The sequence below is a fragment of the Xenopus tropicalis genome, chromosome 1 (assembly GCF_000004195.4).
Source record: "Xenopus tropicalis strain Nigerian chromosome 1, UCB_Xtro_10.0, whole genome shotgun sequence".
Taxonomy (NCBI): Eukaryota; Metazoa; Chordata; class Amphibia; order Anura; family Pipidae; genus Xenopus; species Xenopus tropicalis.
The window spans coordinates 72867593-73011771 of NC_030677.2; the positions used below are offsets into that span (position 1 = coordinate 72867593).

At 38.6% G+C, this 144179-nt stretch overlaps 1 protein-coding gene across 5 annotated transcripts; it reads left to right on the top strand.

Annotated features, from left to right (window-relative positions):
• The first annotated feature begins 34355 nt into the window (after positions 1-34355).
• On the top strand, positions 34356-96382 carry cxxc4 (CXXC finger protein 4). Of its 5 annotated transcripts, NM_001078732.2 has the most exon segments (5): positions 34356-34416; positions 34908-35061; positions 37293-38359; positions 91399-93313; positions 93340-96378. In NM_001078732.2, coding segments are annotated over 2 exon segments (873 nt in total). In that variant the 5' UTR covers positions 34356-34416; positions 34908-35061; positions 37293-37531; the 3' UTR covers positions 91444-93313; positions 93340-96378.
• The last annotated feature ends 47797 nt before the right edge of the window (positions 96383-144179 follow it).

Below are 144179 nucleotides of genomic sequence, written 5' to 3' on the forward strand. Positions count from 1 at the left end.
TGGTACTGGTAATTGCTTTATTGGTATTGGTTATCTTGCTGGTTCTACCCATCCCATTAAATTTTCCGCTTCATTGTCTTCTGCATTGTAATGTTTTTTTTTGAAAGGTGTATTTTAGTAATAATCAAAATACACGTGTAATTGTAATGTTTGACCCTTTATGTTCCATATAATGTAGAATCTACACTGCCTGTAATGACCATAGTGCCAGGGCCGTAGATCCCACATCTCTTGACTGCTGTTTGATCTGTTTCGCCTTTGCTAGCATGGCAACACGCAGCTTCCACCAGCGTGGAAAAGGTCAGTGTGTAGTATTCTAAAAAGATCTATTTAAAATATATTTCAAATATATAAAAGTTAAAATAAAGTTTTCTTGTTGTTTATAAAGCACAAACATATGTACACAGAAGCACATTGATATAAGGGACAAAACTGTTTAGGCAGTAGAAACAAGTTGAAGTTAAGATGTGCCATAAGTTTCAATATATATCTTCCCGACTTTTATTTAATTATGTGATTTTTTTTATCGTGGTTTAATTGTAATACATTCATATGAAGGCCGTTATATGCAAGGATTATGATGTGTCTGGAAATCACATGCCACAGTGAATCCATAGTAATGGAATGAGGAATGTGCGCTACAACTGTATCCTAGCAACAGAGTAGCTCTATTTTCAAAGCTCTTTCCCAAGCATGTGCCAAGCAAAAAAAAAAAAAATTAATAATGGAGCACTGATATACACAGCATAAATGTAGACAATTCCTATTCAGTGCGTAACTGGCAAGAAATATTATACCTGTTACACTTGGGACTTGACACATCTAGCAGTGAAGCTTTGAGCATGCAAAATAATGTGTAGTTTTATTTCAATAAAAGGCATTTGTCATCTTTCCTGCAGAGAAAGTTGCTAATTATCTGAACACGACGTCCACGGAATGAAATTAATTTGCCAAAACAAAAAAATATATATATATTGGCCTTAAGCTCTGAAATATATAATTATAATGCGTTATAATTATATTCCATTATTTTCAATAATTGGCAGGTAGATATTTTTAGAGAAGCAAATTGTTGCTGTTGGCAAAAAAAAAGGTGCTAACCCGACTTCCAAAAGTCTCCCTGGTTTGTTGACATGGAAAAAAAGGCCAAAAATAACATAAGCTTCACTGTATCACTGATAACATCTTTTTTTTTTTTATCCTTTTCTGCTTGGTTTCTGCTGACCTATAAAAAAGGCTACAGAAATATTTATTTGGTGGGGCATTGGGAATCACAAATTCCCTTGTGCCTTTGATTCTATCTATAAGCACTGTATGTGCTCCATCATTCTCTCAGGAGGTCACACTATCTCGTGGCACCTGTCCTGTGCTGTCTGCCTAATTACTAGCAGTAGCTGAGCCTCAGCACAGACGGAGCCAAAGAGATTGCCTGATAAAGGGCTCCCCACAAATGTGTTTTAATTTTTTTTCTTATTATTGTTATAATTAGTGATCATTATTTCTGACCTTGGATCACATAATAATTATAAAAGGCAGAATTTGTGTGAAGTGTGTTAACATTTTAAATTAAAAATGATTTTTAACTGTTCACCATTTATTTATATTTTCTTTGATCTAAACCAAAAGTGCTTTGATAATAAAATACTTGCCATATTCATTAAATGTTAAAATGCAGATGCTTAAGCTGCATAAAAGTCATTGTATTGAACTTGATTAGGATGAAGACTTATAAGGGTGCATTCACTTACCGAGGCGCACTGAGCAAAATGCAGTTTTGAGTGCAATTGCCATGTTTTCCCCCCGCAATTCATGATTTTTTACCACAGTCCTGGCATCATTGGAGATGCAACTGCACTGCACCTATCACAATTGTGCCTGATTTGCCAATATGGACACAACTGCTCTTTGCCGCAAATCAGGTGCAACTGCACAGAATGTTTTTAAAGTTTTGGTGCTTGGTGTGAGAACAATGTGTGCACCCTATTGATGCAGGGCACTGTGGAAACCCTAGTGCTTTCACCTGGATAGAAGCTCCAGAGCACCCCTGCATCAATAGGTGCAAATGCACCCAATTCATAAGGACTGAGTAACACCGAATGCAAATACAGGGAGGAGTAAGGAATGCATTTTGACGCAACTGACAGCAGGGAAAAGTGCGAGTTGCTCACTGATCTTACAGACGTAAATGAGTCCAATAATTTAATTTACTTGAGGGTTTTAGTTGACAAGAACCACTTTTTATTGGTATGTTTTCACACTACAGTTATTGTTTATGAATAAGGGAAATTGAGCTTATCTCAAAGCAAAATAGTTATTATATGTTATTGCTAAAGTCATTTACTCTTACAAAGTAAACTTCAAAAACTGCCTTAAAAAAGTAGCACCCTCAGTTTCCATTTGAGAGAAACGTTCTTCAGTTTAATGAAACTACTTAGAAAATAATCTGTAGTTATTTATGGAAGAGAAACATATAAAATATGTGTATATGTTCTGACTTTAATTTTAATGTGTTATATTTTTTTCTGCCATTATAAAAAAACATCTTTGTACTAGTACGGCTGTTTGTCATGTTGTTATTAATGTAAATGTGTGAGCCACATTGTGGCCAACCATTTGGCACTGGGATTCAAAGATTAATCATAAAACATGCATATACCTTACACAGCAGTGTTGCTCCACCCAGTAATTGCTATCCCCAGCGTTATCCAACATATGATCAAGAGTTAAAGAATAATGGGTGGTGTAGTCTAACCACAATGTAGATGAATTTTCAAAGCAACACTGTGCAATAAAACTCCAGGGCCTATGGCTCAAATGATACAAGAGTATCCTATGAAAATCCAGTCAGCTCTGCTTACACGTACTTGTCATTTCTTGGTTTCATAGGATCAGCAAAGCCATGAAACATGTCCATGTTTTTTTCTAGCTCTGAACACCTAAAACGTTTCATATTTGTCTTTTATAATGGCAAGTTAGACTGATAGGGTGATCTAACGAAAAGATTACTGACATAAGGCTAATAGGGATGATTTTCTTTGGAAAAGTCTTGCATCTGTAGTCTTGCAGTTTGGGATTATTACTCTGGAAAGCTAGAGGGTACAAAAAACTCAGTTCTAGGAAAGGTTTACATATGTTCTCTAAAACTCACTCTTTTTGATATTAAACTGTATTAAGTCCAAAAAGATACATACAGGAGAAAAAAATGCCTGGGTGCTTAGAATATTAAATACAAATGCCTAAAACAATCGAACACTTTCACAAAAAAAACAAAACAAATTAATATTTATGCAATGCTGGGGCTCAAATTCAAGCCTTCATCAGGACCTCAGAGTCCTTTCTGCTTTCCTTTCTGAATCTAGCAGTTGTACCTATTGATGCAGGGGAACCCTGGAGCTACAGCCACCTCCAAACCAGGCAGTAGCTCCAGGGTTCCCACAATACACTGCGCAGGGCACTTGCGTGAAATAATGGGGCACCCACATCACTCTCATGGCAAATGCTCAAAATGCGCCAAGCGGACAAAAAATATTCAGCACTTGTGTTTGATTTATGATGAATCAGCTGCAAATGCATACATTGAAACTACCCCTGGTGAGTGCAGCAATATTGGAATTACGGCAAAAAAACACTGTGTTCTGGGAAAAACATGCAGATTGCATTCAAAATTGTACTTTGCTTATATCCCTATTGGTTGTAAATAACTCTTATTGTCTAGGAATAGGTGGTGGGCATGGAACAAAAAAATCAACAAACAAATAAGTAGTCTTTTGGGCCTTGTGGACCACCCTGTAACAGTTTATAATCTATACAACTCAAGACCTGTGGGTTAGATTAAGGCATGGTCAGGATCTACATAGATCACTTTGTATGATATTTATATTAATAAGGCTCCCAAACATATAAAATAGTGCATAAGTAGCCTATGACATAGAAAATCGTGGACAGTACAGATTTTGATGACTCTTTTTATATTAAGAAACTATAAAAGAAGCTATAAAAGTTATATAAAAGTTTAAAGAGTGCATCTCTGGTGTTAAACATTGTTTACTATTTAGAAACCATAGCTACCATGCCTAGATAGAAGTCACACTCCCAGAAACTTTTCAGCAAATTGTGGACAGGAATCATTGATGACACAATTCAATTCCTTGTTTCATTCTGTGGGAGAATTTTATGCATTGAAATTTTTATTCATCCTGTGTTGATATAATCAACAGTTCTTTACAGAGATTAGAAATCATTTGCATCAGTGCATACCCCATTGGAGGTAAGTAGGGTTGCCACCTGGCCGGTATTTTACTTAAAGGAAAACGAAAGGCAAAATCACTTGGGGGTGCCAAAATGTTAGGCACCCCCAAGTGACTTTAACCGCTTACCTCGTACCCCGGGCTGGTGCCCCTGTTAGAAGAAAACAGCACCAGCCCGGGGTACCTGGAGCGGATCGCTTCCTTCTTCCTGCTTCCGTTGCTGAAATGCCAGCGGTGGGCGCATGCGCAGTAGAGTGAAAAGCCGACTTTAATGTTTAAGTTCGGCTTTTCACTCTACTGCGCATGCACGCGCAGCGAATCAGGAAGAAGGAAGCGCCGGCAGCTACCCCGGGCTGGTGCTGTTCCCTCCTCACAGGGGCACCAGCCCGGGGTAAAAGGTAGGTGGTCAAAGTCACTTGGGGGTGCCTAACATTTTGGCACCCCCAAGTGACTTTGACTTTCTTTTTCCTTTAATGCTTGTTGTCAATGTTATTATTAAGAAAAAAGTATAAGAATATAGGAAGGCCAGTATTTTTTTCCAGGAAGGTGGCAACCCTAAGTATAAGTCCCTATCACACACACTATGGACAAGTGTTTCAATAGTCAATGAAGCTGCTTGTATGTTTCTGGACTTTGGAAGGAAACCCAGAGGGAACTCACAAAGGCACTGAGAGAATATTCAAACTCCTTTGCAGATAGTGCCCTGGCTGGAATCAAACTTAGGATGCCAGCTCTATAAGCAGCATTGCTAACCATTGCAAAAACTGCTGAAGAACTACCAAGACTTTCAGACACTATGAATGATATAAATTAGTAATCAACAAAATTCTGTTTGTTTGCAATACTTTAATTATCCTTCTCTATTCCTGAATATCCTTGCTGCCATGCTGCCTGATTCTTCTTTTTTTCTGTATGCCGCCCTGTCTTCCCACATGCATCTCGCTGCTTGACTGGTCTCTTGTCCCTTTTTTGTAATATTACAACAAACAGAGGCCCTGCTTGCAAGATCTAAAAATATTAAAGTCCATTTCCATGCCTGACTGTCTCTCTGCTGCTGCTTAACTGTCCCTCTGGCAATCTCCCTACTTGATGTTCCTTTGCCAAATTACTATCCCTCTACCTGAATGACTGTTCTTCTCCCAGCTTGACAGTTTGTATCACTGCATGACTGTGCCTCTCCCTGCTTGACTGTTTATGTCCCTGTATGACTATTCATCTCCCTAATGAGTTTTCAATATGATGCTTTAAGGAGTTCAAACACACTTCCAACATATATTTGTCATACAGCAAGTCTGCCTCTTTAAAAAAGATAATATGCAGAATGATCATATTACAGAACTAAAACCATGTTTGATTAATATATGGTTACAATATTAACTACAATAACAATGTATTTGGGCTTTAAAAGCAATAATTACTGTTTACTAAGGCAAAGTAATTTTAGAAAAACTTTGCCTTAGTAAGCATGGTGTGCATATAGAATCTGTTATCTGACAAGATCAGATAAACAACAATGCAAATATCCTAGCCTTACTGAAATAAACATTTTTTTTTTAAATTTAAATATAAGCATAAATCCATATCATGACATTAAAAAAGGCAGCATAACATATAGTAGACTCATAAGGTGCATCACTTTCACGTCCAGGACATTTCCTTGTCTAATGTTTCTAGCAACTGTGCAACATCACTAAAAGAGTTAAAGAGGCTACAAATAAAATACAGGAAAATAGATCAGACAGCCTTAAAAATAAAAGGGAATAAAACACAAACCTGTACTTTCCCAAGCGAAGCCTTGTGACTACATACCTCAGATGATTTCAAAATAGGTTCCCTGAGGGGATCATGGGCAGAGAAATTGAGATTCACACACATTCGAGTTGTATCCACAGACATATCTAAAATGTGGATTTCAGACTTGACTTTTTATACTCTTCTTATAATCTTTTGAGAAGTTCCTGCCAGGTTCCTGTGGTGTATCTGGAGCCCAGATATTCGGTTTCTACTGCCCTTAGCAAGTGAGCAGGAAGGTATTTCAAATGAAGGAAATCATGGTTTATTTTGTGAAATGCCAAGCAATGCCAAATAATTACTACATTTTCTACAGTATTCTTCATATCAACACAATACCACATCGAGCTTCTAGGTCACCCTATTCTTATTATTGTTTGTTTTTATTTCTACTTTCTTATTCTATCCCATTCCTGTAACTGAAAAGTATATTATTTCTTTTTATTTCTTTTTGCTTATCTTTGTCTTTAGGTACTCTCCTATTCATGCTCCTTTTTGACTTAAAATGTGGGCCTGGTTGCTAGCAAAATAAAGCTCCACATGTGTCACCATCTACTTTTGTCTCTTATTCATGTCATGTCATGAGACACCATGAGAGAAATGTATTGATATGAAAAGTAGCCACCATTCCCAGATATTTTTATGTCCTTGTGCAGTTAGATTAGGGAAAACAAACATATGGCTGTTATTGGTTTACCAGAGCAGGGATTTTTTTGGTTATAATAAAAAATAATGGAATATTTCCTAATTCAGCTCCAGATTTAGTTTTCTCTTGACATTAAATATGGCTATAAAATCTTTAATCCTGGGATCTGTCTCATTTTATAAGAACCTCCTGGAAAAATTAAAAACTATTCAATATTTTCTAGAATTTTTCATGTTCTAAGGCTAATAGGATAGCCTTAGCTCAACAAGCATTTTCTCTGCAATTATATTTTAGCCAGAAGAAACCCCAAATTGCCCCTGGAAGCTCTGCTTTAGTAGGAACCCTTTGTTTGTCAAAGCCCCTGTACTCACCCTTCTCCCTGATTCTGTGTAGCACAATAACATAAGCTAATGAAGTGCATGCAAGGAATTGTCTTCTATTCCTAAGATGGCTTGACCCAGTTATATCTCTTTATATATATACTCTGTGGCATCTATCTTTCTATCAATCATTTATCTTTATGCCTATCTATTAACCTATCTTAAAGTTGTGTTTTTTATGCTTGGGGGAAGATGGGCATCTAATGTATCTTCTGTTGTATATTCTTCAGGTTGTGTTTGGAATTCCACTGCTAATTTAAAGTGGGTATTTTACATTTTGTATCATTATATGAATCTCTGCTATCTTGGAAGCAAAATAAGGGCATGATATACAAATATGAGTTGCTTTAAAGAAAATAAACAAACATGGTGACTTATTCAACAACACAGCCAAGCACAAGTTTGGACAATGACGCTGACGATCCTCTGATCTACTTTCAAGGCATTTGGACTATTCTAAGAAAACACTTAGGGGCTGATTTACTAAGACACGAATTCGAATCCGAATTGGAAAAATTCCGATTGGAAAATGAACATTTTGCGACTTTTTCGTATTTTTTGCGATTTTTTCAGCGCCTTTACGACTTTTCGGAAATTGTCGCGACTTTTTTGTTACCAATACGATTTGCGCGAAAAAACGCGAGTTTTTCGTAGCCATTACGACTTGCGCGAAAAAACGCGAGTTTTTCGTAGCCATTACGATTCGCTCGTATCTTGTCGCGACTTTTTCGTATTGAGCGCTCGTAAGCGGCGGGCGAAACTTTCAGACTTAGCATGATTTTGGAAGCCTCCCATAGGACTCAATGGCACCCTGCAGCTCCAACCTGGCCCAAGAAAAGTCACCATACTGAAGCTTGAATGAATCCGAATGTTTCGTACTCGGCGCGAAAGCTGCGAAAAAGTTGCGACTTTTTAACGCTACGAAAAATCGCAACATTTTGCGCAACTTTCGGAATGGCTACGAAAAAGGCGCGACTTTTCGCGCAAGTTTTAACGATATGAAAAAATCGCCAGATTTTGCGCAACTTACGGAATGGCTACGAAAAATCGCAAAATACCATTCATTACGAAAAAAACGCAATCGGACGCATTCGGCCCGTTCGTGGGTTAGTAAATGTGCCCCTTAGTTTTGTTAAATCACACTCTCTAGTGGAATATGTGGTAAACCCTTGGCTAATCTGGATATAACAATAGTTTCTACCATCTCTTGGCATCCATGAATCATTGTAGCATGGCCGCCTAACATGTAGGTAAAGCATGCATGATCTGTTCATTTGACACATAAGCATAACAATCTAATAACACGTGGCCATAAATCAGATCTTTGTTTTCATTATTATAACTGAAGGCTAGTGAATATATTGTTTTATTGATAAATGCACATGATAATCACCAACTTTTTAAGAGAACATCAACATTTAAACAAGACTATAGAAAAAAATTTAAAAATTATCTAGTAACATCCTTTCTATGTCTCTACAGCTAATCTTTATAGCTTTGTATGTCACTAATAGCACTCTTTATACTGTATACAAGCCTGTCTCATCTTCAGTAATACTTATTCAGGTACCCAAATCTCTAGTTAACTATGATATTATAGTAGCTTCCTGACCAAGTTTCATGCTTGACAGTTTTACATTCTAGATATAAATATTTGATTCTTGACTTATGTTTTATTTATTGATTTATTTGCTAAACGTTAAGTACTAGATAACCCCACTGTACACCTCTCTGGGTAGTTTTTATGTGTTTCCATGTGTTACAGGTATAATGTTAAAAAAAAGCTGAAATTTCCTAAGTGCTTAAATTGAAGTACTACATTTGCTAGATAAATTGCATTGAAAAAGTCGGAAGCAGAAGATTTGTATATATGGAAGCTTTGCAGTGTTTCAAAGGGTAGATATAAAACACAGTCTTGAGAAGATTATTCAGAGAAAAAGGAGTATACTGAGACATTAAAGCTGGGATGCAAGAAAGGTTTAGAAATTTGACAGTCATAAGAGAAAACATTTTAAGTGATTTTGAAAAAAAATACAGTATTTTAATAAAGGAAAGTTCTAGTTTTAAATAGAATTTTAAACAGAGTAAAGGATAGGAAAGTATTTGAAAGACAAACTAAAAACACAGTTTAGTAATGAAGACAAAACTGAATGTGGACAAGTGTTACATAATAATTAAGACTATCAAGACTATCAATATCAGTAACTAACTTACTAAAGTGTTGCTGTTATATTCCAAAATGTTTGACCCATGTATACATTTTAGTACAGGTATGGGATCCATTATCCAGAATGCTCGGGACCAGGGGTTTTCTGGATAAGGGGAGATGGCCTTCCTGTAGTTTAGAACTTTCTAGATGATGGGTTTCCAGATAATGGATCCCATACCTGTATATCTATTTCCAAGTTTGGGAGGAGAAAAAAACGCACAGTTAATATCCTAGTTTTTCCTCTGTGTTAAGTTTTAGTTTATGTCATACACCTATGCAATCATATTTTTTTTCCATTAGAGGGCCAACACTGTTCCATAGTTTAGATATATATTAGGGCAATGAGAGACAGTGAGTAAGTATGGGCAATAGTTAAATCAAATAATCACTGCAAAAATGCTTACAAAAAAGGCATTTTTGCATGATTATTTAATTCAAGTGTTTTACCAGTGGCAATTTTTCCCCACAATGGGAAGGAGTTGCAATGATTACAAGTATTTGTCTCCTGCCTGCTGAGCTGGAAATTGCTCAGGGAGCCCAATATCGCCCACTGTGTCATTTCCCTTAAAAATGTAGATGTACAAATAAAGCATTCATTATCTTTGATTTGGCCCCAGAATCAACACAAAATTTGACAAACCATTAAATACCTTAATAATGGAGAAAAAATCTTAGAAATGTTAATAATTAGGGGTCGAACATATATTCTTAAAAACACAAATAACTTTTTATATACACAAGCATTAATTGAATACATTGTAACAAATATTACTTTAGATACATATAGTCAATAACACTGACATCCCTGTAGTATTTGTTTGTTCGGGTGCTCACAGTCCTTCCCACTACAGATAAAAAACTGATTTATATTTCAATTAGCGCTCACTCTCACCCAATTAAACAGTAGGTTCGGGTGCTTATGCCTCGCACCTTTCGCTTATCACTTTTTTCTCTCTTCGTTTTGGGGAGTATATGCTCACATGTAAATTCAAAATGCATGTTCACTCACTACTTCCTTTTGGTGGCCGGGTGCCATGCCCCAGACCCGCAGCATGGGGAGATTCAACTTCAATAGCCAGCACAAAACAGCATGCAGTCGTCGGACTCCAGGACAGCGGATAAAATTGCAAAAAAGCTTTATTAAAGATAAAAACCTAACATGTTTCATGTGACTGCACACGTATTCATAGGCACGCATTATCTAAAGATTTGGCCCCAGAATCAACACATAATTTGACAAACCATTAAATACCTTATAAATGTTAATAATTAGGGGTTGAACATATATTCTTAGAAACACGAATAACTTTTTATATACACAAGCATTAATTTAATACATTGTAACAAATATTAGTTTAGATACATTAATAATAGTCAATAACACTGACATCACAACATAAATTAAATGTGAAAAAATTTCCTTTTTGTCAGGAGATCAAATGCATTGAACACAGTTTTTTTTAACAAGGACTCTAGAGGATGCCAGATATATATAGAGAGGCTAAATGGAGAAATGGAAATATGACATAAGAAAGAATGCAGTAAAGAGGAAGAAGAGCTAAGAAAGCCCTAGAATCATATGAAGCTAGGAGCTGATGAATAACAGCAGGAGACAGATATTTTGTGATTGCTACAACTGAATAGAGAGATAAAGAAAAGTAATCAAAGTGAACAAATTTGGTGTAAGGGTAAGATGTGAGAGAGAAAAGAAACTTGTGTTTTTACTTTTTTGTTCCTCATGTGGAGGATAAAAGCACAGTAATGACTAATGTAGACTAATCCCATGTGAATTAATATAAAACATAATACATTATAAAATACATAAACCTGTACATTTTATCAGAAAATCATAAACACGATTATTAGCAACAATGTTTGAAAAAAGAAAAAAAAAAAATATGATTTAGAAATGGCAGCTATAGCTATTACCAATGACAATTATTCAATAAGATTAACTAGCAGTATCTGGAATTTAGTCCAATGGTGAAAATCCGGACACATTTTAGTCTTTAACATTCATGATTTCTGTGAAAGAAAATTAAAGCAAAGTGTCACTTGAATATATTACCTTGAATATATTAGTAACAAACACCATCAAGTTTAACTCTTCCAAATTATTCCCTACACATATGAAAACACAAATACATATATACAGTAAGTATGTGGGAAGCTGGCCCAAAAAAAAAACATAGCAACCAATCAGTGATTGACTTTTTTCTAGCCAGCTGCAGGTTAAACAATGAAAGCAAACATCTGACTGGGTGCCATGGGTTACAGCGCAGGTCCAAATTTTCCTAGTGTTTATAAATGAACCTGACACAACCATTACTTTATGTCCTAATCTGTGTGCTAAACGCAAGGTTCTAAAATTTGCTGATTTTATAAAAATATACATTTTTTAATATTTTATGCAGAATAAATATTGCTTTGTATTTATTTTGTATGTTGGTTCTCTTATCGGAAGTAAAATGACGAATAATCTTGCAGTCAGCTGTAAGCCCTATTACGCCAGGTGATGGAAACCAACATACTGTAAGTATTACTCTGGTAGATGTTCTACAATGTATGCCAGAGTAGTACATGCTGCTATGCTGGATTTCAGCTACAGGAGAACAAAACCTTTCTTAAGGGACTACATTAAGAACAGTAATAATTTAATATTATTTTAAATGGCAACCATTTATGTTTTTTTTGCCAAAAACCTAATGTTCCAGTCCATGCACTGAAATACTGATACCATGACACTAAAATTTGTTTCTGTACTGTTACTCCAGTCAATATCTGGGTAATTAAAATCCCCCAGTATTAAGGCTTGCCCCAAACTAGCAGTATTTTCTATTTGCAACAGGGGCCAAGCCTCTTTCTCTTCAATTTTGTGAGGGGTTTGTGGCATACACCTACAATTAGTTTGCGTGACCTCATACAGTCTGTGAATAGCATGACCATACTGGGTTTTAAATCCTGCTTAAAGGAGATCTAATGAGTAGGGTAGAAATTCTGCACATTATGTTTTTGTGCACCAGCCCAAGGCTACCACGGGCCTTTTGAAGTTAAGATCTGTGCCTTTGCCAATTGCCTGGTAGCTTCTCCTCTTCTCTTCTGCTAATTCACTGCACATGCTTTGTGCTGCTGGCAGTTACCTGAGCTTAGGGACTGACTCACAATATACATTATAGATAGAATATAAAATACAGGGCTGATTAGTAATTAATTAAGATTGTTACTGTAATATAAATGCTGAAACTTTAGGCTAGCCCAGTAAGTTTAGTATATAAAATATGATGTTTTTAGCCATTTATTATTCATTTTTAGGCATTACTTCTCCTTAAAGACTTACCCCTTCCCCTCCTTCTTTTCTGTTTCCCTTGTTGATTCAAAACAAAGGGGCATATTTACTAATCCACGAACGCTCTCGAATGCTCCGAGCGTATTTTCACCAAATTTTTTGACGCCCACACGACTTTTGCTTGCGCGAAAAAATCGTAAAGGTTTTCCCGCTGTTTACAATTGTTCGGTACAAAAATTTTGTGACTTTCGGACCGCCAATACGATATTATCATGACTAATATGATTTTTTCGTAAGCATTTTCGTGATATTTGCGATCTTCAGAAATTATCATATCCAATCCGAATTTTTCCGATTCATTAAGCGCGATTTGATGAATCAGCCCCGGAGACTCAATAATACTCAGTAGTACCCTTGAGACATACGGTAGGTTGTTGCAGTTGGTGCTTTATAACATCACTACAACTCTACAACACTACTTTAATAATGGAATACAAAATGCAATGCAATTGCGATCTTCAGAAATTATCGTATCCAATGCGAATTTTTACCATTCGGGATTCGAACTTGTGTTTTAATGAATCGGCCCCTAGGTGTAGCCTTTTATATTTACTACCCAGTCGTGTCACAACAATACTGGTCACATGTTTCTTGCCCAGTGCCATTTGTAAGCATGCAAATGTATATGAGAATAAATATAAATATTTACCTACATTTATATAACATTTAGCAACAAGAGAATGCAACAGTGCCACCATGGATAATGTAAATTTGGGAGTGAATAGGGGATCTCAGGGTGTTTACTGATGGAGAGCAGGGGTTGCATGTTCTCACTGGACCCCTACTAAAATTTATAAAGAGAGCAGAAGTCATTTGGGAGTTACGTGGCCTGCATAAAAGCCTCCTGCCTTGTGCTTTTACATTGGTCATGCAACTCCTCTGTGACTTCTAACATCTTTATAAATTATAGTAGGGGGTTCATTATCAGTGCTACCTGTAATGACAAATGTATAATAAATAAAGTCATAAAGCTCTGCACAGAACAGAACAGAATTTGCACAAACAAAACACAATAGTGTTAAATCTTGAGTAATTGAGTGAGTTATCTCCCCGAAATGCCTTTCCACTGGCAACAAAGTGAATCACCAGTGGAGAGGCGAAGTTTTCGAAGTTTCCTCCTGCAGGAAAATGAAGTGACACGTATGCCTTTCCACCAGCGATTCACTTTGTTGCTGGTGGAGATTAACTGCGGGCGACTAATCTTGCCATGGGCCATGAGACTTATTAATTTAGTCCACCCTCCTTTAGCGCAACCAAGTCCTTTACTTACTGGAACCAAGGCATTTAATTTTGCAGAAAAGAGTGCTCATTATCAGACTTGGACTGACACAAATGATTTCATTAAGCATTAATTATAATAAATATTAATTATAATATATTTATACTGTATATTACAGCATTTAATGATAACATGAAATATATCCATTTATATGGATATAATTTACAGGAAATGCAGGGCGCTTGTGTGTGTCATTTAAAATCATAATAAATTATATTAAGAAGGAAACAGAATCCATACCTAAACTGCACCTTCACATCTATTCTGAATCTATCCAAGATCCAACATAACATACTGTATAATTCAGGTCACTAAATTGCCAGCATAAATTGATATACATTTTATATATATATATATATATATATATATATATATATATATATATATATATATACAACGAAAGAACACAGCACTCGCAGGGGTTAGAAGAAAAAAATAATCCTTTATTTAGTGCAAATTAATAAAGGATTTTTTATTTTTCTTCTAAGCCCTGTGAGTGCGGTGTCCTTTTGTTGTTTACATTTCCATATCCACATTGGGCACCCAGGCAATTTTTTATTTTTAGGAAAGTGCCTTTCCATTACTATGGTATATATATATGTATAAATCATTACTGAAAGTAACTGGGACATAGATGTAAATGGGGGAAACAATAAATATATGGAGAGTTCAAGTCACTTTCCAAATGGCAAATGATTTGAGAAAAATTATTAGCAGTAACTTCCACTAACTGGACTGCTCATTGAAACTAAAACCCACTGCATTGTATTTTGTATTCCATTATTAAAGTAGTTTTGTAGAGTTGTAGTGATGTTATAAAGCACCAACTGCAACAACCTATCGTATGTCTCAAGGGTGAGTACTATTGTCTGTCTTTTAGTAAGTTTTATTATCATCTACATAAACCGTTTTCATAAAAATACACTTTTTTAGTAGTATGTGCCATCGGATCATCATAAATAGAAAATTGCTATTTTAAGAATTAAGGGGCGCCTCCTGGGATCACGGATTCACAGTGCACACAAGCACACCATGGGCACACACAAATGCTAGGCCACATCAGCCAATCAGTGGACACTTGTTTTTACAAACCTTTTGGAATCCATTAACGCTTTGGTTACATGTTCATCGGGACTATATTTTCGCGAAGTTTGATCTGTCGAGTTCTCTTGAGTCCTATGGAAGGCTTTCAAAGCCAGATATGGAAGGCTTCAAAGCCAGAAATGTTTTTGATGCGTTTACGAACTTTTCGGCCCTGACATTTCTTGACTTTCGGAACGCAATTGTGATATTTTCGTATGAATGATAAAAGCATTGCCGAGACACCTACAGAAATTATTGGTATTTATACCGTATCAAGTTTCAAGGCCAGAAAAAAATGAGTTTTAGTAAACATGCCCCTATCTGTTAGTTAAGAATTAATTCTGGAGATATATTTTTCCTTTAATATGTTTATTTCTAAACTGAGTTTTTTCCACTAGCAATTTTTCCTTTGATACCACTTGCAGATGCAAAGCGAAACATGCATTAGAAGCTACATTTTTAAAATGGGAAATAGGGTATTGGAAGAAAGTTAATTTAAAGAGCAATATACTGAGGCTCTGAGGTATAGTGCTTTGGTAGTAAGTTCTGATTTTTTTCTCCCTATAAAAACAGGTTATTTGTAGTAGATAATTAGACTAGGGTTATAGTTTAGGCAGCATGAATATGATACAGTAAGAAGGGGCCTTCTTAGCTTTTTTTTATAAAGTATTATTTTCATTTCAGACTTACTATATTACTATTAAGATTAGCCGTTAGTTTAATAAAAAAATAAAATAATAATAATTATGAGCTCTGTATAAACAGCCCCCTCTCTTCAACCTTTGCTGTGACTGTTTTGTTTTACTGATAATCCCCCTTCATTATGGGTTTATCTGTACAATAAGTAATCTCAAGAGCCAAGAGCAGTTTAAATTTCCCTTTTCCCTTAACCCCAGTAGGGGCAGCCTTTATATGGTTAGTTAGTAAAGCAGGAAGAAGCCAATACATACAGTATAACCAAGTGATATACTTTGGTAGAACTGTCCAAAAAAAAAAAAAAAATAATTGTACCCTTTGATTAATTCACACTGATATAATTCACATTTAATAAAATACTTAATTTCTAAATTGTGCAAAGCAGTCATCACAGGTAAGCTAACACTTTCTAGGTGTATAGGTCAGAGAGCACTCAAAATGTAAAGTTATCACTAATTATCCTATCTCATAATTGTTTGTAGAAGAGACTACTTAATAGTAAGGAAATATTTGGGCTTGTGCCAACACATATGTATACTTATCCTTTATCATAGGTGACAGCATGAATGCATAATAAATTTGTATTATGAAATAGTTTACATCACCATGAAACCTTACAATGTTATGAAGCATGCACATTCATCAACCATATTTCTTTATAGGATATATATATAAAAAGTATATTTTCACAAATTCATTTACATAAAAAAAAGAATTTGGGTTTCATGTTCCCATCCCATAAAAAGGTCCCATACCTGTTATATATAAATTAACTAGCAAGGCTGCAGAATAAAATATATTTAATATATATTAAATATATTTTATTCTGCAGCCTTGCTAGTTATTCTGCAGCCTTGCTAGTTAATTTATATACTGTATAACAGGTATGGGACCTTTTTATCCAGAATGCTTGGGATAAGGGATCTTTCCATATTTTGGCTCGTGAGACTTTGTAAACTAAAAAATCATTTAAATGTTAACTAACCCAATAGAATTGTTTTGTCGCCAATAAGGATTTGTGTGGTTTAATTAACATCAAGTACAATGTACTGTTACAGAGAAAAAATAAATGTGTTTTAGTTTTTGATTTATTTGATTAAAGTGGAGTCAGTGGTAGATGGCCTTCCTTTCTGAGCTTTCTGGATAACAGGTATCTGGATAACGGATCTTATACCCAGTTTTATTATTAAGTCCCATATTTGCTCTTTATTGTTTCAAATAATGAATATTATACATAATGATATAATCATGTAGCCCAAAGCATCTTCTTCAATATGTATGTCAGTTTCACAGGTCCAAGCAGTTCTAGCTGAATGGCTACTACAATGGACACTTCATGGGCAGTACCAGTAGTTCAATCTTTTTCATATTTACATAGGATATATATATAACATAGTAGAAGGAGGGCACACTCCACAATAGGAAAATGCCTGGGTGCCGGGTAACACGTTAGAAATACAGAGAACAGAGGACTCGGTACTTGAAGGACTAGGTGAAAAAAACAAAATAATCTTTAATGTGCAAAAATCAACGTTTCGGTTACAATTTAGGACCTAAATTGTGTACGAAACGTTGATTTGCACATTAAAGATTATTTTGTTTTTTTCACCTAGACCTGCGAGTGCTGAGTCCTCTGTTCTATATATACAGTGGAGGAAATAATTATTTGACCCCTCACTGATTTTGTAAGTTTGTCCAATGACAAAGAAATGAAAAGTCTCAGAACAGTATCATTTCAATGGTAGGTTTATTTTAACAGTGGCAGATAGCACATCAAAAGGAAAATCGAAAAAATAACTTTAAATAAAAGATAGCAACTGATTTGCATTTCATTGAGTGAAATAAGTTTTTGAACCCTCTAACAAAAAAAGACTTAATACTTAGTGGAAAAACCCTTGTTTGCAAGCACAGAGGTCAAACGTTTCTTGTAATTGATGACCAAGTTTGCGCACATTTTAGGAGGAATGTTGGTCCACTCCTCTTTGCAGATCATCTCTAAATCCCTAAGGTTTCAAGGCTGTCTCTGTGCAACTCTGAGCTTGAGCTCCCTCCATAGGTTTTCTATTGGATTAAGGTCCGGAGACTGACTAGGCCACTCCATGACCTTAATGTGCTTCTTCTTGAGCCACTCCTTTGTTGCCTTTGCTGTATGTTTTGGGTCATTGTCGTGCTGGAACACCCATCCACGACCCATTTTCAGTTTCCTGGCAGAGGGAAGGAGGTTGTCGTTCAGGATTTCACGATACATGGCTCCGTCCATTTTCTCGTCAATGCGAATAAGTTGTCCTGTGCCCTTAGCAGAAAAACACCCCCAAAGCAAAATGTTTCCACCCCCATGCTTGACGGTGGGGATGGTGTTTTGGGGGTCATAGGCAGCATTTTTCTTCCTCCAAACACAGCGAGTTGAGTTAATGGCAAAGAGCTCTATTTTGGTCTCATCAGACCACAGCACCTTCTCCCAGTCACTCACAGAATCATTCAGGTGTTCATTGGCAAACTTCAGACGGGCCTGCACATGTGCCTTCTTGAGCAGGGGGACCTTGCGAGCCCTGCAGGATTTTAATCCATTGCGGTGTAATGTGTTTCCAATGGTTTTCTTGGTGACTGTGGTCCCTGCTAATTTGAGGTCATTAACTAACTCCTTCCGTGTAGTTCTAGGATGCTTTTTCACCTTTCTCAGAATCATTGACACCCCACGAGGTGAGATCTTGCGTGGAGCCCCAGAGCGAGGTCAATTGATGGTCATTTTGTGCTCCTTCCATTTTCGAACAATCGCACCAACAGTTGTCACCTTCTCTCCCAGCTTCTTGCTAATGGTTTTGTAGCCCATTCCAGCCTTGTGCAGGTCTACAATTTTGTCTCTGACATCCTTGGACAGCTCTTTGGTCTTTCCCATGTTGGAGAGTTTGGAGTCTGCTTGATTGATTGATTCTGTGGACAGGTGTCTTTTATACAGGTGACTAGTTAAGACAGGTGTCCTTAATGAGGTTGACTAATTGAGTAGAAGTGTCTAACCACTCTGTGGGAGCCAGAACTCTTAATGGTTGGTAGGGGTTCAAAAACTTATTTCACTCAATGAAATGCAAATCAGTTGCTATCTTTTATTTAAAGTTATTTTTTCGATTTTCCTTTTGATGTGCTATCTGCCACTGTTAAAATAAACCTACCATTGAAATGATACTGTTCTGAGACTTTTCATTTCTTTGTCATTGGACAAACTTACAAAATCAGTGAGGGGTCAAATAATTATTTCCTCCACTGTATATATATATATACAGTATATGCATGTATGTATGTATGTACAAAAAATACTTTACAAGACGGGGTCAATACAATAATAAATACTGTTACAAAGTAAAGTTAAATACAACAGACAGTAACATTCAACATTCGCAGTGGAGTTAATTTCTTCCGCCAGACCTTAAATATTTTAAACAACTTTTTACATAATTTTTCAGCAATTCAGCACAGTAAATAGTGCTATGTGTTCAATAGACAAGCGGAGGAAGGTCACTGCACCGCACGGTAAACATTTGAACATTTTTTAAAGGAAAGTGTTAACAAGTTGGCACATTTATCAAAGCAGATGTAAGTATTAATTTATCAAAGTTCGAATGTGTTCGCATGCAGGGAGAAAGGATTTTGGTCTCCCTTCCTTTTGAGATAATTACTCATCTGTTTTCTTTTTATAATTTCTGAGTAGGGTTCCCATCAAACTTCACATAATGTTCCATGCTGGAAAGCTGTTTTAGAGCCTCAGCCACATATGTCTTGTTAAAAATGTTTCTCAAGGAAAATGAAACATATTAAACATAAATATTGGCCTACACAGTAAAGCTGCCTCTACAAGCCCCCATTACACCCAGTCTGATCCTGTATGGAATTGGCTGAATGGATAAAGGGTCACACAGGGTAGGCCACCCCTCTCTTGTTTGTATGGTCCGGCAGTTCAAAAGTTTGTTGAATCGACTAACATTCAATAATACATAGACATTGGTCGTAATTATCCAGGCATCATACACAGGAATACCAAAATCTTTACTTTCTTATAAAAAAATTGGGAACCTACTGGTTAAATCAGATATATCTCTACAGCAATGTCAGAGACACATTTTTGCTGCCACCCAAGGGATATCCCTGTCTATCTTGCAAAACTGGCATGGTATATTAAGGGCCCAGTAGGGATGCTCTGTCTTAGGGCCACAGCATTACGTTACAGTATGTAGATACTTTACATGTATGTTGTAAAGGTATTTATTAAACATGAAACCCAAATCTCTACAGAGGGCTTATCTTGAAGATTTTAAGGCTTTCAAAATACCATATTTCTTGCCCACAGTAGCACTATAAATGGTAAGGGAATCAAGGGAGCTTGCTTATTAGGGGCAGACTTACTAGGGGTTAGTTGGGTTGCTTTTATACCATTACGTTAATGGCAGGGAAAACACTTATAACGTTTTTTACTTCTATTGCATGCTGAAATTGCCCATATGACTTGCCACGCTTTTGTACAGCACCAAGTAGCTATTACTTTATGATATGTGTCTGGACACAAATTTTCTTTGGTAAGTTTTACTGACATCATGTTAACAATATAATCAATTTAAAGTACAGCCAAACATACTAAATTATTTCATAATGTCCTGTTATACAAAGTGAAGGAGAACTAAATATGATTTTTTTCATGGAAATGAATAAACTTGTTTCCTTGAATGTCTTACATTCACTAAAAAGTGTAAACTGACAATGTCAACATGGGAAAAGTTGCAGAAAAGTCGTGAAAATTCTGTGACTTTTTCAAGTTGTCGTACAAAAAAAACCCCATCATCAAAAATCCAAAACCTCTAAAATTTTGAAGCAAAAGGGCAGGGAAGGGACACCTTCAGGGCAGGGACATCTGCCATTGACTTCTACATGATCTTGGCAAGCTTTAGCTTGTTGAATATGGATTTTAGCCATTTTGACACATTGTGAATCTTGTAAAAGTCACAGCTCTTTTTTTCTTCGACTTTTAGCTCTAAAATCCAAATCTGACGGTAAGTAAATGGCCCCTTTAGTGATGGTCTACCCATGTTTTGCTGGACTACAAATGAAGGGATTTCACTGAACTATAAACTTTAGAAGGGCTGATAAGTGTGTTTAGGTGATGGAACTGGAAAACTAGACCATGTAAAAAAAAAATGAATAATGGAAGTTTTAAACAAAGCAGGCAGAATTCTCATTGGAGGATCCTGTGCCATTGTCCCAGTCAAATTTAAAAAAGAGTATTGTGAAGAGTTGTTTTTAGAATTTATGTTTAGGGTTATTAGACTGTGGCTCCCTTTATGAATCAATCCTTCAAAAAATACTGGGGGTCTACTGTCTGTAGCTTTAAGTTTCATTTGGTTCCTAATAACAACCTTGAGAAGACATGGAAAGCTTTCTACAGAGAGAAGACAGTTGGAAAAGTCACACTTGGATAAAACATGTAAAAAAAAAATGGTCTAATAATGACAACCAGTGTCATATATGTATAACACAAGAAGAGTCACCCGAAGTTTCGTAGAGCTTTTTACAGATGTACAGATGCTAAAATTTACAGTATATACACGTAAAGCGTTATTAGGTATCTACTATTAACAGATATTTTTATATTGAAATGCACTTACATCTTTCAGACACATTGTAAGTTTATGCTTTATGGGGCCATGCTAATTTGACAAAATCGCACCGCTGTACTGTGCACAAATCTGAAGCTACAAAACAAATCTATGACATTTATTTTTAGCTTTTTTTGCAGGTGTCTATGATGTTGTGTACTTTATGTTTAATATCAGTAAGGCAAGTCCAGCCATATAGTATTTTATCACTCAGCAGGGTGTATAAGAGAAGCTCTTACTTCCCAACTAGACAAAAGAAATTATACATGTAGTGTGTACCTTTAAACTTATATAGCATTACTTGTATACTCAACACCTCTGTATAATGATGGAGACAGGATTTTGCCTACCACACAAAGGTGCACCCCATTGACATCACCTTGCGTCCAAACTGCTGCCAAACTGCAGCAGCTGGAAAGGTAAGAAGACCTTACTTATCTTGCAAGCCATGCAAATAACATGCTCTGTTGTTTAGCTCAAATGGTTTCTTTCTAAATTATTATTTTGAACTAATAACAGACAAAGAACATGAAAATGAATATGCCAGGAGGCTCTGTGTGCCCCAAATGAACACATTATAATGTTCTAAGGCTACCCAGATGGGGTTTAGGAACAAACACCTAAATATAGTGCAAAAATACAATGGGACCACCATTTTGTGTTTAATTTGCTGTGGTATGTTAGCTTGCTAATTTATAATTATAAAAGAAATATGGGACCAGAAAATGTACATCGATCAGTCTCTATTATACAATGTTTTTGTTCAGTGGATTTGCAGTTTGTAGTTTCTGCAGCTAAGAGACTGGAATATAAATAGGAGAGGCCTGAATCGAAAGATAAGTTATAAAAGTAACAATAACAATAGCCTCACAGAGCAATAGTTTATTGGTGCTGGGGTCAGTTACCCCATTTGAAAGCTACAAAGAGTAAGAAGAGGAAGGTAAATAATTCAAAGAAAAAAGAAATAATGAAGGCTAATTGAAAATTTGCTTAGAATTGGCCATAACATACTAAACGCTGACTTAACAATGTAAAAAACACAACTAACAAGGTAAATTTGCCCTTCCCTTAAGCCTTCTAAAAGCCTCGAGCAATCATAAATTTGCCCCTCAGTGTATGTTCTGTAATTATGGTCTCTAGTTACCGCATATATATTCTAAAATGTTTTTTTATTGATTAAAGCATTTTTTGGTGAACACTGCCACTAGACATATTTTGTTGTGTTTTTTCTCGAACATTAATTGTGATAATTATGCCCCAGGGGGCAGATTTATCAAAGCGTGAATTTAGAGCTCAACACAGTAAAATTCACCCACTCTCAAATCATTTCTATGGGATGTTTCGAAGCGTATTAATCAATGGGTGAAAGTTAAAGTTCACGATTTGATAAATACGTTTCTAAAAATCCCATAGGAATGAATAGAGTGGGTGAATTTTTCTCTGGTGAGTTCTAATTTCACACATTGATAAATCTGCCCCTTCAGTGTGAAAATAAATACCAGAACACATCTGAAATAAAGTTAAAAAAGAAATGACATAAACAGTAAGAAAAGCATTTAGAAAAACACAGACATAATCAGAATAAGTTCTAAACATTATTGAAAACTGTAATACATATTAATTCACTCTAAAGTTTTAACGTAAAGGAGACAGTAAGTGGTTCTACTAATTTTTTATATAATGAAGCCTATAATCATTATTGAACGCAAAAGACAGGAGTAAAAATAATGACGCGGAGCAGCACACAGTAAAATCACTACTGTAGGAGAAATGCTCCAATGTTTTGTTTCAGACAGTACATTCCCATCACCACCTTTTTCACCATCACTTGGTAGGATGTAATGGAGTCCTGAATTCGAATTTTTAGCATTTTTTCTGGAAACATTATATAGAATATAGCAACATTTAATTGGTGGGTCTGTGTTGATCCTAGATACATACAGTAAATAATATAAAAGAAAGACTGTATGACAATTGCACCTAGTGGTTTTCTAAGACTACTGGTCTTTAATTTTTAAATTTGTGTTCTTTTTAATTGAATTACTTTTTCGTTGAGAAGCTGTCAGGTTTGGAATTTTAACTGCTTTTTGGGTCCCAGGATTTAATTAATCTAGCAGCCAGGCAGCAGTTTGGAAGTAAGAACGGAAGAGAAATAGTAAAGGACCGCAACAGAAATATAAGCAATAAAAAATATTTCAGAATAAGGAGATTAATAGTTTGCAATCTATTCAAAAATAAAAAGATTAATTGAAAAGTTGCTTAAAATATGTCGATCTATAATATACTAAAAGGCTTTTATTTTTTCAATTCTTTATTTAACTTTTAAAATAGAATAGAATAGGAGGGGTACAGACAGAAAGTTTACATTTTAAACTGTAATAGTAAGGCAAGATCAGTCAAAAACTCATTACTATTAAACCATTACATGAAAAGTTTATTTAAAGAAATACTGTCACAGGAAAAGATTATTTTTTCACAGTACATCAGTTACTAGTGCTGCTCCAGCAGAATCCTGCACTGGAATCCGTTTTTTATACGAACAAACAGATTTTTTAATAATTAATTTTGAATTTTGATACCCTTACCTTACTTTCCCAAGTGCTCTCAGCCATGTGACATGAGCTCTGATAAACTTCAGTCACTCTTTACTGCTGCACTGCAAATTGTATTATCATCCCCCTCTTCCCCCCCCAACAACCGATCAGCAGAACAATGGGAAGGTATCAAGACAGCCGCTCCCTGACAACTCTGCTGAAGGATTCAGCTGCCTGCTTCCAATGGCTAATAGCACTGCTGGTCAATGTTCCCTCTAATTCCTTCTTGGCTATGTGCACAAAAAAATATTTTGTGTGATCAATTCAAACCTGTGTGCTCATTTAAAAACGATGTGCTCAGATTAGAATAATTGCAATAATTGTTGTGTTTGCTTGCAAAATTCTTTGTGCACACTACAATTAGCTGTGTGCACTCGTTTAAAAATTTTTGTGTGTGGACAAAAGCGCACAGCTTAGAGGGAACATTGCTGCTATTGCTGCTGGCACTGTTCTGGATTTTAGTGAGCAGGTCCACAGGCAAAACAACCTATTCTCCGTCCCAATAATTTAGGTTGACTTTAGGCATTTCTCTCTCAGCTAAAATACACTGTGAAATATAACTGCCCCATGTGCTATTAGCCATAATTTAGTTTGAACAGTAAAGGATATATAGACGTATACACACAGTATGCACTTGTCAATAATGGTACACTGACTTCTGTAACAATAACTCCAGATCCTAAAACATTATGCAGTGGGGGCAGAAGTAGTGACATCCAGAATACATTAAATTCAGTGACAGACAGAGGGCAGTGGTAACCATTAAATACAGTGAGAAGCAGTGGAAACTGTAGCCCAAAATACCCTTCCAAAAAGCAGACTGAAGAGTATTTTAGCGTTGTAGAGTTCAGAACAAGTTCTCAAAACGTTTGCATTGCTAAATGTGCCCCACCTAATGGTAGACATGAGAATAGTGCCCAAGCGGGAGCACCCTGTTTTGCTATTATTTGACTTGGGTCATACATTGAGCAGAACTACATTGAGCAGAAAAACAATAGGTTATCTGAAAGCAGTTCTATACTCTAGTGCTGGCTCCTTCTGAAAGCTCAGACTCAGGCACAATGCACTGAGATGGCTGCCTACACACCAATATTACAACTAAAAATAATACATTTGTTGGTCCAAAACAAAAATTTGAATTGTAGAGTGAATTATTTGCAATGTCAACAGTGCCATTTAGTAATAAAAAGTACACCATAAAATCATAACTGAATCCCTTTACCTGGTAATAAATGGAAATGAAAGACTATTTTGCTGATGCTGTTTAAAATCTCTATATAGGCCAAATGGAAAGGAGCATTTTTGAAATACCTGTTATAGCTGCACACACTTAAGACATTTTTGTAAGTGCAAAGCGCAGTTTTGGATGTGAGTCGCAATGTTTTTTTACTGAAAATGCAGTGGTTTTTCCCACAATTCCAAAATCATTGTGTAAGCAATCATATTCATAAATCAGGTGCAAGTTGCAGCCACAATTTTTGGAGTGGATAAGGAGTCACTTTGCCACTATTGACACTTTGAGGAAATCCTTAAGTAACTGCCATGTTGGCGGTAGCTCCACAGTTTCCCAGCATCAGAAGGTTGATCAGTAGGTTAATCAGTATTATTTTTGGCAATGGGTGGGATGAACAGCTCAGTGCAACTATGTGGGTGACAATTCGAAAAAGTTGAGCATTTTTACAACTTTTCTCACAGCAACTTTTCCTTGGACATTTTTTAGTACATAGACATTCAGGAAATTTAGCTGAGTCGATTCTGAAAATAAAAAAAATGCCCCTAAGTATGAATGGCACCTAAGCTGGCCATACATGTAACAATAAAATCATATGAGACCTAGTTTTGTAGGATTTTCGGACCGTCTGGGCTCAGAATTATCATCCTGATAATTTTTGTACCATGGCAATTGGTCGTTCAGGTTAGAAAATTTTGGTCAGATAATGATAAAATCTGCGCATGTATTGTATATCGGACAATTTCCTTGGGGGACCTACAATGGAAGTCACTTTCGTACGATTGGTGTCTGCCAACTATTCCATGTTCAAAGCATCCTCTGATTTGTATTTTAAGATCTTTATCCTACAATTTCAGTCTGATTGTTAGTTTCAGATTGTTGCATTTAAATGTACAACCGATATCCGCTGTAAATGTTTGTAAATAAGTTATGTCGTATTTTTATATACAAAAATATCTCTGCAGTTTAATTTCCTGTGATTCAATATCCCTTAGATAAGTACAGCAACTAAGATGGTTCATTAACCCTTTGATGCCATGTAGAATTGTAGAATCTACTTTGCTGGTGTACCAGTACCATAGAGCCTATGTTTTTGTCTGGCTATTTAATCTATGCTACAATGTATACATGGCAACACACAGTGGCAGATCAAAGAACAACAGACATTAGGAGGGTTAAAGGCATTTGCCAATACTACATGGCTTGGTGGATGAGTCGTTTAGACTCTATGGCATACATATAGTAGCACACAATAGCATTCTAGAAATAATTTTTGTGTGTGTGTGTAGCAGAGCACTCACAATTCTATTTAGGGGTGTCCAAAAAGTGCCTTCACTTTTTTGGAATTTACACTCACTGGTGCCAATAATGACATTTTGCCACAGTCACAAGCAGTATTGTCTTAGACAGTCAAATCAAGCCAACAAAGCCATGCAAGTCCAGCAGGGTTATCCAAAACATTTATACAGTGTAATCAAAACTAATTTGTTTCAGGGGTGGACTACATAACAACCACCTAAACATTTGGGCAACATGCAAAGACCCAGTCTACAGCATTTTGGATAACAGGTCCCATACCTGTATAAGGACGGCAGTCTTTAGAAACCATACTCATACTACATACGATATGTAAAATATGAATTATGAGTCAGCATTGTCTTGCTGCATTTAAACCATGCAAAAGTCATCTTATTGACTACTAGGAGCAGATTTAATTGGTTCAGGGTAACTAATCTGATGTGATAGGTTAGATTTAACTTAAGCATTTGATTGTGTCTGACATAAAATATTAGCAGGAAATAATACATTGATTATAAAAGAGGAAACAGCAGCAATATTTTTTTTATATTCTCTACTGTACTATCAAACTACTGTACTATCAAGCTGTACTATTGCCTTTGGCACCACAGAAGTGAGAGACCCACCACGTGAGCAATCTCACCAAAGGCGATCAGCTAAAATGGAAAACTTGCTCATTTGCTTTGGTATGCATATGGGGTCACTGGATGGCCTATAGCTACAAAATGTGTTATCTGACAGAAGAAGGCATTACATAATACAGCCTATGAGTAATCAACTTCATATTATTTATTTAATTCATTTAGATTATTTTCCACTTATGTATTACAATGATATCAGAATGTGTTTATTTCACAAAAATGCATTTTTCTAATATCCTGTATAAAATTCTATAATTATATTATGTCTGCCTCCAAAACCATTCCAGAGACAAATGCTACTGCAATTAACAAAAATCTGCTGCCTGTCACTTCCACAAAGGCACCCACTGTGATCACAAAGTCTTACCCCCAGGCTCTATTACATGTGGGTGCAATGTAAAATTTATTATGTGCAGCTCACAGAAAAGGTGGAGCAGTAACAGGGAGAGCATTCATATATAATTATGCGCAACACAACTCTTATCTGATTTGTCAATATGGATATAAAATGTGCATTTATTTGGTAAATCAGGCAGACGTTGCAGAGGAGTCTAGGTGGCTTATCACAAGAATGCAGTGTCCATAAGGACATTTCAGCACAATGCAGCTACTGTATAAAGGAACGCCCATAGGCACAACACACAAAGGGTATCTGCCTGCTTAAGTCAGGTTCACAATACAGGGCCCCCTAAGGCACTGCACCCAATTCTCCAACAGGTACAACTAGCATTTTGGTGGATGACACTAGCATTGACCAGCACAAGCCAATAGCTTCACATGAATGGCATTTTGACTGCTGATGAATATTGTGCCTAGCACTGCTACTTTATTAGTGTTATGACAATAACAATATGTCAGCAATGGGACATCATGTAGTCATGTATTCCAGTATATAAGGTATACTGAAAGGTACAGTATTCCTAGCTGAAATGAATAAGCATATGAAACTAACATCCAACCTTCAGTACACTGGTTGGCTCAACATTACTGACAAAATCCAGCGGTTCTGTAACTAATGTGTATGAGTTAGCACACTAACTAATTGTGGTAAGAATGCTGTTATAAAGATGCATAGAATCTTAACCATAAATAAATAAAATTAAAATAAATAAATAAATAAATAAATTATGCTGATTTATCCAAGAGGAAAGGAAACAACCATTTCTTAACGTTTTCTATGTTAGCTCAAAATTTAACATGATTTTTTTCTTTTAATTATTATTAGTTCAGCCACAGTTATTCTACTCAACTATACATTGCTTACTGCTTTAAGGCAAAAACAAAAACATATTTTTTTCACATTGTCAGTAGCACACGTGGAGAGTCTGATCATTTTGTCTCCCAAGGTGTTTTGTAGCTCCATGACAGGGGAACAAAAAGCTCAAAACGTACCCATACTCGCTTTGAATCAAATTTACCTAAATCACCAGTGCACTTTATTGGCAATTACGTATCGTAATTGTTGAATCCCATGGTTTCAAGTGATAATCGTCTGTCATGAAAATGCACCGGCCCTTTCAGGTGGTTTACATTGAAAATGAATGAGGAATGATTTTGAGTGTTTTCCCTTGTCCAAAGAGCTACAAAACACCTAGGAAACAAAATGCTTCAAACTGACCCGTATACCATTTTAGTAAATGTGTTACTGAGGCAGGGCCGGTCTGACCAACTGCGGCACCCAATTGGAACCATTTTTGCGGGGCCCCCTTAGTACATTGTGAATTATGCTTTGTACAGGGGGAATCCCTATGCTGCCGTAGTTTTATAGTTTTTCAGGCTGTTCCTGCTGAATTGTGCTTTGTACAGGCACACCTCCCAATATTTGAAAAAATTTAAATAGGGACCAAAAGCTCTGTCGCGCGCAGCGCAGCCATGCCCATGGAAAGAATGCAATTTGCCCTGCAGTGTACTCCCATTCCCTGACTCACCCAACACTAGCAGAACAGAGCAGCACTGACCAGCTTTCATGCAGCCATCATATGGAGCAAACTTAGGGGACTGTTCCTGCTGAATTGTGCTTAGTACAGGGGAATCCCTATGCTGCCATAGTTTTATGGTATCTCTCTGTACAGGCTATGAGCAAACTTAGCAAACAAAATTTTCTGGGCCCCCTCCTCCCACACCCTGACCCCAATGACCCCTCCCCCAGTGACCTATCCCATCAGTACAAAGGACACAGACATTGGTAGCCAGGGCTCCCCTAAAACATTGGTAGCCAGGGCCACACCCCTAAAACATTGGTAGCCAGGGCCACACCCCTAAAACATTGGTAGCCAGCCTAAAAAACTGTATTACGGCCGGGCCCCCTTTAAAAGAAGTGTATCACAGCGGGGCCCCCATTGGCGCGGGGCCCCGTAGGTCCAATCCCAAAAAAGGTTTCCATTCTGAAGGCCAATCAAAATGGTCCCAAATTATTGAATAGCCCTTCAAGTGGACGAAAAAAAAGGTTTCCGTTCTGAAGGCCAATCAGAATAAAATCTTCAGCATGGTATCAAATAATATCTTTGAAAAACAATATAATAGTATAATATATATATATATATATATATATACAAACAGGGAGGAGCTCAACCTTCACAAAGTCATTTGCCCTGGGGGCAGGTTAAAGCATAAAAATGTAAAGAAAATGTACCACACACACAGGTACTTAATGCAAAAATAAGTTTTTTCTTGCATTAAAGGAAACATATTCTATAAAAATTATGAATGTACCAGTGAATTATACTCCCCCTAGATATAGAAGGATTGTGCTTAAAAAAGTTGTGTTTCTGACTGATTTATTGAGAAATTCCACCAAAACCCCACTAGTCCCGCCCATCTGTTCCACTTCCTGCTGGCTGAATACTCTGGATGTGCAGGGGAGTCGCCTGCTCTCAGTACCCTGCACTGTAGGATAGGAACCAATCAGCAGCCAGGCTGACCTGATAGGGAATTGAAGCCTGTCTTTGCTTGTGTAAATGCAGGACTGTGATTGGCTCTCCCCCTCCTACTGTGCTTCTGACAGGGAACGTTAGGACACGCCCACTCTTCATTTCAAACAAGAACAAAGGAGTGATAGAATCTATATAGGGAGCTTCAATAAAGGGGCCATTTTTACAGATAGGATTAATGTTTAGCCCAAAGTGAAAGCAGCACCATATATTATGCATAATTGCCTATAATTATGTTTTTCCCATTTATCCAATTTGTCTCCTTTAAGTCCATGAGTGTGTGCGGTACTCTTTCTCTCTCTCTCTCTTTATATATATATATATATATAAAGTCAAGCTGTGTGTCCGCACTCAAAATCGATGCAATAAGCGAGTGCTAAGGTCAAAATATGTAAATACCTATAAAGAGGACCAGCACACCATTCTCACAAATCTTCTCTTTATTCACCATGTGTGGACACCAACAGTTCTTAGTTTAGCTAAACAGTATAGGAAGCAAGGATCTTTTAAAAAATGTCTTGCAAAAGTACATTAAAGACAACTTTATTACAGTTGCTTCTGCTTCTCAAAGGTGATCTGCATTGAAACGAGCAAAATAATTCAATCTATAACTTTTTCATAGAGAATTGGGCTCAGGGGCACTTTATTTAAGTGACTCTCTTTCTTTGCTGGTACAATAGTAGAAGAGTTTCAGTCTCTATCTTCATGCGTAGATAAAAAGCCTCTACCACCTAGCTGATGTGCTGGCACTGTACTTTTGCCCATTGTGTCAAACGTACTCTAAATAAATCAATGTCATGTGAATGTGTCAATGAACATGAAAATGTACTGTTTAGGAAAAAGTCAACATTTGTAATTTAAGATACATGGCAGTATTTGGGCTATTTAAAGGGAAAGGGTAAGAAGCAAATGTTAAAACTATTTCTAAAATACATACATACAGTATAGAGAGAGTTAAAAAGAGAGCAAGAAAGACAAAGACAGAGTTTTAACCATGAAAAACAAGTCGCAGGTAAAATGTAAGAAATGCCTTAAGAAATTAATCAGATCTTAGTGAATCAGATAAAAGTGAGTGTAGGACTGTGTTGTCTGTGTAGTGTTTCCTCTGGGTGCTCCAAAAACATACAGGCAGTTTAATTGGCTCCTGACTAAATTGTCCATAGTGTGTGAGATATGGTCCTTAGATTGTAAGCTCCTCTGGGGCAGGGACTGATGTGAACTTTTCCTTTTTGCTATAGTATATATACTAGTCCAGTGCCAGCTAAATTTAGTCAGAACAAATAATTTCAACAGACCAAATTAGTGACAGAGTTGCATATTTATTTGATCTTATTTACAATACATACAAGATCTATAAATCAGAATAAAATCTTCATCCTTCACTACATGCTATGATCGCTACACTACTTTTCTTCTTGGACTGCAAGGTTTAATCAATCCCTGCAGTTGCAGCTCAAAGGTAACATTACCCACTCTTCCACCTGCTTCAAAAATAGTAATAAAAGACAATAATTTACTAATTGTTTGTGTGGGCGATAATTAATTGCAAAATCTGCAAGGCAGATATTGTTTTTTAATAAGTGAGAGAGGATGTTTACCCCTGCAGTGCAGGCTAGAAAGCAATGTAGCAGGACATAAAGAGAGATGGGTCCACATTGTTGAATCCTGTGTGTATAGTAAATAGTTACTTACCCTCTGAGAGAAGACAGAAAGACTAGATTACACAAACAAAGTAAATTAGAAAAATATATAAATAGACATATAAGTATAGCTTGAAAAATGGAAGTTTACTCTTAAGCTTGTTGGAAAATAGCTCTTTACATTTACCTTACTCTTATACTTTCTCAGCATAATGACACAGGAAACTTATCAAGAGATGGGGAATCACCACAGGCTCCTTTCCTTTGATAGAAATCTGAAGAGGCAAGAGTAGCCTTTGGTCTAAGATTATAGGCCCATAAATAACAGGTTTGATCAAAGCTTCCAGTGGGCCATAGCCCTGTGTACTACTAAATATTATATAAACTGTCCTCCATGTGTTGCTTCACTTTCTAACTTCAACAGTTAGAAATTATATATGACATAGGTTTTGCTCAAGAATATCCCAGTATTTAGCACCATCCATCTTTCCCTCGACTCGGACTCGGACTTGTACTTCTCAACAACTTTGTCCTTGACTTCTTTGGAAAGCCCCTTGGTCTTCATGGTGTGATGCCTCTTGTTTAGTGGTGTTGAAGCCTCTGGGGCCTTTCAGAAAGGGTGTGTTTATACTGAGAGATCATGTGACACTTAAATTGCACACAGGTGGACTTCATTTCATTAATTATGTGACTATTGAAGCACCAGGACTTTTTAGGGGCTTCATGACAAAGGGGGTGAATACATATGCACATGCCAATTTTCAGGGGTTTTTTTGCAATTCTTTTTTATATATATTTTTCTCATTTCACTTCACTAACTTGACTATTTTGTGCAGATCCATCACATAAAATAAGATTAAGAAACATTTAAATTACAGGTTGGAATGTAACAAAACATGAAAAATACTTTAGCAAAGCACTGTATATATATATATATATATATATATATATAGAAATATAGGACTTCTCTGCAATTCCAGTAGTCTTAAGAAAAAAATCTAGTTATTCTCTTTTATTCCTAGACCAATAAAATAGATACAATAACATAAGGCTTTGCAAGTCAGATGGAAGGTACATATACCCATATCCCTGCCCTGTAGGCTTCTTTATATAAGGCTAATTTGTCCTTGGTGATCAAGTAATTTTAGTTATTTTTTTTATTTTTTTAAGACCAGCCCATGCAAGGTCCCCTGACAAGTTAAATGACACTTGGCAAAGTGACTGTGTTCTGCTGGCAGCCAGCAAATGTGAACGCTGGGCACGACTTGTGCAGGGAAATTGAAGGCTTTAGACTGAAAGTCTGCCATGTGTCCTCAAATTGGAGTGCACATTCGCTGACCTGTCCTGTATGGCCCGATAATTGCTATTATGTTTCCAGGGTGACTCATTTTCTACTACAGTTGCTCAGTTCAAGGCAGCAAGAGCATGAAGTATACACAAGGGTTAAGAGAATATCCTGTCCCCAGCAGCATCAATGCACGAGGCCCAAGCCCCCTGGATTATTTCAATCAGTGCACACATAAATCTAAAATTATTTTTACATCCCATTTCTTGGCTATGTATCAGTTTTAACATTACCAAATGAACAAATGAACCAATCATTGCAAACGATGCCGCATTTTTTTTTAAAAACTCTAACGTGTTACAGTATTTTTTTTCCATTCCCTCATCCTTCATCATAAGCAAATCCCATTATAACCACTGACCCGATACACAACTCAGTCATGCATGCATAAAAATAAATTCTTATGTTAAACTGCATTATTTGGTAACGTTCAGCCTGGGGATATCCAGTCTGTGTCCTTCCAGTAATTGCTAAAAACAGCACCCAGTTCTGTCTGGAGGATGTAATTCATCAGCAACTGGGGGGGGGGGGGGGCTGCAGATTAGCCATTAATGCTTGGTGGGGTGTGCAGATTAGCCATTCTTGCTTTGGAGCATCATTTACAAGATGCTTTGGGAGAACCCTATGGTTTTTATTTTAACTAAAACACGTCAACTATCATATATTTGTAATTGCATTGCCATGCATCTAAAAGGACTGATGTCAGTGGCCAGTGTTCCTGTCAGAACACTAGCCAAGGCTGCCAGCCAAAATAAGTAGAGAATATGTACCCAGTGGAATGCCCTCCCTGACTAAACATTGGGAAAGGTAGGGCAAGCAAACATCCCAGAACCCCCATTTCCACCACAAGGTTTTCTTCTTGCTGCCCCCCAGCAGCTGCTGCTAAACTACTGCCCCAAAACCTAAGGTTGTTGGGGGGCGCTGCTGGATATGGGTGCTATTAACTATGGTTTAACATCATCTAAAGGGAAACATATTCTACATCCTTTATTTAGACTTTGGACATTAGCTGCAGTGCTATACAATACTATCCTCAAACCGCAGCTCGGAAATAAGAAAGGTCAGATAAAATCTATTGCCAAGGCCAAGGCTGGTATATAAAACTGGATTTTTTATGCCCCCCCCCCATGCTTTATAAGCCTGTGTATCCCCGTAGGACACGGCTGCGTAACTCCCCTAATAACCACCCCAAGACAATAATAATAATAACGCCAGCCGTGTCCCTGCGGAGGCTGCTGGGGGGAGCGGGAGACGTGGCTGCTACTGCTCTGAAGCAGAGGATTTGCACTGGGAAGGCAGAGCTGGAGAGGAGGAGGAGGAGGAGGGGGGTGTAATTGGAGGAAGGAGGGAGGGGAGGCTGGAGAGAGCAGTGCCCGCGTGTGTGCCTCTCATTCCCGGTGTAATTTGCAGCCAATCATCAGTAGGTGTCCACAACCCTGCATCCTCCTCACCTCGGCGCCAATAACTCTCCACCTCTAACGCTTCCCTCCCTCCTCCTTCTCTCTCTTTCTCCCTCTCTCTCTCTCTCCACCATCCCCCCCTCTTGTTTCCGACCCCCCCTCTTTCTTTCTCCTCTCACAGCCCCCCCATGCCTCTCAGCCACACGCAGAGAAAGAGAGAGAGACTGACTGACTCCCAGGCTGCCTCCCTCCCTCCCTCACACACACACACACATCGACTGGAAACTGACTGGAGAGGCAGCTATAGACACACATACACATCCACACTAACACAGAGGGGAGAGCAGGGACCACCGAGAGATCAGCTGCACAATACACTCATCCCCCTCCCTAGTTTTTATTCTCTCTACCTCAGCCTTCACCACAGCTCACCGATTTGTCACCATACACCCTTACCTTGGACATTTTTTCATTTATTCTTTTTTATTTTTTTTTAATTTTTTTCTTTTAGGATATACCTGTATTTTTTTAACTATTAAAGTGGGTCACCTGGAACTGGCAGGGGCACTTGGACTTGGGCTAATTTCTTTCGTCTCAGGGTGATGTGTGGGTAATTATATGCATTCTCAAGCTAGCAGCATCTGCGTTATATCCTACATATAGGGGTAAGTACAAAAATTGGGATATGACTATTTTACTCCTCCTCCCCCCCCCCCCCAACCTTGCATGGTTTGTGCCCATTCAGTCTGTTGGGATAAATTACTGTAAAGTGGATAGCGCTGGGCTCATTTATTAATTAATCTGCTCCTGCCTCCCCCCTCCTTGATGTTAAATATGACCTTTGATCTTCAGTAGCCAGAGGAGACGTGCCATATTGAGCAGGGCATAGCCACCTTAGCTTAGCGGCATAATGAGTGGGCTGAAGATAATTAAACTGTGAGCATTGCCTATGGTCAACAATTTTTATTTTCTCCTCTTCTTCTACTTGATTATCTCTTTACCTGTTACACCCTTGCACTTATGCATTGCCACTACCTGTGCCATGCTGATAGAAAGTGCAATCTCCCTGCTTGATTTTGAATTTGCGTGCTTAAAGGAAGGTCGGTGTGGTCTGACTCTTATGAAAACTAAGGAAGGAAATGATTGGCAGTTGCCTATTTGCTTCCACTCGAATTGGCATAACTAGTTTGGGCGCATTTGCAAGTTATTGCATGTGATTGAATCTGTTCTCTGTGGGAACTGAAGAATGTCCCATGTATGCATATTCCTCTCAGCGTCTCTCTTTCCCTTGGATGCATTTAGCCTGGAGCCTTTTGGGGCAGCCTTTTGTACTGCCATCAAACCTCAGTGTGTTAAGAGTCTCGGCTTTCCTTGATAGAGGGCAGAGGCAGTGGCGCTTCCTCTTGGCACGGAGACCAAGGTCTTTCTGGGATTTACAGTGTGTTATCAGCATTCCCCCAGGGTTCGGCGTCTATCCTTCAGCTACATCTAGATCCCCTTTATATTTATTTACAGAAACTCTCATTTCCTATCGTGTAGCTGGCATCTGCTGACGATCAAGCCTTGTACTCATAAGCTGGGCTTTAAACGCTTCATTAATCTAATTATGTGTCTAATTACTGTAATTGATAACCATTTCGAACTTTGAATTTTTGAGTCTGAAATTGTGTTTGCTCTCGTTTCGTGACTCCGGCTGTAAATATGCGGGAGGGGATATTAAATTAGTGAAGTGGCACGTTTTTTTTTCAGCTGCTCACGAGAAAAACACTTTTAGGAAATATTAGTTTTTTTTAATGGTACCTAGATGTGAATGTAGATATAGGCAGGAAAACACATCTATAAGTGCCTCAGTTGAGTTTGCTGAATAGATAATTGATGTCAGAAAAAGTTTGAGCAAATTCAGAAGCTGGAAAGCAAGTTTTGTTTTATGCCCTTGATCCGGGATCCAAATCTTCTCTAGCATTAAGGCCATTATAGTATCATTCCTTATAGGCTTGTCATTTCAGTGCAGGTGTTTTTTTATGGTCCCTGGGTGCTGCCACCCGTGCTTAGGGATGCTAGGGCTTCTTATTCTGTGATTGTACAGAGCTCAGCTTCAGTACAGCTGCTGGCTCTTAGATAACACAAGAAGAATATGAAATTGCCTGACTTATTTTTATCTGGCCCCTTTCTCATCTCCCTCTCTTTCCCATTTCTTCCTTTCTCCCTCCCTTGCGTTGCAGGGGCCCACCTCCCCACTCCCCACCATTTAAATGGCTGCTCCAATTGAGACCTGTCCTTGGTACATTGAATTAAGACCCTAGCAGAGCCAGCTGTGCTGGGATTCAAACTAATGACCGTCAGACACAGAAGGACACTGTGGCAGCTGGTAGCTCCTATTTTTCCTTGCCTTTTTAGTTCAGATTGTATACAGGCAGGCTCTCAGATGCATTGTGCTTGCCTCCAGTTTATACTTGGATGCTTTGTCGACTTTCTCAGCACTTAATTTGCTAATTTCCTGTTCATTTTTCTGCTCAAGACCATTTTGCTCACAGCCTTCCATCATTTCCGTGCCTTGACAAGACTTTGTTCATGCATTTCATAACGTTAAATGCCCTCTGGTTAGAAGGTATTATAACCCTTTCCATCTATGATGTCTTTTGATCTCCTCATTCCCTCTCCCTTGGCATTTGTCAACACCCCCAATTTCCTTCTCCCCCCTCCCCCTGCCACCTTCAGGTATTCCATCCAGCTATTAATGCTATTATGCAATTCAATTATCTACGGGAGTAGGAGGTGGGTGGGGGAAGCCGTATTTATTAATGTGATGGAAATGATCTTGACAGTATATTTATTTCTTTTCTCTCCTCTCTTGTGCACGTTTTTGGAATGATTCTCTTTGTTTTACTTGGAACAGTTGGCGTTTGTGACAATGCACAAGAAGATGCTCCGTGACAAATTGCTGTCTGCTGAAAAATCACCCAGAAAGAAATAAAAGGAACGTCTCTTTAAAAAAAAACAAAAACCCAAGCCAGACCAAAATAATTTTTCATTATAGAAGGGTTTACCCAGGGAATAAAGGTGACTGAGTTAAGCTGCTTCAGTGGTTTCCCCCCTCTCTCTCCCCCTACCCCCTTCCAGTTACCCTCCTCTGAAATGTCCAATATGAACACTAATGTCTGTGTGGAGAATGGACAGAACCCCGAGGCTGCTGTGCTCCCCAAGGATAATTTGGTGGAGGGGGCTCTCAACAGCCTCATGGATTACAATTCAGAAATGGAGAGGTATAGGTCCTTTGCCACATTTTACAAAACCAATGGCGCTTTCCCCCAGGCTGCTAAGATTGCCAGGATCACAACCCCCATTTTCCCCAGTGCACGGATTGGCATGTCCCCTTGGAACTGTGATAATGCAATGCTCTGGGGGAGGAAATCAGCCGCTATCAACCCTAATAGGACCAGCATGCACAGAAACGACTCCCAGCGGCTGGGAAAGCCTGGCGGGGCGCCAGAGTCTTTGCAAATGGCAAATAATAATTTCCTTTCCACCTTATCCCCTGAACACTGCAGACCTTTGGCAGGGGAATGCATGAACAAGCTCAAATGCGGCGCTGCTGAAGCAGAGATAATGAATCTCCCTGAACGCGTTGGAACTTTTTCCGCTATTCCAGCTCTAGGGGGCATCTCATTACCTCCAGGGGTCATCGTCATGACAGCCCTTCACTCCCCCGCAGCAGCCTCGGCAGCCGTCACAGACAGTGCGTTTCAAATTGCCAATCTGGCAGACTGCCCGCAGAATAATTCCTCGGGAGCCGGCGGGAATCCTGCCAAGAAGAAGAGGAAAAGGTGTGGGGTCTGTGTCCCCTGCAAGCGGCTCATCAACTGTGGAGTCTGCAGCAGTTGCAGGAACCGTAAAACAGGACACCAGATCTGCAAATTTAGGAAATGTGAAGAGCTTAAGAAAAAACCTGGCACTTCACTAGAGGTCAGAGGAGATGATTCTTTTTTTCCCTGCCTAGCCAGCTCCTTAATTCCCCCAATTCCCCCACCCTTCCAGTCCTTCTTGTCTGCCTTCAAGATGCACCATTCCTTCTCTGAAAGCTTCTCCAGATTGTGAGGTTGTAATAAATGCACATCTGTGTGTACACAGAGAGATCTTTTGTGTGTATGTGTGTGTGAGCATGCAGTTGACACTCTTCCTACATCTGCTCTCCAATACAGAGCATCAACTCTCCATTTTCATGCCATAGACAGACTGGTACTCCTGTGTTCAGCATTTCTTTTCTGTCTAATGAATGGACTAAAAATACCAGAATTAACTGTTTATTGAATACACATTACCTGTTCAGTGCTTTGAGCTGACTTTTAAGCTGATATATATATATGTTGTTTTCTGACCCTAGGTGTAGTCCACATTTTTAGGCAGAAGTTTACGAGAACATAGATCTATAGATTCCATAGAAGATACTATAAAACCAGACAATGCCTTAACCACTGGCACCAAAGAACAACATTATATATATATATATATATATATATATCTCATTAATTTTCAGAAAGAAAGTTGTGTTGGATTATTGTGGACTATTTTTTGAGAATTGTACATGGTCCATATTGGGGGAGGGGGTGGAGTATGGCCTATGTCACTTAAACAGCCTATGTCTTTAAGCAGTGACAGGCTGGTAACACTGATGTCATTGTTTAAAGACACAGAGTAGGTTGCATTGGCACTTTCTCTAAAGGCATAAAATAGGCCACACATGACTTAGTCTTGAAGAAACAACAATAGTTTGTGAACCTGAATGTGGGTGCAAAGTAAGGTGTATGTTAGAAACTTGGAAGTCTATTTGTTGGTGTTTGGCCATATTTAATAAAGTTTAACTAGAGCCATTGTGAGACATGAGTCACAATATTTGTCATTGGAAAACTTTGCAACATTGTTTCTGTTTCTTAAATCCATGCAATAACAGCTAAAAGCTTGTTCAACATAAACATGATACCTGTGAATATTATAAACTGCAGCATCTGGTTTGGCACAGGTATTCTGTGTATGATATGAGCATTCAGTCAAAAGAGATTTAATATACCCCAGTTGCTTAATTCCAGAGATAGCATATATACCGGGGCAAGCCACAAGCTCAATATAAAGCTAATTTGCCAATATAATATTGCGTTTTGTTCTAAAGGCTTTTGTCATTGCTTATCAAGTCATTCAGCATAATGTATTGGAGCATGTAAAGATCTGTTTAAATTTATCCTCCAGGAAGTTAAAAAGATCATGTGTATAGGAACTGTACTGCTTCTGTTATAGATAGTATAAGCATGGCTGCCTGTATAGCTGCTGCATTCATTCATAAATTACTAGCTTCAGACTCATTCAGTAAAAGCTTAATGGTACACATTTGTCTTTTTAGCCAGCTACAAACGTAGTATCTAAAGAGTGCCACACAACTCCTGCCACCCGCATGTTACATTTGCAGACAGGGGTCAGTGAACGTGCAATGTCTTTTCTCGTGTAATGTGCAACTGAGACTTGCTCTCTATTGTCAGTTCATCTGTACGATTCTCTTGCATTTTTTTAAAATCATCTTTTTTGTAAAGATAAGTGCATCAAAGATACCAGAGGGCCTGACGAGGAAAAAAAAGGCTCCACATTTAATGTTTTAAACCAAGCAATGTCATAATTGTTTTATTGATATTAATAAAGGCATTGAACTGCTGGAAATTTCATCTTTCCCCCACCCCACAAAATCAATAACCAGCTGACAGGATGATTTATTGTGTGCTGCCCTTAGTTTATGTTGCTTTATATTATTGTTTGAGTTGGACGATTCACCGGAAATTTAACCTCAGCTAAAGTAATGTCAGTATACTTTGAGGCTACTTTTGTTAGGAAGTACTGATAAGCACCTTTGTGAGATATTCATCTTTGCATTGCCTCTGGGACATTACAGGCAAACAATATCAAGCCCAATAATACCTCAGTATAAATGCCTTGCTAATTGTGTGCACAAAATTTTCCATCTCTCTCTCTGTGTATATATTTATCCTTCTCAGTAGGGTCTGTCATTTTGTTTGTCATTTGCATAGGCAAACAATATGGCATCTCCAACTGATATTAAGAACAAGAATGTTCTGTGCACACAAAAAATTGCCCTTATATTTGAATGTTATATAAAGGGAAATAAGATAGCAGTTATTGTATATTGCTGGCATTAGGTGACTGTAACTTCAGTGGTGAAAGGCTAATACCTAGGAGTACTAGTAGCCCAGAAAGGTGATTTTTAGCTGGACTTCAGTCTCACCATTTTATAGTTATTGTAATGTGCTAGGTAGGGCCAGTGTCAAAGCTGCATTTGTAAACATAGGTAGTGGGAAAGCTCAGATCACTCTTGCAGCTGACACTCTTTGGGGAAAGTCATGGCATGATGCAATTTATTCAGAACCTCAGAGTGTAATTGGATTGGTCCACTAAGGCCAGCCATATACTGGCAGATACCTGAAGGTTGGTTTACGAAAAGATTGATACCTTACATGGGGCCAAACATGATAGTTTTTCAATAGTTCCAATCAATGGGCAAGAAGGGAAAAGAGGCTCTTAATTTCCTTATCTGCCATTGCATCATCCACTGCCATTTATGGTGTATTGGCACATTGGATTTTTAAATTTGCCCAATCCTCAAGCCAACCAATATCCATAATATATCAGTCAGCAAAATGTACCAGAAATCATTCAAAACTGTGTTTTATAGAAAATTATTGGTCTGTGCATTGCCATCTTAACTTATTTAAGTTAGTAACCTATTTGCTCAATTATGCCCTTAAAACAATTTTCTGTACTAAACAGTATATGTTCCAGACTCATTCAGATATCAATTTGGGAGGTTGGGAAATCTCTTTAGGACCATAACAGGACTGTATCTATCCATAGCTGATGTTTCCTTTTGGGCCTCTTAAGGGATCAGATCATTGGCCTGATGGCTGAGTGATCATATGCTGCTGATTTGGCTGAGCACTTGGTTGGCCATATTAATGGGTATCAGTTTTAGTAGTCAGTATTCCTTCTATCTTGCGAGGGGACATGATTACTCTGTACAAGTACATTAGAGGGGATTATAGGCAGTTGGGGGATGTACTTTTTTCCCATTAAAACAATCAACACACCAGAGGTCACTCCTTTAGATTAGAGGAACAGAGCTTCCATTTGAAGCAGCGTAGGTGGTTTTTCACGGTGAGGGCAGTGAGGTTGTGGAATGCCCTTCCTAGTGATGTGGTAATGGCAGACTCTGTTAATGCCTTTAAGAGGGGCCTGGATGAGTTCTTGATCAATCAGAATATCCAAGGCTATTGTGATACTAATATCTACAGTTAGTACTAGTGGTTGTATTTATAGTTTATGTATGTGAGTGTATAGATTGGTAGGTGTGGGTTGTGGGTGCTGGGTTTACTTGGATGGGTTGAACTTGATGGACACTGGTCTTTTTTCAACCCTATGTAACTATGTAACTATCTTACATGGACACTAGGGTATGTAGTGTGTGTGTGTATGATGTATTTATTTTTATCAGAATTGTGTGCAACTTAGCTTGGGGCTCACAACATGTAATTCTTATTCAACCTATACTTTTCTTTATCAATCTCTCTTTTAGTAAAAATGAATAAAGTTGAGGTAGATCCTTCTCTGCTTCTACTGATATACCCTTAATTACAGCTCACACATTAATACTGTCTTGTCCCAGACACTGCACATAAGCAAAGGACAAAACAACACAAATCGGTGGTCAAAGACAGTTAATTAAAGACATGCCATCCCAGTGGCTAGATTAGTTTAAGAAATGGATGAATGCCTGATTTCCTTTACCAGGCAATCACTTTTGAAAGAGTCAGACAAAACATTCATTTATAATAATATTCATAACTGGTTGTTTATAATCATTTTTTGAATATTTACAGATTAGGTTTGTTAAATATTTATATATTTACAGAAAATATGTCTAGACTACTAGAATAGTTACAAAATCAGTAGGTTAAAAAACGTGAGTGAAGCCATCATTTGTAGAGATCTAGTGTTGAAACAGGCTTGTAATGTAAGGCTAGATCTACATGTCCTCCTCCATAGTCAGATTGGAGCTCTGCCAACCATTAAAGACACCGCAAAAGTAGCACTATTTATAATGGCCAATAATAGATTATGAGTGGATATGCTTTGGCTAGCTTAAGTTCTATAACTATTAACATGAGGTCTCTACTTATTTGTGAGGGAAACTAACCCTTTGGGATGATGGGCCCAGCTTGTAAAGTTGTAGCATATTTGTGCAGATTTATTCCATTGCCAGTTACTCTGGAAAGGTCCTAAATTACAGACTCTCTACTAACTTGTGAATCAAATATTGTATATTTCAACCTGTAGTGTTTGTAGCTGGAAAAGTCATAGGACTTTATAATCATACTGTGTATATATATATATATATATATATATATATATATATATATATATATATATATATATATATATATATTTATGCTTATTTTCTGAACCATACGCACTTTGGCTCCTTTGGAAGACCACATACCACTTATCCATTTGTTCTGACTTTGAACTGTATAACATAATTTGATGAATGGTATGGTGTCCATACATGTGCTAATGAATCAGCCCCTCATTTAGAAATGTGTCAAATTTTGAAATGGAAAGCTGTACCTGTGAATAGTGGATAAACCATGGTCTCAGCATGCTAGCAAGTCCAGACTGGTAATCTGTAGATTCAGGCAAATGCCAGAGGGGCTGCTGTAAGACGCCATAGGCAGTCACTATTTAGTAAGCTGGTGGGGGGCTGTTTGGGCCTCTGTGTACTTGAAATTCCAGGGTCTGTTTTGAGTCTCAATCTGGGCCTGGCATCAACATATTAGCACCCTGCCAGTCCAAGACTGGCAAGTTTTAAATTCTGGCAAATACCAGAGGGGCTGCTTTAAGATGATATACCATGGTCTTGTGTGGTCTGTTTGGGCCTCCTGTGTACCTGGACCCTGGCCCAGTAAAACAGATGACCGATGTATTTTTAATATGTAAAGCATTTGACAGGTGTGGCACTTGATGAACTCTAACCCACTGATAAATAAGCTTTTAAAAACCCCATGGGCATGAATAGCATATGGGTGAGTTTTTATATATTAAGCTCTAAACTTACATTTTGATAAATCTGCCCCATAGTGTCCTATTTAGGTTAATGTAAAATGAGGTCATTTCTCGGCCAGTGAGCAACTCTGCCCAGTTGAGTGTTTTTAGACTAAAGTCTGCCCCATGTGAGCACTGACAGGTGGATGCAGTTCTTGTCAATGCTCACAATAATGCTAGCCAACAAATTGTACTTATTCAAACAACTTAAATAAAAGTTGATGGCAAAAAATGGATCCTGGATTTTTTAAACATTTAAATGCTTTTTGTTTTTAAGGTCTGTTGCACCAATTTACATGGAGACAATTTTCCAGAAAACCTCAGTTCCAGATTACAGATCCTATCTCATGTAGCTTTATGCCAGAGGCCTCCCTACTTACTATCAGTCTATCAATCCTAAATTCAGAAAATCCAACAATATTATCCTGTTAAATATTTGGTAGAGTGAAATCAATAAGAATTTAAATTTTGAATTTTAAAATGTTTCAGACGACACATTTTCTTGGATATATTGTGCTGCTTAACTGCTAAAGGCTTTTAGCTTGATCTTTGAGTTAACTTCCCATAGTAAAAGAAATGAATGACACAGTGTGTTCTAAGTCAGCACATATGTCTTAGTTCCCACACTGTGCCCCTCCAACTTGTAATCCAGATGTTTTTGGTACCATCATGGTGGTCTTAGCTATACACTGAGTTGCTTTTAGGCCATTAAAATACTGCACCCTGAGGAGATATATTTTGTCTCATATTTATGGAGAAGGAACCTTCCCCAGAATGTTACTGTTGTGTATGTTTTAGAAAACAATTATCTTTTTTTTTTTTTTTAAATCATAATTAGCTTTTTGCTATGTTTTCTAATATGTTGGACCAGTCTTACTTGCCTGACTCTAATGACTTTATTAGGCCATTCTGAGTTTTATCTGTTTGTCTCTCATGGATAGCTACCCAATTATCTTTTGAATAACATGCTGGATTTATGTTTCTTTGTCATTTCTGCAATATTGAACTCAGGCCACTGCCACTTTTGCCATGTATCATTTAGTACCCAGATAATGTAAACAGCATAGAGTATGCCAAACAATATTATAAGATACTCATTGTCATACTCATTTTGGGTGAACTTCTATTTTAAATTTTGCTACAGTGAAATTCTTGGTGTTTTATTTATTTACCTGCAAGTAGGAAAACACTACCACGCTTAGTTTGTTACTTCCCCTGGGCTTGAAAAATGCTGTTTGTTTTATACTTGTTTTAATAGTTTTCTTTGTCTTGTCTGGAGGGATTTTTCTGCCATATTTGACATCAGAGTTTCTGCATTATTTTAAGAAAAGGTAACCCATACTTTACATTTTTATTTAGAACAAGTCCCTCATATTCTCATCTTTTAATCAAGTGTCAGTAACTTAAGTCTCTACCCAATGCAGGCTGCCTTAATTCCCTGTTGACTATCTAACTGCCAGCCTTTGGCTTGGCACCTGTGTAGGAGTGCTAGCTGAAGACCTAGGGTTGCTCATAAGAGGTACCTGGCCTGTGAGGACACTTGGGTGACATATCATCAGGCAGAGGGACAGTTCATTGGTTGTGTGCAGGTTATCTGATGATGGCCAGGTTGCACTGTGTGCACAACTGACTGCACCTCTATGTTAGCTGATTCCACCTTACAAGATGGGGGCATTATCTGATTATATTTCTTATTTTGAATGATCATATCCAGTAGATCCAGAAAAGAAGTTACTTACTTCATTAATGCTATTATCATCACCTACAGAGACAGGCTTGGTGACCTTGGCTGTTCTCATTATACTACTGGGATTTTATTTAACTCATTAAAGTGTTTCCTAAAAGCTATCTGGGTCATTTTCTGACCCTTGCAAGGGCTTTCATGAGAATATCTTACTTTCACCTCTAAATGCCTTCATAATCATGTTAGACCTACTAACCTATGGTACCATGCTGACAGTATGTTAATATGAAATTAATTAACATGCATATATGTTTAGTAATTATGGGTGATATGCCACCTCTTATGCTTTAGATCAAGCTGATTTATTGGTAAAGCTTAATTATTGCTGAAAAATAATACTGAGTGTCACATTTAATTTCAGTATTTCTGTGAGGTTAATCACTTCCATAGGCTAAAAGAGTAATGTCTTCTCTACTGATGTTATGTGATGCAAGCAAATAACAGCAAAAGTGTATATTTTCTCTTTAATACCTTGATGGTAGTTCAGGCAAAAGTCTTATTTGCAAATGTTGTTTTTCACTTGGCTGCAGGAAGCAATTTCCATTTGCATGCCTCATTTCTTTATCAGGAAACATTAAAGTGCTGTAGAAAGACTTAAGGACACTATCATCAAAATAAAAAGTGTTTTTACCTAAAAATATCAATATTGATAATTTAGTCAATGAGTAGCATTTGGAAAAAATAAAAATAATATAATTCTGAAAAATGTAAGAGCCCCTTTCAACTTACACTCTGTTTGCCCTATTTTATATATAATAGACAGGCACGGGAGGAACAGAACAGATAACCCAGTGTCTGTTATCTAGAAACTTATTATCCAAATAGTGCATTGTTTAAACAAAGTTTTCTTGATTGATTGTGCAATAACAAGGCAATGTGGTTCATTTATAAGGTGCAAAGTTCAAGAAATGGACAAAATGTTGTGTTTTTTTGGCACTTTGGAGCACAAAGTGTTTTACTGTATGCATTTGGCAGTGCTGCATTCACGGGTAGTGGAAATGGGGTGCACATACCTGTGCTCTGGCATCACTCTAGCTTGAGTATCATTGACAATGTGCAACCTAGGTAGTGAAGTAGTTAATATACACTCAGTGAAATTATAGGGATCCCTTACAGGTGACAGCATTGTGCCTTGCACCCGAGTTTGTAGTCCTTAGTGCTCTCACAGTTGCTCCTTGCCGTACTCAGCATAAATCCATATTGTTAGCCGTTCTCTTAGATTTTTTAATATTTCCTTTTTTTTGTAGTGAATTTTAGACACTGTGTGAGAATTGCAGATCCCTTATTCAGAAACCCCAGATCCTAAGAATTTCCAAAGCACTTAGCATAATAAAAGAACATTCATTAGGAATGCACAGCATTGAAGCTCAATCAGCTACATGCATCATCAGCTTCTCCATGCTGTTCCATATGGAGATTTGATTTTCACTGTCTATACCCTCACTGTCCAGTTTTATAAGTAAAATTACATGTTGCTATTGTCACTTTCTTTCTTAGTAGGGTTGTACCATCCCCAAGAGCACAACTTGCAGTGGGAACTGCATTTATCAAGAGCTAGAAAGCAGCCAGTTGGGCTTCCCTTCTATAGACCCATGAGGCATTGTTAGGAGATGCAAAATGTCGTGCTTAGTCTAGAACAATGATCCCCAACCAGTGGCTTGTGAGGAACATGTTGCTCACCACCCCTTTGATGTTGTTTCCAGTGGCCTCAAAGTAGGTGCAATTTTTACATTTCTGCCTCGGAGACAAGTTTCAGAAGCACTTAGACGCAGTTTTACTCCAAGCAGAGCCTCCTGCAGGCTAGCAATCTACATGGATACTATTTCATGCTTGTGTTGCTCACCAACACTTTTTACATCTGAGTGTGGCTCACAAGTAAAAAGGTTGGGGATCCCTGATCTAAAAAATACCCAGTTTATACATTTTACACAGCACAACTGATTTCCTCTTACTTTCTGCTTTAAGGCTTGGAGCATGTGGTAGAGTCCTGGCCAGGTACTATATCCAGTGCCAATACCTCTGTAACAAGTAATAGCTATAGGTAGATCATAAACCCACACCTGACCCCAACCTGCAAAACCCATATCAACACCTAGCACCCAACCTGTTCCCACTTCTTTCCGCTCTGTATACTACTGCATGCGGGAGCAGAGGAGGAGTCAACTTCCCCACTCTGACCTGCACCAAAACCTCACACCAATTTGAACCAAACCATCCCAACCTGCAAGTTTAGGGTCAACACACACATATTTAAGGGCAGTATTTTTTGTTTTAGAAAAGGTGCAACCCTGACAAACAGAAGCACACACACTACACAAGTAAAACATAACAGAAACAATGTATTACAATGTATAATATGTTATTGTTAACTAGGTGTTAATATCCCTTAGGAATTTAAGCACACATATACATGTATGTATCTTGGGATTGATGGGGGCTTAGTCCGGCACTGATCAGTTTTGATTTATGTTTATGAATTTCAAGTTCCCCAAATTTAGAGGGCCTAAATTGATTTTGCTGTGAGCCCAGTAACACAGAAATTTAGCTTTTGTAATTATTGAGCAATTATCTCAGAGATAACAACTGTGTCATAGAAAAGTGATGAATGTAGCCTCTACTAATTAATTATCACACAGCTTCCAGTGCTTTTACTAAAATTATGATTTCTTAACCCCCATACCCCATAGTCAATACCATGTTGAGGTCATAACTGCCTTTGTCAAGATAAAGAAGTCATTGCTCCACAACTAGAGACAGGGCGGTATTAGCTTTTGGCTTCCCACCCTCTTCTCGATCAGCATATGCAGTGAATGGTAAGGGATCAGAAGCAAGAGGTTCTAACCCTTCAGCCTCACTGCCTGATTTAGAGGTGAATGTTTGTCAGTGAGACCAAAACATTTATATATGAGTTATAAACAGTAAGGGGCAGATTTATCATAAAATAAGTTGAGCTTAATACATAAAAACTAATTTTCTATTCATTCCTATGGGATTCTTAGAAGCGTTTTTAATATGAGTTTTTTTTATATTAAGTTCTAAACTCAAATTTTGATGAACTGCCCCTTAATGTTCTGCAACACTTGGAGGCAGAGATGGGGGGGGGGGTGAGGCAGGAGAAACTTTTTATAAAGCAGCTGCACCTGAGTCTCTGAGGTATAAACTGTTGGGGGTCCTTGAGAAGAACCTCAAGCACCTCTACACTGCAGTGATAAAAACTCTCTTTACAAATTCCTGAACTTACCTTAGCATTCTTTGGAGCACCATTATCAAAGGAGAATATTTTGACAGTTTGATAAATAGGTTTCATAAAATAACACAGGAACTGAAGAGACTTTACTCACCGGAGCACTTTATCACTGCTTAGGTTGGACAAATCTTGCCCAGCAAGCAATGAATCTTACCACTAATAATTGATAGCCAGAAAAAAAAAATATATATATATATAATTTCTTTCATATGTGTTAATTTACTTACCCCCCCCACCCAAATATCACATTCTGACTTTGGTTTAATCACATTAATGAATGTCTTTATAACCAAGGTATAGGAAGATTTTTCACAGCTAGGGTTGTATGTAAAGGCATGAAAAAATCAACAGGAAAATGTATGGATCTGCCCCATCAAGGTGACATTTTAAGACTGCAAAGTTAGCCATCCACACATTGTCTTTATTTTTATCTACACCCCATTCATTTTTAAACCTGCCCGATAGATATGTGCCCAATTTTCTGGCAGCTAATGGCATGCAACTGAGAGACCGATAGACATGCCAATAAATTGTTGGCTGAATCAACAGATTTTATTGGCCACTGTATGGTCAGCTTTAAATTAATTAATTTTATTGGTATCATTAAATTATACACATTTGTCAAGAGTCTTTACCTGGCAGGAAATAAGGGTGGGGCTATGGTCCGGTTATCTGTCTAGGATTTTTGTATAAAAATTACAGCAAAACAGCAATATAATATTGTTTTTATTTCATAAGCATAAATCAATGAATATATTAAAAGCAAAGATACAAAAAAAACTACCCTATTTAGAGCCAATGTGTGCAGAGTCTCATAAGACTTTAGGAATAGTTATTGGCTAAGCTATTTAGTATACAAGAATTTAGTGACAAATCGGTTTTGTTATTATAAATTGGGTTCAGATGTCATTCAGTTGAAATGTTGATTTACTGATTGAATCAAAACATTTCTTAGGCTGATGCCACACGCGGCGTAGGGCTGATTTTTTCGGCAAGCGGAAAAACGCTTGCCAAAAAATCAGCCCTACGCCTGCTACTTGTGCCTGCACCCGAGCGTATCCCGATTCATTTCAGCCCTACGCCTCGTGTGGCATTAGCCTTAAACCAAATTGAACTGCTGCTGGCAAGAAATATTTTCTTTGTAGATGCTGGACAGGCATATCTAGTCAATAAACGCATATAAAACTTTTGAGGTCGTATAAATGTCCCTTTTCACCTCCCAAACAGTGAAGTGGCTTTTATTAGTGTTGGACACATTACCTTTAAACATTTAAGGCTTAAATATATTTTCTTTTTAAAAATTTTATTATGTTGCATATTGTGGTAAAAAGCATGAAACGGGGAGCACTCACCAGAGACCGAAAGCCCTCCAAGTGTCCCGTGCTGGCACATCCAGTACCGCCCCCGATCCAGGCATATTTAGAATGCAAATGGAGTATATTGTTGGATGGAGCACGCCAGGATCACTTGTCAGTAAAAATTATATCCTTTATTTAATAAAGGATATAATTTTTACTGACAAGTGATCCTGGCGTGCTCCATCCAACAATATACTCCATTTGTATTATGTTGCATAGCCTAAAAAATGAATATATAGTTACCGAACTGCATGATTTGGTGAACGTATATATAATAGAACATTTCAAAATCAATCATTAAGGTTTGAAGCTTTGTTAATTTGCATAGGGATAAATTGATTGCAATTATCTGGAGCTTAAAAATGACTTAATTACTATGGTGTTGATTAGATTGACAACTCTGCTGCTAATATTACCAACCCATATCTGCTTTTCCCATGACCATTGCTATTCCATAGGCTTAAGTGCCTCAGAACCTCTAACTGTACAAGATTAGATTTTTTTTTTGACTACAGCAAGGGTATACTTTTTCTTCAATTTCCAAATATACTGCACAGAATAAAATACATTCTCACTGGCTGCTAAAATTAAAGCAGTTGTTTTAGATTAATATATTGAAGCGTGTACTGTGTATTCCTGAGTGTCTAGGGGTTATACTCCTGTTTTCCAGTTTCCACCCAATTAGCCTAGTGCTTAAATACTGTGACTGGGGACAGAAGCCTTTCCCTTCCTCCCGTAGCTGAAGACAGCTGTTAATTGCTCTGCAGAGATGAGCTACATTCTTTCACAGTCATCATCAAGCTGTCTTAAAGGCTGGAACGAGGGAAAAGAGAACCTGATTACCGGTTTAGAAACAGCGGAAGAAAAAGGGTAGTGTATCAATCAGGAATGTTATTTTTAAGGCCAGCATCGGATGCCCTAGTTAGAGTCATCTTTAAATTGGATATAGGAAAGGAAAGGCGACTGCAAACTAATAAGATTATTAATGCTCGTGTTTTAATAAATTAAACATGCTTTATGAAAATAAAGATTGAAATTGAGGGGACTGCTAGGTATAAAATATCAAATTAAAATATTTTTTTATATTTTAGGGCTAACTCATGTTTCTTTGGTATGTGAAGTTATCAATATTGTATGGGGTGTACCTGTACTAACTGCACCGCACAGAACTGCTTTACGCAGGTGAAATGCAGAAAGTTGCTGCATTGCTACAGAATATACACATATTAACATGATTAATATGTGTATATTCTGTAGCAATGCAGCAACTTTCTGCATTTCACCTGCGTAAAGCAGTTCTGTGCGGTGCAGTTAGTACAGCCGCTATAGGAAAAAATGGGCTCCGGCAGTGGGTTCCCATACGGTGGAACGCATGATTATGTGTAAGAGCCCTAAAACAGATGACATGCATTAAATCTGTTATTTTTATCAAATGCATCAAGCCTTCATTGCATCTCTGCTGATCTGGTGTTATCTTTGATCACATTGCAATTTACTTGAAATGTGTAGTGCCATTTGATCCACAGAACTAAAACTTTACAAACATAGAGTAATGGATAATATCATAACTTTTCATGCTATGGAACGGCAGTTTTCAGTTGCTTAAAGGTGTCAACCACCCAAAAACAAATGTTGCATAATAAAGTAAAAGGTAATTCTAAGCAACTTTCTAATATACATTTATTACAAGTTCTCAGTGTTTTAAAAATTATTTGTAATATTGAAAGTAGTCTGTCTATTTTCTATTCATTCCTGTCCCTGACGTCTGAACAATGTTGCAACCGAGCTGATGTACATCAGGGCTCACATATGTCTGCAAGTGCAGTTGTGGTCTCCTCAATTTCCCTGCTGTCATGCGTAAAACCAATTTCAATAAAGGTACCTGCATTAAAGGTACCTGCATGTAGTCCCTGCACTTCCGTATAGTTATGCTCTGCACTGTTCCGTCCCTCTTGCCTTCTGTTAAAGGAGAAGGAAAGGCTAAGTCACTTGGGGGTGCCAAAATGTTAGGCACCCCCAAGTGACTTAAATCGCTTACCTTGTACCCCAGGCTGGTGCCCCTGTTAGGAGAAAACAGCACGAGCCCGGGGTACCTGCAGCGAGCCTTCCTCCTTCCGTCTTCGCGCTGCCGCCGAAATCCGTGGGCCGGCGCATGTGCAGTAGAGTGAAAAGCCGACTTCTATGTTTAAGTTCGGCTTTTTCACTCTACTGCGCATGCGCGCGCAGCTAATACGGAAGAGGGAGCGCTCGCAGCTACCCCGGGCTGGTGCTGTTCTCTCTGAACAGGGGCACCAGCCTGGGGTAAAAAGTATGCGATTTAAGTCACTTAGGGGTGCCCCCAAGTGACTTAACCTTTCCTTCTCCTTTAAGAATCATGCACTGCTAAGGGAACATTGGAGCTACTGCCACCACCTGATGAGGTGACATCAAGAGTAATGCCCCTTTGTTATCATAATGATGCCAGGGGAAAATGCTGCATTGTTGGAAAAAAAACATGTGATTGTACTCCAAATTGTACTTTGCTCGCTGCACTTGTGGATGTAAATGAGACCTGACTCCTGTTATATTGTTTTTGACTGCAATTGCACATGTACTGGAACAGAGAGGAACCCATGGGTTGACTAGAAATATATGGAGACATGTATGGAGATAAGGGATGTAGTGCGGTGCAGAGGAATGAAGGGCTTTAAAAGGTGATGTGCTATAGGGATTATTTACATTATACCCACTTATATAACCTTATAAGTGGTGCAGGCAAGCCTTGTCCTTACCTCCTGCTCTGACACTGCAAGGGCAGGGCCCCACTAAGGTCTGTGCCTCCTGCTGCCTCCTAACTTGTGCATCTAAATGGGGTGCTAGTTAGTGGATGGGTAGCTAGAGAGTGTATGCCTATGTGTAGGCAGTGCTGTATTCAAGTGGCTAGCTTCAGGTCTGTGCACTCTGAAACAGAACGCAAAGGCCTATGGCCGTTCTTTAAGAGTACAACACAGTGTGCAAAGCACAAAGACATGGCATTTTTTGCTGGCCTTTTTTTGCACTTTGCACATTGTGTTGGGCAACATAAAGAGTGTAGCAAAATCTTCCCAGTTGAACTGTTTTTAAATACAGGAACAAATATATTTTCATGTCATGGTTTAAATTGACCAGGTTGAAATGGTATTAGCAACTTCATTTTGAAGAAAAATAGGAAAATCTATATTCAAAACTTTCATAATTGCAAATCCATGAGAAGTGTATTTTATGGGTCTGCTTTTGCTAAAAAATTATCATTGAGATATTTTCTTAATTATGAAATATGCATTGCATTGTATGTTGGTGGACATGACGAATGAAACTGCCCATTACCTATGAAGTCAGCATAATATTAATGGCCTTCCTGACTGTCACTGTTACTTACACGTGCTCTGTGTAGGTAAAATGGTTTGAGCATTAACTGCTGTTTTAGAGACTCAAATCTAGCCTTGTAATAATTGCTTCATGTAAACATTACAAATGGCTGTACTGATCTGTTATCCATGGGCATGAGGAGCCCAAATTATCTATCTTTCATTAATGGCAACATGGCTTGAAAAGATGTCTTATAAGACATGCACTGGCTGTTCAATCGTTCAATCAACTTTTCAGAACTTTTAATCATTTTTTTAAAAATCTAACTTTTGTTTGCCGTAAAAGTAATATAACATATATTTTGGCAGACATAGTAGTGCTAGAAAACACGAATGTCATGCACAATTAAATTAGGATCTCAAAGCAGCAGAAGTGAAAGTTTCCTTACATCAGAGACGCTCTGATCAGGAGACAATACTGAAACATCTGTAGGCATCTGCCTTGCATTACTTGTCAAGCACAGAATACTGGATAGAGAAATCCAATAGTATGCAAAGATTCAGTTTTACCTCAGTAATGACTTTATCCCGACTTGATGCAGGAGTTGTCTGTATGTATGTATGCTCTTCTGTTGTTATTGACTGCTCTCAGAAGTATTCAAGGGGGAGTTAAAACTGTGTAGACTCTACTTTTTGAATGTTTAAACATTGTACCTGATAGAATAATACAGATAGAGGAGTAACTGACTGTACCTGATAAAAATGTAGGTATTGGGCAGGTTGCATGTAGGTAACTGCGCATGTCTGTAGGGTCACACAATAGTCCTCTGCTTTAGTGATGTGTGGGCTGGCCAGGGACCTGTGGGTCAGGTGGATTTGGGCCAGCCTTTGCACACTGTGGGTCGCAGGTAGGTTTGGGTTGAGTCCTTATTTCAGCTCTCCCGACTGCAACCTTCCTCTGCCTGCTTCTGCCTCCAGCAGGCTACATTTATAGGTGCACACCTGCCTGTCTCCGTTGTGTGGGTTGGGAGCAGGTTGGGTGGGGGTTTTGTCAACCTGCACATCACTATTCTGCTTGCCTTTACCCTACTTTTAAATGAGGGCACCTCTAAGTTTTTGTAGGCCAATGGGTGGGATTGCAGGTGATAGGTCGCAACAACAGTAGTGGGTCTAAGCAGGAAAGATGCACAATGGGTGTGGGTCCACTATGGGTCTTTAGCTTCTGATATCATCTTAACTAAGAAGTAATGGAGTAATGTATATTTTTTTTAAAATGTATTCTAGCAAGAATTCCAACATGTTTTTCAAAGAGGTTTATTTTTAAACAGGTTATAACATTTAGTAATTACACATTTCAGTACATCACAGGAGAACTCTAAGGCAACAAGAATTAGGCTACAAAGGCTGTACCAGCCCAAAAACAAAATAGCTGTATGACAGTATCTAAACAACTTTGACTTTGGCCACTGTAGTTTCCCCAGGTTTCTGGACTTATTCATCGTTCTTCCTTTTGTCTGTGACAGTCAGCATGCTTTGTGTCCTCTGGCCTGCTGCGATAAGCTTAGGTACTGTCAAAATCATCAAAACATAAACAGAATTGGAAGTAAATTGCCAGTGAAACAAAGAATCTGCTGCTGCAGGGGAGATTACTAATCAACACTGACACAGACTGTACCAGTTTCTATGCTGCCATGCACTGTAAACCTACTAAATTACAGCATGTGGATATCTTTGGCCTTTATTTAAAAGTTTTCACAATGATACCTTTAAAAAGTGACACCTTTACAATCAGAAAGATGCATGGCATAGACTTAGTACCATGTGCATGTACCCGCTAATAATCAGCAATCAGCTACATGGGCCATGTCACACAGGCCACTTTTAGAATACTACAGAGCTTATTTATGATTGCAGCTCCAACTGTGGTCACTCTAAAATGGACATATTTGTCCAGGTATCTGTTAAATGTACCTTTAACTAAGCTCTGTCTCAGAAGAAATCTACATATTAATGTTGGGCAACCCTGGAAATACTGCCTCCCTAAACATGGCAGTAGGTGTAGCAGACTTTCCTCAGGTGAATTGCATGCAAGTGCGCCTGTTGACTCTGGAACCCTGTAGCTACCGCCACCTTGGATGTGTCGTTAGTTCCAGGGTTTCCATTGCACCTAAAAAATCAAACGCAAACCTTATACTAAAGGTGATTGCTGGAAACTCTAACACTTTTGAGCGCAAATGTGCCTGATCCATAAAATTGTACTACAGCAGCTTCATGCTTTTTAATGAATTGTGTCAGTTGTTCCTGCAGTTATACTGATAAAAAAGCTACATTATGGATAAAAAACATGGTGAACTGAATCTGAAATTGAACTTGCACACTGACACTCCAGCTGTGTTACTTGCTTCTAGTGAGCTGAATATAAATATCATTGTTTCCTAAATGGACAGTCTGCACTACAATTTGTAGGCCATGTGGCTTACCCCATAGAAAACCACAACATCTATTTTGTATGGTTCAGTTAATTCAGTCAATTATTATGGCTGATGTGGGAACACATATTGCAATGATTTAATGGATCACTGCTGCACCTATTTAATATGTATAATAAATTAAAGGACGTCAACCCAAAAAAAAATTTTTGCCTAATAAAAGAAAACATAATTCTAAGCAACTTTGCTCTATACATCCATTACAAAATTGTAACAGTTTTTTAAGTTATTTGCATATATAATTGCTATTAAAAGCAGTGTTTGTCTGTCCTTTTCTATTCTCTGTCCTGGTGGCTCTGACTCTTGAAGTGTAACACAAGGCAGATTTTACAGACCTGACTTGCTGGAGGAGACTGACCTTTGCATCATTGTTTAAAGTCATAACCAGGAGTTCAGCAAATGCTGCTTATAATTATGCTTTCTTTTAGTAGGCAAATAATAATTTTTTGGGTTGGCAAGTCCTTTAAAGGCATGCTAAGTTTACCATATTTTATAGGGGTCCAGTTTGGGGGATGATCTTTTATAGGTGCCTAGTTTTGTACTGCATCTTCTACTTCAGTGCTTTAGGCCCACACAGCTATAAAGCAACATGACAGAATCCTTACTTTGTAAATGAAGAGGAGAGCACCATCATGCAGATTTACTGCTTTGAAAAAACTTTTATTTCAGACCACTGTAGGCTGAGAAGTTGAACACCTAAACTTTGATTTAGAATCCTTCCTTTATCTAGGAACATTTTAAGGGCAATAGTTACCTGTATTTAACCTACCGCATTTTACAATGATGGCATTTCTGACAGTCACCTCCCAATATTTAATGCCGTGCTGTCATTTTCCTTAACAGTGCATTCTACATGTGATTTGAATACATCTCATGCAAAAATGTGTCCCCATTTAAAAGGACAGTATGACTGGCATTTAATCAGTGTTTGCTTTTAATGAATTAAGTTCTCCATGGAAGTGTAGCAATATACCTGCTAGATTGCAAATTATTATTTACTATTATTATAACATGTATTTATAAATAGACTCAGGTGACACTGGTACGCATATGTGGTATGTGGGGTGCATATGTGTTGCTTGTGTGCAGTCATTCCTGACTTTTCAGAAGGATGCCTACAAAAATGAGCAGTTTTAACAAAAGAAATTGGCAACTCTTCATCTTTGAACAGAGCACTTATACCATCCTTGTACTGCAGAGCTTTTACATAATCATTTAATAATTATGATTTTACTGATTTGCATCGTTTGCTTAATAGCAAACACTGGAGTCAGTGCATCAGCCCCAAGTGATAGGTTTATTTGGCTTGTAACTTTACTTTTTGCTCAAACAGTGCCAAGGAGATCATAGCAATATGCATGAACACTCCCCTTAATTTTGCATGCCACTATTTATGACCTGTCCTATTTTCTTTGTTCTGCTGTGTCTAGGGCATTAGGGTGGTTAATGAAAGAGACTGTATTTTGACATTTCCAGGCCCCTGCTACAGCAAACTGATTGGCCAAGTTATTTGATAATCAATTACTTGGAAATTGTGTGATTTTCTACTCTCTCAGCATGAGAGCGGGAGGGCAGGTTAAAATGAGTAACTTTCACGCTAATTGCCTAACACTTGACAGATCTCTGTATTGTGTGTGGCTCCCAAAGCTCCGCTGATCTACAGCAGCCTAGAGCAGACTGAGCAATGATGTGCCCCAACAGTAAAAACAAGATATAGAAGCTAAAGGTGACAGATTCAGATACACAGATCTTTACTGATAGGTCTGCTGCATCGTCTTTGGGCTAGCATTTCCAGGATACTGTTTGCCATACTTTGGTTCATGTGTAATTTAAAAAAAATGCAACTATGCAAGTGCTTACACTTCAACTTAAACGAATACTGTTATCACACAATTACCCACATTATCTACAGTAAAACCCAGATTTTACCTTTTCCTAAAATTTAAGCTGGTTTGATGCAGTCACTTGGGTCCTTCTAATGTATGTATGTATGCATTTATATCTTAATATAGTGCTACTTATGTATGCAGTACTATGCAGCAGAGCAATAAATTATTACAACAAACTGGGTTATTACAATAATAAGTAAATGCAAAGTATGATCATAAATACAAATAAAAACAAAATACAGTTGTATTAAGGATTCCACAGAGCTAAGTGTCAAAGATAAAAGCACATGAAAGAGTTTACAATCTAAATGGGGGGGTAACTTACAGACAAAAATAGTAGAGTATTTAGTGCTGCAGGTTACAGTGGGTGACACTGCAATATAAGTGCCAGTTCCCAGTTCAGGTGCCATGCGAGTGCTCCAAGAAGTAGTCTTTGAGTTTAGATCTGAAGAGACTGAGGGAGGAATTGGCATTTCCAGGGATGGCATTTCAAATATAAGGAGCAGCAAGGCAGAAGGGCAGGACACAGCAATAGTCCTGGTGGGTGCAACCAAGTGGTTGCTCTGTGAGGATCAGAGGAGTCAGCAAGGAACATATAGAAACACAAGGAAAGAGAGATAGTGAGGGGCAGATGAATAAAGGGCTTTAAAGGTTACTAGAAGGAGTTTGTAAGTTATTCTTTGTTTAATCGGAACTCATGATAAAGCCTTCAGCCTGTATTCTCTTGGATGAGAGGAGAAGACTTCTGGCAACAGCAGGGGTGGGCCAAGCCAACCGGGGTAATATTTTTAAGTAGACCAAAACTGCATATATACTTGCATTGTGTGACCCAAACCCACTGTGCCATCATCATTTTCATACCTACACCTGACCCTCCCATCAGTGACATCATATATTAATTATAATACTATATATTATATTATAATATAGTTGATTTCAATAAATTCCAGTTTACTAAAGGCAGAACTGCTTTGTCATCAGCATCCTAGGACTTCTTTTGCTTCTATATATTTTTCTAATTAAGATAATACAGAAGCACAATTTTTTCCCTATCCGGAGTCTGCTTTTTTGTGCAAGACAAATCTATCTAGTCTAGGGCTGTGCAAATACTTGAAAGTCATATCCCTGTAATGAGTTGTATACGCCTGCAAGTTAAGAGGTTTAGAAGACAACTTATGCTACCAGCAATTAAACAGACTTTAATCAGCCTTTGTTGAAGCCCAACAAGCATTAGCATTGTTTTAGTAAAAATCTGTGAGCATGGCTGATAAAATATTAAGAAAAAGGCAATTTATTGTTACTTTTTTACTTGTAAAACCCCTGCCATTTTTTTAGCACTGTGTTTGATGCTGTGTTCTGATGATGATTAACCATGTCAAAATGTACATGATTTGTAACCTCTTGGGCATAAACACCCAGCAGGCACAGACCACAGAAGAAGTTAGAGGGTTAAGACTCATAACTACATCTAAGGGGCTGATTTACTAACCCACGAATCCGACCCGAATTGGAAAAGTTCCGACTTGAAAACGAACATTTTGCGATTTTTTCGTATGTTTTGCGATTTTTTCGGATTCTGTACGAATTTTTCGTTAACCAATACGATTTTTGCGTAAAAACGCGAGTTTCTCGTATCCATTACGAAAGTTGCGTAAAAAGTTGCGCATTTTTCGTAGCGTTAAAACTTACGTGAAAAGTTGCGCATTTTTCGTAGCGTTAAAACTTAACGCTACGAAAAATGCGCAACTTTTTACGCAACTTTCGTAATGGATAGGAAAACTCGCGTTTTTACGCAAAAATCGTATTGGTAACGAAAAATTCGTAAAGAATCCAAAAAAATCGCAAAACATACGAAAAAATCGCAAAATACCGATCATTACGAAAAAAACGCAATCGGACTCCATTCGACCCGTTCGTGGGTAAGTAAATCAGCCCCTAAGTCTTTACATTAGGTTTGGTACATTTCTAAGAGTTCATAGTGCTCAAAAATTTATAAAGACATTTATATATATGTAATGGCATTAAAATAGTTAATCTATGCTTTACTTATATATTACTGCTGTACACTCAACGGGAAGCTACTACTAGGGCCACACATATGGAGAAAGAACAGCTTTGGGTAGCAGTGCAGAAAGCATATCATAAAGGAACTCCCAACATTAATCCAAACAACTGTCTGCCATACTCAAGGAGCATCATATCATTGGAATCAAGAAAATGCTATCTTCTGTCAAGGAAATCTTATGGTGTATTGACCATTAAAGAGACAGTATACACAGCCCCCCCCCCCCCCCTTCAACATGAGCTCAGTAAACAGGGCATGTGCTGAGCATACTTTTTGCCTATCACTTCAATTAGGAAATATCTATTGTTGCTGTTGCTGAACAAGAATATGAAGCCAGTCTCATTTAGCACTTACTGTCTGATTCCAAAATAAATAAAAATAGAAGTTCATGACAGAGGTGGTGGTACCACAGTACTTTTTCAGAACAAAATAAGAAATATATAAATATATATATACTGTATGTAGTTTTACAGTACATTATTAATAGATGCAGTTGTTTTTATGTTTAAGGTGTAGGGTAGACCTTTCTTTGGATTTGTGCTGAATTTCCAAGTTTCGCCATTGTCGGATTGTTTCGCGAAATGGGCGGCAAAATTCACACATTCTACCTGGTTCTACCTGGTGTATGGTTAACTGTAGCCATATTTGGAATTTTCTACAAAAGGCATCATGTCTATACTATATTTCTTATTTAATGGAAACCTATGAAAAACATATTTCATGGCTTCACTGGCTATAAAGTTGAAAACATTAATATGGAGCAGCAGCAGTCTGGTTTTCCCTGATGATAGTCGGACTGAGGTATTCAGGCATATGTGTTATGCTGGGGATATAATATTATCATTTCAGTTGGGGTGGGCTTATGACTATTGATGGGGTTGCTGCGCCATTAGCTGGATTTTTGTCAGGTTTTCAGATTGTTGCGCAGAACTGGACAGCCCCCTGTAAATCTGGGCTGTCCGGTTCAAAAGCGGATGGGTGGCAACCCTAATTAGGGTTCATTCACTAAGTTATGAAATCATGTACTTTTTTCACTACTGGTGCACTGATGTGTGTAGCATCAATACAGCCTTACTGTATCTGTATGCAGCAGGCTCCATCTGTGCTCCTGGGACATTGAATGTCAGAGTGCCCTCTTTTTTTATGAATCGGAGCAATTGTGAGCCACTTTGATTGAACCAAGTCAGGTTTTGTAACAATAACATTGCTGGCACATCCTTTATTTCTGTTATTTCTATGTTTTTTTTTTACAGTTTTTGGTGGGTAAAAATAACATTTTACTGAGGATCTAGTTTTCAATGCTTCTGAAATCAGTGTGGGGAATGAGGCTGAAATATTATAATAAGCACTTCAGAGTATTAGACTCTCAGCGCCAGCTGTTGTTGGGATGATATATGTTGACGTACAGCATGATTTGTAAAGTCCTGTCCTGGAATAAGTAAAAGCTGAAAACACTATATGGATGTGAGGGTTGATTTGGTAATACTTTTTTGGTAATTTTCACATGTTCATGTTTTTGGGTTCTACAACACGAGAGCTCATTTATTATGACACATTCAGCTCTAGGAGCAAAAAATGGATGCAGTGTTGCACCCTTTAAAGGACAAGGAAAGGTTAATATAAATTAAAAGTAAGTCTAAAGGCATTCTTTTTAAGTACTTACTGCATATCTAAATTCCCAGATCCCTGCTTGCTTCTCTGAGATATGGTGCTGGCAGCCTACAGCAGTGTGAAGACTACAGTGACATCACTGAAATCTCTCTGTCCTTCCTGTAGGTGCCTAAGGACTTGTTGAATACTGTTACTTTTTTTTTTTTTTTTTTTTTTTAAATCTCAAAGTTGTCAGCCAGGTCAGCAGGAGAACAGGGGGCTTGGCATAGGTAACTGTTCCAAACCATATTCTTAAATTAAAATCATAAAAAGGCTGCATATTTTTTACCTGATGTATATTGCATAGTAGCTCAAAATTATGTTAGTTGTGCTTGGGCGGAGTTCCCCTTAAATGATCCTTTTAAAGGCTTATACGATAAATGAAAAAATATTTAATCTGGTAATCATATGATGCTGGTTTCACTGTGATCTAAATATTAATACTATCTGTAAAAATGGCCCCTTTATTGGAGCTCCCTATAGATCTGCTATGTCCTTGTCAGGGGTTGGCGATCCCAGCCCTGCAGTCACACAAGCAAAGTCAGACTTTAGTTCCCTATCAGGTCAGCCTAGCTGCTGATTGGTTCTTGTCCTACAGTGCAGTGTGCTGAGTGCCACTGGCTCCCCTGCATAGCCTGGGAAAGGAGGCAGCAGGAAGTGGCACAGATGGGTGGGACTAGAGGAGTATTTCCTTCCTTTAATAGAATAAGGTGCAATGTGCAGCTTGCTCTGGCACAAGAGAGTTCTGTAGTTTACTCCTGCACCTTGAGGATGCCCTAAATCCAGGGTTACCTTGGTATGTTGCACAAGTTGTACTGCTTGCAACATATTGGCGAATCAAGTGTGCAAAATGACATGTACAAACCCAATAAGGCTGGAATGCTGGGTTTAAACGTTTCAGTTGTTTCAGAACATTTTCAGTGATTTTGAGTTCAGCAGGTGAGAGCTATAGTCTTTTTTAAATGAGGGCAACTTACTTTTAAACATTTCAGTACCTTTAAAAAGAGATCTAAGAGGCTGCTGATACAAATGACTGCTGCAACTCTGATATGCTGTTAAATTTTATTTTAACACATGATTATAAAGCGCCTGCACTGCAGTGTCCCTGCCAGTCAAAGCTTGTTCTATTACAAGCAAACACCTGTCCTAAAACTAAATTATTCTGCAGGGTAATCTCAGGCTCCCCCTCCCCATTCAGCATCATATGCTTTCCCTTGTTTATTGAGTTATGTTGCACCATACTTCAGATGCGACAGCCATTTAATAATGTTGAAGTCTCAGCTCTGCAGGGGCTAAAAAGATCCCAGCAGGCTTGTTAACTTCTAGTCGCGAATATTATGGGAATACCTTTTTCCCTCTTCCTAGACTTCTACTTAATTTATTTCATAGCTATAAAAAGCTCCTCTATGGTTTCCGTATTTTGCATTTTTGCAATTTGTTCAATACTGTATTTCTCAAGTGAATGACACACGAGGTGCCTCTTGGAAACCCTTCCAGGCTATTAACATTAAACCATGGTTTGCCGAGCTACGACTGGGTATTATTTAATACAGAGGAAGAGATGCTTTATAATAAGATGCATTATTATTTGTACTCAAGGCAAATCGATGTGCTGTTTTTTTCCAAGGTTACATTTTGACTTTTTAAATCTATTCTTTCAATGCATTTTTTCATGCTGTACTTTCTCATTTTCTGCAATATACATCAACAAATACTAAGCTAGAATGTTTAAATATATGCCCTGTTTTAAAAATTCTATACCACAAATGGGTCATTTGGACACACAAGTTAGAGAAGTCTAATTTCAACCTCTTCTATGTACTAGGTATGGTACCTGTTATCCAGAATGCTTGGGACCTGCTTTTTTTGTGGGGTGTCTTTCTGTAAGTTGAATCTCCATACCTTAACTTTACTTAAAAATCATTCATCCAATAAGGATTAATTATATCTTAAGATCAGGTACAAAGTACTGTTGTTATTACAGAGAAAAAGGTTTGTTTGTTTTTTTAAATTGAATTTCCTAAAATTGGGTCCATAGGAGGTCACCCCATAATTCCAAGCTTTCTGAATAACGAATTTCCGGATAACAGATCCTATATTGAATCAATAAATATTACTTTCTACACACATACACATATCTATCAGTGTTAAACTTGTTTCTAATAGTAAAATGTAGTGCTGTAAATGTTAATATCTGAGGTTTTTATCTGTTGCAAGCATGGGTAAGAAGCCCACACACAGTCTTGTAGAGTTTCCCTGTTCTAGCCAAGTAGGAGGTCTATGCTATGCATAGCCACAGGCCATGGTTCAGAAACCAAAGTGCAGATCCTTCTGGTTAATTTCACCTCCCACAAACACACAGAATGCCTTTGGATTTCCACTCTCACAGTCATGCAGCTTTTAACTTTCCGCCCACTGGATTCATAAACTGGCTCTCAGCTCGTATGATTTATCTGCATTGCTCTCTCTTGAAACTTCAGTGTGTAACAAAGCATACATCACTAATATCCTCTTCCTAGAGGGTTAAACACTACAGTATAGAGAATAAATAAACTGAGTTGGGGTCAAAGAAATCTAGCATAAAGAAAAAAGATGATTTTATCTTCCTTATAATAATAAAATATAGCTTGTATGAGATGCATAGATGATACAGTAATATCATGTCTGATAACATAAGTACATACATTCTTATATAAGTAAGAATATGCTTGTCTGCTTTATAGAATAAGAAATAAAGACAGGGATTTTGGAAAAGCCCTACAACAATGTACTTTGTAAAGCTAGGGAGTTGTCATGAGATCATTTTATCCTTCCATGTAGAGCGCAGAGGGGAAAAACGTTTCAAATTCTACAAAGGAATATGAGCACAGAAAAGCCATATATTGTGTTAATTTATATATTTAATTTTCTTTACTATAGCATTTACTTCTTTTCCAGTAAAAAGCAGAACTAAATAAACTCCTCTGGGGCTGACAGAGCAATGCATTGCAGGTAATTAGAGTGGCTCAGGAGATTTAAAGTAGCAGTGTGTGTATTGTGCTCTGAAGATTGCACAGCAGACATTTATCAATAGGGAAAATACAGGCACCATTTTAGCAATGCTCTAAAAATATCCCATTGCCTGATAAATCAGCGTTTGACACCACACACTTAACAAGGATTTTTAATTTGTGTCTGTGAAACTTGAAATTATGTGACCTATTTGAAACTGTGACGCAGAAATGGGCATCTCTAAGAATTATGTGTGCATATCAGCAAAGGCTTTGAGGTGGCAATTGTGTTTTTGTTACTGTAACAGGTTTTTGGACATGAGGGTAACTAAGATTTCAGTTACCCCAAATGGATTACCTTAGACCTAGTCAAATTGGTCTTAGCTCCAGGCATCTCCCTGTAGGGCACATGTTACATGTGACTCTTCTATCAGATAGGCCCCACTTTGCTGTTGGAAGAATGGTTGACCACACTGTATCCCACTACAATTCAGACCTTACAAATACCTTGGGTGCCAGTGTTTTGTTAAAAACAGATAAAACTTTATTTGACAGATGTTACACAATTTCAGTTGGTGGATGCTGATGCAAATGGTACAAGACCATGAATTAGTAAATGCCTTAAGTACATTCACACATCACCGTCTTGATGAAACAATCCCCAGAGCTAGGTGAAGCTCACAGTGATGTATTACTCCAGGTATCTCTCTCTATTCCTGAGCGTGACTTCTTAAATCCCTATACTGGTGGCATTGTCATCGCAGGGTACTAACTAGGGAAACCAGCCCCCGGGTCAAGAATGGCAACAGTGCACGGGAGTGCCAGCCTTTGAAAAATATGACCAGAGGTAAATAGATAGGACCACCATATGGGGTTTACCTTGCCCGTGGTATGATGGCTTACCAATCTTATGATCATAATTTTGTAACTTAAAACCCCAGTTTTTTGTAAACACATGCACTAGCATAGATAATTTACTTATGAAACAGGGGACCAGGGAATGTGCATTGATCAATCCCCCCTCTCTTTTTGTATGCTTGTAGTTAATTTGGCCAGATCAGTCGCACTTCCATTGTATTTGTATACTCTATTTAGCCTTGGAGTGCTGCCACAACCCCCTTCTATGTATCTACTAACTAGGGATGCACTGAATCCACTTTTTTGGATTTGGGCGAACCCCAGAATCCTTCGTAAAGGATTTGGGCGAATACCGAACGGAATCCTAATTAGCATATGCCAATTAGGTTGTGGAAGGGTTAAATGTTGCCGCAAACTGGGCACGTGGCGAAAATTTTTCAACAGCCATTTTTATGTGACAAAAAGTCATGTGATTTTTAGGATTCGGTTCGGCCAGGAGCATGGATTCGGCCAAAAAAGCAGAATCTTGGCCGAATTTGGTGCATCCCTAGTACTAACCCTTACTGGCATCCTCGTTGGAGCTTCTCCTCTAACTACCCTGATCCTGCTTCTAACTCCTAGAGTGAGCTATCAGAAATCTTTTCATGCATGTAATTTACCTACTGGAACCTACCTTTGGCCCTTTAGCACAACACCCACTCCAGCAGGTGGGGACCAAAACAGAAAAAGCTCATGTTGGCTTCCCCTTTTAAAAAATAGGGAATCGTGACAGCCCCTGGCCAAATACGGCCAAAGGACATACTCCCCCTCCCAACTGTGATATAGGCCCAACCTGGCTAATAAAAATGTTATGAGCTTCTGTTAACAGCTTACCCCGTAATATGGTGGGTCCAGGTGCTCAAGCCCCAGACCTTCAGCGTTAGGAGCCAACTTAGGGAATTTCCACAAAAAAGAGCAACTGGCACTACTCTAGAGCCTATGATTAAGTGTCCTGTGTAGGCATGAAACTCTTAGGGCCATTTATGTATAATTGTGTAATGAAATAATCTTTGGAATGTTTTCATTTAAAATCAGCATTTTTGACTGTGTTTGGTGGTGATTTGGAGTAGTGCCACTCTTTTTTGTGGAAATTCCCTTGGTAGAACCTTACCTATTACATAGTATTTACTTCAGTAAATATCTCCTAGCTGTCCCTCTTTTTACTGGCAGTTCCAATTATTTTTTTACCAAGCCCACGTTCCCATTTTGCCCCATACATGTAGCATTCTCCTTCCGGTCTGGCAAAGTCTTACAAAATGAGACTGTAATGCCACACTCCAGATTGTATAAAGCATAGCCTTACTAGAGACAAGTAGATGGGGATTGCATGGGTTGTGGGCTTGCAGCTTTTATGTCATGAAATGCTTTTGAGGGCACCACTATATCTCTTATAAAATAGTAAGGGAGCTACCACTATGTCTTTCTTGATATGCTTGTGGACCACAAAGTCATGAATTATTGGGGGAGGGAAGGGTACAAGTGTGATGATGAAATGCTTGGTCGCTACAATTTAATTATGAAATTCTTGAGGCCCACCACAGTGTCATGGAATGGTACAAAAACCACGATAAGTGATGAAATGTTGGGGCCATAGTGTTTTTCCAAACATGTTACTAGGGGTATGTTTTTGTTTTTTTTGGGGTGTGGATAAAATATAGGTATGGTCAAATTTTACCTCTTTCAGTTTTTCAGGTATGGGAGTGCTGAACTACATAATAATACCTTGTTATTGTGTTGCCAGGAGATAATTCAAAAATATAAATACATTTTTCAACCCAGCTTGCCAGAAACTGAAATGGGCACTGAAATGGTTACACTCATTTTGCATGGTGTGCCCTGGAGGGTTATGTGTAGTGATGAGTAAATCTGTCCCGTTTCTCTTCACCAAATTTGCGAAACAGCAAAAATTCACAGTATGCATTGAAGTTAATAGGTGTTTTTCACAGGGACCTTTTCAATACCACGTTAATTTCACTCATCACTATGTGGTGATTTTTTTCATAGTAAAAATTTAGATAAGCTCTCTGCTGTAATTAAAAATTACAAACGTAAGCATTTTGGGGAGATTTTGCCTTGATTTCCTGAGAAGCTAAATGCACATGGTGCTATTAACCTCACCAATATTTGTCTAATGACCAAACATATTTCTTTTCCCCTTACACAGATTTGATTAGTCACTTGGATAAGCAGTATAGACTGTTGGATCATGAGCAAATATAATGCTTTCTTATAACTTTCTTAGTACAGCTTAGCAGAGCTCTTATGGTAGCAGTCACTTAGGCTGTATGTCCTGTGCTTATATTGATCTCTCAGTCGCAAGCTATAGGCAATAATAAAACATCGGTGGTACCATCTCTTACAATCAATCTAGATTGTACTATCCTAGAGTCATAACGTGCCCATACATGCACCGATATCGTACGAAATGAGTTTTCGTACAATACCCTGTGTGTAATTGTGTGTATTGTAAGACTGTACAGCGCTGTGTATCCTTGTAGCGCTTTATAAATAAAGTTATACATACATACACACATACATGCATGGTTGGTTGACAAGGCGACCGATATTAACAAAAGCCTTGGATAGCAGTCGTCTTGTCGATTGGGTAGGTCCGAAAATTTTGACTGGGCATTGTGTGTTAATGCCGAATCTATTGCCTCTACCTATATATCTACCTATATAATGTTAGTGGAATGGACGAATGATCTTTCCTGCAACCAATGGTCACAGGAAAGTTTGTTATTGTAACGTGTATGGCCACCTTTATCCTAGAGGCTCATCTAAAAATGTACCCTGGCCAGCCTTATTTTCCGAAACAGTCCTGATCCTTTTGGCATGTACTGTACTGTAGCTTGCTAATGTGTCCCTGTCGTTTTTTTTTATTTTACTATATATATTAGGATCCAGGAGACAGAAAACTGAGGGAATGAAGTGCCCAGTGTGCATCATTTTACTTTTACATTTCTGTTCTGTTATATACAGAAGACCTCTACATACAGCAAAAGCACCACACATACCAAATAATGCAAAACTTGCTGTGTTTTCTTACATAAGGAAGTGCATACAGGAGGATCTTTGATTACTTACAAAACAGCTTTTATGTGTATATATCTTACATATTGCATACATATTGTACCGTATATAACTTGCTATATAACTTTACTCTGGACATATAGAGCATAACTATTCCAAATCTACTTCATGGGAGAATATTCTGTTTCTAAGGGCTCCTATAGAGGGGTGCTTAGAAGTGTTTTCCAATACAGCAGTTTTCTTGTTCCATCTCACAGTACTGCAGGAGGGTGCAGGAGCCCCAAAACTGCTTCTTTTGCATCCCATAGTTCTCTATAGTAGGCATTCTAAACTTAATTACAGTAGGATTCTCAATGGAGGTTGTTGGCGTTATGGTGTGGGGCTCACTGTCAAAATGATATATATGGCTGATTCTATAAACACAAGTCTGTGGCAACTATTGATACAGGCTGCACTGAGAAACCTGGGGCTACAGCCACCTTCAGAGATGGTGGTTTCTTCAAGGTTGCCCTGTGTCAATTGATGCACAATGAGAGTAATTAAAAGCAGGAGGAAGACAATGGCAACAAATGCAACTATATGGAAGTGCAAGGAGCACCTTTTCATGCAAGTACCTTGTGTAGAATAGGATTATTCTGCAACTGATCTATATAGTTTAGAAATTACCTCTAAGTATGCATTAATGTCTATTAAAGATTTTTATGTAACTGTGCATATACATTTCTGAGTGGTAGGCTGGCTGGCTATCGCAATATTCTGATAAGTATGAATAGCTATTCTCTCAAATATGTATGTCTCGTGTATACAGAATATGTTATGAACATATTTATTTATCACTAATTCCACCCATCCTTAGTTCATAGTCAGGGATGGGGGAAACATAAATAGCTTTAGCATTCCTCCCAACCCATAGCATCCAGTCAGTAGGTAGCATTTTCTTGTCTCGTGGTTAAAAACAAACATTTTATAGATTGCTTAAGGCTATAACACAAGAACCCCCTCCAGCAGAGAATAGAGGTGGCCAGAGCCTGTTTGTCACCATGCCTGATAATAATTAATAAATAACACCATACTGAATTGTGACAAGCTCTGGGGGCCCCCTTTTACCTGTGTCTAATACAGCACTTTTTATTTTATGCTTTTTTTTCTGCTGGATGGAAGCAGGGAACAGAACACCCTAGCAGTGATGTGCGGGTCAGGAAAACTGAATCCGCACCCGACCAAACCCACAAAATGCTGCCATTGTAGGACCCGGACCCAACCCGTATTTATGTCTTTCTGCTCTGTATGTTACTTTGATTTTTTATTTAGCTTTTTGTTCGGCATCTCTCAAGTTTGGTATTTCAGCAGCTATCTGGTTGCTAGGGTCTTTATTTTTCGTAGCAACCAGGCAGTGGTTTGAATGAGAAACAAGAATATCAATAGAAAACTGCCTGGAAAAAAAGATACATAATAAAAAGTAACAAAAATAAAATTGTAGCTTCACAGAGCAATTTTTTTTGCTGCTGGGGTCAATGACCCCAAAAGCTAAAAAGAGGCAGAAGGGAAAGGCAAATAATTCAAGGTTACTAGAAATAGGGCATTCTATAACATACTAAAAGTTACCTTAAAAGTAAATCACCCATTAATTAGCGACGTCCCAGAATAGGAAAAGTAAAATACATTTTAAAAGCACATTTGTAAGCATAAGACTCGAAATGATCACACAGTCACACTGTACTAATTCTACTTTATACTTTGAGTGACTTTTATCCATTTATATATTTTTAATCAAACACATAAATTAGAAATCATAATTTATTAATAGACTTTGCATGCTGCCACTGCATGGAGCATGAATGGAAAGCGAAGGGGAAACTCTCTGCTAAAAACTTGGAAATCGACATAACTGAAAAGATTTTAGACAGGTTTAAATATGTCCTTTCCAGCATTCTTAGCTCATCTGAATAAAGTACAGTACCTTGGAGCAGATTGCCTCCATAGGCTTCTTAGTGTTTTTATGAAGAATCAATACACCTCTCCCTGCCTGCAGCCACAATCCATTGATGTGAATAGGAAATGCAATGACTAGCACTATCATTATGGAATGCTACTGAACACTCAGTTTTTCATTCCCAAGCAACCTTGTCTGGCAGCTCTTGTGTTTCCCACAGGCGTTAGGACTTCTGCAATTATTCTGCAAGTTTCCCATAGGCGCTAGGACTTCAAACCCACAATTTGAATTTGACCTGAATACTCTGTGCACCTAGCTCCAGATTGGAAACCTAGTAGCAGGTGCAGAGTGTGGCCCCACTGGTGCAAGGAAGCCCCGTCCTTACCGCTGGCCATAGGGCAGGTGGTAAGTAAACGACTCGTTTGCAGCCAGCACCTCCAGGAGTTGATAGGGGACAGGAGATTGGATGCCTATATGCTCCCCCCTCACCTCGCATGAATACAGTGCTGCTGGCAGCGCTGTATTCATAAGTGGAAACAAAAGTCTCTGTGTTCTATTTACAAGACCTGCAGGAAATTAGGGCAGGGTGCAAAGTGTAAAAAAATTTTCATTTTGCACCCTACATTTAGGTAATGACCCATCAAGTTGTTATGTTTACATGCTAGGCTGTCTATACAAATCCATCTCCCCAAAAGCAAGAAAATAGAATTAACAAAATTAACTGGTAGCACCTAAAAAGTAAATAGGGCAGTTGCTAAGAGGAACCAATCAGCAATTAGCGATTTCCTTCCCTTAATTCTGAGCTGTCTGACTAATGGGTTTCTGAATTAAGGATTCTATACCTGTATAAAACTAAATATAGTCTAATAATGCTTACATAGACTGTGACCTCCTGACTTGAAAAAGGCTAGAATGTAAATACTACATTTAACAAGTTAAAGCTGATATTTATGTAAAATGTTCTTGTTCTTTCATCCGTAAGCCACAGTCCAGATACGGACCGTGTACTATAACTGTGCTAACTTCAGATATTGCATCATAATTTTCCCTTACTTGTTGATTATAATTACATAGGAGAAATGAACTATGCTTTCAAATCAGACGAACATCAGATATGCATAGGTTTGCATAGTGGCTTGTCAGATACAGGCTTTTCATTTGCTACTACATCACAAGGATTTTAAGGCTTTCATCTAACTCACTCAGATTATGGAATCGTATTTCATTGCCAATGTACATTTTAGCATAAAACATAAACTTAAATGGTAAATTTTCATGAAATACACAATCAAGGCAATTTTCTGGAGGTTTATGCCTTGAGTGAAAAAAATGGAAGATTGAGTTTGATCCTTATACTGAAACATGAAAAATTATTATGCCTTCTCTTAAAGGAGAAGCTATTTGTAAATGTAATTTCTATTAAAAGCAGTATCTGTCTGTTCCTTCCTGTGCTCTGGTTCTGAACCTCTAGGTCTGTTAATCATGTGGGAAATGTGCATAAACTCTGTCTGACCTGCTAGATATAAATATAAATGTATTTATTATTTCACAAACATACCTGATTCCACAGACTGAAAGAATCCATGATAGACTGCCTGTGTGTTTGCCAGCCCTGCCCCCCTCTCTCACTGTAATGTAACCCCTCCGTCACCTTGTTCCATTGTGAAGTGGTGTATTCTGGGACATGCTTTCCAGAGATTCTGTGCGCCACCCACTACGCTTAGTAGAGAGACTTCAAGTCTTTACAATGAAACAAAGTGTGGGGGGTGCATCACAGTCTTAGCATAAGGGGTCTTCAAAATAAGCTTGTTGAAGTTATCATAGTATTCATCAGTGTGTTGAATCAGGTATCTTTATGTAAAAAAAAAAATACATTTACATTTACATGTACCTTGTCTCTATAAGCCTATCTGCATAAGCTCGTGCCAAAAAGGGGGATATATTTTCCCTTTAAGGCGAAATCCATAGGAACATGTCAGTATTACATTCTTTATTTGTAAGGAAAACCTGCGGAAGGATCTCACCTCCCCTCGGACCAGCATAACAGAAGTAAAATAGCCCAGATTCTTATACTGTCTTACCCCTTCCTACCAATGAGTTGGGGGAAGCTTTGGGAGACTTTGGCCAGAAATATTTTGGAACTGCAAATGTTGAGTAATACTGATACGTGCCTATAGATTTCCATAGGAACGTGTCAGTATTACTTTAGGCGACTTTTCAGTTTACATTAACAATTTTAAGTAATGTAATATATAAATAAATAAAATTGCTACTGGAAACAATATCTGTCCAGCTGTATTTTCTCTATAAGTAGGCCATATGTGGTTTTAGTGTTTGGTCACTATTTCACCAAACTCCCTTTGGGTGGCCATAACCATACACGTACAAGTGCCCACACATGGTATTGTTGGCTTTCTGTTGTTTGACAGCCTGGGCTGACAGCCCAAACAATTGAAACAGCAGGAAATGAGGAGGAGCTGGGATTCTCCTTCACTTCCTCATCTGCCAATGCACCATCCACTGGCTCATACAGTATATTCCTGGAATAGCTTTTTGTTCTCATTCAAATAAACAACCAATATCCATTGTATACAGATTTTGGTCAGGTTTGTTTAGCCACAACACTAAATTGTTAGTTTAGTAGAATTGTATTTATATAGTCAGCTTTAGAAAATAATTTTATTTCATTAGGCAGCAAAAATTGGTTTTGTGTGTCGTTCATATTTAAATAGAAATTAAGATTAATGACTGTCACAGTTTGGCCTATTTCTATCACCATTTACAACCAATGAGCAGCTAGATTTTACTGTCCTGCTGCAGGCCGAATAGTGGGAAAAAAAAGAAATATAGATTAGTTGCTATGTGTGACAAGGGGAAACTTTGCTAGCTTCCGCATAAATATTTAAGAATAAGCTAATAAGCTCTAACAAGAAGCAGCTTACATCTCAAGTAGAATTATAAAAGAATAGCAATATTGGGGCTTACAAGGCATGGCTCTACACTGTTGCAGGGACCATGTGGGTAGGCTGCGGGTATGGTAACTTTCCAAAAGATATATTTACCTATCTATATATGTGCTACTTTAAGCAGAATCTTTAAATGCCACACTTAACCTGGGTTAAGTTCAATATTGATTGGGTGAGTAATTTTTTCATCTTCGTGAAATTTGTACAGGCCCCTCGCTAATTATTAGATAAAAAGAAAGGGAAAAATAAGATATAGTAGCCTTCTTAGGAACTTTTGTATTTAAGGTTTACTCAGCTCCTGTATGAAATCCAGAGTACTAGCAGTGGGTGGAACCTAGAACCTTTTTGTACTCTATTAGCAGTGGCAGATTACCATGAAGGCTGTGCCAGGCACATGTAGTTCCCAGTGCAGTGTAAATGGGCAGGAAGGAGATGGGGTAGGGCAAAAATAGGATGGGGCATGCCGCTGTTTATCTGCCCTTGCCTATTACATTAGGATGTTTCTTAAATAAAAGTTAACAGAGCAAAATGGATTCTCTGTGGAAAATTCACTCCTTAGTTTCCTGCCCTGGAAGGCCTTAAAAGCTGCTGATACACAACACTAGGATTGCTACATATGTCATTCTAATGGTGACACCAGACTGCACAAAAACTGTATGCCTGGTGATTTATGTATATTCCTGCCCTAAAGTATGGCCATTCATGTGGCACTAAGATAGAGATGTATGTGTTAATAAAAGCTGTCATCCCAAACCCTACAGACCAGGTTGGCAGCTTATTGGCTAGTGTATGAAGCCTTCCTAAAATCCCATTAGACTAGAACCATATTATTATTATCATGTTTCTAAGTGCCAACTTAACAATGCAGGGCAGGACTCAACAATGAGTAGATGTATACATTAAACATAGAGATACATACAGAAATTCAACCATGCTGCCACTAAAGGTAAAGGAACCATCAGGAGTGGCAGTCCTCTCCTGATCCTGAATCTCAATTTTGGCCAGTTTGATGGTGACAAAGTTGGGCAAAGATTTGCTAACTCAGAAACTTCGCACTATGAGCAGATCTTACAGTGTATATCCATCTTAAAGTTCCTCTCCATGTTGTCAAAAAACAGAGATACAGGCATCAACATGAGAAGAAACAGTGAAACAAATTCTTGAAGCCTTTATCACCAGGATTTTATTCACTTCTGGGTGTTATGGATGTTCTGCTGTACTTCAGTGGTTTTTTCCTCATTGCTCTTCTGTAATGCTGTGCAAGCAGCTGTGGGTAGGAGGAAGTCTGAGGCTACTGGGTCAAATGCAAGAGTACAAGAGAAGAACGAGTTAGAGATAGCTCCAAGATATATATTCTTTGCAGAGATATAGGCCATGGGACTCTAAGGAGCAAGAACTGGCCTTTGGCAACATTCTGTCAGTGAGCTAATCAATACCTTCGACATAGCTGGAAACTATGTTTGACACTTCTACCACATAGCACTGCTTTCAGAATTTAGAGGGCTCATAAGCTTTCTGGCCTCATATCATTTTCCTCCAGTCAATAAAAAGCTAAACAATTCAAAATGTGCAGGATGTAATAACACATACAGATACAAACTCACTGCCAGGCTGTTCCATGCATAGTGATACATAACCATGAGTTAACAGAACCAGTTTTTCAAAGTGATAACCTTTTAAAAGCCTTCCAGTGGGGTTTAGGTACCTTTTTAGCACTCCCGTTTGACAGCATACACATCTAAATGTTGTGTTTTGGGGGTTAAACAGCGCAGAAGAAGAGCCTGTGAAGTGAAAAGAACAAACCCCTGTGTGAAAGAAAGGTTCACAGTGGTTTCAAATCCTTCTGCATATAAGAAGAAGTCTATATAAGGAGACTTGGTCTTTCTCCTAAAACGCCACAATGAAATCGGAGCTTACTCAGGATTTTCTGCCCCCTTAGTTTAGAACAAGGTCGGTGGTGATTAGATTCCCAGCCATAAACAGTGTCAAACTTCTTACAGCTCATCAGTGTAGTGTAGGGGTTTTTAATCAGTTTATGTCAAGCCAAGTGATTGGTTAGCACAGATGCCTTGTAGTACTTGGGTCATAGATCTAAATCCAGCAGAGTCTTATATGTTCTTCCAATGTCTGTGTGGGTTTCTTCTGCATACTCTGGTTTTCTCAAAAAAACCTACAGGCAGGCTAATAGGCTCCTGATAAAATTGACTATAGTGTTTGTGTGTGCTGTAGGCATATTAGATTGTAAGCTTCTCTATGTATAATATAAAAGAAGAATATGTTGGCACTATATAAATAAGGAAAAAATATACTGCACATTTATAGAGGAGAGCTAAATCACTCACCTCCTTTGTATGCAATACAGAATGAAATATGGGAAAGAATTCACATTTGTTGAAAAGTACATTGGAAGTACATTGTAATTTGTAGCTATATTAAACCACAGATTGTCAGGCCAAGGTCTCAGAATCTTGTCGGACTACAACTCCAAGAATGCTAATCCACCTTCAGCTGATAGTAGTATATTGGGGGGCGGGAATGGTAGGTTAACAGTTCTTGTTAGGGTACAAGCTGGTTATTCCTGAAGTGAACAATAATGTATTTCCTTTTGGGTTAAAACATTCTTAAATGTGGAATGTAGTTTTTTTTTCAGATACCTCTATACATATACAGTACATAGCCCTGACACTTACTGTGTCTATGTGAGAGGACCTGATTTATCCCATTGGTAGAGAAGAAATTGCCCTTGCAAGCTGACAGGTAGGGCGACACAGGGCGGAGAGATTAGTCACTGTAGCAGTCATTTTATTCCCATGGCATGCACATCTTTAAGACAGATTTGTTGCTGAATCTTATGGATTGAGAGAGAAATGGAAGATAGCTGGTTTGGAGATGATGGGGGTGGATGAGGATTCTGGCAGATGTGAAATTGCTTTCTGCTGCTTGTTTCAGTGTATAGGTAAGTAGTCATGGCTAGTAATGCTGGGGGTAAGCTCCACCACTACAATTTGAAAAAAAAAAAAAAAACCAGAACACATTATTCATTATTTTCAGCCTTTGTCTTTTATGGCATTGGCTTTGCCATTCTCATAATGCTATGTGATCTCAGCCATTCCTATATACTGCATTAGTAGCTAGTGATAGAATTAAAGCAGCTTTTTTAATTGCCTAGTTTCCCTCTGCCATCTTATTTTTAACTGCGCCTGTAGGAAACCTTTCTGAACATAACTTTAAAATACGGATGGGATGTACTGGACACCCTACAGGACTGGGTGACAAGAGGCATGAATCTCTAGTTGCCTAATGGAAAAAACACCCCTGATTATATTCTCCCTAAGAACTTTGTCTTTGACACAGAGGGCTGCTAAGTCATAGGTAGCTGTGAATTGCAGCAGCACTAGGAGATTAACAAGGTATCCTTATGCCTACTGCTTCTTGTACCTCTGCACCTTGCAAAGTACTGTGATAGGCACTGGTCCTTGTGCATGCTTTGGGCCAACATGGCAGAAGCCTAGGCATGGTTGGGATGGTTATGGGCAGTAATCCTTGTAGATGCATGGGCTAAACACTTCCAGCATCCATATAGGTCTGATATTGTGCAGCATGCAAGTGTATGTTTTAATTGCCTTTTAGCCCATTCAGTGATGCCAATTGGGAACTGAATTGGAATCAGGTCCAGGGTCAGTTGTTGGCTATGGACATTTGCAAAAATCAAGGTTTTGCTATATAAAATGAATTTTGCAGCTATGTTTTTAAAAACTTTGAAGCTTCTGTGAGATTTGTATAATGGGCATTAGCAGTCCCTCCGTACCCATAAAATACAGCCATGGTATATATGACGCTGCCAGCTGCTTTGTCAGGTTACATTAAGCTCTAGCTAATTTTTAGCACCATGGAGTGATTTAAAAGCCCACAGGAGAGTTTGCACAAATACAGGCATTAATACCTAATATGGGGAACCTATTTAAAATTTATTGGACTTTTAATGTTTTGGAAGCTGTGTTTTACCCCTCCCTAGTTCTTGCATTGCCATATTCACTGAGGAATCATCAAATGACATGATATGCAGGAATGATTCACAATTAAAAATGTCTTATTGGTTTTTTTTCTAGCACCCAGGGGTAGTTGTATGGCTTTTTTTCAGGGGCTAAACTGCTGCTAAGGCTTACATGTTTCTTATTTAGAGCTGTGGCCTTAATGCATAGGGCCTCGGTCTAGGCACTTGCAGCTGGATCCTATGGCCACAAGCCAGTGCCATCATTGACAGCACAGAATGATAGTTAATCACTTGGTTAACTAAATTACCCTAAGGGGTAGATTTATCAAAATGTAAGTTCAGAGCTGAATACATAAAAACTCACCTACATTCTATTCATTCCTATGGAATTTTAAGAAGTGTGTTTATCAACGGGTGAAAGTTAGAACTCACCTTTTGATAAATACGCTTCTAAAAACCCCATAGGAATGAATAGAATGTGGGTAAGTTTTTATATATTAAGCTCTGAACTCACATTTTGATAAATCTGCCCCTAAGAGTCTATCACTGAAAAATGGCGAAACTCTATGCTGCCGCCTTAGAATCATGTCCCAAGCAGAATCCATATTGACTGTATTAGGCCACTGTAGAAAAATTACTCCTCAGAAGTACTTTATAATTCTAAAGGTAACACATGGCCTCACCTGCACTGTATCCATTTATGGGCCATACATGGCACCTTTCTTTTGTTTCGTTAGTTGGGGCTGACCAGCCAGTGAGCAGATGAGTCCTCCTTGGGGGTTTATAATGCTTAGGGTAAGATTCCATATATGCTGATTTTGAGTTCCATGTACTAAAGCAGGGGTCCTGAACCTTTTTTTTACCAGTGAGCAACATTTAAATATAAATATTGGGGAGTAAGGCAAGCATGAAAAAGTTCCTAGGGGGTCCCAATGTGGACTGGCAGACTAAAGGAGTCTCTGTTTGGCAGTGTACACAGTGTTTATGCATCCAAAACTTGCCTCCAAGTCAGAAATTCAAGAACGAGCACCTGCTTTGAGGCCTATGGAAGCAACATTGAAGGGTTTGGTGAGTAACATGTTGCTTGCAAGCCACTGTTTGCCCATTACTGTGCTACAGTTTAGCTAAAAATCATGGGATCCTTATCTGGAATGCTTGAGACCTGGGGTTCCTTTATTGGTGCCTGCAGTCTATTCTATTGTGACTAATCTCTCCATTGGACATTCTATATAGCTCCCCAGGTTGGTGCATTATGGGCCAGATGCAGTTCAATGAGAGAAAGTCTATGGGGAATTTGCAACTGAATTATAGACATATTATTTATCATCAAATTTAATCTGGCCCTATATGTCATACTATATATGTCTGCTATGTTAAGCATTTCTCATGTATTTATTTGCTTGTACAGCTATGGTACCTGTGCTTTATGGATTGTACTGTTTTCTACTAGTTATGTCAGGTATGTATAAGTAGGCCATGGGTTGTTTTTAAAAAAGTATCTGGGAGTTTAGTGTAGGCATACTTTAGGTAGTATGTTTTGTTGTAGTATCATGAACATAAATTTACAGTTTATATTTGTTATTCCCAAATTTATTTTACTAGTCAAAAATGTAGATGATCATTCACTCCATTCACTCTAGGTTCTTGAACTTTACAGGCCATACCCTGATCTGCCTTAGCGCAAACCCCTATTCACCCAAAACACTACCTGTTCCCTGAGCCCCACACTTTTTGAAGTTTGTAGTTTGAGATTGTCCTTCCTAAATTGGGACCATTGGGAGGTGTATATTTGTGTATGTGCAATGCTTTTTTGCATTATGTTGTTGGATAGGAATAGTCTTCATAGGTGGCACTGACATATAATGCTGCATGCTAACATATTCAGTACTTTGTGAAAAGCATTAATAAAAAATACATAGATGCCATCTCTTCCTGAACCAATGCATGGTGTTGCATGCTGGGAATGTAGGCTCAGGGTAGGTTAGGTTGTTTATATGGGAGACTCAAGCTCCAACTGTGCTTTACTTTATAAGGCATCATTATGACACTGTTTGCTGAGTGATTTTTTCAGTGTGCACCTCCATTACAGCCCCATTTCCCTTACATGTTCCCAAAATGCAGAGCAGTGCAGGGTGGTTGGTGTGTGCACTTGTGTTTCTTAAAGGGACACTGTCATGATATTTATGGTGTACTTTTTCTCTCTAAACTGTGTTGATTACATAGCAAATAATTCACTTTACCATTTAAAATTTTGTTCTTCAACCAACAAATGTCTTTTTTTTAGTTGTAATATTGGTGTGTAGGCGCCATCTCAGTGCATTGAGTCTGAGCATTCAGAAAGAGCCAGTGCTGCACATTAGAACTGCTTTCAGGTAACCTTGGCCGGACTTGGATTTTTTACTATTGAGTGAAGGCTCGGACTGCCAACCCAGGGGCCCTGCAGGTTCCCCCACTGGCCACGCCACCTTCACCCCCTTGGGGCCCCCACTGCACCCCCTAAACCCCCACAAGGGCTCCGCCTGACTTCCTCCCCTGAGGGGAGGAACACAGAAGGCCGGGGGAGTGCCGACAAGGGTCCGGTCTGGGCCGTCGAGGCCCACTAGGGAGCTGCTATCTACCCATTGTTCTGCTGTCAGTTGCTAGGGGAAAAGGGAGGAAGGAAATATCACTCCAAATTGCAGTAAAAGCAGAGTAAAAGCCACATGGCTATGGCACCCTGGGAAATGAGGAATATGAGGATTCTGCTGAAGAAGCACTAGTAACTGATGTGTTTTGAAAAAAAAAAAAACATGTTTTCCCATGACAGTATTCCTTTAATCTAGTATCTAAAGCAATCTATAACATTAAGCTTGTGAAGCTGAAGCCAGGTTGGGAGTGGCTCTAGCTGCCCTGCTCACTGTCGGTGATTAGGCTATATGACATGGCACTGGCTAAACATGCTGCATTATTCTGCACTGGGAACAGTTGGGCTAATGGGGCTATAATGGAAGGGAGCACACTGATGCCGTTTTAGATGTGGGGGGGCTATATTGGTGGGAGCACTATTCCTGTTCAGAAGGGGAAAGGGAGGTCTTTGTCTACTACATTTATATGTTTGTTCTCATTAAGGTTTCACTAACTTGATGGATCATTTAAATCTAAATCCCTTAATTTTCTTAAGGGGTGTTTTTGAGATGATTTCACCTGATTTATTTTGTTGTATGTTGTAAGATTTGAATATATCTTTGAAAGTTGCAGTAAGATTTTGTTGTTAAAAGATAATACATAGTCAATGAAATTTCACAAAAATAAAATAACTGAAGGAAATACACTATAATTCAGGATGTTGATTTCACAGTGAGACATTTAAGCAGACACAATCAGTATATTCAGAACCCAGCCTTTGTCTGCATACAGTGGCTATAGGGCACAGCAATTATGTTTCCGACAACCATAATGGCGGTTCCTGACAGTCAGCAGGGAACCAGGGCTGCCACTGACTGCTTCATTGTGTGTACTTCTTCCTTGGTGTCTTATAGGAATGCCATTGTGGCCTTTAATCCCTGACCTATAGTATATGCCATTAATACTAGTGTTAGATGTAACTATACTAAAAGCCAATACAATAACAATTTTAAAATGATTAATAGCTAAAGCAAGCAGACTTGCCTAAAAGCCATGCGTATGTAATGTACACTTCTAAGAAGAAACGCAGCATGTTTATTGCTATAATTCTTAGGAAACTTCTCACCACTGTCCATTTTTACCCTAGTTGGTTATATTCTCTTTGTGTCCCAAGAGCCCCAGTTTGCTAAATGCAAATACCAAGTTGTTACTAAAAGAACAGTAACACGAAAAAAATGAAAGTGTATCAAAATAATTACAACATAATGTAGTGTTGCCCTGCTCTGGTAAAAACTGGTGTGTTTGCTACAGGAACACTACTATGGGTTATATAAGCAGGCTTCTGTGTAGCCATGGGGGTAGTTATTTAAACTGAAATAGGGCTAAATGGCACAGGTAACTAATAAGCTCTGTAAAACACCATTGAATTTTACAGAGTGTATATGTTATCTGCTATGTAACCTGTGCCTTTTCTTCTTTTTTTCCAGCTTGAATGGCTGCCCCCATAGCAGCTTATTTATATAAAATAGTGTGGTCTTTCTGAAGCAAACACAACGTTTACCAGTGCAGGGCAACATATTTTATATTAATTAGTTTAAATAATTTAATGTTTTGGTGTTTTTGTTCCTTTAACTGTTTATATGGTATGCAGGGTATCTAATTTTTTTTTAATCCAGTGTTGCTCCTAACATTGCTTTCACTCTTTTCAATTAGATTCACAGCAGCTTTAAAGTAATGATGCTGCAAAGAAGCAATTTACACATCTTAGCATTTCACACACACACACACACACACACACACACACACACACACACACACACACACATGCAAAATATACTTTGCATAGTTTAATATACAGCATTATGGACTGTGTTTTATTGTATTGGGGATTGAATATGTTTAAGGATGGATGAATCCAATGAAGTTTGGTTATGTAGAAATCTTGATTATTTCCAGGATTTGAACTTCAGAGAAAGATAATCATTTTTTGTAGTACCTTCAGAACCAGAGTTTCTAAGCAACCCAGAGATTTTATGCTCTGACTCTATTTTGCCCCTCTCCATCTTTTACATGGCCAGGTCCTTGTTCATGCCATGACTTTGACTAAGGATTTTGGACAAGGTGCCATGTCTATCATTTAAGCTGAAAATGAACAAATAACAGGGAGTGGGGTGATTGGGCTGTGGGTACCTACTACATGTTCCATTTTACCAGTGGCAGCCCTGAATATCACATGGGTAGATATGAAAGGCACATCACAAAGTTGGTGGGTCAGTATAGGTCATGAGGGGTAGGGAAATCTGGGTTTGCCCTTGGCAGATTGGGTGCGTTGGTCCAGCCTTGTATTGTGAATTGGTGGCACCAGCATCAAGGTTCCTGCAGCAGCCAACATCAATAGGTGCAGTGTACTTGCCCATTAAAAAAAAGCTTCCCTAGACATCATTTTGATACTGAGTGCCAAAAATTACACAATTTGTATAATGATTATTAAAATGTATTTATGAAATGCCAACATATTCCTCAGTGCTGTGCAATAAATGGGTGTATACATTAAACATACATATTTAAAATAGAAGCAACCAGTATCCGATATAAAAGGTGAAGAGGGACCTGCCCAAAATTGCTTACGACCTAAAATCTCAACTAGAAAAATTCTCTGAGCAGTTGTGTCTGATTCATCAAAACTCTCCCAGGCAATTTTATATATAAGCTTCAATTGCTTTGGATGCAACTCCCCTTACGCCTGCAATTACCCTGCAGTTATGGGGAAAAAGATGCATTCTGGGTAAAAAAAAAACAAATTATGTTTGAAATTGCACTTTCCAGACTGCATTTGCTGTCATATATGACCCTTTCTGTATATGTTATAAACTGGAATTACCTCTACATTTGAACGTCAGAGGCTATTCACAAGCAAAAAAAAAGTGAAGAATGAATTGGGAAAACATATTGGAAATATAGACGCTCTGATATAATAGAAAAGCATTGATTAGACTCTGTATGATGGATAACTCCAGGAGAGCAAGGAACTGGTAGACAGCAGGCTTGGTTTTTAATTTTTTATCTGGTTAGGTCTGTCAAGTTTGTTAAGGTCAATTCTTCTCAGGTTTTCCGTGCATAATGTATTCATTGACCCTGCTTCATGGCATTACCTCTTAGTGAGAGTCAGAGATGCAGGTTTCATGTGTTATCTCCCAAGGGAGCAGAGCTGCTTTTGCCAGTGTTTACATCTGAGCAGTGAAGGATGCTTCAGAGAATTCCAATCGGCTCGGATCTCATAACGCCCTTCCCCCCCCTTCATTCCCGGGAAATCTGTCTTCCCTGTCACTCAGGATAATGATTCCCTGCAAGCATAACTGAGATCTAGAAATTTACCGTAATCTCATCAATTGCTCGATTCCGCAGCTGGGTCTCTTGAATTTCTCCTGCTTAAAACGGAGTGATGGCCAACACGTAGAAGCTAATGCGCTGCCGCACAGCCTGAGATCTTTCACACGGATAATCTCTCCCATTTTGATAGGAAGACACAGGGAATTTTGGTCAGCCGCATAGTCTAACCTCTCCCTCGGTGTTCCTCATTCAAAGGTTCTTCTTTTATTGAATAGAAGTAAAATCAATAAAATGCAATTTTCAGCTATCTGCTTTATCACGTTATGGAAGGAGAAAAATAATGTCATATTAGTCCAGTATTTACTCCAGAGAGATAAAGGCCCTTGTGCTAATTCTGGGAAAATGTCATAGAGAAAATTTCTACAGAAAATACTTGGTTTTAGTTTTTAAAGGGATACTAATTTTTTTTAATAAAGAATCTGCCTTTTATGAAGAAGTAAATGCTTTATTCACCAGTCAGCATCAGACTGGGGCAGTGGTGGCCCACTGCAGTCTCCAGGGCAAGCGTGCATGTGTGCATACTGCTTCTGAACTTCTGGCAGTGGAGGGGGCTAGGTCTGCGGGGGGGCCCATGAGGGCCGGGGCCCACTGGATTTTTTCCCGGTGGCCCAGGCCGACCCTGTCACCAGTAATCATGATAGCATATTTATTGCCTTCTCTTTCTGTAGTCCCTAATACATAGTACAGCAAAAAGAGGGCTAGATAGATTATTTCATCATTCTAGTGCCATTTTGCAACTTACATCATTAACCTTTTGTGCAAATAGCTAATTGCCACATTAAAAAATTTCTCATCCATATAGCAGCTGAATACAGTGTGTCTTCTCATGTGTGATCTCCCTAGAAACTGCCTAGGGGTGCTTAAGAGTCATGGGAGCTATTATTACCAGACTATTTAACCCTTGTGATAGAGCCCTGACCTCCATTGATTCTATGTTTCCTCTTACTGTATCTCACCTAATATGAGATAGATATAAGAGTCCCTTGTATACCCTCCTTTAGATCAGCTGTTTTGCACAATCACAGGCTGAGCTGTATATCTGGTTTGGCTCGTTTCAGCCATATTGGCCAAATACATGGCATGAGTAAAGGCACTTCCACTTACCACATGCATTTCTCACACTGACTATAAATTTATCATTATACAGAGAGCAGTTTTGAAAATGGCAGCGCTTGGACCACATGCACTTGATGGTATGCACTGTACCTTCAGCATGCTAATTACAGCATGCAAATGTTAGTATGAGCATTTTACCAAGGCAAAACAAATATGTATGGTATGGGACCTGTTATCCAGGATGCTCGGGACCAAGGGTATTCCGTAATTTGGATCTTCATACCTTAAGTCTACTAAAAAGATCAACAAAACAATAATTAAATCCAATAGGATTATTTTGCATCCAATAAGGATTATTTATATCTTAGCTGGGATCAGTTACATGGTACTGTTTTATTATTACAGAGAAAAAGGAAATCAGTCTTAAAATTCTGAATTATTTGATTAAAATGAAGTCTATGGGAGATGGGTTTTCCGTAATTTGGAGCTTTCTGGATAACATGTTTCCGTATAAGGGATCCCATACCTGTACTGATTTAGTTGTTAGATGAGAGCTCATAAAGGTGTACCTTGTTAATACAGATATCAACTTTTTAATGTCTAAATCTTTGTATTTATGTAGATTTAGAAGCGGGCTAACTCTTAAGCCTAAGGACCCACGGGTTCAGTTGCCCATGATAGATCTCTGCTATCGCGGGTGACTAACTGCTCAGAAATGGAGTTGCCCGGTGGAAAGCTCTTCCCATCACTCCAGTATTCCAAAGTCGCGCAAAGTTTCCTACTGCATGCAACTTTGCGTGACTTTAAAAAAGCGACGTGTGGATCTTTAGGCTAACACTTGAGAGAGCACCACATTTTCTATACATTAATATAATGGATAGCTATAATGTGTTTCTCTTTTTATCCTAGTAGACCAATAAGGATATTTATTTTTATATTCATCATTTTTAGATCAAGAGACAGATAAAAGGGATTGCAACTCAGTAGGGCTCATGTATGTCCTCAAGAGCAGTTATAGTCCCTGCAATTTCCCTACTCACTTACATGTAAAACCCCTTTCATTAAAGGTACTTGTGTCGAAATGGCCTCCTTTATTCCCAACAACAAAAGGTGCAGCACACTTGCTCCTAAAGAATTGTGTGTAGTGTCACTTGCACGCCAAACACTGGAAAATGACACCAGGCAGACGTCCGCGCAATTGAGTCAAATTTCTGTGGAAACGCGCATGCAGTTAATTTTGTCGAATCACAGCACATTTGCTGCAAATGCCCTGCCCCCTTGCAACTGCAATTACACTGGAACTGCATTTTTTTTTAAAAACACGGTTATTGCTCTTGAAATTGCAATTTCAAGTGCACTTGCAGACATAAATGTGCCCAAATGGCTGCTGCTTAGCAAATGCAGTTTTGAAGGACAGGATGCAGGGATCTTGGGCGTCTATGTTAATATATTGTACGGTTACAACAGAGCTCAGAAATGGTTTCTTTGAGCCCATGATTTACTCCCATTTAATAGTATGCAAATGCATGCTAAACTTTTAGCAGGCCAGCAATGAAGTACTGTAAAAAGGCCATTGTGAATGATGGTACGTATCACAAAACTCATTGCACTTTGGGAGAGTCATGAGTCTCAGTGGGCATTTGACATGTACGTGACTTTTTGTTTGCTACCTTGTTGTCTGAATCACTGACCCCAGCAAGCAGAAACAGATTCACTGTGAGGGATTAATTATTGTCAGTATTATTTTTAAGTTCCTATTTTTCTATTGTTCTTCCATTCTAACCTCTAAACTGCTTTCTGGTAGGTACATTAATTAAGCCCTAGCAATTAGAAGTCGAAACTACAAGCCTGACAGAGACTTTTGCTGTCTAGCTCATGCTACAAAGTAAATCATAAGGTGACCTACCCTTGCAATAACCTGTTTTAGAATAAGGTTTCCCTCAAGCAAACCGCATGCTATGCTAGATCTGTTATTCGCCATTACTCCTGTTGGCCTGTAATGCATATTTGATAATAAATGGAGATTGCACTTAAGTGTTTTTTCCTGCAGATGCTTTGCACACTTACTGGACAACCTAATGCACGTTTAATGTGTGTCGTTCTCTTTTCTATGAATGATCTAGCTTGCCAAGAGTTTCTATGAATAATTTATTGCACATGTTTTAACCTTAGAAGGAATATTCCAAAATGCTAGGGCACATTAGTATTAGCTGAAGGCTAGCAGGGGTCACTAAATGTATTATGTAAATCTGAGTGGTATTTTTGGTTATTAAAACACGTTATTGAGGCTAATGAAAAAATCCTTATTAGTACTGATTGTTTCCTGAGTGCATTTGGACCTTTCTGTAAGCACAGATTTTTATTTGCATTACCAGGTATAAGAATAGGGCTGATGTTTCTTTTTGAGCACTCCCATACTTCTTGCTTTTTCCTTTATAAATAATGTGTCATATAAATGTGCACCAGGACTATAAAATATTTTATAACACCATCCTCAACGTAAAGGCAACCTTGAACATTGTAGTCTAGTATTTTACTCATATATCTCACATTATTAGGTGCCTTTATATATGTATTGCAGACATATGTCACTATACAAATACAGGTATAGGACCCATTATCCAGAATGCTCGGGACCAAGGGTATTCCGGATAAGGGGTCTTTCCGTAATTTGGATCTCAATGCCTTAAGTCTACTAAAAAATCAATAAAACATTAATTAAACCCAATAGGATTGTTTTGCATCCAATAAGGATTAATTATATCTTAGTTGGAATCAATTACAAGGTTCTGTTTTATTTCTACATAGAAAAAGGAAATCAGTTTTAAAATTCTGAATTATTTGCTTAAAATGGAGTCTATGGGAGACGGGCATTCCGTAATTCGGAGCTTTCTGGATAACGGGTTTCCGGATAAGGGGTCCGATACCTGTATATGGACAAAATGCAGCAGTAGAGGACGGTTGATTGTCATTTCTAAAAGTGCATTTACATTGTAATTAAATGAGGGAAATACAACCATTTTAATGCCTTGGATTTTATAATGGAATATTCTATGTGGATAAGACCATTGAAAATGATGGTAAATATCAAATGATTTGCAGAGACCATTCTACTGCACATGTTCTAAAGGGGGCATGGGTTAATGTTTTAATGATTAAATATTAATTTTCCCTTCTGAAACACTCCAAACATGTTCCAAAGGTCTTCTTACAGTGGCGAGGTTTCTTTTTTAGAGACACGCCCTACCACTCAGTTTCTATTGGGCATTTGAATACATATGGTATAAGATTTAGTAACATATTTGAAATATATATTTCTGCAGACTATCACAGTATATCCTTGTTATTATTCTTTATTGTGTAGCTTTGCATGCCCCAGTGTATCATAAATCTAAGGTCCCAAATGTATTCCTACGCACTATGGTCACTTTTCTCAGTAGACATTTAACTTGCCTGTAAAAATTGAACCTGGGAGCCCTGGACAGCAATGTGCCACCTTGCTGCCTTATATAAAATGTTTAAGAACTGGATATAAAGATTATTAGACTGACCAAACCATCATTTCAGATTTAGCATTTTATAAAGAGATATCTTTATGATGTCTTATCTTTAACTTCCCATGGCTTAGGTGCCTTTTCTGCAGTGTTAAACTGGATATACATAGACAAAAGGTTCACCTTTTACATTATATTTTAGCATGTTATATAATGTCCTATTCCTAGTAACTTTGCAATTGGCCTTTATTATTTATTTGTTATAGGTATTGTATTATTTCCCTTCCTCTTATCTTTATGATGTCTTATCTTTAACTTCCCATGGCTTATGTGCCTTTCCTGCAGTGTTAAACAGGATATACATACTGTAGACAAAAAGGTTAACCTTTTACGCTATATTTTTAGCATGTTATAGAATGTCCAAATTCAGATATTAATGACCCGGAGAGTATTCAGGTGCACCTGAGGAAGGCTGTTAGCCGAAACATGTAGTGCTGTGATGTCTCAATAAAATTACACAAATCCACTGAGAAAATGTGTACTCTCCGGGTCATTAATATCTGAATTTGGAAATGTTGTACAGCCAGCATGGGGTCTGTAACCTGTTGAGGAGTACCTACAGATAACACTGGAGGCTACTGCAGGACTTTTACTTATATTGTTATAGAATGTCCTATTCCTAGCAACTTTGCAATTGGCCTTTATTATTTATTTGTTATAGATTTTGTATTATTTGCCTTCCTCTTCTACATCCTTCCAGTTTATAAATAGGAGTCACTGACCCCAGAAGCCAATTAACTATTGCTCTGTGAGGCTACAATCTTATTGTTACTTTTTATTTTTTATATTTCTATTCAGTCCCTCTCCTATTCGTATTCCAGTTTCTCGTTCAAACCACTGCCTGGTTGCTAAGGTAAGCACGACCCTAGCAACCAAATAGCTGCTAAAATTCCAAACTGGAGAGCATCTGAACAAAAAGCTAAATAACTACAAAAAATAAATAGTGAAAACCAGTTGCAATTTGATTCAGAATATCAATGTTTATGTAATTAAAAGTTAATTTTAAGGAGGCTTGTCCTCCTGTTATGATTATCTCATAAGCCTGGGATCAAATGATTAATTGAACCTACCATTTTTTAAGAAAACATGGAGATAAAAATGTTTGCAATAGGCCTATATGAAGGATTCTTTTTTGGCTTCATTTTAATCAGACCCTTTTGGCCTAGCTTGCATTCTCAGCTGATATGAATTAGGTATCTATTATCTGTTGTGATTTCTCAGTATTCCACTTGATTTCTCTTCTTCCTTCTACATACAGTAGGGACCACCGAAGTTGAAAAGGGATTAATAACTTGCAGCTGAACTTCCATGTGTTTCTTAGAGGGTCTCCATTCTTGGCAAAAATCTAGCGAGCAATGGGTGCACCAAAAAGCACATTCTTCAAATTCCAAAGTATTAGCGGCAGAAAATTCTGACATTTATAAATACAATCGGTTGTCAACTGGACTTTGAGAACTGTAGAAAGAAAACAGGAAATCGGATTATTAATACTGAATATCAGACTAAACCAATAAATCATGAATCCAAAGCTTTTTTTGACTTGAAATGAAAAAGCCAGGCACTTCAGAGCAAAGTTATGACCTTGGCATTGACTTCTACATTTTAATTACACAAGCCTAATGCTAACCATGATAACACAGCACCTAATTCTGCTCAGTTTGACAGTAAACACATACAAAGGGCTGTGGGCTATATTCTATCCCTCGAGACAGGTTTGTGTCCACATGGTCAGACCTCATACATTGTGGGTCCCACATGATATTCATTTCTAAGGCCCTGCTATTTATTAGCTGCAATGACAAGCAATTTCAGTCTGCAATCTCCTGCTTCTAAATCACCTATTGTCATAGAGTGGAAGAGAAATTCTAAGTGGAAGAAACAATCAAACTGGGCTTCGTTCTGCTGCTGAGAAACAATTTATGAAAATTCATGCCTCTAGAGAAATGCATTAATATTAGAAACTACATTGTGTATGCAGGCAGCGTCCCTAGGAAATCAGAGAAGATAAACTTGGGAATTGTCTGCTGGCATACTACCCTGACCATCATTTTCTAAACCTTGCAGTGAGTTTTTATCAACACTGTACCTGCACCACCACAATAGTTGATCTATAATATCACCCCAGTTGGGCGCCAGTCCTGGAAAACAACTGATTACCCTACTATATTGCACTTTATCATGCTGACACTTTCTGTTGTAAGTCTAATAAGGAACCTTGCTTTCTGAGCAAACCATAATAGACAGCATGAATACTAAAGGAACAAAACATACCCACCCCTTTATGATTAACAGTCCATATACTAAAGCAGTACTGTCCAGTTTAGTATATGTTTTGGACGAGGTATATGTCATTTAGTATGCTTGAGGGCCAGATTAAATTAAAATGATGATGTCATACACTGAGGTCATACATAGAGCCTTTGAGCAGACTGGGAACCATACATATCGTTTGAAGGGCCACATACGGCCATGGGCCTCCAGTTGGACAGCCCTGACTTAGAGTATAAAGTATTTTAGGGAACGATTCTAAAGTAGCATTTGACATTGTTTATTACCAGCTGCTAATTTTTTGCTCCTTTTGTATTAAGCAAGTCTGTAATATATGTGGTGCAGGGGCATTCTGTTTCTCTAATCTTCAGTGTATGACCAAGCCGTTTATGATTAACAGTCCATATGCTCAAAGGTTATTGTGGATGTGGGGGTTTAATGGCTACAAGAAATTGCAGGTGGAGGAAGAGAAGTATATAGAGCAGCGGTTCTCAACCTGTGGGTCGGGACCCCTTTGGGGGTCGAACGACCCTTTCACAGGGGTCGCCTAAGACCATCGGAAAACACATTTCCGATGGTCTTAGGAATAATTTTATGGTTTGGGGTCACCACAACATGAAGAACTGTACTGAAGGGTCCCGGTATTAGGAAGGTTGAGAACCACTGATATAGAGTGACATTATCCTTCACAGGAGAGCCCTCTGTACAATGAACACCTCCTGTTCTGTAAGTCTGAAACACAGGAAGTAACTGGGGGTTCTTAGTACTTTTATATAAGAAACAAGTTTGTAACTTGTTTGCTAAACGTAGATGAGGTTGTTATTCGGAGCAGGAGGAGGACAATCATTTTATATAATAGATGTTAACAGTGAACGTTTGAAGTGAATCGTTTGAGTGTTCTAGGACAGAGCCCAAATTTATAGGTTTATGTGTGTATGTGTGTGTGTGTGTGAGAGAGTGTTGTCTTCAAGTCCTTGAGCACTATATATATATAATAATGGTGCCAGTGGCAAACACCCAGACCCAGTTGCCATTTTTCATTTTGACTTCTATAGGATTTTAGTACCTGATCCTAACCCACCCCTCCTAACCCAACCCAGCAATCCACCTCCATTTATAGACCCGCACCCGATGTGCCCCTTTCTGACATCATGAAGGGGGCAGAGCCCACCTATAAATAGAGGCTGACAGAGATGGAAGCTGGGCATTGTAAGGTTAGGGCAGGTACGGCAGAAGGAAGAGCTTGGCCTGCAACCCCCAGTCTTGTGTGGATGTCGGCTAGAACCCATGTTTCAGGCCTACCTGCACATCACTAATGTAGTGTTATTTTATATTTTTTGCTATTACCCTACAAAGCAAAATGTGGTTAAATATTCTGTTTTCTTCTTTTCAACAGAGAACACCGGTCCCCAGTGCTGAAGCATTCCGATGGTTCTTTTAAGCTGTTAAAAATGTTATTTTAAAGGCACTCAGAAGTGAATGACAAAAACTGGTCATGTTTTGGGAACTGCAAATGTCCACAACTGAAGAATTTACCGAAAGACTATTTTCATTTATGTACAGAGGGTTCTTCAAACATATGGAAAGGAAATAAATAATCACCTGAGCCTTGGGATCTGCTGGTTCACCTACATTTAATACACAGGTTCATACTTTAATGTAATTTAGCTATAATTAACAGTGAAATTGTTGTCTACTTTCAAATGACTGATAGGAAATCATTTGGGTAAACCCCCTGCTGTAAAATTATGTAACTTTGAAAAAAAAAAAAAAAAACATATCTATACTTCATTTCCAAATATGTGTTTCAGTACTGTAAACTGTACAGATAGCTGCTTGTATTTTGTGCATTTAGACACAAGGAGACAATCATGTCTGAGCATCTATATGAAGATTAACAGTTTGTACTCAGCAGTGTGGTTCTGCAACCTAAATCTGGAGCAATAAATTCTAGCTTTAAACGTTATTTTGCCAGCTGGTTAGTCACAGCAGCAGCAGCGACAGCACTGTATTACAACATGCATCCCCGGAGACCCGATTTGTAATTCCCCAAGGTTAAAAGATGATGACCCATCTATCAATAATTGTCAAGCGTAGGGAAAATGAGGAGAGCAAATTTATATCATCGCATCTGTTAAAAATGGCCGAGCTACTTTATTATCTAGAAACGCCTTCAACATTCTTATACCCAAGGTATCATCTAAGCAAATGGATGAACCATTGCAGTTGGTGGGCACTTGTGTCATTTGAAAAAAAATTCTTTGTTCAAAGGATATCCCTTGTAATAAAGCACTTACCACAACTGACCCAATTTCATTGTAGGGCCGTGTCAGGCAGCATACAGTATTGTAGTTCGTCCAGTAGGACCAATCTTTTGAATTATTTGTTCAGGGAAACAGAAGTGTACTGTGACCATGTAACTGAGTACATGCCTTCTGATTAGGTTTTTCTATAGTAACTGTAAACACTGTAAAATATAAATGCATTCTCACTGGAATGACCAAAGTAAAATACACACAAGCACACACACATACACACATAAATATATATGTATGCAGCAGATGGGCAATTCCAGACATGATAGTTTTTCCCAAAAAGTGCAGAAAAATAACTAATTTAATCTGTAACGTGTCATTTCAAGGATCTCATTTAATATGTGTGATGTCTCCATCTGTATAACATCTTAGGTACCCTCAGTATACAGTCACTTGGTATGATTAGTTGCAGATTATCCTGACACTTTAATTCTTAGTTAATGTCAACTGAATTAAAAGTATCTCTTTAGTAAAACATACCTAATGCATAGTATTCTATTTGCAAATAATTTTATTGTTGTTAAAGGTACTCGTTATTAGTAGGGATGCACCGAATAAATCATTGGCGGAATTAGCCGAATTCCAAATCCAAAGAGATCTGACCAAATGCAGAAGCAAAACCTTATTTGTATATATCAAATTTTAGGGGGGAAAATGGTTCTGTGAACCAAAAATTGTCCAGAGCTGTAAAGTCAGCTGTAAAGTCACATGTCTTTAAGAAGAGCATTTACTAAGATTTTATTTTGTTTTTTAAGATTCAGATTTTTTTGCGCTAAAACTCGAAAAGTTTCGAAAAAAAGTTGCAACTTTTCTGGGATTTATTATGCGACAATCCTGAATCCGAATATACACCTTCTAAAACCTAGATCATGTAGAAGTCAATGGCAGATGTCCCTTCCCTGGAATCTCCATCTTTGCTTTGAACTTTTAGAGGTTTTTGGATTTTTGACACTGGCTTTTGTGCGACAAGTTTTCAGTTTTCACAACTTTTCTGCAACTTTTTCCCAAACGTGCTTTTTCAGATCAGATTTTTTTGTTTCACAAAGTGTGGAAAATTTGAGTTTTAGTAAATCTGCCTTTAAGGGTTCAAATTTGGTTTTAATAAATACAAGGGCAGATGTATTAAAATAAGTTATTTTCTACTATGCATGAAAATTGCAGCACAAAACAGCAATCTCTATTTTTTTTTCAAACCTGAGTTTCCCAGATTAGTCAGTCAAAACCTTTGCAACCATATAACGTCCAAATGCCTCTATAGCGTCCTAGCGCTGACGTATGGCATAATAACTAGTGCAGGGAATCTTCTTGCTTCATTTGTCTTTTCGTACTGGTTTAATTTTGTAATTAGGTAGCCTTTTATATAAGTTAGAGCAAAAAAGGGAACGTTGTGCTTACCCCTACTTTTGAAACCATTAGGTGGGGGTGCAATGAGGTTGTGACCACAAGATTCATACAAACAGCAACCAGAGGTCCTCTGCAATCATTATCAATAAATATAGGGCATTAGGACATTCTGTGCATTAAGATGCCAAGAAATGCCCTCCCCTTTATGCAAAACAGGGATTGTTAGTCCATATATTGCAATATATTCAAGCTGGCCAACTACGTCAAAGTCCTCACTGGTCTGGCCAGTCCTACACTTACTTTTATCTGATTCATAAAGACTTGTAGTAGTTGGCCAGCTTGAATATATTGCAATATATGGACAAACAATCCCCGTTCTGCTTAAAGGGGAGGGCATTTCTTGGCAGCTTAATGCACACAATGGAACAATACATTTTTTTCACAGATTAACATGATTTTTCCAGTTTGAGTTTTTTTTCGCAAAATATATATTTGAAAATGAATAAACCTGTCCCTTAGGATTTGACCAAACCAGAATAATTTAAAACAGGCTGCAGTTCAGCCAAATCTTGGATTCAAATTATGAATTTGTGCATCCCTAGTCATTAGTGTGTTCTTGCTTAGCCGGTCTCCATCATTTTGTCTGGAATTGCCCATCTCTTGTAGATTCTCCAAAATAGATACTCTGATGCCCCCCTACAGTAGTTTATTTTGGAGATCTGTGTCTACAGTGTCGGACTGGCCCACCAGGATACCAGGAAAACTCCCGGTGGGCCCAGGTGTCAGTGGGCCCTCTTGCTTCTACATATTTAGCCTATTTCATGGTCATTCCCTATTTCTGTATGGGAACAAGGAAACTTGATGGATGGAGGAATCGAGTATAGTATGTAGAGAAAAGAGACAAAGATAATAAAGAGTTTGAGGGAGGAGAGGAGGGATTAAAGTTTTGAGAGTGGGCCCATGGTCCAGGGTTTTCTGGTGAGCCCCTGCCATCTCAGTCCGACACTGTGTGTCCAGCTTACCAATTAAGCATTAAAAGGATCTAAAAATGAATGTTTAATTTCGATCGTCTTCAGTAGATAGCAGCTAAGCATAAGTCAACGTAGAAATCTAACCTGCAATTGAGTGTTGTATCTTTTTATTCTCTGTTTGGCGTTAGGTTTATTTAAGCATTGTGAATCCATACATTTCTGCAAGGTACTACAAAAATAGCTATTCCCCTCCCCCCACCCACCCTGCCTCCCAAAAACAATTGTCAAATATATTGCCAAGCTCAATAAGTTCTTTTTTTTTAAATAAGCTGCATTGCCAGATTTTAATTGACTGGCAGATAGCAAGTTATTCAAATAACTTTAGTTGATAAAAAAAAGCCTTATTCGCACGTGCTGTTTACCTTGCTTTGCCTTTTTTTAAAAAAAAATCGCAATTACTCTTTCAAAAGTAGAAACGAGTCAGTTCACGCTACATTAGGTGTACAATATCTACCAAGATACTACAAGCGATGTACTCACTGTCTAATACCCTAATGTTGCATGTCTTGATGTGTGTGTGGGAGTGTTCTTTTTTTTTTTATTCCTTGGACCGATGGATCTATATTGTAAATGTGCTGTTTTATCTGTTCGAATTGAAACTGAAAACAAAATGATTATTTTTTTTTTTGTTAGTCATGTTAATAATTCTGAATATTGTTCTTTAGACTATATATATTTTACTTTTTCCCGTTTCCCCCCCGATTTGTGATCAAAGAGCATTCTGTTTTAGTGTTTGTTTGTTTTCTTCGCTCACCAAACATTTCTTTTTGAATAAATGATTTTCTGATACATATTTTGGATGTTTTCAAAATGAAACTCATTTTGCGGTTTCTTTTGAAACGCAAGTATTAAAAAATAAAAGTGATGTTTAGCTATAATGTATATTGCAATTAGAGGACAGACAGTACTGGGAAAAAAAAATAAAATAAAAAAGATTTTCTTTCAAGGTGCACTAGATGAAAATAATGTGATAATGAATATGTACGCTATTTGTGGGTAAATTTTCATTTCAAGTTTTGTACTAGGAAACAATGCTTATTTGTGTTTCAGACCCCTTGGCATGTAACTCTTACAATTAATTCAAAAAGGATACAAATATTTACTTTGGTTACAGCTATAATCAGATAATGAGGGAAGAAATGTATTAAATGAAAATTACTATTACTATTTAGGTTTAAATATATCCGCAGCAGAAAACAGTAGTAGGCCTTTGATCATGGTTAGATACATAGTGATTTCAAACAGTCGGTTCCATGTAGCAGCTAAATGTTCCAGATTTTGTTTGTCATTACATTTGGCAGTCTCACACTGAGATCTACTATGTTCCTGGTGAATAAAAAGACAGCTCCTACTGGATGCTAGAATGATTACACGTTCATAAAAACAAGGAAACTTCGTTTATTAGGATCATTAAGCGGCCCACCAATATGCACTCCCTTCACAGTATTCTACTATTTCTGAACTGTGCTGTTATCTATTACATTTTCTAACAGATATATGTGTAAGGTGTATGTATGCTTGTGCAGTTATGGAAAAAAAAAGCAGTTTTGGAAAACAGTGTATTTATGAGAAAAAAAAAATCACCTATGGGGCATGTACAAAATTGTAAAAATACACATTAAATTTGCCCGGTAAAGTTGTTTTTTGTGACATTTCTGTGTTGTTAAATAAAGGACTTTAGTATTACAAACACTTGCATTTATCTATAAGTAACAACATTTTTACCTCCACAAATTAAATGCAGAACAGAAACACAATCACTGGTTACGCTTTTGAATAGATTAACTCTTGTTAATTATTAGCAGAAAATATTGGTAGCTGAAAAAACTTTATTCAGAACTAAAGGTCAAACTAACGCAAATTCATCTTGTTTTTTTTCCGAGAGCGGAAGGTTTTGTTGTAGCCTACGAAATACATCATTTGGCTATAAATGTAGATTTAGTTATCATTCTAAAATGTGTTGATTGCTGTGGGATATGTCTCAACCCTGTTTGTGGTGTCTTGTTAAAAAAATATTAAATATGAAAACATCTTTATTACAAAATACTTTGTACTGGCCGCATTTTGTTTTTATCTGGAAAAAGCCATTGTTTGTATTTTGGTAAATTTAGATGTTTTGGAAAATATTTTCAGCATTGGTAAATAAATAAATATTTATTATATATATTTATAAATAGAAATACATACAGGTAGGGTTTTCTGTTATGCAGAATGCTCAGCAGCTGGGGGTTTCTGGATAAGTGATCTTTCTGTAATATGGATCACCATTCCTTTAATAAACCCAAAAGAATTGTTTTGCATCCGGTAAGGATTAATTATATCTTAGTTGGGATCAAGTACAAGGTACTGTTTTATTATTACAGAGAAAAAGGACATTTTTTAAAAAAAAAATTGAATTATTTGTTTAAATGGAGTATATGGATGATGGTCTATAATGGATATTAGAGGTTACCAAGCTGTGCCATGATTATATAGAGGCCATAGGCCAAATCTTTTATACAGGTCTAACACCAAGGTGACTTCCAATAGCCTTGAACAACATATATTATAATGCACTAGTTTTAGTTTGTTTTGTGACCAGTGGCGTATTTACCATACAGACACTCAAGGGCCCATGTCTAGGGCAGCAGCTTGGATTTCTGTATGGTAAATACAATTTTTTGTGAAAAAAAAATTCTGCCTCTTCCACTGCCACCTGATACTTTCTTATGAAATTCTGCAGCAGAGGTGGGGGTAGGGGGTGCCTGTGCTGTGCCGCAAAGTAATGTCACCAAAATACAGCCCTGTGTGTAATGCAAGGAGTTTATTAGTGCCTTTGTATAATATAGGCAATGTAAAATACTCTATCACAACATAAACCCAAACAGATAATAAACAGAAGTCATGTGATACTTCGTGAACAAATCACAAGTCACATGATCACAAGTCACTTGGAAGGCTTTTGCCTTTCAAGAGTAAACTCAGCAATAGAAAATACAGGAGATTCTGGCACTGGAAAAGGGGGGGGGGGAAATTACAACTAATAGTGTAGGAAATACAGCAATTGTGGTATTGTAATATAAATGCAAAAAAAAGAGCAGTGGGCTAGTATCCCATGAGGGTAGGGTGGTGTGTGAGAATGCACATGTTCTTCAGTGCAACATTGTAAATTACACTGTTGCACTGAAGAACATGTGTACTCTCCAGGTTATTTGGATTGAATTTGAAAGTTGTACAGCCAGCACGGGGCCTGTTACCTGTTGATGAGTACTTCCTTTGAATACTGGAACCTATGGTAGGACTCTGAATTTTCAATTGCGGGTGTGTGAGAATGGTTCTAAAGAAAACAGAAGAGGCTTTAGTAAGAATATTATCCAATATGATTCATGGATCCATGAGAGGATGGGAATAAAGGCAAGTGTGATTTCTGCATTTTGTAAGCACTACTGCCAAAATGCTCTTTATATCCATCTGAAAAGCCAGAGGGTGCAGTGGAGAATGCTTGCCTCTGGCACCCGTAGCTAATTGAATTTCTTGTTAAAGTTAATTTTTTGCATAATATGCAGTACTAGGGAAGGAAACTATAGGCCCATCAGTGTAGGGATCACAGGAGATATTTGGGAACATATCTTGTTATAGTTGATAAAATGTGAGCTTGTGAGAGTGAGCAGACATTCGCAAAATGCAGGCGACAAGAACTGTATATACTCGAGTATAAGCCGAGTTTTTCAGCACCAAAAATGTGCTTAAAAATTCACCCTCGGTTTATACTCCAGTCGGATTAAATAAAGCAGATTTTCAGAGAGATCTCACTTGCCAGCAATCGTGATTAATATTCCAGGGGGGCACAGTTGACCCGGGCCGAACGATCATGGATTTAAAGGCCCGGCCGTGATACAGTTTTTAAGCACGGGCCCCTTTAAAGAGTTACAGGCCCTTGGCTCATTGGTGGTCAGCGGGTAATTTTATTGGTTGCGTCACGTCAGCACGCACGGGGTGCAACCTAATAAAAGATCTGCAGCTGCGGGGCCTAAGAAGAGGCGGCGGATGCAGCAGCCGGATGCAGCAGGGAGGCAGACAGGCAGGCGAGCGGGAGGGGTGGGGGAGGATATCGCGGGGAGCTGGGGGATGATGGGGAGAACTCTGCGGGGAGCTGGAGGATGTTGGGGGGGAGCTGGGGGATGTTGGGGAGAACGCTGGGGGATGTTGGGGAGAACACTGGGGGATGTTGGGGGGAGCTGGAGGATGTTGGGGAGGACACTGAGTGGGGGGAGCTGGAGGATGCTGAGGGGAGCTGGAGGATGTTGGGGAGGATGCTGGGTAGGGGGAGCTGGAGGACGCTGAGGGGTGGGAGCTCATTTTCACTGTTTTTATTCTTTAATTTGAAATTAAAAATCAAAAGCCAGGCTATATATTATACTTCTCCACTTACAGAGCTTGTTTACTGTTTTTCTTTGAAATAAATATTTAATAATATATACCCCACTGATGCCTCAATTAATGTCATTTTATTGATATTTATTTTGATTATTGAAACTTAGCAGTTGCTGCTGTATTTCCCACCCTAGGCTTATACTCGAGTCAATAAGTTTTTTCCGTTTCCTTGGGTAAAATTAGGTACCTCGGCTTATATTCGGATCAGCTTATTCTCGAGTATATACGGTATCTTGTCAATGTGAGTTAATAAGAGGCTTATACATATAGAATATTTTGTAACCGTCCTAAGGACATACAGTATATTAGCTTAATTTCCTTTTAGTTTTAATAATTGCTCTCTCTTTCTGTCATTTGTGTAACAGTGCAAAGATCACAGTTTGTGCTTTCACTGTTTAAAATGATCCTTGTTTGAGACCACATGCAATTTCCTTTTACATTACTTTTGTTGACCATAAATTCTATTCTATTTCTATTTACCATGAAGTTCAAAGGGTGATCTTAATTAGAAATGCAGTTATTATAGAATATTCAGTGTATGTACATTTCTATAATATGTAATAATTGGAATGGGCTTACTGCTGAGGGCAGCCTTTAACCATCTACATCCTGAAAGGATACAGTTAAATTGCTTACAACAGATCATGGCCTCTGGTAAGCAGCTGGCATCTCTCATTGTCTAATAGCTGGCACTTTTGACGCTACTGCAATAATTACCCACATTTTTAGAGGCATACATCATACCAGGTAGTGGAGGATATAGCTTGAATCAGTGGCAAGTCACATTTTGCTTTTTTACAACTTCAGTATATTGCTGTCTTGGAAACTATTCCAAATTCAAAAATTATTCTGCATTGCATTCACTGAATGTAATGCAGCCTCAGGCCATCAGGACAGTGTAAATCAGCATAGTGCTATAGTGACATTTGGGAAGCAGTATATTGTCTGAATTAGCCACTTTGTAATTGCTAAGGAAGAGCCTGTCAATAGGAAACCGGTTGCTACATCAATAGCAATTCATTCTACATTTATTTATGTCAGGAGTATGCACTGATTTGATCATGCCAGTATGTTGCTTGGGTAGAGTATTGGAATTTGTTGAAAACTTACAGTTATTATCACGAGGTATGTATGTCTCTGTATGTCTCTCTTCCTTTTATACTGTTGCATTCTCTACTTCTGCACTTTAATGTAATACCCCCTGGTGCCTATTCCTCTTCCTAACTAGTGTCATTTATCCACATTTCTTTCCTCTCATTTTAGAGTATTGCATGTCTTACCCTGACCTTTGTATCTCAATTTAACATATGTTTTGCACTATGCCATTTACTTTCCACCTCTAATTTCCTCCTTAACTTTTTAAAGTAAAGCTTTACACATAGCTCATTTCCATTCCAAACCCCTCTCATTATCTCCTTTCCCTGCATCTACATCTGTTCCTTAAAGTATACTTCAATATTTTTCTCTCAATTTGCTTAGCATATTTCCCCCTCAGATGTCTCATTCAATTGTGTGCTGAAAAAATGTTCATGTTTTATTTTGTTCCTTTTTTCAGTGAATTCTTAAATTAACCACCATGGGCCACTAACTCATTATCACCTTTGCCAGTGGTTTACAAATGTAATTGCATGTAAAGCAATTTTTCTATGGTGAGTTGTTGCCAAGAGGGAAAATACAGCTAAATGCATTTGACTGGGCCGCAGTTACTACAACTCCTTGTGATTCTTATGCAACTTTGGCATTGGACATTTTATGGGTATATATACAATATTATGAGCAAAGGTTTTATGCACATGTCAGTATCAAATATGTTTAATGATAATGAAAGACCACCCCCTCCATATATTTATGTTTGATATCTCACAAAACATTAAAATGGCTATAAGATTTTGCTTCTGGTGGGTGAAAAACAGCTTGTGGTAATAGAAGTAAATCCAAAGTTGTTACTATATCTAGATCTATACTTCGAATAAATCATCATTAGTATTACAGGTATGGGATCCCTTATCCGGAAACCCATTATCCAGAGAGCTCCGAATAGCTCCCATAGACTCCATTTTAATCAAATAATTCAAAATTTTAAAACTGATTTCCTTTTTCTCTGTAGTAATATAACACTACCTTGTACTTGATCCCAACTAAGATATAAATAATCCTTATTGGATGCAAAACAATCCTATTGGGTTTAATTAATGGTTTAATGATTTTTTAGTAGACTTAAGGTATGGAGATCCAAATTACGGAAAGACCCCTTATCCGGAATACCCTTGGCCCCGAGCATTGTGGATAATGGGTCCTATACCTGTATTTCTATATCTGTGCGCTGATTAAATATGATTTGGAATAAGGGACAATTGCAAAGGACTAAAATCAAGCCACCCAATAACATAATGGAAGGAAAACTATACAGTTTTATCCAGAAGTTTTTCTACCCATATTTATTATCTCTATAGAATAAGTTCTGTTCACCATGACAATATGGTTCATTAAACATTGTTGCACCTCATCTCTCTCTGTCCTCTTTAGTCTCGCGTTAGAGCAATATCCTGGGCACGAATGGCATATTTCACTCTCTATTCATTTGCTACTTGCAACCGGAGACATAAAGCACATCTTGGGTTACTTAATATTGCTCCTCCTCAGTTCCATCGTACTCAGTTTGTCAACATTAACTTTCTCTCTTCCTAATCCCTTGTCACTCAAAATATCTTTTTACCCTTAGTCTACCCAGGTTCCAGTTTCTCAAACTCTTCTTTCCTGTAACGTGACAGAACAACAAAACACTTTCACCAACAACATCTTGGGTATTTTCACATCATGGCCCAATAGCAGTTCTCTTTCTCCCTTCTAGCATATCAACCTACCTCTGTTTATGAAAAGCGTGTTTTCATCTGCACTAAAGATGAAGGAGCTTGATAATTCTCAAAATAAGAAGTTGCACCTCTCTCTTAAACCTAACCAAGCTCATTTATCATAATCTGTTCCTCTGACCTGTATTTAATCTTTAGATACTAGGGTCTCTCAGATCATTAAAAAATAAAAATCATGCAATCAAAGATTTACCCTGATAAATGCATCAATCTTTTTATAATACATGCACTGTGTGTGGTGCCCAGTGTCATGTTCTTCATCATTCCTGACAAGAATTTTCACTCTGAGGAACCAGATGGAGTGCTGGAAGAGCTATTGACCTTCAAGATAAGTATCTTCACATACAATGTCAGAGGTTCTGTCTTCTAATCACTGATTGATTTTTTGCTTTATTTATTGTGACACTATCATCCTGGTAACACCTCCATTAGGCCACTGTGCAATAGAAGACCCCCTTCAGGTTATCATTTTTCAGAATAGAAGTACTATAGAGCATTCTGCCGCTACTGTATAAACTCTTGAAAAGCATACATTTTGGATGGTGACCCATAAGAGACAGTCCTACATGAACAGACTAACATCTTTCACAATACAAATGCTGTTGATCTCTTTATACCTGAATAATAACAATGGACAAAAATGTATATATTGATGTCCAGGAGAAATAGAATCCTTTATGAAATCTGGTAAATTGGAGCAAATTTTACTTGGAAGGTAAGTTCTCCACCCCAAGCATCTTAATTAAGTTTGGCAACCAAGTTACTGAAGATTGCACCCAATAAGGCACAGTTCTTTAATAAGGCACACATCTGTAAAATGGCACTCTATAGAAACCAGAGGATCAACTGGATTAACCTGCAATCACATTCAAAAATGCCCCCCTGGACAACTGACAACATGAGAAACTGATAGTTTCTAGGTAAATGAAAAGCTAAGCATATTTGTTTATTTCCATTAACTAAATATGTGGTTTAAATAATTCTAATTGGATGATTTATGTTGCCCTATCATGCAATGCACATCACTAATTAAAAGTCATTTTAAAGAAGTGTTTTTGTTCTCAGTTGTTAGAACATTTGAAACAAGTTTAGGTAACATATGAAAGTTTGAAAAACCTCAGAAAACTGCATAAAACAGTTAAATTTTGCTAAAATGCATTGGAGTCAATTGAAGGTAAAATTATATTGTGGTTAAGGCTGTTCTTCATAGTAAATGGCTCCCGTGTTGCCAATTTCTTTTAAATATGTTGCCCAAACAGAAACTTAGGGGAGAGTTCCAATCCCATTGGTTGCTATGAAAGCCAGGTGGCAGATGAAAATTATACCTTTGGGTTTTTTCTGGCACAAAACAGAACACATGGCAAAATTCTAGCGCTGCTTCGTGAAAAAAAACAAAACCGCGGATTTCACCACAAAACTACCAGGCCAATACTGTTGCTTATCCCTACTGGGAATTTCTTTTACTATTGCCTTACACAGAAGAAATTGATCCAGGAATGTTTTCTTGCTGTTTTTTACATGCTTACTACATACTGTATGTCCCATATCTACAACATTGACATCTGGAGCCACAACATTGCACTACACTTACTAAAACCATAAATGTGAGGGCACAACATTCAAAAGTTAAAAACAATGGTAAAGGAGTCTCAAGCTTTAGCTATCCTGTTATGGTTTATTAACACCTGTACCTCAATTCCCAATCACATAGGGATCATAATTTCCCAACTGACATCATAAATGTACATCAACATGTACATAGTAAGCTTTTGCATATAGTGCAAACACATCTGTACTTAGGGGGGTAAGGTGCAAAGTTTTCTATTGGCTACTAACCCATAGCAACCAAATACGCTACTAGATTGAGCACACTGTGCCCCTTTTATTATGTCACTCTGAATGTCCTTAATATGATGAAATGATGGATACATATTGTACAAGTAAATATATGTAGCGTCTGTAACCTAAATAGAAGAAACACTCCACAACTAAATATACTGGTCTTATAAATAAGGTTACAATGAAATATTGTCATAAGGTTCACTCTACTATGGAGTTTCAAGAGGAGTCAGAAAAGCCAATTAGCACTTTCTTAAAGTCCTATTTGTATTATTGTTTGGCTAGGCACAAGGGAACGTCGCGTCTAGAAATGAGAACTATATTTCCAGATAGACAGATGACATTAAAGGCAAAATCCAAATCACATTATAAAGTATATATAATATGTTGTTTGTTAAGTTTAACATAGCTGAGAAATGCATTCTGTATGGTGGGTTTATGTCCAGAACTTACTTTACAAAGAGGCAATGCACATTGGATGTCAAATTGCTATTGATTTTCAAATACACCTGTTGCCTGATGAGTAGCTATTCTTGAGGAGCAATGAACACCACAAGAATAAATTTAAAGGGACAAGCAAGATATGGGACTATCCTTTTGTGTTTTGTCTGTTGCTCTACTCACAATCCACAGTATTAGAACGCCTCTTTGTAACTGGATAGAAATCCAGTCGATGCTCATTAGCAGAATGCTATGCAGCAGATGCTTTTCTTGATAATATTATATATTTAATATTGCATCACAGCAAATGAGAGAGATTCCTTTCAGAATTGCAGGGGTGTAATATTTATTAGATGTCTGAATGAGCACTAAAGGGAAACAAAATCACGTAAAGGGAGCGAGTAAATGCTTCTTGTATGTTAGGTGCATCTGCCTGTGTGGCCACGCCAAACTTCTCTAAATGGATAAGTGGTTTGCTACTTGACAATTTATGTATGTATGTATGTATGTATAACTTTAATTATATAGCGCTACAAGGATATGCATTGTTGTACAGTTTTATAATGTAAGAAAGTGCACACAGGGAGGACAAATGTTATAAGAAATAAGTAGAATATATAGAGATTAAGTGCCATGTGGTTAGGAACACAGCAGGAGGAAGTCCCTGCCCTGAAGAGCTTGCAATTACTTACAATAATCATTTCCCATTTGTGTCATTTATATCACCAGCCTGATAGTAATAGTCAGCATATACTTTGGACCTCCAGCTTAGCATGGTTCATGTAACAAAATGTCCACATACAGTACATACATATAGACATTGCTCTTATTATCCTAATGAACAGAGTCTGTATACATATTTTCAGGCACAGACCACAACACAGGTTTAGGGCTCAATGATCCTTTTTAGAGTATTGTCATCATTGGGAACATTCATTGATTTTGTGTCCCATGTCAGACTTGAACTTTATACTGTATAATGTATTACCTACCCTTTATCAGCCTGTATGTTTCACTTGACCTTGGACCATCAACTAGAATTTGTGACTTACTTTTCTGTCTCCCTATTGAATTTCATTTAATAAAGTGAAAGGTAATATGAGGCACAATTTGCCACTACCCTTGCTTCCCTCTAGTCCATCATTTCTGCATTCCTACTAAGGGGAAAACATTTACTGTAAATGTAAACAGGACTGGGAATGAAGGTAACAATGTCTAGAGGACACTCCTTTGGAACTAAGGTACAGAACAACTTCCCAAACAAGGCTATCCAAGGCTATTGCGATTATAAGTTTATAATATATAACAGTTTATAATATAAAGTTAGTTATATATAATGGTTATATAACAGTTAGCTTAGCATAGGTATGTATAAAGGTATTTTTTATATATGAGTGTAGAGACAGGTTTGTATAAGTATGTGTATTTATGTGCACTGGGGAGAGGTTGAACTCGATGGACTTTGGTCTTTTTTCAACCTAAATTAACTATGTGTTTATCAAAGCTGGGATGACATTGATGCAATTTTCAAGGATTTCTTACTCCACAGAATGACTGCAGACAATTCAATATTTCTAGGAAAACCCCTCCTTTTGTCATCATTATATGGTGATGCCTTGCCAGATATTCAAGGAACTGTGGCAAAAATGAGGATAGTGAAAAAAGGTGATCCAATCTATATTTATATATATCTTTAAGGATAACTGGAGGTTGCAGGAAATCTGCTTAAACTGCGCATGCGCAAGCAGGGTTCATATAGGCGGAGAGACCCAAAGACTGTTCAGTTGTGGGAGAGATGTCGGCCAGGTACACAACTGCGATACTCTGCTCTTTTAGGTTGGGGTTAGCGACAGGGATAATTTTTAAAATTAGAAACTATGTGATAAGAGAGAGGTGAGGGGGGGTCGAGGCAGTGCTAGTTAAGGGGGCTTTTATAGCCGGGGGGTATTGTTCTCCTTTAAGCACTTCTTTTCTCTTGCTATGATTACAAATTTAGTATACGGCTTTCTATATTTAAAAAGGTGGTTAGATCTCATATAAAAAGTTGGCATTCATAAAAGAAATAAACATAATAAAACGTTTCTGTTTTGTAATGTTTAGCTTTGGCCCTGGCCCTTATCTACTTTGGTGCTGCCATGTCTTACTAAACAAGAATTTGAAGACTCCTAAAGGGACAAGCAAAGGAGCCAACGTAAACACCAAGGACAGAACTGAATTGTAGTTAGATAGGCTGGGTCAGAAACTCATAATAACCTAAGAATTGAGAGAAAGCCAGGGTCAAAACAAAAAAATCAACTTCAGGGACAGAACCAGGGAAGAAGAAATCAGGAAAAGAAGCAGGAACCAGGATTGCTAACACTCAAGAACAAGCAAACTCGACCAACAATGGGCAGTGAGTGAGCTCAGAGCAGAGGACCATACAGGCAGGCTGATGGTTAAGTCTGAGCACCTGTGGCCAGATTAATAACAGCTGAAACACAAACTGTCCTTTCTCAAAATCTCAAGGATACCAAAGCACTGGACCAAGAACTTAGCTATCTGCTTCCATAGAGTATAAGTATACTGTAGCAGGTTGCACAGTAACTGCAGGTCGCTGGTCCAAATCCAGGCAGGATGTTACAATATCTTCTTTATCATATCATTGGTACAAGAGGGAAAGCACTTTAATTTAATTGCACTTTAATTCAATTGCTCTAGTAGTGCTAAGTTCTGGGAAGTGAGCTCTTAAGTGTATTTCATTTATTCTCTGTTGTCTTCTTGAATACTTTTCCCAGGCGATGAGGTTATAATCATCACTAAAGGCACTGGGTAACTTTTCTCTTTTTCTATGATGTTGTTCAGTAAAAGTATGAATGATTTTATATGCGGCTGAGATTTTTTTTTTTTGTAGATAAAGGTGAAAAGCTAATTGTTCTTATTGATCATGCCATCATTTGTTGTATAAAATTATTGCACATATGAAAGCTTTGCAAACTACAGGGCTCCATTATGAGCATTTCCAACTTATACTATATCGTACTATACAATGCTTCACTTTAACATTATATCTCTATTGTTCTGTTTTACTACACTTTTTTTTATAAGTGTCCAGACTTATTATGTGTAGCCTTGAGCCATATATATAGTATCCTAGCCAATAAATGTCTGCACAGCAGCCTACCTATGGAGGTTTTTGCATACATGCTTCTTTGGAGCATCACATTTAAGTCACAATTAAGCAGAGTGCTCTGTTGCTCAGCTGCAGAATGATAGGATGTATTGAGTGCTAGTATTGCTAGCACTTATTCTAATGGAGAGCTCCTGGTGTCCATCAGTTTTCCTGTTGTGACGTACATGGATCATGTTGTGACATGGAGGATCATGCTGAGATGAACTGTTATAATCCTATTTAACATAATAGCTACCATTAGAAGAAGTAATTTCATGAGATATAAGGGTTCAATATTAGAATGCAATTAACTCTTTATTAATAAAGCATATATTAAGTCCCAAGTTTGATTCCCTTCCTGATGTTTTATAGAGCACATGTATATCTGCAAGGGAAGTAAGCAAAGTGCAAGTGCAGAGCACAATCACCGTGTTTTTTTCCCCAAATACCAGCTCCATTGAAGTCATTGGTGGGCAATTTGATTGGCACAATTGTGCTGCATCTACAGCAACTGTGAGCACAATTGCATAGAAATCTGCCTGGTATCATTCCCAGTGTTGGGTGTGCGAGTGATGTCTGCTCCTGATTCCTTAGATACAAGTGTGCTGCGCCTATTAACACTGGGTGCTCAGGGACCGTGGAGCTATCACTTGTGGATAACTGCAGGATTCCCTGTGTCAATAGGTGCATCAGTGCTCGATTTGGAACAGAAGGCAGAAAGGACTATGCAGCACAGAGCGCAACTATATGGAAGTTTAAGGAGAACATTTTGACAAGTACCTTTAATGAAACTGGTCTTATGTGCAACTGACTACAGGGAAATTGCGAGGGCTGCAAATGCACTTGCGGATGTCCGTCTTATGTAAATTTTAATATCCAAATAAAAGTTACATTGAATTCATGATGACTAAAGCAAAATACAAACTTAAAGGGGGGGGGTCTAAACCCAAAGATCATTTGATGTGAACTTTTTTGAGCGCCTCTCCAGTTTACATTAATTTACTATTTTTAGTGGTTTCTGAGATATTTGCATTGTTAGACTGCTAATAGCAGGTTTTGTCTCAACTAAAATTCAGCAACCCTAGGGTTAACTGAATACAGGAAGTGCATAGATAGCTAAGAGACGCTGACCCTCTGAACGTCAAAGAGAGCTGTTGAGCTGCTAATATCTCAGAAATCACTAAAAAATAGAAAATTCATGTAAATTGCATAAGTGCTCACAGGATCACTCTGAGCAAGTTTACATCAATTCATTTTTTGGTGTTTAGACGCTCATTAAATCACATCAATATTATCTTATAGCATCTTAGGCAAAAGAAGGAAAAGAAAGCCACGGTAGACCTGTGAGTCAGTCAGCTGGGAAGGGAATACTTCCTTAATGAAAGGAAAAAGGTTAATGATGTTTTTCTTGAATCAACCTCCCTCCTTCCTCTCCCTGCGCTGATGCCTCCCGTAGACCCGTTCTCATTTTAATCCTCGCTCCTGCCTGCTCTCCTAACTGAGAGCCGGAGATGAGCAGAGATTTAAATGTAACGCTGGAGGAAGCAGACTCCGTAGTCCGGGCCCCCCACAACCACAGGGTCTGCTTCCTCTATTGTTATGCCACTGATTACCAGTATAACCCCCCCTCTTTGTTGGAAATCTATCTACGTCACAAAGACCAAAGAGTAGCTCCAATTTCCCCGTTTGCGCCGTTTAGCTCAAGCAATAACAGAAACCATTACTTTTTCATGATTAGGTATGTTGAGCACAAACCCTATTAATTGCACCGATGTTGAACAAGTTTCCCCAGGCTGTTTTCATAAAAAAGTTGATTGGAAAGTTCTAAGTAATTGAATCCAATGGATGGAGATAGGACAAGGACTGCCCTTCTGGTGTCCATGAGAGTGGGTGGCCCAAGTTCACCTGGCACACCACTTCTCATTATATCAGCAGCAGAATGATGATTTCCACATGAATAACAGCAGTCTTAAAGAAGTAAAGATATTGATAATATTTCCACCAATAGGAAAGCTCATTATGTCGATGTGTACCAAAGGTAGAGGCACCATTGTGTCAGTGTATGCGTAAATAAGCCTTAGGGTATTCTATATGAGTGAAAATAAATATATAAAATATTACATTAATATATTTTATATGCTGCAAAGCAGATGAACAAGCAGTAAAGATGGAATGCAAACTTGGTATAGTATTTAGCAAACCTAAATGAGTCAAGTACTTCATAATTACTGCATTACTAATAGTGAAATATACATTATTGCAATCATACAATTTCCTCAGCGAATTCAAACAAATATCAGCTGAATTAAACAAAAATTGCCCAGGAGCTCAACCAACGAAGCAAAAACCAATTGTGGTTTCCTTGGTTTAAATAGAACTAGGGGATGTAAAAATAACACAGAAGAGCAAAACCACTTGGGAGATTAACTGGCATGCTAAGGAACGTGCATTCAGAAATAATGACTAAACATTATGTGTTGAGTACCTAAGGAAGAGCAGCCTGAATACATTCATTTGCCAATAGAATTGTTCATGTTTCCTGTACAGATTATCATAATGATAGAAAAAAGGAATTTTAACATAGGGCTATTTTGGAAATATTCAGCCTTTCAACAAATACTGAAATATTACTAAAATAGTAAAAGGAAATTACAATGACCTGGTACTCCGGTTTCCTCCCACAAGCCAAAAACATTCAGTTACCAGGATCCTAATTAAATGTGTAAATGTGATAGGGACCTTGGACTGTAAGCACCAGTGGGGCAGGGATTGATGTGCATGATGTAAAATCTCTGTAAAATGTTGTGCAATATCTTGTCACTATATTAAATAAAGTATAATAATAATAATAATTATAATAATAAAAACCCAATTTTTTACAAATGTACAGTAGTGTTGTGTTTCATAGGGACAATACCCAATTAAAAGGCCCTAGAAATAAGTGCCCCTACCTTGTTCCCTTTTGAATAAAATGGCCTTTAAAATTCTCAGAAGAACATAGTGGCACAATATTGTTTATTTTAAATTGCCAAGGACCTTGCAGGCCAGGGAACCGGTGAGCAGGTGCAATATTTGGGACTATCTGGCCTTTATGTCATTCATATCTATATAGCTTACTGCTGGTTTACATTGCCAGTATGCAGTAGCATAGAGATCCCATCTTGCTAAATAGTTGGCTTGCTTAGAGTAATATACACAAAGCCAGTCTTACCGTATTATGGGCTTTTATGGGGAATAAATTTAACTGCATTACTGATCTGTTTGGGGTAATATCAACACAAGGGGTCATTTGTGAACGCAAGTGCAAAGGCAAATCACCATGTTTATTTTACCCATACGCCATTTTTTTCCATAATTCCAGTGTAGTTGTGCCAAGCTCTGAGTTGTGTCAACCACAATTTTCACAATGCATTCAAATTACCTCAATTGTACTCGCATTTTAATGCAAACAGATGTAAGGCTACATTACTTTTGGGGCAATTATTGAAATTGGCATTTGCATCTTAAGGTGGCCATACACGTGGCGATCTGACGATGTTTCGTACGACCATCGGTCGCACGAAACATCGTAAGATCCGCCACACACCATTCAGGGCTGAATCGGCAGGTAAGGAGGTAGAAACAATAGGATTTCTACCTCCTTCTGCCGATTCAGCTCTGAAAGGAGAATTTTGGTCAGGCGCCTTCTATGGCGCCCGATCAAAATTTTCAAACTGGTCCGATCGGCGAGTCGTCTGATATCAGCAGCTTCCTGCGATATCGGTCGACTCGCCGACATGCCATACATGCACCGATTATCGCACGAAACGAGGTTTCGTACGATAATATCGGTGCGTGTATGGCCACCTTTATTCTCTGGGCGCAAGTTTGGTGCAACTTTTGACGCAACCTACTGCGGGAAACTTAGAAGCAGGTCAAGGGTTGTGGTAAATCCAGGCATAAGCGGCCTCAGTAGGCACAGTTGTGCACCATTCATCAGAAGAGGCAGGATGAATGCCTTAGCAACCATGTGGAAGCACAAGAGTATGTTTGGATGCAAGTACTTCTATAAATTGCATCAATATCCCCTCTTTATTGTGGCAGTTTTATAGCACTTGCAGTTCCCTAATGTGGTACAAACCTCCCTGAAATATTGGAGGCCCATGAAGGATGGGGCACTGCATCTCCTCTCTGGTAGATGTAGCCTCCCTGCTTTACTGACTTGTCTACTTTAGTATATCAGACTGACAAACTCCCTCACATATTAAAATAGTGTAATGTAAATCTGGATAAAGAAGCTGGTAAGTATAAGAACCATCCTACATCAGCACCTCGCTGCAGACTAGTGTTACTATTTACAGTATGAGCTATGGGAAATGCATCTGTAATTATTGGTACACATCTTATTTGCAGGTTAAGGACTAATCAAGGCAGTATAATTTTCAATAATTAGTCCTTTTTGACTTAAGGGAAGGTGGTCTTTCTTAAGATGAAGTTCCTTTGAGAACGTAATTAAACGTTCTTATTTGAGACACCACAAATGCTGTCTAATTATGTTTTAAGCTTTGTTGTGACTTGGATTTTTTTTACTGTGTACATTGAAACTGAAGTTTTAACTTTCAAGCATTAATTATGTTTTTTCTTTTCTTCATAGTATATGCAAGTGCCTCATATCTACATCTGGGCATGGTTATCTTTCTTTGCAATATACATTCTCCCCGAGTTTCTGTGAATGTGTTCCATATCACTGAGGCAAGTGTGCAAGAAACTTGCATGAGTGACACTATAATAATGTCTCTCTATTCTAGAACTGCGCATAACATCTTTTTGTGTTGCTACAATAGCAGAACAATGGATCAAACAGATAGTAGGTTTAAAATAATTTCACTAAATCCATTGTAAAGGGAATTAATTGACATAATGTTCTTCCATCTGGAAATTTACAACATGTTAAGAATATCAAAATAAGTACATTGACACTATTATTATATTTTTTAGGAATAATAATGCTAGTACTTTTGTATTTTAAGTATACGTGTAAATTAATAACAGGTTAATAGAATGAAAAAATTGTAAAATGTTTCATTTCAGGGGTTTTTATAGATAACCTTAATGTCAACGATAGCCTTAAGTATGACATGTTAAGTCACCTGTACCATATGTATAAAAGTACAGTGTGTAAGGTTTTTTTTAACATATATTGAAGTTGTGATCACTCTTACCCAAATTCTTCATTACCTGGTTGTGTAAAATTAAAACAACTCTCTGGCATTAAAGTTAGCCATTCACCATTAGGCATTGGTTGCTGATTGGTGCTCCAGACTGAGAATACTTGTGCTGTTAGATTATTCTTTTGCTTAATCTGTAATAGTGAGGAGCTATATCATGTGCATAACAGCCCTTCACCATCATTTGTAAGGTGTGCAGTCCTATACTCAGTTGACCTAAGCTAGCCATACACCTGAAGATCTGTTCACTAAGCAATACCTGGGCAGGCATATTGGGTTGATGCAATTTCTCTGGCCCTTGGATCATAATCAAAGTCAGGAGAGGACCATTTGAACAAACTGACACAGTCCTTCCTCAGAAAGGAAGTTGGCAACTTTTATTGGTCTGTGTATGGCTATCTTTATTTGAGAACAATTTGACAGCATATTGTCTCTGTATGGGACCAAAATCTGGTTAAGTTTCAACCACACATCTATTGGGCAGTTCTAAAAATCATAGGATGTCCTAAGGATCTCATCATTCCACCCCAACAAGTCTGTTATGATTCGATTTTTAACTTGTTTGGTTTTTGAAAAAGACAAATCAACCTACAGATACTTTGTATTAGTTGGGGTAAATATGTATGTTAGCATATATTCTTCTCTTAGGCTGAAAACCACTTGGCGAGAATATGCTCCATATGCTTAAAAATCCTCCTACCTGTGTCTGCACCCAAAAGAATTGAATATGCTCGGGTGCAGGCACATGTAGCCGATATCTGCGAAAAAAACAAAGTCTCGAGTTTATAGGCGGATATCGGCTACATGTCCCTGCACCCGAGCATATTATATGCATTTGGGTACAGGCACAGGTAAAGCAAGCAGGTTTTTGGCTTGCCAAAAATATGCTACATACGCTACGGGGGAGATTTATCAATCCACGAACGGCCCGATGGTTCGTTCGATTGGACTGTTCGTGTTTTCTGCGACTTTTTCGTACCTTGCGTATTTTTGCCATTTTTTTCGCTATTTAACGCAACTTTCTCATACTGTGCGTAAAAAAAACACAATAAAATCATATTGTCGCAACGAGTACGAAAGTTTCGGATTCATTCAAGTTTTGGTATCGTGACTTTCCTTGGGCCAGGTTGGAGCTGCACAGTGCCATTGATTCCTATGGGAGGATTCCAAAATCGTGCACAGAAGGATCAAAGTCGGAAAGGTTTTCCTGCATTTTACGATTGTTCGCATACGAAAATTTCGTGACTTTCGGAACGCCAATACGATATTATCGTGACTAATACGATTTTTTCGTAAGCATATTCGTGATATTTGGGTTCATCAGAAATTATTGTATCCAATCCGAATTTTTCCCATTTGGGATTTGAACTTGCGTTTTGATAAATCTGCCCCTACGTGTGGCATTAGCCTCAGCTTCTACTTTTCTTTTTCAATTGAAAATTCACTAGAGTTTGCCAGAAACAACAGTTATGGGTTTAAATTGTGGTCAATTTATTGTTAAATGCAAGTTGGTTTGATCTATGCCATTTGCTGTGAACATCTATCCCTTATTATCAGCTCCTATTGTGACAAAATACAAAAAAACCCACTTTTCTTAAAGTGTAAGCATTTCAATAATATTACACTTAAATCAATTAAACAAAATCCTGTAACCCAGAGCAACCAATCACCAATTAGCTTTCCTTGCTGTAACATTTTAAAGTTTAAAAGTTGAAAGCAGATGTATCTCATTGGTTACTGTAGGTTACATGGCCATGCCGGATTTATTATTTATGCCTCAAAACTTTATGTAAATTTGAGATCCATAGAAAATGGGAAATTGATTATTTGCTTGGAAAATAGCTTTTTTTACCATACAAGTTGTGCTATATATTTCACAGAAATATGAGTACTTTAATTGCGTGCGTTTTTTAATGGAATTTTCTGGACACAGCAACTGTGGTATTCTTTAATTAGCTCTTGGAACAGATAGCAAAAAATCTGGCAGCCTTTGTAAAAATTCCATGCAGCCAGTGGAGCAAGGGATTCCTTTGAATCCAATTGTCCATATAATGAGGGAGCTTGATAGAATCCCATTAACTTAGACCCATGTGATTTTGGCTAAATTAACCAGCTCATTGCTGTTCCTAATATGTGTCAGAGCTCTAACATTATTTATTGGGAATAAACCAGATGAATATAGCAGATTGAAAGTAAAATGATTGTTGTCAGTAGCTGAACAACAGAAACCAAATTCCTTAAATCTTTAAAGATGGGAATTCTATAATTTACGACACTACAGAAGCTCACTTATAACTGCTGCTATTGCACACTGTGCATCATATAATGACTCTTAGAACTAATAATCATACACCCTGAACTTTGTGGAATATATCTGTGTGATCTATAGAGGCTTTGTAATTTGCAGCCAATAAACATATTAATTTTTCCTACATGGACTAATTTAATTAAAACATAGTTTGAACTTTCAACAAGAAAACCAGGCCTTGCAAAGGTGCAGTATTTAGTATTAGAATTTTTTAATTTCAATAATAGACAAATACAATTGAAACATTTGCCACATGCCCCCATGGCCTACTCAGAATGTAGGGAGGTTTCATTTATATTTATAAGAGTAAAATGAATATGTACAACTGCATCCATAACTGCTGTATCCGTGAAACAGGGATCCCCAATCTTTTCTTTTTTTACCCATGAGCAACATTTAAATGTAAAAAGAGTTAGGGAGAAACACAAGCATACAAAGTTGTTCCTAGGGGTGACCAGTATGGGTAGCCCCATATGGACTGCAGCCTACAGGAGGCTCGTTTTGGCACTACACATAGGGGCTGATTTACTTACCCACGAACGGGTCGAAATGAGTCCGATTGCGTTTTTTTCGTAATGATCGGTATTTTGCGATTTTTTCGTATGTTTTGCGATTTTTTCGGATTCTTTACGAATTTTTCGTTACCAATACGATTTTTGCGTAAAAACGCGAGTTTTTCGTATCCATTACGAAAGTTGCGTAAAAAGTTGCGCATTTTTCGTAGCGTTAAAACTTACGCGAAAAGTTGCGCATTTTTCGTAGCGTTAAAACTTACGCGAAAAGTTGCGCATTTTTCGTAGCGTTAAGTTTTAACACTACGAAAAATGCGCAACTTTTTGCGTAAGTTTTAACGCTACGAAAAATGCGCAACTTTTTACGCAACTTTCATAATGGATACGAAAAACTCGCGTTTTTACACAAAAATCGTATTGGTAACGAAAAATTCGTAAAGAATCCGAAAAAATCGCAAAACATACGAAAAAGTCGCAAAATGTTCGTTTTCAAGTCGGAACTTTTCCAATTCGGGTCGGATTCGTGGGTTAGTAAATCAGCCCCATGGTCTTTATGTCTCCAAAACTTGCCTCCAAGCCAAAAATTAAAAAATAAGCATCTGAGGCCAGTGGGAGCAACATCCAAGGGCAGGGATCCCCAACATTTTGTTTTACCAGTGAGCCACATCTAGGTTTTAGCAAACTTAAAAAATGAACCAAACATTGAAGCAATACTTAGATGCATTTTTGGCTTCTCCAGAATGATTTGGTTAATGTTCTACCTATGGTGGAATTTGCTTATAACAATTCTGTCTATGCAGACTCCATTTTTGTCAATTTTGGTTACCATCCTACCATGACTCCAGGAACTGTTGAGGATGTGCCTGCACCAGCTGCCCAAGAGAAACTTGGTTTTCTCAGAACAAATTTGAACACCCTTCATCAGAATTTACTGAAGCCTCAAGACAACTTCAAATATTTTTCTGATACAAAGAGAACTCTTGATCCAAAGTACTTTGTAGGTGACAATATCTGGATGTCTACTCTTAACCTTAAAAGTTGGACACAATGTTTTATTGACCCCTTTAAAATCCTCTGTCACCAGGTCAATCCAGTTGCCTACAGATTGCAGTTACTTACGTGGGCAGCTGGTATTTCATTCTGCACTGCTAAAGTCTTTTGTTCCAAATCAGGTTCAAAATTGCGGGTCTTCTCCTCCAGATCCAGTTGTCATATCAATTGTGGGTACTTAGGTGCAGAAATGGACGTATCCAATACCTTATTAAAGGACAAGGAAAGTCTTTGGAACATATACCCCTATATGTAATAAAAGGCACTATGTTTGCCCTGGAGCAGTAACCCTTAGGAACTAAAAAGATGTTTGCTTTTAAACAGGTGACCAGTAAATGCTCCCTGCTGATTGGTTGCTATGGGTTACTGCTCCTGGGCAAACGTAGTGCCTTTTATTACATAACCCCAATAGTCTTCTTATAAAAGCCTTAACTAAATACCTTAAGTACAGCTGTCTAATGCATGCTACCCTCAGTCCTTTGCCTGCAGTGGTGCTCTAGAAAAAAACAAAACGCATGATCGGTCAAAGTGAGCAAGAGAGAGACAGCAATATGCAGGGTAAAGGGGATGGACTATGTTGGTGCATGCGCAGAGACACTGGATCACCTATAACTCATTGCCTCATTCAGAAAAACATGGCGGTTCAGTTTAGCAATACGGACCACATAATGTAAGTAGTGAATGTAAGTCAGGGACACTTTTTAAAGACTTACTGATAACTTAGGGATTAGGTTAGTGGGAATAAATGGTAAGAAAGGCTTTCCTTAAAAGAGAAGGGTTTGGGTCCAGAGGAGAACTTTTGTGAACCTGTCATCAATGTCCATGCTCCAAGATTGTTAAGAACTTTTCATCTTCAACATCCTGCCAAGCCAATCCACATCTGCGGCCAGAAACTGCACTTAAGGGGGGACAGTGTTAGGGCTCCTCCCGCTCCCATACTGTACCCTGGTCTTTGCACATGCATGCACTGAGTGTGCCGTGCAGAGTAGCGCTTTGCAGCATTCATCTTGACAAGAGGACGCTATTTAAGACAGTTCTACCTTGGAATTGACCCTAGTTTAACACTCATTAATTTAAACACGTTTCCATTACACTGCATCCCCTTGGCAGCTGGATTTCTTAAACATATACAGTATACTGCCCAGTCTGTGAAGGATTACTTCTGCTGCCAAAGAAGAAGAATCTTTTTGATAATTACAGGATCCATGTGCCACCTATTGTACTCAGTAAAAAAGAACACCCTGATTAAGAGTGAACAAAATAGTATGTCATGCTAAACTTCATGTACCAACGAAGCCTGCACTATGTGTACAAGGTAATGCTTTGAGCCGGTGCCATTATTAAAAGGCCTGATAATATGCATATTATGACCCCACTGCTATCTGCACCACACAATGATTTCAATCTAATTTACAAAGACATTGTAACAACTCTAGGGAATCAGATAGCAGAAAATAGGTTTGAAGGAGTCTCATGTGCCATAATATGCCATCTTGCATATTAAGCATTATATTTTATTCATTAGGATCAGTTTTTTCCCAGTTTTAATCAGTCATAAAACATTTGAGGGAACGGAAGAAGCAGTGACTAGTAACTCAACTGAATTAAAGATTTCCTACAGTCAGCAAGTCCTTTCACAGTATTCGCTGATGTATGTTCTAGGTATTGCTCCTTTAAAACAAATCATACTATCTGTATGAGACTCTGAGATTAAAAACAGATAGTGATGAACGTTTTTTTTTTTGACAGGCATGTATTCACAGCGAAATTCCACTACTAGTGAATTGTTTCATGAAACTTCCACAAAATCTTGCTGCAAAAATTTGTGGTTGCGAAAAAAAAAGTTGCGGATGCGTCAAAATAGGCGTGGGCATGCCAAAAAAACGTGGTCGAGTAAAAAAACGAGTGTAGTCGTGTCAAAAATGTCACGTGGCACCCACGTTTCGCAAATATTTGGCCGTTTCACAAATTTTTATGCAGTTTTGAGAATTTTTTACCAAAGCAAAACGGGACACCAATAACCACTAACTAGCTCACCACTAAAAACAGACGAAATCATTAGCAGAGGGTCAAAATAGTCAATAATTTGAAAGTCAGCAGGGGGAGGATCACGTAATTAGAGGTTAAGGAGCCTTGCCTCCTCAGATGATGGTATGGTACAAATTGCCCCTGGTGAAACAAGCACTTATTTGTAGTATTATATGTACTTCTAATTTCTTGGTGCAATATATTCAGTGGGTGATGTACAGAAGTGGAGCTACAAAATATGTATTTTGATTTTTTTAGAATCATTTAAAAAGGAAAATACAATGTGAACTTGGTCTGACAATCGTTTTATTTTCAGTGCAACAGGCTAATCTGGCTTACAATATCGAAAGCACTGTATTGGCTCTAAATCACCAGATTATTTTCAGGCTGAAAAATATTCAAGCTTTTCAGGTGTTTCCCATTCAAGTGAATTAGAGCCAGGGGGGATGCTATCTAGTTTGTGGGCCCCTGGGCCACTAATTGGATCACAATAGAGGCCTATGCCAACCCAATGGGAGAGGACTACAGCCTGATGTGGTCCTTGTGCAATGGTATTGTTACATTTGTCCAGTAGATATCTGGAAGATCCCTAGAGACATATTTTATTGTGCAATTTGGAGCAATGTGTGTGGTTTTTTTTACCTGCAATATGGTAATATAATAAATGGATGCTACTTGTATAGTAACTCAGTTAGGCTAGTAATGTGATGATACACGTAAGAAAGATGCCAACACAAGAATACATACTAGGTCAATAAAATTATTTATTGGTATCTAAAACCAAGGAGAAGGAAAGTCATTTTGGCATTTTACTGCCAATAGATTTGCCACTTTAGTGCCACCTAGTACAATATATTTATTCTGCTGAAAGCTTTACCATACCTCAGTAAAGAGCCCTAGAAGCTCCCTCCATTTGTTTAAGATAGCAGTTGCCATTTTAGCTTGGTCTCCCATAGCTTCCTGCTGTAGCTCTAGCAGTTGGTAGCATAGATTACACATTCTGATGAGAAGGGGAGTGAATTCTTCTGAATTCTTATGGGAGGAGGAGCAGAAGGGATAGAGGAGGAGAGTGCAGACTCCAGCCCCAGGAATGAAGGCTTTTTTCTGAGAGAGGAAGTCTGATACTGAAGAACATCTTTACAAAAAAAGAGACAAGAAATTCTGTGTTTCTTTTGATAGACTGTGAGTTTCTGTGAGTGCTTATGGCTGTTATTACATAGACCTTTCTGATAAAGCTTACTTAGTTTTTACCTTTCCTTCTGCTTTAACATGGAACCCATTCCTTTAAAGGGAATTCTATAACAAAACAAAAGTAAAACAAGCACTACACAGAAACCCGACTAACAGTAAGTGACACTTGCATCTACAGTACTTTACTTCAAACAAGTGCCCAAGATTATTATCCATTCAGGACTCAGGATTGTTAGTTAGATTGTTAGTAAGATATAGAACATGTATCTTTTTTAGAGGATAATGTTGATTTCAACAGTTTTTTCTATTCAGTCCCTCTCCTAGTCATATACCAGTCTCTCATTCAAGCCACTCCCTGGTTGCTAAGGTAATTTGGACCCTAGCATCCAGCTGTTAAAACTCCAAAATGGAGAGTTGGTGAACAAATACTGAAATAACTAAAAAAACTACAAATAACAAAAAAATTAAGACCAATTGCAAATTGTCTTGTAATATTAATCTCTACATCATACTAAAAGTTAACTCAAAGGTGGCCAACCCCTTTCATTTCAATGGCTGTCAGTAGCCCATCCAGCTCTGCATTCATCTGTATACTTTATGCCTTTTTATGCACCTGTCCTTAGTGGAGGCGTTTGCTCTAAAGGTTCTTTGGAAAACAAATATTGCACAAATTGTTTGCACTTTAGTCTTGCAATATAAATATAACTAAGCAATGAAAAGTCATTGCATGATAATAAAATATGAAGGTACTGTATTATATATGTATTCTTCATACAAAAAGCTAAATCATACAGTGAATACCCTTGATCAATGAGGTGTTAATGAAAATCCCTTGAAAGCACATTGTCATCCTGTTTATGTACAAAAATAATAATCATTCTGTTCAGTGAAGAAAAATTATATTTTAGCACAAGATTCTAGAGAATCCCATCCATGAGTCTGGAAAGCTACCTTAAGGCTTGGGGATTTCAGGTGATCCTAGCAAAGCTTCATGGCCACACTAAGCAAAAAGTTCCAGCAATCATATTGAGAATAGTAGAGAGTGAATCACATTGAAGCTTATTCATTCCTACCAACCAGCAATACTCATGGGTAAAATAGTAAACATAGAGTTTTCAACTCATTGTACATTGCTGCGGAATATGTTGGCGCTTTATGAATATGTTATAATAATAATTAGATCTGTATGTTATTAAGTTAATTTACCTAACAGTAAAGTTGTTAAAACCATGTACTGCCTGTTTATTTATCACCTTAACCTTCTTCTGCTTTTTATTTTGCTAATGGAAATATATTGCATGAATGTATAATCACATTGCTTTTGGAGGGTTTCCCTAAGTTTAAATAAAACTGTTAATGATTGGAGATTCTACTTTGTCTTATCCATAACCCGTTGCTTCTCCTAATCCTCCTTATCTCCTCCTAAAGGCTGATAATCCCATAGAGAGGAACCAACAGGAGGTAGTGTCCAGCATCACTAATCTCCTATGCAGTGCACAGTCAAGTAGGAACAGTTTGCAGAAATGCTCATCGGGGCATACTGCAAGTATAGTTATATATCATAACATATAAAGGGCTCATTTCTAAACACAGCCACAAATGTGGTCATGCTGTAATGGATGCAATTGTTGCAACTGGAAACCTTCAAATAAATTTACACTATTATTTGCACTGCTGATTTGCACAAGTTGATACAAATCAACCAAACAACAATAAGCAGCCTTATCCCTTTCCCTAACTATGAAAGATTTTTTTTTAACACAATAGATAGTCATAATTAAGCAATATTCAGCAAATGGGTTAGTCATAGTGAAAATTCAGCAATATTCAGCAAATGGGTTACCTAATTTAAATTCCCTATTTTCCATAAAATAATTTTTCTTTTGATGAACACGTTTTAACTTATTTAATTAAATATAGGCAGTAGACATTGGTCTTACAGCACTGGAGTCCCCGCCCAAAAGAAAATCACATAGAAAGATTAAAAAAAAGAAATTAACCATGGTGTATATTATCAGGACCTTAGATCAGTGATTCCTGAATGCTGTGGCTTGCACCTTTGTGTGGGGGGGGGGGAGCATGGAGAAATGACAGGGGTTACACAACATAAATATGGCCTACATACACCTACGCCCAACTTGGTGGTAATTGGGGAGAACATGTATTAGCTCTCCTAGATAAGGGTGTCTCTGAACAATGGACCTTTAATGGTTCCTGGCCAACGTTGGGCCTTCAAGTGGAGCCTGAATCAAAATAAGTTTCACAACCCCTGCCTTAGATTGTAAACTCTGCTCCATGAAATTTTGTGTGAATTTGCACTGAATTGTTTCATAATATGTTGGTGCTATATTAATAAATGATAACAATAACAGACATGAGCTAAATTTGCCCTTGAATGCCTACTTTTCTGCTTTGTGTGAAATGCAAAAGTAAATAGATACTGTATACTGAAACTAGATGAAATTCATATTCTAAAAACATCAAAACTGGTTGATTTTACAACTAATACATTAGCAGCTTAAATAAGCAAAAATGTCTGCTGATCTGCTGATTCAATTATTTATAGGCATGGCATAAATCATTTTTTTTTTCTCCTACTGATTCACCAGAAATATTTTATAAAACTTTCCTGGGAGAAATGCTTCCCTCTAGGAAGAAATCACAAGTAATTACATTTCATGAGCCGACACATTTCTCTGTAGTCTGGTCTTTGCCTTCTCTTTCCACGGAGATTAGTAATGAATCTAGAGCATCAGGATTCGCCTGACCAAATCCTAGTTATCCTGACCCTACAATAGAGGCTTAGATTCATTAAAGGGTAATTATTGACTGGGCGTATCGTTATTTGCCTAAGTAAATGAGCGCCTCATGTATTCATCTGCAATTCCTCAGCATTGATATGACCTTTATGCTACAATACAAAGCAGACTAACATGAACAATGCACATATAAACATTTTATGTAAAGGTTCCCACACACTACAGACCAGGAATAACACCTGGGAACTTTTTAGAATGCTGAAACTTAGAGAGAAGGATACAGCTTTGTGATAGAAAAAGGGAGAAATGCTTAAAGGACAAGGAAAGTCTAAAAACAACATGAGCTCAATAACTTAGCCTTAACACAGTCCTTAACATATTTCCTGAACTCACCGTGCTGTTGCTTAATCTGGCTCTGACATGGAAAAGTCTTGTCAGTAAATGCAGTACCTGCTCTAAGCCTGTGCAGCTTCCTGTCTCACTGAACACAGATTGTCCAGGACACAGACATGCTCAGTGCACAGCAGAGAGCTCCGTTTTTTTTTTTTTCCTTTCAAGATCTGCAGTCTCTGAAGAAATGCTTGACCCCCCTTAGCCCCGCCCACTTCACTCTACTGTCCAATCGGAATGCTCCTGTGTTTTTTCTAGTCCTGCACAGTGCCTCTGGCTGCATTTGCTGTGCTGAAATCGAGTTGGATAGAGCAGAAAGACTTTCCTGTGCCAACTTGAAACTGCATTACAGACCTGCTATCCCACAGCCCCAGTCCCTTCCCAGAGGCTATTATCCCACTGCTACTATAGGCACCATCTCTCCCTACTATACCTGCTATCCCACAGCCCCAGTCCCTTCCCAGAGGCTATTATCCCCCCACTGCTACTATAGGCGCCATCTCTCCCTACTATACCTGCTATCCCACAGCCCCAGTCCCTTCCCAGAGGCTATTATCCCCCCACTGCTACTATAGGCACCATCTCTCCCTACTATACCTGCTATCCCACAGCCCCAGTCCCTTCCCAGAGGCTATTATCCCCCCACTGCTACTATAGGCACCATCTCTCCCTACTATACCTGCTATCCCACACCCACGGTCCCACATCCCTAGCCATAGTCCCACTATCCCACATTCACCAGCCATCCCACAGCCACATTCCTACATCCCCAGTCATCCCACAGCCACAGTTCCACTATCCCACATCCAGCAGCCATCCCACAGTCCCACTATCCCACAGCCACAGTTCCACATCCCCAGCCGTCCCACTATCCCACAGCCACAGTTCCACATCCCCAGCCATCCCACAGTCCCACTATCCCACAGCCACAGTTCCACATCCCCAGCCATCCCACAGTCCCACTATCCCACAACCACAGTTCCACATCCCCAGCCATCCCACAGTCCCACTATCCCACAACCACAGTTCCACATCCCCAGCCATCCCACAGTCCCACTATCCCACAACCACAGTTCCACATCCCCAGCCATCCCACAGCCCCACTATCCCACTATCCCACAGCCACAGTTCCACATCCCCAGCCATCCCACAGCCCCACTATCCCACTATCCCACAGCCACAGTTCCACATCCCCAGCCATCCCACAGTCCCACTATCCCACAACCACAGTTCCACATCCCCAGCCATCCCACAGCCCCACTATCCCACAACCACAGTTCCACATCCCCAGCCATCCCACAGTCCCACTATCCCACAACCACAGTTCCACATCCCCAGCTATCCCACTATCCCACAGCCACAGTTCCACATCCCCAGCCATCCCACAGTCCCACTATCCCACAGCCACAGTTCCACATCCCCAGCCGTCCCACTATCCCACAGCCACAGTTCCACATCCCCAGCCATCCCACAGTCCCACTATCCCACAGCCACAGTTCCACATCCCCAGCCATCCCACAGTCCCACTATCCCACAACCACAGTTCCACATCCCCAGCCATCCCACAGTCCCACTATCCCACAACCACAGTTCCACATCCCCAGCCATCCCACAGTCCCACTATCCCACAACCACAGTTCCACATCCCCAGCCATCCCACAGCCCCACTATCCCACAGCCACAGTTCCACATCCCCAGCCATCCCACAGCCCCACTATCCCACAGCCACAGTTCCACATCCCCAGCCATCCCACAGCCCCACTATCCCACAGCCACAGTTCCACATCCCCAGCCATCCCACAGTCCCACTATCCCACAGCCACAGTTCCACATCCCCAGCCATCCCACAGCCCCACTATCCCACAGCCACAGTTCCACTATCCCACAGCCACAGTTCCACATCCCCAGCCATCCCACAGCCACAGTCCCACATCCAGCAGGCATCCCACAGCCACAGTCCCACATCCAGCAGGCATCCCACAGCCACAGTCCCAGGAAGTAAAGCTCTTAAAACCTTTCTGCCCAAAAACTCACTCGGCTCCTTGACAGATCAGCGCGCCAGCGCGCCAGCTACGTCACAGGGTTCACCAAGCGGCGCATGCGCAGTAGAAGCGGCCGAAGGGGGAAGTGACGTCACCGCATTTGAAAATGTCGGCGCCAAAGACAGCAGACGGCAGAATCTTCTCAGGCACAGTGCGCCGATCCAGTAGCAGAGGCTAATTTGGTAATGTAGCGATTCAAGACAGGGGCTGATGCCCTAACAAAAAATATGTATTTCGTTTTTTTGCTTTCCTTCTCCTTTAATTAAAAACTATTTAAGCAAATCTCAAAAATGATAAATATACATTTAAATGTATATATCTGTTAGGTCAAGCTAAGGTGCTTTTATGTATATTAAAAGATCAGAAAAGGCACAGTGAAGTTTTTCCCCCAGGCCTGGGCATTGGATGACATTTTACCATCATACCCTATCCCCAGACACACTAAGCTAGGGCTGACAAATGTGGACTAAGGTGCCCCAGTGTGCATGCCTAAAGGTGGCCATACATAGGCCGATTGTAGCTGCCGATATCAGGCCCTAGGACCGGTTCAGCAGATTATCGGCCCATGTAGGGGCAGGAACGACGGGCATGCCCGATATCTGGCCTGAAATTGGGCAGATATCGATCGGGCAGGTTAAAAGATTTTGCCGGATCGGGGACCACATCGGCTTGTTGATGCTGTCCCCGAACTGACTGCGGCCATTGCAACCGTTATAATTTGATCGAATTAGCCTACATTTGCCCGATATCGCCCACCCATAGGTGGGGATATCGGGAGAAGAACGTGTTTAGCCACAGTGACCACTAGGTATGCCTGGGAAAGGTTAGTAAAATGGTGGGGGCTATTATGTTTGGGTGCATAATATGTTTCTGTTTGGGTGCTAATATGCTTGAATCATCCCTTTCTTGTAATTTAAAGGGAGACAAGGTTAGTATTTAAATTCACCACATGACCATTCTCAAGATTAAATGTTATATTTTGATGATTGAGTCCCTTCATGGATTATTTAGTGCATGAAAACTTTTAGAAAAGGATGGTCACATTTGTGTTTGCAAAAGGGGTTCATAATTAAATGGTTAAGACTCTGTCCTTTCTCTCACAAATTATTCAGATCCCAGTGGCCAGAGATCCTCTCTCAGATCACCTGCTTCCACCGCTGTCTTATTCTGAGCTCTTAATAGGAAAAATTAGCCGAGCGATTGAAACAGATGCTTTCAGTTATTCATTTTGAGATGGTGTATCTAGCTGGGTTCAGACCCGCTAAACCCCCTTGGGAAGTTGCAGCCAGTAACCTTGCATTCCCTGACTCCTGAATAAGGTCTGGATGTGAGTGTGGGGATGCAGGAACGGGCATGGCAAGTCCCTATGTATAACACTGTAATAATTCTTTGAAGAAGCGCCATAAAAGTTATACATGGAAAAAACTAATCACAAAATGAATTATAAAAATTCACAGTGTAATGTGTCATTACACTGGCAGGATAGATGCTACTGATTTTCAGAACTTACATTAAAGGTGACATATATCTTCCACAGCAGTATAGCTCTACCCAAACATTTCTAGAGTACAATTCCCGGAAATTTCTAGTATATTATCATGAGCTGTCAAGTATGATGGAAGCTGTAGTCTGCAAACCACAGAGGCCAGTCCTTTACCTAGATTTACCTAAGTCTTCTAGAACCAAAGGCCCTATAGATACAAGAGAACAACCCAGAATACTGCCTGCTCTGTCTACACTTCTGTACTTTGTTTAAAATCATTGTTGTTCTTAGCTCTGAACACCTAAACAGCTCTGCCTTTGTGAAGTTTGGCTACAGTTTAATATTGACAACCAAAAACTGCATGGTAATCCCTGTAGGCTTAAAACAATGAGATGATCTATACCACTGGTAGGGATGATGTAAATGGTACAATTGTCTTGCATCTGTAATTAAGGGGTGCATGTTGCCCACAGCAACCAATGAGATCTTTGCTTTTGTTTTCAAACTTGTAGGTGACTGTTCAAATCTAATTGCTGATAGGTTGCTATGGGCAAAATCACCTATGATGTTTGTCTCCAATGTTAATAAATAAACCACTAAGGGGCCCATTCATGAAACCACAAAATTTGGGTGGCTAAAAGCACAATTGGAAAAAATTTGGAGTAACCACGATAATTTCTGATGTGCGAAAATGTCACAAAAAATCTTTTCCCGGTTGTACGAAAATATTGTGGTTGCAACTCTATCTTTTGGCCAGGTTGGATCTGTAGTCACGATACCAAAGCTTGAATGAATTCCGAAATGGTCGTAGTTTTTGCGAAAAATATGACTTTTTCATGGAAATTAACGAAAACCATGAAAAAGTTGTGCAATTTTAACGATATTATCCCGGTCATTACAAAAAGGTCTATAAATCAGAAAAAATAAAAAATTTTCTGAAAAAAAAATTGTGGTTCCATGGATGGGCCCCTAGGTGTATGATGCATACTTGGAAAAGCAAGAGGGATAAAAAAAAAAGTCAGTTTTAAGGATGGTCCACTTTAAATACAAACAGGAAAAATTGTTCCCATAAAGGAAGCACTTATGTTAATTGATTACATCCTCTATTTTGTTTTAAATGTTCTTGATCAGCATGCGACCATTCAGGCCCAGACTGGCATGCTATCGATTCTGGCAATGGCTGCTGTAAAACGCCATAGACAGGCACTATTTAGGGAGCTGGTGGGGGGCTGTTTGGGCCTCTGTGTCCTAGCAAAGCCAGGGCCTATTTTGACACCCAGTGTGGGCCTGGAACCAGTCATCCGAGCAGTCCTGAAATTATCCCAGATACCTCCTCTGTTATGAGAATCCCATTATTTCATGTTAGTAATTGTTAGGGAGCAGAGACTGGGATAATATGGGTCACATACCTTCCCACCTATGGCTTTTAGTTTCATGCCTTCAATATTTTGAACAGTTTCTTTTAAAGTGATACTGACATGAAAAAAACTACTTTTTAAAATATTAATCTACGTAAAAAGTTACCTATAGGTCATGTTGATCACTTTTTGCTAATTGTTACTGGAAGTCCCTAAACCAGACTGTTTTGCCAACCTGACTGTCCCTTCTCAGCCTGTCAGTTATAGCTTCTAATGCTAACTGCCTACTGCTGCACAAATATGGCCGCCCCCTCATAGAGGAACATATGGGATCGGATAGGTAATGTAAAAGCATTGGGCAAATACTTTTGTGGCAAAAGTCATTAGTATTGTAGACATAAAAAATGTTTCATTTCTGGTGTCAGTATCTCTTTAAGAAAACCATTTTGAAAATATTACAAAATCTTGCATTTTTTTAAGGTTTCATAGACTAAGATTTTGGGTTATTTTTTAGTGTTCTATACACATCGTGACCATATTATAAGAGACCACAGTTTGTACAGCATAGTGTTCAGTTTCATTGAGAAGATTATTAATAATGTTCTTTTGAAATACCGCAAGCAAACAAACAGAACAACAAAGCACTCATTTGCTAGGATGTAATTAAACATAAGTAGTTCCATTACCATACCTGTGCCTTCTACTAGGTTCATCAGGAATGTCTCACTGGGAGAAGCTTACTGAAGTCAGTTGTGACTACTCAGGCTCCATGCTCTGATCCTGCACTAATCTCAGACAGGTAGATTTAATCATCATGGAGAGACAGCTAATAAAAAGCATTTTCCCAATTTAGCTTTCCAAATGAGATACTCTCATTTTCTCCCATACTGAAGGCAAATTTGCCATCCATTACTTCAAAATAGATTTTTCATTGAAACAGTTTCCCAGAATAAACCCAGTTTCCCTTAGGATTTGGATTACAAAGGAAATGGATGAGGTATAGACCACAATTCCACTGCAGATCCAGCTGTAGCCTTATACACCACTAGAATACTCTCCAATTTGTAGGATTCTTAGAAATTGATGGTCACAGTTGTGGGGAGCAAATAAAGATTCCTAATTAGAATGCTATGATTATGTGGGTGACAGAGGGGCTTATTTAATGAATCTTTCAGTGTTTTGCATGGCCTTAGATGTGGAATTGGCCTATTTATTCATTAGCTTTGCCATATAAGAATTGCGTTTTGAGACTTAAATCACGCAGGGATATTAGGCGCTGCTACTTGTGGCTAGAATTAAATTTCCTTGTTTCCTCTGGGGACAGTAAGCTATTATCTCCCATGGGAAACACAGAATCCAATTAAAGGAGCAGAACCAGAGGTATGTAGACATGTCAACTGGAACTGATTTGGATGCACCTTGGCTCAGTCTGTCAAGCACTTCTTGGCCATACCGCCAACCCACCCAAACCCCTTCTACCCAGCCTCTGGTTGTGCTCCCTAGGGCTGGAACTAGAGGTAGACAGAAGAGAAGCATTATTAAGGTACAACGATGGTGGTTATAGTTGGCACTAAGCACATACCTTTTTTTTCTGTCTACTCAAGTTTGGACTCTGAGTAAGAGAAAAGGCGACATGACAGGGAGGATCATCCAATTCTGGATGAGTAAGTGGCATCCTTCACACACAATGGTTGTGAGGAGGGGAGGGGTCTGTAGACTCAAAACTCCTCCCACCCCAGCACATCACCCAGCATGGGTGCTCCTGGCTCAGCTGCTTCAGAAGATTTCAGAATCTATACATTGCAAAGGAGCAGGTAGACAAGGGTTCGGGCCTGTGAGTAAAATGGGGTTATATTAGGGTGACTACTGAAAAATGCAGGTGAGTTAACAACTAGGTGTGACCCCTTTTGGGACTAAAAATTCTGAAATGCACACACGCCTGCACTTCCACATATTTCCCTTTCAAGTCACAAGAGGTGGCCATGGCATGCGTTGTAAGGCTTAAGCTTTATTACATTACAGGTTATCTAACTCTGTGTCTTTACAAGGCTTTATCTGGTTTTTCTTAAACGTATATAAGTATTTTCAGGGCATAAACAACCTGTTCTAATGTTTAAGGGAAATGGCAAATGGGGATATCGTAAATGCTTTGCCCAATGGATTTTTAACTTGCTTCAAACTTGGTCACCCATTGCTCCTTCTGAAGATGCCATCATCACCCTGTGTGCCATTGCTTTGTTTTTACTGTTGCCCCAAGATTTCAGACTTCCAGTTCCATGGAAAGCATTTTTTTCCTGTTCTCTTAATATGAGATTGTTGCAGGTGTCCATGGCCACAACTGGTAGTAATGCTGTAATAATCAAAGATTATGTTTGCCCATTAGTGACTACAGAGGGGTGTGTGTGGACCAGGACCATTCCCCGATGGGGCCCACTGAGGGGCCTGACGTGCTCCCTGTGTAGAGAGGAACGGGAGGCCTGGTGCAAAGTAGGGGCACTAACCACATAAGACACTAATGACGCCACTCCTGGCCAGAATGTTTGGTATTAATCCTGTGCCCAGAAACCCATATATCATATTTCATGGTTGGAATCAGAGTATAGAAAAAAACAGGAAATGTAAAAATCTTAACAAAATATGAACTTTTTCGGCTGAAAGGATTTTTACTTTTTGATGCCCAGGATGTGACCCACAACCTCATGCATTTGAAGAATTCTCAGTTAAGTACGCATGTTTCCCTGTCTTGCTGAAATTAAATTAAACATGCCCTCTAAACACTTGGATTCCTTGCAATGTTTCCACATCTTTAATCTGAGCCTGCTGTCTCCTGCAGTCATGCCTAGATAAGTCAGGGCCAGACAGGCAGGAGAGATTTTTTTTCAGTGATTTGTCAGGTGGACTGCGCTGTGCTAAGTGAAGTGTGCAGCCCAGACTCAAGGCTGAATGCCAGCTTTCCAACCTCTGGTAAGGCGACAACCCCACAAGGGCAAATATGTCCAAGCTGAATTTAAAAAAAGGCAGGGATGATGAATTTTAGATGCCTGCTATCTGGCAGCTTCTTGCAAGGTCCTGAGCTTGAAAATGTATGCAAGCATTAGTGCTGGTACCTTTCCCCATGCTAATAAAAAGGCCTCTTCTCACATGATAGCCTTTATAGGCTGCACCTCTGAGCAATGAATCGAGACACCTTCCTCTAAAGGGATCTGAGAACAAAGCACGGAAGCAGAGAAAAAACAGGGCTCTTTCACTGTGCTTCAGACACACAACCATATCACTTTCTCAGAGCAAAGGCACTAATATGTATTTGGCCTTGGATAGATGTATATATCTATGTATTTGGCCTTGGATAGATGTATATATCCATCTATTTATCTATCCCTGCATTGTCTATATTGAGACAGATCTGCATTTTTTTTCTTTTTATGATGCTGTATATGTTGAATTTCATTTACCAGAGATGTGCCACATATGCTTTTCATCCCTCCACTGTTGGATAGACTACATCTCCAGTATTCCATTAGCAGCTATAGCTCCAAGGAAGCCCTTTTTCGGCTAGGTTGCTAATGAATACTGCAGTAGGTATATATGTAGTATGCAACAACTGGAGGGTGGAAAGCGGCTTATCTGTGTTCTAAACTATTGTTCAACCCCTTTTCAAACACAGTAATATTGAGTAAATGGGTGAGAGTATGTTGGCCAAATTGACCTGGGCAATGTTAAGCTGATCTGTTCTTCTTGCCCTCATTAATAGGAATGTAGGCTGTTTGGGAGAGGACCACATCAGTGAGATGATTTTTAAACCTGCCCAATCGATATTTAGGTGATTTTCAGCCATACATTGATAAGGTAGGCCAACAGGCTAATTTATATGGGCCCCTTACGAAGGTCAATAAACTGCCTACCCAAAGCTTTTAGCAGCCTGCGTACGACCACCTTTAGAGAGAAGGGGCTTGATCCATACCTATCACAAACGCCATATACGTTCCCATTTTGTGAAACCATTTACCGCTATATTTGACAAAAATAATAGCTTGTAGATTGTAAGCTCTTTTGGGCAGGGCCCTCTTCACCTCTTGTGTTGATTATTGATTGCTTTATATGTTACTCTGTATGTCCAATGTATGAAACCCACTTATTGTACAGCGCTGCAGAATATGTTGGCGCTTTATAATTAAATGTTAATAATAATAATAATAGCAAAGGTCACAATCAGGCAAGGCAATTGATATTAGAACATGTATTAGCAGTCATTAATAGAAAATCCCAAGATTGCTTGAAAATAGCCTCATCCTTTCTGTAGCCCTGTTTATATATCCCTGTAACTAACGTAAAAGGTAATGGCATGTGCCAAAACCACAAAAAATCTGAAAAAAGACACCTGGGCATATGGGTGTCTGGGTTATCAGATTGAGTGCATAAGAAAGGGAAAACATGGAGCTATGACCTGCCAGAAAAACCCCTCCATGAACAGCACATTGGTCTAAACCCCCCTTTGTCTGGGAATTGTATAGCACTAAATGTAACTGGAAGCATCTTAATACCTTAATCCCCGATGAACTAATTCAGCCTTTCAAGGCAGTTAGACAAGGTGAGGCAGAAGCAAATCATTTGTACGTGTGTGTGTGTGTGTATATTTTCTATAAATCTCCTTTTTTGTTGTTGTTTTAACGGCGAGAGTAACACTGCGGTTCCACCTTAACAGCGCACCTTAAAAGATTATCTCGGTTATTTCACAGGCACCGAGGCGGCACTAATAGTCCAAGGCAGATATTGAAAAGCAGCGCAGGGCCAGGCAGATCTATTAGAAATTCCCATCCACGCGTCTCATACATATTGATTTCTGACACCAAGCAGCAGTGAAAGCCCCCGTGGGAATAATATATTTAGCAGGGTTCGCTGCGAGGAGGTCACAGAGTGCATACAGATTAGCTCGGCAGGGCCAAGGCGCTGGGGCTGCAGCCAAATGCTGGATTTCATATCATTTTCATCTGAACTTTTCTAATCCTTTTAGTTCCTCTTCCTCTGGGTGGTAAAATGAAGGCCTTTCCGCATCCAGCCGGAATTGCACGGACGCTTCCCCCCCCCCTGTTAAAAGCAGGTGCAAAAATCCTGTTAAAGCGGCTGTAAAACGCCTTAACGCTTTCCCTGCCGCAATGCTCTTACTATTAGCCTTTATATATAGCGACTACATATTCTGCAGCGTTTTACAGCGATTATACCTCATACAAATCGGTCCCTACCCCTGTGGATTTTACAATCTAACGTCCCTATCATATTAAATATGGTAAATGTGAATGAATTTATATATTTTTCAATGAAAAATGGTTTGAAAAAAAAAAAAAGGCTTTTGCTCTTATGCTGTTTGGGTTCCCAAGCTGAAATGATAGTAAAGGAGAAGTATAATGAGGCATTTCCATAAAAACCATGCTGTAGTTCTGTAGGTTTTTTTTTTTTTGGTATTTAAGCGCTTAATTAACCAGAAGTTGTGATAATGGGGTTTTAATTAAAGGAACAAAAATGATGTTTTTTTTTCATCATGTGGGCAATGCAGTTCAGTAAAAATCAGGCAGGCATAGGGAGGCTATTTTAGAGATGGGAGAAGATATTTTTATAGGGTATTATGGATTGGGAGGACCTTTGCTATATAAGGAGAAAAGGAGAAAGTGCACCAAGCAATTATGTGCATGAGCATATACTAGTGTATACATACAGCTTGGCAATGTTTGCACCAGTATATACGTATAATATTAGATTGTGTGCACCAGCATATACTAGTGTATACATACAGCATGGCAATGTTTGCACCAGTATATACGTATAATATTAGATTGTGTGCACCAGCATATACTAGTGTATACATACAGCATGGCAATGTTTGCACCAGTATATACGTCTAATATTAGATTGTGTGCACCAGCATATACTAGTGTATACATACAGCATGTTAATATTTGCACCAGTATATACGTATAATATTAGATTGTGTGCACCAGCATATACTAGTGTATACATACAGCATGGCAATGTTTGCACCAGTATATACGTCTAATATTAGATTGTGTGCACCAGCATATACTAGTGTATACATACAGCATGGCAATATTTGCACCAGTATATACGTATAATATTAGATTGTGTGCACCAGCATATACTAGTGTATACATACAGCATGGCAATGTTTGCACCAGTATATAAGTATAATATTAGATTGTGTGCACCAGCATATTCTAGTGTATACATACAGCATGTTAATATTTGCACCAGTATATACGTATAATATTAGATTGTGTGCACCAGCATATACTAGTGTATACATACAGCATGGCAATGTTTGCACCAGTATATAAGTATAATATTAGATTGTGTGCACCAGCATATTCTAGTGTATACATACAGCATGTTAATATTTGCACCAGTATATACGTATAATATTAGATTGTGTGCACCAGCATATACTAGTGTATACATACAGCATGGCAATGTTTGCACCAGTATATACGTATAATATTAGATTGTGTGCACCAGCATATACACACAGTATTATATTGTTTGCACCAGCATATCCATTCAGCATTAGATTGTGTAGACCAGGATATACATAAAACACTGTATTGCTCTCATTGGTGTATATATTCAACATTACAGTGCACACTATATAAAATTAGATTAGATGCACCAGCATATACATTCAGCATTATATTGTGGGGACGAACATATACATACAGCATATACCTGCAGCATGAGGTTGTGTACACCAGCATATAGACACAGCATTATATTGTGTGGACCAGTACAGGTATAGGACCTGTTATCCAGAATGCTCGAGACCTAAGGCTTTCCAGATAAGGGAACTTTCCGTAATTTGGATCTCCATACCTTAAGTCTACTAAAAAATCATTTAAAACCTATTTAAACCCAATAGGCTTGTTTTGCCTCCAATAAGGATTAATTATATCTTAGTTGGGATCAAGTACAAGGTCCTGTTTTATTATAACAGAAAAAGGAAATCATTTTTATAAATTAAAATTATTTGCTTATAATGGAGTCTATGGGAGATGGCCTTTCCGTAATTTGGAACTTCTAGATAACGGGTTTCCGGATAAGGGATCCTATACCTGTATATCCATAACACATGTTGTTACGCCTGCATATACATGCAAACAGAGATTGTCTGAACCAGCAAATACAAACAGAATTATATTGTTTGCACCAGCATATAGCCGCAGCATGAGGTTGTGTGCAGCAGCATATACACACAGCATTATATTGTCTGGCCAATATGATACAGAATTGTGGATTGTTTACAGCAGTTTATAAATGCAACATGAGATTACAGCAGCACATATGTGTACCCTGAGATTGTGTGCGCCAGCATATACACACAGCATTAAATTGTTTGCTCCAGCATATACATACAACAAGAGATTGTTTGCAGTAGCATATAAATGTAACCTGAGATTGTTTGCACCAGCATATACATACAACATGAGATTTTTTTAAAAAAAATGTACAGCATTGGGGCCCTTAGACACAGGTGTTTCTTCCTGCGTCCCCCCTGCAATTGATCCTTTATGTTTTCCACCACAGGGGAATGCAGGAAGAAATTCAGCCCATTCTTCAGGATGGGACTGTTCTCATTCAAAAACAGGAAAAAATGTACAGTAGGGGAACACACGGGGGAACTCCCATGTGTAAGGGCCACATAAATATATATACAAAATGAGATTGTTTGCACAGGCATGCAACATAGAATTGTTTGCATCAGCATAAACTTACAGCATTATATAGTTCCTCTAGCATATACACACAGCATGATAATATTTGCACCTGTATATTCATACAACTTTACATGGTTTTCTCTAGAATATACCTGCAATGTTAAACTGTGTGCATCAGAATATACACAGAGCATTATATTATTTGTGCCATCATATACAAACAATGAGAGGTTGTCCAGAATAAGTTATGCAACAGGGGGCTGCACCCACTATTAAAACAAATTTGCAGGATGAGATGAGCTTCCATGAACTATAATAAATATGTAACTGGAGACTGTACAAAAGCACATGCATGTAGGATGTATGAGGATGCGCAACAGCAACAACGTGCATAAGGATGTCTGGATCAGCACAACCAATGTACATACGTCTTGTTTAAAATATTAATCAGCGAAATGATTAAGCAGTTTCCTAACATAATTTGGTCCGTTGAGAGATTTATTTTAATAAAAAAAAATGTTGCGCAGCAGGATGTTTGGCCCAAGACTGTATAATCAGCATCAGACAAGTGGTAGGGAAGGGCACGCAATTTAGCCCTTGTGCATATTAATGAGCCGAATACGAAATGTCCAACGCAGATCCTACTGTACATGTACGCTTGGCGGGATGTGATTGCAGATCACTCACTGATATTTTTTGTACATAACTGGGTCAATGCTGGGGGATGTATTTTTCACACAAATTGCCCATCTCCCCTTTGTGATATTAAACAAACACCGGCGTCCTTTTACGTTTAAAAGTCTTTCCACAGGCAAACGCGTTTATTAAAACCCCATTAGGTTCTGATGAGGAAGCATACATTCACTGTTCTGCATGAATAGGAGGCTTGCAGTTTTTTTTTCTTTTTTTTCTGTTTAGGTTTTAGTGCTTGCGCAAGGAAACAGCAATTAAGACTATTCTCAGCGATGGAACAGGTGATAATAGCTCTCCAAAGAAGATGATGTGCCCTCAAAACGCAGAGGTAGATTTAAGGAGGCGACATATACATTCCTCTGATTATGTGGAGCTGTCCTTGCAGCAGGCAATTTTATGGCATTTTATCGAAGGTAGAAATTATGCACGTTAAAAATAAATGATATATGTTAATGTATGCTCCCCAATTATTTATGTTGCTGGCAGTGCCAAGCTGACAGTCATATAAGAAATTGTTTGCGGATAAATAATTGTGCAGAGATACTGAGCGTTGGTACGAGAAGTGTAATTTAAAAGCAAGATATTGGGATTTCTAATATCTTCCTAATATATTCTAGCCATATCTCTACTCCTTAAAGGCACCTTAAGACCACAGGTCTCCCACAGAGGGGGAAGTGGCAGCAGTGATAGGGAGACCTAGGGCATCGGGAGCTGTTGTATATTTTCCTGAGGTCAGTTACGCCATAAGGTACCATGTATAAAAAATACAGATGGAGCAGCCAAGCTTTAAATGGACATTTGCCTCAAAAATGTGCAACATGACAAGTCATTGTATTCATGTGGAAAGTTTCCCCTAGTGACTCCCCTAATGCATTATGTCTTCTGCCTCAAAAGCCTTGTCTCAATAGCAGCTGAGGAGCTAGATCATGTGCCCATAGATGGTCTGCATAGAACCCTGTAAACCCAACCTAACTTAAAGATGAACTATACCAACTAGAATGAACACCAACAGATAACGACTATAATATAAACTGGCCTATTAAAAAATGTTACCAAACTGAAATAATTATCAGTTAATACTGCCCATCTACATTTTCTACCACCAATTTATGATGGTCTGTGTGCTCCCACAGTGACACATGACCAGAAATAATGCAGCTCTTACTGCAACAGGAAGTATTGTGGTAGTAAAAGACAGAACTTTGTCCATTAATTGGCTGATGTGACTTAACGTATGTGTGTCCTTTGTTTGTGTGTACAATGAATTGATCTCAGAGGGCAGCCCTAAGTACTTAAAATAGCAATTTTATATTTAGGACTAGCCAATGCTCAGGACCTGGGGTTTTACGGATTAGAGATCCTTTCGTAATTTGAATCTCCATAACTTAGGTCTGCTAAAAATAATTTAAATATTGCATAAACCGAATAGGAATGTTCTGCCTCCAATAAGGATTACTTATATCTTAGTTGGGATCAAGTAAAAGGTACAGGTATAAGACCCATTATCCAGAATGCTCGGGACCAAGGGTATTCCAGATAAGGGGTCTTTCTGTAATTTGGATCTTCATACCTTAAGTCTACTAAAAAAACAATAAAACATTAATTAAACCCAATAGGATCGTTTTGCATCCAATAAGGATTAATTATATCTTAGTTGAAATCAAGTACAAGCTACTGTTTTATTGTTACAGAGAAAAAGGAAATCAATTTTAAAAATCGAAATTATTTGAATAAAATGGAGTCTATGGGAGATATTCAGGACTTTCTGGATAACTGGTTTCGGGATAAGGGATCTCATACCTGTACTTACTGGGACTGGCCCCTCCCCTCATGCCCCATCAGAAGAGCCCACCCACATGACACTCATACATACACCTCTGCCTGGTGTCTAGTAACAAGCTGGGTGGGCCATAGTGACATGGAGAGGCAAGAGGAAGGAAATCATGGAACGTCTGGAGCAATTTTCCCTTGTCCTCTCCATGTCAGTACTCACCGGGATGTTACAAGCTACCAGTAAATAGGGTGGGAGTCTCCATGTATTTACAGAAAGGAAACAACACATACATGCAAGTAAAAAATATTTAATGGCAAACCTTGTACTTGAATAAAGCAGCAAATTGTAGAACTACCCTGAAAGAAAACAGACTTGTACTATTATAGACAAGGGCCTGCAGCTCACCCACTCTTGTTGCCAAAGTGATGCCACCAAAAAGACAGTCTTAAGGGTCAGTAACCACAAAAATACTTCCTGGATCGCTGGATGAAAAAGAAAGACCCGAAAACATATGCAACACTAACGGCAGATAACACTTGGGAGGTAGGTCTTCTGGCTAGAAGGATCCTAATGGCAGCTCTGAAGAAATTATCAACCAAAGGATGCTGAGACCAATGTACCCCTGAGAAGGCCAAAAGAGGTGAAAATTCAATGTACTCGCACTTGAGCCCTTGTCTAGGCCTGATTGCAGAAACTAAAGGACTTCCCCAACTTCAAGAGCAACAGATGGCTCGACCCTACTCTCCCTCCAACGTTAAAAAGATTTCCAAATTCTTTCATACCTGCTGTTGGTAGAATCCTTCCTGGACTTCAGTAGGGTGCTTATGACATCATTGGACAGGCCTTGTGCCTCTAGGCTTTGCTACTCAGTCATTAGGGCCAGTGCACCCGGGTCTGGGTGAATGAAGCACCTTGAATCAGAAGAGGTCCCGAGCAGGGAAGCTTCCACCCCCATCCTTAGCAGCCTCGGAAACCACAGACTCCTTGTACCTCCCTGTTTTCTGATATAGGTAACAGTGGTAGTATTGTCGGAACAAACCATCAGTCTTTGACCTTGGAGCTGATTGCTGAAACATTGGCAAGCCTCTACTACTGCCCTGATTTCTAGCATATTTGAGGGAACGTCAGAGGATGGATATGGCCATGAGCCTTGCTCTGTTTGATTTTCAAACTCTGCACCGCAACCTGGATGGAACTAGATGAAGCTGGCTCTTTTTTTCCAGTTGAGACACCACCCGTGGTCTTGCAAGAAGGATATCACCTGATCTTTGTGGTTGATCAGCTTCTCCATGGAGGTTGCGAGTAGAATAAGATCGCCCAAGTAATTAAATGTTCTGATCTTCCACCAACACAACACAGCCACCAGAACTCTGGAAAAGACCTCAGAGCTGTGGAAAGGCCAAATGGTAGACACTGGAACTGAAAGTGAGCTTCCCCATCTACAAATCTGAGCAACTCCCAGGAATCAATGGGGATGTGATGACAAGGCATTGCAAATATCCAGAGAGCACATCCAGTCACCCTGATACAGATATTTTTTGCCGCATTCAGGGATTACACGCGCAAACTCTGCACCTCCAAGGTCTTGTTTACCGATTTTAGGTCTAAAATTGGGCCCCAGAAGCCTTCTTGACCACAAAAAACAAACAAATAAATCCCGGTCCATGCTTCTTCCTTTGGGAAAAATGACGGCAGAGTTTTGATGTACTGAAAGAGGGCTTCTTCCTTCTTAGGGTTCCCTGGAATTGCAGATTGGAGAAAAACTGACCAAGGACATCTCACCCCAAATTCCAACCTGTAGCCCTCTCTGATTATCCTTCAAATCCATGCATCAATGATCCCCAGAGTCTCAAAAATGCCAGAGTCTCCCCCTGAGGACCACCACCTTCAGAAGTGGCGTACTACCTGTGGATTTGCTTTTCGATGACGGAATAGACTGGACTGGCCTTCTCTCCAACCTGACGCCTTGGAACCTGAACCTCTATTCTGAAAGGAATACGGCTGTGCTGAATCTGGTCTAGCTAAGGATGATGACTTTCCCTTGGGAGATTGCTTTTCTGGATACTTACACAATTCCTTCTCTGAGGAAGGAGCTGACTATTACCACCAGAGGATTTGGAGATCAATGCCAAATATGACTTGCCCCTGAAAGGGTAGAGAGCACAAGGCAATCTTTGAAGTAGCATCCGCTTCCCAGGACCTGAGCGAGAGAGGCCTTCTGACTGAAACGGAGAAGGAAAAAGGACCTAGAGGCTAGCTTAACCATATCCACTGCCCTATTCACCAGGAAGGAGAAAGCCAACTTGAGCTCCTCTGCAAGCCCTTCGAGAATGGTCTTTTGTCCAGACCCTCCTTAAGGGCTGATTCTATATTAGTCAGCCACACCTCCATAGCTTTAGCCACTGACAGGTCTGCAATGGCTGGATTGTTTCAAGTCTGCCTTCAGCCTTTTTTCCATAGGATCATGAAAAGATGCTTGATCATCTATAGATAAAAGAGTATTCTTGGACAGGTTAAAAACTAGAGCATCAACAACTGGAACAGAAGTCCTTTATATCCTCTTCCCTGAAATAATATAACTTGCTAAAACGCTGTTGAGTTGGACTTCTTTTAGACAAAACCTCCCACTCAGACTTAACTAAGTATGCCACTTCCTTATGCAAAGGAAAGACCTACCCCATATTTTCTGTCGAAGGCAAGAACTGGACAGAAGACTCCTCCTTCTCCTGGAGATTCGGGCAAGCCTTGTAGCCTTAATCAATGGAAGGGTCAAGGTAAAGTCAAATTATGCAAATTCCTCATCCAACTCTTCCTCTTCTGAGGAGGAACATCTCATGACATCTGCACTACCATAATTCCCCTGTTAACGATCTTCCGGAAACCCACTGGCAAAACTTCTTGCCTGGCAATGCAGGCATTGACTAATCACAGCCTCAGGTTGCCCAGTAGTCTCCTTTCGCTTAACGGCAGCTTTCATGGCACTAAGAGAAAACACACAGGAAGTTTGTTATGCCAACTCAAAACTTAGACACACAGTGTGCTTGTATGAGTTAATGATGACACTTTATTTTTTTTTACCTCACCAGGGGGGACAAGACTTCTAGGGGGGTGCGGCTTAGACAATCAGGGAAAGAACCTGATGAAAAAAATACACACAATAAAACTGAAAAAGTTCAAACCCAATGCCAACATACAAGAAAAAAGGCAGGAAAACTCCTAAGTCCACTAAAAAAGTGAAATAGGATACCCAGAAAAGGATCAGCAAGCAGTGAGCGGAGTGGTGCAGGCAGCACGGATGCCGACAGACTGTGAGGTGCACTGCTTGATCTCGCTCCGGAAGAGAAACTCTACGGGGGGGGGGAATTCACTGCCCTGCAAACGCTCTCCTAAATATCGTTCTGGGACCATAAAAGGAGTTAATGGCAGGTGAAAAACCCTCAAAGCATAGCCTATTTGTTTAGCCCATCCAGAGGAAAAAAAGCCTGTTCCAGGGACGCCTTATGGGCAGGCCCATGCTAATCCTTCCCCAAAAAAGAAAAACCAGGCTCCAAAAAGTAATAGGGCAAAATGAGAAGAACCAAAAAGACGCTGGGCAGAGGTTTTTAGTGGGTTGGTTCTTCTTATGGGGCATGAGGGGAGAGGCCAGTCCCGGTCAACGTTCCCTCTAATTTTTTATAGGCTGTGTGCGCAAAAAATATCATCCGTGCGCATTTTAAAGCAAGATTAAATTTTTGTGCGCTACATAATGTTTGTTGGAGTTCAGTTATGGGCATTTTTGCGCAGGTCTTTCAGTTTGTCTAAATCAAGTTACAAAAACACGATGTTATTTCAGTTATCAATAACACTGTTTATTCAAACAAGTTTCATTGTTAAATGCTATACCTATTAATAACGTGTAATTATATTTTATAGGTAGCATTTCGAAACTAAGAGTAATTTAGTTTTCACAGTTTTTCTCTGCGATCTTTCATATTTATCCAGTCTGAAAAAATTCTGTCAAGATCTATCGTGCCTCCATTTTGAAGGTTACTCTTAATACACATCAGCATTTCCAAATGTTCTAACTGTAAACGGTTCCTTTGCTTCGTTTTCAGATTGTTCATTAAACTAAAACCACGCTCACAATCTGCACTCGAAGCTAAGAATGTGGCACCAATGTCCATCAATTTTGCTAATTCTGCAAATTGATCATTCTGAAATGAAAATTCGCTGGGGCGAAAACTGCCTATAAGGATTTACACATTTAGAAATCAGGACAGGACTTTGTCTTTCCCCCAACCTTACCCTCACCTAGCATTCCTTCAGTGAAGGACCTTCACTATACATTGTGTGCCTATGCCACATCTCCAACTACGGTTGCCCCCTGGCTGGTAAAAATGAAGCCTGATGCCAAAGTTATTAATCCCCCATTGATTTGTTTGCTGCTGAGCCAGCACTACCAAAGCAGAATCTCCATGTTAGCTGGGATGGCAGTGTAACTGTGCTTTACATACTTGTATACACCTACCTGGTCCTCATGACGTGCCATCCAGCACTTCCCACAGCGCAATGCCTTTGGAAATAACTCAGACGTCTCCTCGGTCTCCCGCCCTCGTTACCCCGGCAACAGGTACTTCTGGCTCCTGTCCGGTGCTGAACGTGCTCCTTGCGCGCACCCCCCCCCCAGACGTCCGTCTGTGGGCAAGTACGCGCGCAGGTACGCACGGACACTCTACACATTGCACCGGACAGGAGCCAGAAGTACCTGTTGCCGGGGTAACGAGGGCGGGAGACCGAGGAGACGTCTGAGTTATTTCCAAAGGCAAAAATCATTTTAGGCAAAAATTTTATTTTTGTGCGCGCTATTTTAATTTGTGTGCGCGGGTTCGGAAAGTCGTGTGCGCGCGCACACGCGCACAGCTTAGAGGGAACAGTGGTCCCGGTTAGTACTGACATGCAGAGGACATGGGAAAAGTATATTTTTATGCAAATGGTTTACCTATATGAACCAGTGTCCTACACATGAGCTGTTTTATGTATTATATTTTTATAGATAATTACATTTTTGGGGGTATAGTTTTCCTTTCACATAACAGTACAGGTATGGGATCCCTTATCCCGAAACCCGTTATCCAGAAAGCTCCAAATTACGGAAAGCCCATCTCCCATAGGCTCCATTTCAATTAAATAATTCAGAATTTTAAAATTGATTTCCTTTTTCTCTGTAGTAATAAAACAGTACCTTGTAACTGATCCCAATTAAGATATAAATAATCCTTATTGGCTGCAAAACAATCTTATTGGGTTTAATTAATTAATTAAGTTTTATTGTTTTTTTTTAGTAGACTTAAGGTATGGAGATCCAAATTACAGAAAGACCCCTTATCCGGAATACCCTTGGTCCCGAGCATTCTGGATAATGGGTCCTATACCTAAAATGAACTTTTCTCTGATAGGTCAATCTCTAATAATGTCCAAATTCTTGATATTCATCCTTTACGGGAGTCTGCTCATAGTCTTTTAGCTTTACATTGTCCTTCTTAAAAAGATGTTTCAAGCACTATATTCAGCTGGGCAATAGGGTGCACGTATCTCCCAGACTGATGGTATAATCTTCAGCACTCGTGCTTCTACACCAGTTTGCAGGCAAATACAAATCAAATAGGGGTATTATTAGACAATAAATAAATCAGTTCTTAAGTGATTCCAGTACATAGTATGGTTGAGGTCCCTATGCTGAAGACCTTACAATCTATAAGGAAGAGGAGACAGAAGCAAAAAGGGATAGGAAAGAAGTGCATACAGGATATCAAGTGTAAGGCAACCCCCCTGTCCAAACAAAAATGACATTTTTTTTTGCTTAATACACTCCACCAACCTGTTTTACTCTAAGTTCCTGAAAGGGCAAGTGAAAGAGACTCACAGGTGAGCAAATAGGCAGTGAGTAGAAGGTGGCTAGTGTCAGCTTATTAGGAGCGGAAACAAAAGGTACTTGCCTTGCAGACTGTTATGTGAAATTGCTCTTAAAGGAGAAGGAAAGGTTCAATCACTGGTGGTGGGGTGCCAAATATGAAACACTCCTAGGGGCTGATTTACTAAGACACGATTTCGAATCCGAATTGGAAAAATTCCGATTGGAAACGAACATTTTGCGACTTTTTCGGTAATTTTGCGATTTTTTTCGTATTTTTTGCGATTTTTTCAGCGTCTTTACGATTTTTGGAAAAAACGCGAGTTTTTCGTAGCCATTACGAAAGTTGCGCAAAGTCGCGATTTTTTCGTAG

Coding starts and splice junctions, on each gene's coding strand:
- cxxc4 (XM_012964886.2), top strand. CDS start 37,532: ATGTCCAATATGAACACTAATGTCTGTGTGGAGAATGGACAGAACCCC.